General features: G+C 48.6%; 2 protein-coding genes, 1 long non-coding RNA gene, 1 other non-coding gene and 1 pseudogene across 5 annotated transcripts; 3 read left to right on the forward strand and 2 right to left on the reverse strand.

Moving 5' to 3' along the window:
* Window positions 1–28726: 28726 nt before the first annotated feature.
* Window positions 28727–42792, reverse strand: LOC100092671 (ubiquitin-like protein 5). The gene is made up of 2 exons (XM_007665387.4): window positions 42594–42792; window positions 28727–29127 (listed from the first exon to the last, which is right to left on the reverse strand). The coding sequence occupies exon 2, from the start codon at window positions 29084–29086 to the stop codon at window positions 28865–28867; it is 222 nt and encodes a 73-aa protein (XP_007663577.1). The 5' UTR covers window positions 29087–29127; window positions 42594–42792; the 3' UTR covers window positions 28727–28864.
* Window positions 42793–47151: 4359 nt separating this feature from the next.
* Window positions 47152–50830, forward strand: LOC120638552. 2 transcript variants are annotated; one of them, XR_005660258.1, is made up of 3 exons: window positions 47152–47284; window positions 49832–50026; window positions 50649–50709. It is a non-coding gene; the product is annotated as an uncharacterized LOC120638552 (long non-coding RNA). The 2 variants fall into 2 exon arrangements; XR_005660257.1 differs by lacking the exon at window positions 50649–50709 and adding an exon at window positions 50716–50830 and having other exon boundaries at window positions 47153–47284.
* Window positions 50831–50837: 7 nt separating this feature from the next.
* LOC100681832 (zinc finger protein 514-like) lies at window positions 50838–99971 on the forward strand. Its single transcript, XM_029070703.2, is given in 9 exon segments — window positions 50838–50921; window positions 51793–51893; window positions 61783–62261; window positions 65734–65872; window positions 77994–78085; window positions 78732–78858; window positions 86343–86456; window positions 98717–99636; window positions 99638–99971. Coding segments are annotated over 7 exon segments (1839 nt in total). The 5' UTR covers window positions 50838–50921; window positions 51793–51893; window positions 61783–61847; the 3' UTR covers window positions 99671–99971.
* ORNANAV1R-PS3204 (vomeronasal 1 receptor ornAnaV1R-ps3204 pseudogene) lies at window positions 102899–103753 on the reverse strand (annotated as a pseudogene).
* On the forward strand, window positions 124586–124723 carry LOC114814132. Its single transcript, XR_003761869.1, has one exon. It is a non-coding gene; the product is annotated as a small nucleolar RNA SNORA7 (small nucleolar RNA).
* The last annotated feature ends 18859 nt before the right edge of the window (window positions 124724–143582 follow it).

Genomic DNA, 143582 nt, shown 5'->3' on the forward strand with positions numbered 1-143582 from the left:
CTTTTCTCCTAGCTTAACGTTTCCCCTAGCCTAACATTTTCCCCTGGCCTATACTTTTCTCCCGGTCTTCCCTTTTCCCCTAGCTTAACTATTTCCCCAGGCCTAAACTATTTCCCGGCCTAACCTTTTCCCCTACTCTGACCATTTCCCCTTGCTTAACCCTTTCCCCAGCCTATTCTTTCCACCAGGCTAAACCTTTCAAATAGCCTAAACTTTTTCCTTGACCTAACCTTTTCCCATGACATAACCTTTTCCCTGTTCCTAATCCTTTCCCCTACCCTAACCTTTTCCCCAGCCTAACCTTTTCCCCTGCCTAAGCTTTTCCACCAGGCTCACATTTCCCTAGACTAACCTTTCCTCTAGCCTAACCCTTTCCCCTAGCCTAACCCTTTCCCATAGCCTAACCCTTTCCTCTAGCCTAACCCTTCTCCCCTGGCCTAACCGTTTCTCCTAGCCTAAGCATTTCCCCTAGACTAACCAATTCCCCATGCCTAACAATTTCACCTAGCCTAACCTTTTCCCCAGCCTAAAACTTTTCCACTAGCCTAGTCTGTGCCCTAGCCTAATATTTTCTCCTAGCTTAACCTTTCCCCCAGCCTAATCTTTCCTCTGGACTAACCATTTCCCCTAGTTTGACTTTCTCCTTAGGCCTATCCTTTTCCCTTGGCATAACCTTTTAAACTTTCTTAACCTTTTCCCTGGCCTAAACTTTTCACCTACCCTAACGTGTTTCTCTAGCCTAACCTTTTTCCCCTAACCTATCCTTTACATCTAGTTTAAATGTTTCTCATGGCCTAGCCTTTTTCCCTAGCCTAACCTTTTCCCCAACCTATCCTTTACTCCTAGTTTAAATGTTTCCCATGGCCTAACCTTTTTCCCTAGCCTAACTTTTTCCCCTAGCCTAACTACTTCCCCTAGCCTAACCATTTCCCCTAAACTTTACACCTTGCCTAACCATTTCCCTTAGCCTAACCTTTCCCCTCCTCAACCTTTTTTCCTGGCTTAAACTTTTCCCTTAGCATAAGCTTTTCACTAAGCTAACATTTTCTCCTGGCCTAATCTTTTCCCCTGGCATTAGCTTTTCCCCAGGCTAACCTTTCCCCCAGGCCAAATGTTTCCACTAGCTTATCCTTTTCCCGTAGCCTCACCTTTTCCTTGGCCTAACCTTTTCCCCTAGCCTAACCATTTCTCGTAGATTAACCTTTGCCCTTGGCATGACCTTTTCCCCTGGTCTAACTTTTCCCCTATCCTAACTGTTTCCCCTAGACTAACCTTTTCACTTGGCCTAACCTTATCCCCTGGCCTAACCTTTTTCTCAGTCTAAACTTTTCCCCTTGCCTAACATTTTCCACTAGCCTAATCTTTTCCCCTAGCCCAACCCTTTCCCCTACCCTTTTTCCCCTAGCCTAACTTTTTCCCCTAGCCCATCCCTTTCCTTTACTCTAAACTTTTCCTCTACCCTAACCTTTTCCCCTTGGCTAATCCTTTTCTCTAGTTTAAGCCTTTCCTCTATCCTAAAGTTACACCTAACCTAACTTTTTCCCATACCCTAACCATTCCCTTGGTCTCAGCTTTTCCCTACCTAACCTTTTCCCCGGCCTAACCTTTTCCCCTAGCATAAACTGTTACCTGGATTAAACTTTTCCCATTGCCTAACCTATTCCCCTAGCCTACATTTTTCCCCTAGCCTAAGCTTTTCCCCTAGCCTAACCTTTTCCCCTAGCTTAAACCTTCCACCTGGGCTGAACTTTTCCCATATCCTAACATTTTCACCTAGCTTAACTTTTTCCCCTAGCCTCACCTCCTCATTGGCCTTTTCTTTTCGCTGGCTTAACATTTTCCCCTAGCCTAACCTTTTCCCCTATTCTAAGCTTTTCCCCTAACCTAAACTTTATACCTAGCCTAAATATTTCCAATAGCCTAAACTTTTCCCCTAGCTTAACCTTTTCCAGGCCTAACCTTTTCCCTGGCCTAATTTTCTCCCTGACCTAATCTTTTCCCCTTGCCTGAACCTTTCCCTCGGTCTTATATTTTCCCTGGCCTAACCTTTTACCCTAGCCTCACCTTTTCCCTTAGACTAATGTTGTCCCCTATCCTAACCTTTTCCTATGGCCTTACCTATTCCCCCAGCCTAAGCTTTTCCCCAGCCTACACTCTTCCTTTAGCTTAACCTTTTCCAGGCCTAACCTTTTCCCTGGCCTGACTCTCTCCCTGGCCTAATCTTTTCCCCTTGCCTTAACTTTTCCCCTGGTCTTAGATTTTCCCTGGCTTAACCTTTTACCCTAATCATTTCACTTGGTCTAACCTTTTTCCCTGGACTAACCTTTTCCCTGGCTTAACCTTTTCCCCCGGTCTAACGTTTACCCCTTGCCTAACGTTTTCCCGTGTGCTAACCTTCTATCCTAGCATAACCTTTTCCCAGGCTTAAACATTTCCCCTGGCCCAACCTTTTCACGTAGCCTTACTTCTTCCCCTGGCCAAACTTTTCCACTTGCCTAACATTTACCTCTAGCCTAAGTTTTTATCCTAGCATAACCTTTTCCCCTGGCCTGACATTTTCCCCTAGGATAACATTTTCCCCTGGCTTTAACTTTTCCCCCAGCTTAGGCTTTATGCCTAGCCTAACCTTTTCCCCTAGCCTAACCTTTTCCCCTAGCCTAGTCTTTTGCCCTAGCCTAATATTTCCCCCTTGCCTAACCTTTCCCCTAGCCTAATCTTTCCTCTGGACTAACCATTTCCCCTAGCCTAACCTTCTCTCTAGGCCTATCCTGTTCCCTTGGCATAACTTTAACCTGTCTTAAGCTTTTCCCTGGCCTAAACTTTTAACTTACCCTAACCTTTTTCCCTAGCCTAACCTTTTCCCTTAACCTAACCTTTACACCTAGCATAACCTTTTCCCCGGCTTGAACATTTCCCACGGCCTTACCTTTTTCTGTAGCCTAAACTTTTCCCCTAGCCTAAACTTTTCCCCTAGCCTAAACCTTTCCCCTAGACTAAACTTTTCCACCAGCTTAACTTTCTCCCTGGCCTAACCTTCTCCCTGGCCTAACCTTTTCCCCTAGCCACACCTCTCCCCGTAGTCTAACCTTTTCCCGCAGCCTAAATTTTTGTCCTAGCATAACTTTTCCCCTGGCTTAAACTTTTCACCTATGCCTTTATGCCTAGCCTAAACCTTCCCCTACCCTTAGCTTTTCCCCTAGTTTAAACCTTCCCCTACCCTAACCTTTCCCCTACCCTAACCTTTCCCCTAGCCTAACCCTTTTCCCCTAGCCTAACCCTTTCCCATAGCTTAACCATTTCCTCTGACCTAAGCTTTTCCCTGACCTAAGCTTTTCCCTGGCCTAAACCTTTCCTCTAGCCTAACCTATTCCCAGGCCTAATCATTTCCCCTAACCTAACCTTTTCCCCTAGCTCAAAACTTTTTCTCTAGTCTAAGATTTTCCCCTAGCATAACTTTTCCCCCAGACTAATCTTTCCACTGGACTAACCTTTTCTCCTAGCCAAAACCTTTAACTAACCCTTTCCTTTTCCCTAGGTCTAACCTTTTCCCCTGTCCTAAGCTTTTCCCCTAGCCTAACCTTTTCCCTTAGCATAATATTTTCCTTGGCTTCAATATTTCCCCTGGCCTAAACTTTTCCTATAGCCTAACCTCTTCCACTGGCCTACCCTTTTCCCTTTGCCTAAACTCTTCCCCTGGCCTAAATTTTTGCCTAGCTTAAGCTTTGACCCTGGCCTGACCTTTTCCACTAGCATAACCTTTTCCCCTGGCTTAAATTTTTCTCCTAGCTTGGGCTTTTCGCCTAGCCTAACTTTTTCCCCAGCCTTAACTTTTCCTGTAACCTTTCCTCAGCCTAACATTTCCCCTATCCTAACCTTTTTCCTTACCCTAATCTTTTCCCTTAGCCTAACTTTTTCCTGCAGCTAACCTTTCCCCTCGCCTAACCTTTCCCCTCGCCTGTCCTTTTCCCCCAACCTTAATATTTTCCCCGGCCTAAACTTTTGCCCTAGTATCCATTTACCATAGTCTAACCTTTTCCCTGGCCTGACCTTTTCCCCTAGCATAACCTTTTCCCCGGCTTAAACTTTTACCCTAGTTTACCCTTCATGCCTAGCCTAACTTTTTCCCCTAGCCTAACCTTCTCCCTGGCCTAACCTTCGCCCTGGCCTAACCTTCTCCCCTACCCTAACCAGTTCTCATAGACTAACCTTTTCCCTTGGCCTAACATTTTCCGTTGGCCTAAACTTTTCCTTTGGCCTAACATTTTCCCTTGGCCTAAGGTTTTCCCCGGCTTAACCTTTTCCACTGGCCTAACCTTTTCCCATAGTGTAAGCCTTCCCCTAACCTAACCTTTACACCTAGCCTACCCTTTTCCTGTAGCCTAACCTTTCTCCTGGCCTAACATTTTCCTTAGCCTAAACTTTTCTCTTAGCTTAATCTGTTCCCCTCGCCTAATCTTTTCCCTGCCCTAACTTTTTTCCCTGGCCTAACCTTTTCTGCTGGCCTCAACTTTTCTCCTGGCCTAACCTGTTCCCCTGGCTTAACCTTTTCCCCTAGGTTAACCTTGTCCCTTATCTTAACCTTTACTCCAACCCTAACCTTTCTCCTACCTTAAAATTTCCCTAACCTACCATTTTCCTCTAGCCTTTTTCCACTAGCCTAACATTTCTCTAGCCTATCCTTTCCCCTAGCTTAACCCTTTCCCCTAGTCTAACCCTTTTCCATGTCCTAACCTTCTCCCCTGGCCTAACCTCTTCCCCTAGCCTACCATTTTCCCCTAGCCTAAAGCTTTTCCCCTAGGCTAGCCTTTGCCTTAGCCTAATATTTTCCCCTTGTCTAACCTTTCCTCCACCCTAATCTTTCCTTCCTTCCTTCCTTCCTTCCTTCCTTCCTTCCTTCCTTCCTTCCTTCCTTCCTTCCTTCCTTCCTTCCTTCCTTCCTTCCTTCCTTCCTTCCTTCCTTCCTTCCTTCCTTCCTTCCTTCCTTCCTTCCATAGTATTTATTGAGCGCTTACTATGTGAGGAGCACTGTACTAAATGCTTGGAATGTACAATACGACAACAGATATAAACAATCCCTGCCCAGTGACGGGCTTACAGTCTAATCGGGGGAGACAGACGTACAAAAACAAGATAACGTAATCATAGTAAATCGAATCAAGGGGATGTACACCTCTAACAAAATAAGGTAATATAAATATATACAAATGAGCAAATGTGCACAGTGCTGAGAGGAGGGGAAGGGAGAGGGGGAGGAGCAGAGGGAAAGGGGGCTTAGCTGTGGGGAGGTGAAGGGGGGAAGGGGGAGGGAGCAGAGGGAGCAGAGGGAAAAGGGGGTAGCTCAGTCTGGGAAGGCCTCTTGGAGGAGGTGAGCTCTCAGTAGGGCTTTGAAGAGAGGAAGAGAGTTAGTTTGGCGGAGGTGAGGAGGGAGGGCATTCCAAGACAGCGGTAGGACGTGGGTCAGAGGTGGATGGTGGGACAGGTGGACGGCGGGATAGATGTGAATGGGGGATGGTGGGGAGGTGAACAGCAGTGGAGCAGAGTGTATGGGGTGGGCTTTAGAAAGAGAGAGGGGAGGGGAGGGGAGGTAGGAGAGGGCAAGGTGATGGAGAGCTTTGAAGCCAAGAGTGAGGAGTTTTTCTTTCGTGCGGAGGTTGATAGGCAACCACTGGAGGTTTTTAAGGAGGGGAGTGACATGATAATAATAATAATGTTGATATTTGTTAAGCGCTTACTATGTGCAGAGCACTGTTCTAAGCACTGGGGTAGATACAGGGTAATCAGGTTGTCCCATGTAGGGCTCACAGTCTTCATCCCCATTTTCCAGGTGAGGTAACTGAGGCACAGAGAAGTTAAGTGACTTGCCCACGACCCACGACCTCTGACTCCCGAGCCCGGGATCTTTCCACTTAGCCACGCTGCTTCCCCTAAGCCCATAGCGTTTCTGTAGGGAGATGATCCGGGCAGCGGAATGAAGAGTAGACTGGAGCAGGAGGAAGGGAGTTCAGAGAGAAGGCTGACACAATAATCCATCTGGGATATAATAATCCAGTGGGAACCTGATCATCAAGAGTGGGAAGAGAGGATAGGGAGGCAAGGGGGGGAGAGATGCTTTTGGAGAGACGGATGGGATCAAGAGAGCGGAGGTCTCTGTGGAGGAGTAATATAGATTTGCAGGGGGAGAGAGTTTGAGAGAGGAGACAGGTGAGAAGGTTATGGTCAGAGAGAGGGATTTCAAAGTTGGTGAGGGAGGAGATAGTGCAGCCGGAGGAGATGACGAGATCGAGGGTGTGACCAAGTTGGTGAGTGGGCGAGGTGTGGTGGAGCAGGAGGTTGGCAGAGTCAAGGAGTGATAACAGGCAGGCGGCAGAGGAGTTACCAGGTACATCCATGTGGATGTTTAAGTCTCTGAGGATCAGAGTGGGCAGAGAGAAGGTGAGAAGGTGAGAAAGGGGGTCAAGGTGGTTGAAGAAGTTGGAAGTGGGACCAGGAGGGTGGTAGCTGATGGCTATAAGAATCTGGAGGGGGTGGTAGAGTAGAATATGGACTTCAAAGGAGGGGAAGGGGAGGGAAGGGGGAGGAGGGATAGTGGGGAAGTGGCACTGGGGTGAGAGAAGGAAGCCGACGCCTCCTTTTCTGGTAGTCTGGGGGATTGGGAGAAGGAGAGGCCTCCGCTGGAGAGAGCAGCAGAAGAGACCATGTCTTCAGGAGTAAGCCAGGAGTCCGTAAAGGCGAGGAGGAGGAGAGAGTGGGAAAGGAAAAGGTCAAGGATGAAAGGTAGTGTACCTATAATGGAGCGGGGATTCCAAAGGCCACAGTTGATGGCAGCTGTGGGGGCAGAGGAGGGAGGAAGCGGGGGGAGGGGAGTGTTTGGATGGGAATTAGATGGTGGGGCCCTGGGAGGGGAGAGGGGGATGAGGGGTGGCGATGGGACAGGAGGACTGGGATGGGGCGTGGGCAGGGAAGAGGGAAGGGGAGAGGGTGGGAGGAGGGAGTTTGGTGGGGAGGAGCGCAAGGAGACGGGGATGAGGGGTGGCGCTGGAAAGTAGGGTTTTGGGGGGCGGGAAGGAGGAGGGGAGGAGGCAGAGGAGAGAGTACGAAAGAGCTGGGCAGGAGAGGGGAAGGGGAAGGTGAGGATTGGGATGGGCAGATGCGGGGGGCGGGGTGGCGTGGAAGGACATGGTGAGGTCAGAGAGGTAGGAGGCAGTACTGAGAACAATTAACAATAACATGTGAAAACAGTAATATAGTAATACGATATAAGATATTATTATTAAAAATATGTTCCAGTCTTTGCCCTGCAGGTTTGGCCCCAAACCCTTCTCATTCCAGTTTGCTCCCCACACCTTTGCCCTGCAGGCCTGGCCCCGAACGCTTTTGGTTTCAGTTTAGCCCCCGCAGCCTTTCACTTGCAGGCCTGGCCCCAGACCATTCTCGTTCCAGTTTGGGCCTCCTAATATGTGCTTTGCAGGTTTGGAACTGAACACTTTTTGTTCCAGTTTGGGCCCCCCAATCTTTTCCTTCCAGATTTTACCACCAGCTTTCCTCTTTCCAGATTTGCTCTCCCAGCCTTTGCCTTCCAGATTTGCCCTCCCAGCCTTTGCCTTGGATGTTTGGCCCTGAACCCTTTTTGTTCCAGTTTGGGCCAATTAGCCATTAAACTGCAGTCCTGGCCCCGAACATTTTTCGTTCCAGTTTGGGCCCCCAGCCTTTGCTTTGCAGGTTTGGCCCCAAACCCTACTCATTCCAGTTTGATCTTGATCGCCTTTGGTTTGCCAGACCTGAACACTTTTCATTTCAGTTTAGCCCCACGGGCCTTTACCTTGCAGGCCTGGCCCCAAACCCTTTTCTTTCCACTTTGGGCCCCCCAACCTTTGCCTGGCAGGTTTGCCCCAAACTCTTTTTGTTCCAGTTTGGGCCCCCGACCTTTTCCTTCCAGGCCTGGCCCCAATCCCTCTTATTCCAGTTTGTCACCCCCAGCCTTTGCCTTGCCAGGCCTGGCCCCATACCCTTTTTGTTCCAGTTTGGGCCCCCCAGTTTTTGCTTTCCAGATTTGCCCCACAAGTCTTTGCCTTGCAGGTTTGGCCCCGAATGCTTCTCATTCCAGTTTGGTCCCCACCGCATTTGCCTTGCAGGCCTGTCCCCAAACCCTTTTCATTTCAGTAACATGCCCCCAGCCTTTACTTTGCAGGCCTGACCCCGACCCCTTTTCGTTCCAGTTTGGGACCCCCAGCCTTTGCAATGCAGGTTTGGCCCCGAACTCTTTTCCCTCCAGTTTGGGTCCCCCAGCCTTTGACTTGCAGGTTTGGCCCCAAACACTTTTTGTTCCAGTTTGGGCCCCCCAGCATTTGCCTTGCAGGTTTGGCCCCAGAACCTTTTCGTTCCCATTTGGGACACCCATTTTTTTGCCTTCGAGTTTTGCCACCTCCCCAACCCCCCCAGCCTTTGACTTGCAGACCGGGCTCCGAACCCTTTTCATTCCACTTTGGGCCCACTAGTCTTTGTATTGAAGGCCTGGCCCCGAACACTTTTCCTTCCAGTTTGGGCCCCACAGCCTTTGCCTTCCAGTCCTGGCCCTAAACCATTCAAGTTCCAGTTTGGGCCTCCCTGCCTTTGCCTTCCAGATTTGCCACTCCCAGCCTTTACCTTACAGGCCTGGCCCTGAAGCCTTCTTGTTCCAGTTTGGGCCTCCCAGACTTTGCCTTGCAGGTTTGGCCCCGAACTGTTTTTGTTCTTGTATGGGTCCCCTCACCCTTGTCTTCCAAATTTGCCCGCCCAGGCTTTGCAATTCAGATTTGCCCCCTCAGTCTTTGCAATCCAGATTTGCCCCCCAAACCTTTGCCTTGCAGGTTTGGCCCCTAACCCTTTTTGTTCCAGTTTATTCATTCATTCATTCATTCAATAGTATTTATTGAGCACTTACTATGTGCAGAGCACTGTACTAAGCGCTTGGGATGAACAAGTCGGCAACAGATAGAGACAGTCCCTGCCGTTTGACGGGCTTACAGTCTAATCGGGGGAGACAGACAAACAAGAACAATGGCAATGAATAGAGTCAAGGGGAAGAACATCTCGTAAAAACAATGGCAACTAAATAGAATCAAGGCGATGTACAATTCATTAACAAAATAAATAGGGTAACGAAAATATATACAGTTGAGCGGACGAGTACAGTGCTGTGGGGATGGGAAGGGAGAGGTGGAGGAGCAGAGGGAAAAGGGGAAAAAGAGGGTTTAGCTGCGGAGAGGTAAAGGGGGGATGGCAGAGGGAGTAGAGGGAGAAGAGGAGCTCAGTCTGGGAACACCTCTTGGAGGAGGTGAGTTTTAAGTAGGGTTTTGAAGAGGGGAAGAGAATCAGTTTGGCGGAGGTGAGGAGGGAGGGCGTTCCAGGACCGCGGGAGGATGTGACCCAGGGGTCGACGGCGGGATAGGCGAGACCAAGGAACGGTGAGGAGGTGGGCGGCAGAGGAGCGGAGCGTGCGGGGTGGGTGGTAGAAAGAGAGAAAGGGAGGAGAGGTAGGAAGGGGCAAGGTGATGTAGAGCCTTGAAGCCTAGAGTGAGAAGTTTTTGTTTGGAGCGGAGGTTGATAGGCAACCACTGGAGTTGTTTAAGAAGGGGAATGACATGACCAGATCGTTTCTGCAGGAAGATGAGCCGGGCAGCGGAGTGAAGAATAGACTGGAGCGGGGTGAGAGAGGAGGAAGGGAGGTCAGAGAGAAGGCTGACACAGTAATCTAGCCGGGATATAACGAGAGCCTGTAACAGTAAGGTAGCCGTTTGGGTGGAGAGGAAAGGGCGGATCTTGGCGACTTCACTTCTCTGTGACTCAGTTTCCTCATCTGTAAAATGGGGGTGAAGACTGTGAGCCTCACGTGGGACAACCTGATTACCCTGTATCTACCCCAGCGCTAAGAACAGTGCTCTGCACATAGTAAGTGCTTAACAAATACCAATATTATTCTCTGTGCCTCAGTTACCTCATCTCTAAAATGGGGATTAAAACTGTGAGCCCCACGTGGGACAACCAGATCACCTTGTATCCCCCCAGTGCTTAGAACAGTGCTTTGCACATAGTAAGCGCTTAACAAATACCACCATTATAATCGAGGGAGACAGACAGACAAAAACAATAGCAATAAATAGAATCAAGGGGATGTATATCTCATTAAAACAATGGCAATAAATAGAATCAAGGTGATGTACATCTCATTAACAAAATAAATAGGGTAATAAAAATATATACAAATGGGCAGGCAAGCACAGTGCTGAGGGAGGGAGAGGGGGAGGAGCAGAGGGAAAGGGGGCGAAAAGGTGGTTTAGCTGAGGGGAGGTGAGCGGGGAGTAGAGGGGCAGCAGAGGGAGCAGAGGGAAAAGGGGAAGCTCAGTCTGGGAAGGCCTCTTGGAGGAGGTGAGCTCTAAGTAAGGCTTTGAATAAGGGAAGAGAATTAGTATGGTGGAGGTGAACGGGGAGAGCATTCCAGGACAGCGGGAGGACGTGGGCCAGGGGTCAACGGTGGGATAGGCAAGAAAGGGAGACTGTGAGGAGGTGGGCGGCAGAGGAGAGGAGGGTGCGGGGTGGGCAACAGAAAGAGAGAAGGGAGGAAAGGTAGGAGGGGGCAAGGTGATGGAGGGCCTTGTAGCCTAGAGTGAGAAATTTTTGTTTTGTGTGGAGGTTCATAGGCAACCACTGCAGGTTTTAAAGAAGGGGAATGACACGCCCAGAGAGCATTTCTGCTGGAAGATGATCCGGACAGCGGAATGAATAATAGACTGGAGTGAGGAGAGACAGGAGGAAGGGAGATCAGAGAGAAAGCTGACACAATAATCCAGCTGGGATATATGAGTGCCTGTACCAGTAAGATAGCCATTTGGGTGGAAAGGAAAGGGCGGATCTTAGCAATATTATAAAGGTGAGACCTGCAAGTCTTGGTGATGGATTGGATGTGTGGGGTGAATGAGAGAGCCGAATCAAAGATGACACCGAGGTTGTGGGCTTGAGAGACGGGAAGGATGGTCGTACCATCCACAGTGTTAAGGAAGTCAGGAAAATGACAGGGCTTGGGAGGGAAGATAAGGAGCTCAGTTTTGGACATGTTGAGTTTTAGGTGGCGGGCAGACAACCAGGTAGAGACGTCCTGGAGGCAAGAGGAGATACGAGCCTGAAGGGAGGGGGAGAGGACAGGGGCAGAGATGTAGATCTGTGTGTCATCTGCATAGAAATGATAGTTGAAGCCGTGAGAGCGAATGAGTTCACCAAGGGAGTGAGTGTAGATGGAGAACAGAAGAGGGCCGAGAACTGACCCTTGAGGAAGCTCAACAGTTAGAGGATGGGAGGGGGAGGAGGAGTCTGCGAAGGAGACCGAGAATGAATGGCCAGAATGATAAGAGGAGAACCAGGAGAGGACGGAGTCCATGAAGCCAAGGTAAGATAAGGAGAAGGGGATGGTCGACAGTGTCAAAGGCAGCTGAGAGGTCGAGGAGGATTAGGATAGAGTAGGAGCCATTGGATTTGGCAAGAAGGAGGTCATGGGTGACCTTTGAGAAAGCAGTCTCGGTAGAGTGGAGGGGACGGAAGCCAGATTGGAGGGGGTCCAGGAGAGGGTCCAGGAGAGAGAAAGGTTAGGTGAGAGGAAAGGCTAGGCAAGGCATAAAGTTTAGTATGGGGAAAAGGTTACGCTAGGAGCAGTAGTTAGGCCAGGGGAAAAGGTTATTCCAGGGAAAATGTTAATCTAGGAGAAAAGGTTAGGGTAGGGAAAAGGTTAGGCTAGGTGAAAGGATTAGGACCCAGGGAAAAGGTTAGGCCAGGGGAAAAAGTTAGGCCAAGGATAAAAGTTAGGGGAAGGGGAAAGGTTAGGCTAAGAGAAAAACTTAGGCTAGAGGAAAAGGTTTGGCAAGGGGAAAAGGTTAGGCTAGGGGACATGGTTAGGCCAGAGGCCAAGGTTAATCTATGGGAAATGTTTAGGTTAGGAGAAAATGTTAGGTCAGGGAGAAAGGTTAGGCTGGGGGAAAAGGTTAGGCTGGGGAGAAGGTAAGGAAAGGGGAAAGGTTAGCCCATAGAGAAGTTTATGCAAGGGGAAAAGGTTATGCCAGGGGAAAATGTGAGGTCAGGGAAACAGTTAGGCTAGGGGAAATGTTTGCCTAGTGTTTGCCTACCAACCTCCGCACGAAACAAAAACTTCTCACTCTGGACTTGAAGGCTCTCCATCACCTTGCCCCCTCCTACCTCTCCTCCCTTCTCTCTTTCTACTGCCCACCCCATACACTCCGCTCCTCTGCCACTCACCTCCTCACCGTCCCCCATTCACACCTATCCCGCCATCACCCCTGGCCCACATCCTCCCGCTGTCCTGGAATGCCCTCCCTCCTCACCTCTGCCAAACTAACTCTCTTCCCCTCCTCAAAGAGCTCACCTTCTCCAAGAGGCCTTTTCAGACTGAGCTTCCCCTTTTCCCTCTGCTCCCTCTCTGTCCCCCCTTCACCTCCCTTCAGGTAAGGCCCCTGTCCCTCTGCTCCTCCCCCTCTCCCTTGCCCTCCCCTCAGCACTGTGCTCATTTGTATATATTTTTATTACCCTATTTATTTTGTTATTGAGGTATACATCCCCTTGATTGTATTTATTGCAATTAAGTTGTCTTGTTTTTGTCCGTCTGTCTCCCCTGATTTGACTGTAAACCCATCAGTGGGCAGGGATTGTCTCTGTTGCCGAATTGTACATTCCAAACGCTTCGTACAGTGCCCTGCACATAGTAAGCACTCAATAAATACTATTGAATGAATGAGTCTAGTGATCCACATACCCCATTTTCCTTCTATCCGACTAAATAACTGCCTCCTACACTCCTATGCTCGAGCTGCTGAGCGCTGCTGGCGAAGGTCCAAGCACCAAGCCGACCTCAAACAATTCAAGTTTATCCTTTCCTGCCTTAACTCTGCCCTCTCCTCCGCCAGGCAAAGCTTCTTCTCCTCCCTCATCGACACCCATGCCCGTCACCCCCGCCGATTGTTCCGGACCTTTAACTCTCTCCTTAGGCCCCCTGTTCCTCCCCCTCCCCCATCTCTCACCCCCAATGATCTGGCCACCTATTTCCTCACGAAAATCAACACAATCAGGTCTGAGCTCCCCAAAGTCACCCCTCCGCCTCTCCCCTCCCCCCCACCGACCCCCTCCCCTACTTTCCCATCCTTCCCTGCAGTATCCTCAGAGATCTCCTCCCTCCTCGCAAGTGCCACCCCCTCCACCTGCGCCTCGGACCCCATTCCCTCTCACCTTATTAAAACCATCGCCCCTGCCCTCCTCCCTTCCTTAACTTCTATTTTTAACCACTCAGTCTCCAATGGCTCCTTCCCCTCTGCCTTCAAACATGCCCATGTCTCCCCCATCCTAAAAAAACCCACTCTTGACCCCACTTCCCCCTCCAGTTATCGCCCTATCTCCCTACTACCCTTCCTTTCCAAAATCCTAGAACGAGTCGTCTACAATCGATGCTTAGAATTCCTTAACTCCCATTCTCTCCTGGACGCCCTCCAATCTGGCTTCCGTCCCCTCCACTCTACCGAGACTGCTCTCTCTAAGGTCACCCATGACCTCCTTCTTGCCAAATCCAATGGCTCCTACTCCATTCTAATCCTCCTTGACCTCTCTGCTGCCTTTGACACTGTCGACCATCCCCTCCTCCTCCATACCTTATCTCACCTTGGCTTCATGGACTCCGTCCTCTCCTGATTCTCCTCTTACCTCTCTGGCCGGTCATTCTCGGTCTCCTTCGCTGGCGCCTCCTCCCCCTCCCATCCTTTAACTGTTGGAGTTCCTCAAGGGTCAGTTCTTGGCCCTCTTCTGTTTTCCATTTACACTCACTCCCTCGGTGAACTCATTCGCTCTCACGGCTTTGACTACCATCTCTACGCAGATTACACGCAGATCTACATCTCCGCCCCTGTCCTCTCCCCCTCCCTTCAGGCTTGCATCTCCTCCTGCCTCCAGGATGTCTCCACCTGGATGTCAGCCCGCCACCTAAAACTCAACATGAGCAAGACTGAGCTCCTCATCTTCCCTCCCAAAGCCGGTCCTCTCCCAGACTTCCCTATCACCGTGGATGGCAAGACCATCCTTCCCGTCTCTCAGGCCCGCAATCTCGGTGTCATCCTTGACTCGTCTCTCTCGTTCACCCCACACATCCTATCCGTTACCAAGACCTGCCGGTTTCACCTTTACAATATCACCAAGATCCGCCCTTTCCTCGCCACCCAAACGGCTACCTTACTGCTACAGGCTCTCGTTATATCCCGGCTAGACTACTGTGTCAGCCTTCTCTCTGATCTCCCTTCCTCCTCTCTCGCCCCGCTCCAGTCTATTCTTCACTCCGCTGCCCGACTCATCTTCCTGCAGAAACGATCTGGGCATGTCACTCCCCTTCTTAAACAACTCCAGTGGTTGCCTATCAACCTCCGCTCCAAACAAAAACTTCTCACTCTAGGCTTCAAGGCTCTACATCACCTTGCCCCTTCCTACCTCTCCTCCCTTCTCTTTCTACCGCCCACCCCGCATGCTCCGCTCCTCTGCCGCCCACCTCCTCGCCGTCCCTCAGTCTCGCCTATCCCGTCGTCGACCCCTGGGCCACGTCCTCCCGTGGTCCTGGAACGCCCTCCCTCCTCACCTCTGCCAAACTGATTCTCTTCCCCTCTTCAAAACCCTACTTAAAACTCACCTCCTCCAAGAGGCCTTCCCAGACTGAGCTCCTCTTCTCCCTCTACTCGCTCTACCACCCCCTCTTCAACTCTCCGCAGCTTAACCCTCTTTTCCCCCCATTTCCCTCGGCTCCTCCCCCTCTCCCTTCCCATCCCCTCAGCACTGTACTCGTCCGCTCAACTGTATATATTTTCATTACCCTATTTATTTTGTTAATGAAATGTACATCGCCTTGATTCTATTTAGTTGCCATTGTTTTTACGAGGTGTTCTTCCCCTTGACTCTATTTATTGCCATTGTTCTTGTTTGTCTGTCTCCCCCGATTAGACTGTAAGCCCGTCAAACGGCAGGGACTGTCTCTATCTGTTGCCGACTTGTTCATTCCAAGCGCTAAGTACAGTGCTCTGCACATAGTAAGCGCTCAATAAATACTATTGAATGAATGAATAAATAAGAAAGTTGATGGAATTTGTGTTTCTGTTAATCCTATCAAAGCTACTTGAGTTGTAACCCACCTGGCACGAAATGCCAAATGAACTCAGTTTGAAATTTCAGATGTTCAGTTCCATGCACAACCACACTACAGGAACAGAAGAAAGCTACACCGAGTCTTGCCCTGGCAGGATTCAGTACACCAGGAGCATTGTCTTTTGTGAGTGCCATTTTTCTTCTACCCGACTAAATAAAAATGGTGAAGGAAAGTGTGTTTCCCTCCATTCTGTAAAGGTCACTTGCTTTGAAATGCCTCCTCCATGAAAAGACAAACGAGCTGTTCTCAGTATTTCAAATGTTCAGTTCCGGGTAGAGTTCAGTTCCTCTTAGAGGGATATTTGCCATGCAGTGCACAGCACTTCAGGGGTCTGGTCTTTTACTGGATTATTTTTCCCTGCTCTCCTTTTAAGTAAAAAGGTTGAATGAATGTGTGTTTCTCTCTATCCTATCGAGTATTAACCCTCTGGAAGCCCTACCCCTAAAACCCCTAACTTAACCCTAGCTCTAACTCTAACCTTAACCCAAACTGCCCTATCCCTAACCCAAACTCTAACGGTAACCTTCACCCTCAACCTGAGTCTAATCCTAACCCTAAACACAAACCCTTAACTGTAAACCAAGCCCCAGCCCTCACCACAGCATTAACCCTATAAATTTAGCCCTATCCCTAACCGTAACCTCAATCCTAATCCTCATCCTAACCCTAACCCTACCACTCATTCAATAATATTTATTGAGCTCTTACTATGTGCAGAGCACTGTACTAAGCGCTTGGAATGTACAAATCAGTAACAGAGACAGTCCCTGCCCTTTGACGGGCTTACAGTCTAATCTAAAAATATCTATATATATATTTCTGTTAACTAATCTTCTTTGTCCAGAAAAGTGGAAAAACTTCCCTTTTAGAAGAGTTCATCTTTCTCGGGAGATGCAGTATTAACAAGATTTAGGAAACAGGTATTTGACCTATGAGTAAAGGTTCTTTTCCAATGGGTTTAGGCCCCAGGTTTATGAGGTAGACATTACTCCTTCCCCTTTCGCCTAACTTGGTGGAGGGTAAATATGCTCAAAGGAAAGTGACTTAATTTTTTCTGCTTAATAACTTAGAGGAAAACTATGTAAAATTTGAAATAATCACAAAGATTTTAGAACCAAAATTTGTACATGATCCTTGCCTTTTGAATTGAGACAGTCAAATGTTGTAAATTTAAGCACAGAATTGTTCTTTAATAACAAAGCTAGCAGAATTTAATGTGTATATTTTAATAATAGGTATTCCGGTAGTAATTGAAGGAATAGAGCCTTGGTTCTGTCTAATATTTTTTCTCATCCCACTGTTAATATATTTGTAACTATAACTATAATGCTGGAAGTTAATTTTGGTGTTTTGTAAATTCAATTCAGGTGCCAAATGGAACTTTATCCTAAACAATGGGAATAAGAAAAAGTATAAGGGATTTTTAAATGTACATAGGTCTGATAGAGAAGCAGCGTGGCTCAGTGGAAAGAGCACGGGCTTGGGAGTCAGAGTTCATGAGTTCGAATCCCGGCTCTGCCACTTGTCAGCTGTGTGACTGTGGGCAAGTCACTTAACTTCTCTGTGCCTCAGTTACCTCATCTGTAAAATGGGGATTAAGACTGTGAGCCTCATGTGGGACAACCTGATTACCCTGTGTATCCCAGTGCTTAGAACAGTGCTCTGCACATAGTAAGCACTTAATAAATACCAACATTATTGTTAATCGGAGGAGACGGACAGACAAGAACAATAGCACTAGCCCTAGCACTATCCCTAACCCTAAACCTGCCCGTAAACCTAACCTTACTACTCCTAATCATATCTCGAAGCTTAGCCCTAGTCCTAAATCTAACAGTCACCCTAACCCAACTCTATCTCTAGCCGGAACCTTAATCCTTAACGTAAATGTAGCCCCAGTAGCACTAACCCTAACCCTACCGTTAGCCCTAACACTAGCTCTAGCCCTGGCCCTGGCCCTAGCTCTAACACTAACCTGAACCCTTACCTAAATCCTAACCATAACTCTAAACCAAGCTCTACCACTATCCGTAACTCTAGCCCTAGATCTAGTCCTAGCTCTTACCACTAACCCTAATTCAAAGACTAAGCCTAATCTGAAATTTAGCCACATCTCTCACCCTAACCGTAACCCTAACCCTAGCCCTAACATCTAGACCTCCACCTAACCTGGAACACTATACCTAAGCCTTGCAGGAGCCCTTGTCTTACACTGACTGAAGCACTAAACCCTTAACCTAATAGACACCTCTCTCCCAGAACACCCCATCTGCCCAGCAAATTGCTCTGGGAGTGCATCCACAGTCTTCATAAGACTACAGAAGTGGTTTACTATTGCCTCCTTCCACACCTGAGACTCCCCCTTGACTCTCTCCCATGCTGCTGCTGCCCAGCACAGATGAGTTTTGACTTATGGCAGTTTGCCTTCCACTCGTAGCCTCTGTCCAAGCTAAGAATAGAACGGATATGCCTCTGCTTGACTCTCCCTCCTGTAGTTGAGACTGGTAGGTTATTGGAAACTCTCCAGGTGTGACCACATGAGAGGGACACCCTAATGCTTACCTGAAAGCAAACCCTATCCCCAAAGCTCACCCTACTAAAACTAACCCTAACCTTATGCTTTACACTTACCAGAGCTTAAACCCTAACATTAGCACTACCCCTAATCGTAATCTTAAATCGTAAACCGAAACCTAGCCTCAATCTTAACCATCATCCTAACCCTCAATCTAACCCTAACCCTAAACCAAACCCTACCCCTAACCATAGCCATTACCCTAATCTAACCCCTAACCCTAGCACCAAACTAATCCCAAACCTAACCAAATACTAACCTTGACTTTAACTCTAATTTTAACTCTTAACTTCAAAACGAAGACTAGAACTCACCTTATATCTAACCTTAACCCTAACACTAGATTAAGCTCTTAGTCTCACTTTAACTCTAACCCCAGGCAGAGTGCTAACCTTAACTCCAAATTTAGCCCCAGCCCGATTCTTTACAATGGCCCATAGCTAACCCTACCCCTAACTCTAACCATAAATCTAACCCTAACCCTAACGCTAACCTTAAAGCCCATCATAACCATATTCTTCTCAAAGACTTTCTCTAAACCAACTCCTAACGAAGGCTAATCCAAACCATAAACTTAACCAAGTACCAAACCCTATCCTCAACCTTAAACCTAAACCAATCCTTAACTCTGACCCTAGGCTAACACTAACCCTTACTCGAACCCTAATTATTACCTAACCCTAATAGTTATACTAATGCTAACCCTATGCCTAATCCTATTCTGAGGCCTAGGCATAGGGCTAGGCCCAAACCAAACCCTAGCCAAAGCCCTAAATCTAACCCTAACCCTATGTCACCAAACCTATCCTTAACTCTAACCCTAAACCTAACCTTAGCTCAGACCCTAACCTTAACACTAACCCTAATAGTTATTCTAATCCTAACCTTATATTGAATCCTATATCAAGCCCAAGGCCTAACCCTAGCCCTAGCTCTAACCCTAAGCCTAAATTTATCCCTCATCCTAACCCTAAGCATAGCTCTAAACTTAATGCTAAGCCTGACCGTCCCTCTCACACAAACCTTAACCTTATCCTAGGCCTATCCATCACCCCAGCTATTACCCTAAACATTACACTGTTTAGTCCTAACCATATACCTACCCTAGCCTTAATCCTATCTCTAATCCTAAAATCCATCATAACCCTAAACCTAAAACTAATGCTATCCCCAAAGCTAAACCTAATAATAATAATGTTGGTATTTGTTAAGCGCTTGCTATGTGCTGAGCACTGTTCTAAGCGCTGGGGTAGACACAGGGGAATAAGGTTGTCCCACGTGGGGCTCACAGTCTTAATCCCCATTTTACAGATGAGGTAACTGAGGTACCGAGAAGTTAAGTGACTTGCCCAAAGTCACACAGCTGATAAGTGGCTGAGCCGGGATTCGAACCCATCACCTCTGACTCCAAAGCCCGTGCTCTTTCCACTGAGCCACGCTGCTTCCCTAATCCTAATCCTAATCCCTAACCTAATCCTACCCCTAGGCCTAGCCCTAACCCAAACTGTGACACTAGCCTTCAGCCTAAAGTAACCCTAACGGTGACCCTAGCCCTAACCCTAATACCAAACCTAACTGGAAACCTAGGCTGAACATTAGCTCTGAACCTTGCATTCTCCCCAGCTTCAGTCTTAACCTTGATCCTAACCCTAACTCTAACACTAATCCTGGGCCTAACCAGAACATTCACCCAAACCTGAACCCTAATACTAACCATCAACCTAAGCTTATCCAGAGATATAGCCCTAAACCCAACCCTAGTCTTAACCCTTACCCTACCCATCCCTTGCTCTAACCCTAGCCTAGGAGTAGACTTAACCCTGACTCTAACCCCATCTCTAACACTAAAGCTCATGATTGCCTTTGGCATTGCCCTAACTCTAACCTAGTCCCAGGCATAGCCTCAGGCCTACCACTAAACCTAACCCTAACCCCAAACTAACTCGAACCCTTACATAACCCTGATCCTAACCCTAACCATAAGCCCAGGCCTAGCCCTAAACCTTCCACCATCCCTAACCCTTATTTTTCCCTCACCCTTATGGGAGCCCTAAACATAACCCCAACCCTAATACTAATCTTCTCTCAAAACCAATTCTAGCCCTAGACCTAACATTAACAATAGCCCATATCTAACCCTAGCCCTAAATCTAGCCCTCATTTTAACCCTATCCCTCACTCTAACCTTAAGCCTAGGGCTAAACGTAATGCTAACCCAAACCGTACCTCTCACGTACAAACCTTAACCGTATCCGAGACCTAGCCCTCACCCCAGCCATTTCCCTGTCACAGCCCTGACCATAAACCTAGCCCTAGCCCAAATCCTCACTCTAATCCTAAAGGCCATCATATACCTAAACCTTCAGACCCTAAGACGAACACTACCCTTAACTTGAACACTAACCATTAACTAACCCTAAGAGTTATTCTAATCCTAACCCTATACCTAATCCTATCTCCGAGCCCTGGGCCTAGGCCAAACCCTAAACTCCACCCTAGCCTTACCCTTAGCCCTGTCTCTAGCTCTAACCCAAAACCTATCCTCAACCCTAACCCTAAACCTAACCTTACCTCAGACCCTAACCCTAGTACTAACCTTAACTCGAACCCTAACCCTAAGAGTTATTCTAATCTTAAAGCTATATTGAATCCTAACCCGAGCCCTAGGCCTAGTCCTAACCCTAAACCTAACCCTAGCCTTAGCCCTGCGGTTAACCTTAACTCTGAAAACTAACACTAACCCTAAACACACCCCTCGGCCATGCCATAATCTCAACCCCCACACAAGCCTTTAGCCTAGCTCCAGCCTTAAACTTATTGCTAATCCTAACCTTAACCATTAACCCAAATTTAACCCTAAAACTAATGGCATGTTTAGTGCTCACCCTAAAGTTATCTAACCAAATTGTAAGCTAACCCTACCTCCAACCCTGTATCTAGCCCTAGCTATAATGCTAACCCTAAACCCAACCCTAAACTTAATTCTCACCCTAACACTAGCCCTAACTCTAGCCCTAACCCCAACCCTATCCCTCATTCTAAACCTTAGTCCAGCCCTAAACTTAATGCTAACCTTAAACTTACCCGAACCTTAACCCTATCCTAGGCCTAGCCCTCACCCCAGCCATTACCCTAAACATAACACTGTCACAGCCCTAACCATAATCCTAGCCCTAGCCTTCATTCTCGCTCTAATCCTAAAGTCCTTCATAATCCTAAAGCTAACCTTACCTCAGACCTTAGCTGAAACACTCACCTTAACTCGAATCCTAAAGATTACCTACCCTTAATAGTTATTCTAATCCTCACCCTCTACGAAATCCTATCCCGAGCCCTAGGCCTAGCCCTCACCCTCACCCTAACCATATCCCGAAACCTGTCCTTAACCCTAACCCTATCCTTACCTCAGACCCTAACCCTAGCACTAACCTTAACTCTAACCCTAACCATGACCTCGCCCTAATAGTTATTCTAACCCTAAGCTTAATATTAACGAGATCCCAAAACCTACCCTTAAACTTAACCCTAAACCTAACATTACCTCAGACCCAACACTATCACTAACCTTATTTTGAACCCTAACCATGACCTAACCCTAATAGTTATTCTGATCCTAACCCTATATGTAGGCCTAAACCTAGGCCTATCCCCTAGCCTTAGCCCTAACATTAACCTTAATTCTCAACCCTAAGACTAAACCCCATCCCTGGGCCTAGCCATAATCTCATCCCAACACTAGCCTTAGGCCTGGCTCCAGCCCTAACCCCAACCTGAAACCTAAACTTAACTCTAACCCTAACCTTAGCCCCAACTCTAACCTTAACCCTAACCCTCATTTTAACCTTAACCCTGGCCCTAAAGTGAAGTCAAACCCTAAATGTAAATCCCACATAAACCTTAACCCTATTCAGGCCTAGCCATCGCCCTAGCCTAAACATACCACTAAACATATCACTGTCCCAGCCCTAACCATCAACCTAGCCCTAGCCCTAATCCTATCTCTAATCCTAAAGTCCATCATAACGCTAAATGCTCTCCCAAACGCTCTCCCCAACGCTAATGCTCTCCCCAAAACTACACCTAACCCTATCCCTAGGCCTAGCCCTAAACCAAACCGTGACACTAACCCTCGTCCTAAAGTAACCCTAACGGGGTTACCCTAGCCCTAACCCTAATACTAAACCTAACCGGAAACCTAGGCCAAACATCAGCTCTGAACCTCACCTACTCCCCAGTTTGTCTTAACCCTAATCCTAACCCTAACAGTAATGCTAATCCTAGGCCCAACCAGAACATTCACTCAAACCTGAAGCCTAATACTAATCATCAACCTAACCCTACCCAGAGATATAGCCCTAAACCCAACCCAAGTCCTAACCCTTACCCTAGCCATCCCTTACTCTAACCCTAGTCTTGGAGATTTAACCCTGATCCCAATCTCCTCTTTAACACTAAAGCTCAGGACTGCCTTCAGCAGAGCCCTAACCCCAAACCTAGTTCCACGCATAGCCTCAGGCCTATCTCTAACTCTAAACCAACTCGAACCCTTACTTAACCCTGACCCTAACCCTAGCCCTAGGCCAAGCCCCAGGCCTGGCCCTAAGCTTTATGCTAACCTTAACTCTACCTAAACCTCGCTTTAACCTTAATACTAACAATAAGGCCAGGCCTAACCCTAAACCTTCTCCTAACCCTAACCCTTACTTTGCCTCACTCTTACGAGACTCCTACAAATAGACCTAACCCAAGTCCTAATCTTCAACTCTAAACTCTCTCTTGCCCTGCTCTTAGCAAGAGCCTTTAGCCTGACCCTAGCCTTGGTCCTAAACAGAGCCTTAACCCTACTCAGACCCTAACCCTCCCCTTAACGCTAACTCTAACCTTTGCTGTAGTCGAAATGCTAATCTTATCCCTAACTTCAACCCTAGCCTCCGCCCTTACCATTGCACAATCCCTACCCCCAACACTAACCCCCACCCTAATCCTAGCCCTAGGAATGGCATTAGCCCTAATCCTAACACTAACCCGACCCTTAACTCTAACCCTAACATGAATCCTAGCCCTAACCCCAAAACTATCCCAAAACTTAACCCCAGTCTAAACCCTAACTCAAACTCTAACCCTAGCCAATAAACGTGACTGATTGACTGATTGGTTGACGACACCACTGACAGTGAGGCTGAAAAGGCTTTGGAGGTAGAAGACTTATTGAGGTGACAGCTGAGCAGTCAGGAAAAAACCCCTTCCCTTCCCCATAACCCTAAGGAGGGTGAAATGGTTTACCTCCCAAATCTTCCCCAGCAGTTTCAAGTGCCTGAGAAGAGTTCCTGGGATAACAGGAAGACTTCTGTGAGCACAGAAACTCCTCCAGACATTGAAGACTCCTATGGGTGTCCAGCCTCCAAGCGGAAGGGAATCGTGGGTAAAGTGGCCATGGGAATGTGGGGCTTCCTCTCCCGCATAACAGCTTTACACTCCCAGAGAGGGGTAGCATAGAGCATAGCATAATGTCAGTCAATTGTAGTCATCGAGCGCTTACTGTGTGCTGAGCACTGTACTAAGGAATAGCATTAACCCTAATCCTAACACTAATCCTAGCCATAACTCTAACCCTAACATGAATCCTAGCCCTAACCCCAAAGCTATTCCAAAACACTTCTGTGTACACAAGTGTTGCGGGGCTGGGAGGGGGCATGAATAACGGGAGCAAGTCAGGGTGATGCAGGAGATGGAGAAGAGGAAAGGAGGGCTTAGTCCAGGAAGGCCTCTTGGAGGAGGTGTGCCTTCAATAAGGCTTTGAAAGAGGGGAGAGTAATTATCCACCAGATATGAGGAGGGAGGGCATTTCAGGACAGAGGAGGGACATGGGTGAGAGGCGTAGACAAGGACTACAGCTCACTCCAAGTCTGGCAACTTTATTTCCACTCCTTCCGGAGAGATTTTAGCCATGGTCACCAGGCTGGGCCCTACGGGTGGGCAGCCATCGCATCTGGCATTTTCACATTTACCCAAGTCCCATGCTGAACTGAGGCAGTCAGCTCCACTTGGGTCTGCCAAGTATGACTCCATCGTCGCAAACCATCTGTGCCCCTGCGCTGTCCGTCAGCTTATGCAGCTTCTCAGTGTTGGTTGGGCAGGAAGCCGCCTCCCCTTGGTCTTCACCACTCTCGGTCCCTCCTCCCATCTGCCTGTTGCTACAAAAACCCCACAAGACCTTCTCAGTGATCTCAAGGCCAGTTTCTTGATCTCCATCCTGTGGCCAAATCCAGCATTTTGGAACCATGTGGCCCAGGGAGGGAGGACGGGATCGACCCCGTGGATTCCCAAGTTAGGGGAGATCACTGGGATAGATCCCAATGTGGGGAGGCTGGAGGTGTCCTGGGGTTACAGTGGTGCCGAGAGGTGTTGCGGGAGCTGCATTCCAGAATAGGGGCTGGGGGTCATGGTACCTTGATGTCAGCGGGGTGGGATCTGAACCCCGGGTCTGGTCAGGGGATGGGAGCGGGCGGTGTGCACAGGCATGGAGGCCCTGGCTCTAAATGTGGTTTCCCCCGGGGGCACAGCTCAATTGAGGGTATAAGAGAGAAGCAGTGAGGACTAGTGGATAGAGCACAGGCCTGGGAGTCAGAACCAGTCAGGACCTGGATTCCAATCCCAGCTCCGCCACTTGTTTGCCGTGTGACCTTGGGTGTGTCACTTCACTTCTCTGGACCTTAGTCACCTCATCTGTAAAACGGATTGAGACTGAGTCCCATGTGGGACAGGGACTGTGTCCAACCTGATAAACTTGTATCTACTTTTGTGCGTCATGGAGTTCCTGGCACAAGATAAGCGCTTAACAAATACCTCAATTATTATTCTCGGTGACTCAGTTACCTCAGCTGTAAAATGGAGATTAAGATTGCGAGTCCTGTGTGGGACGGGGACTGTTTCCATACCAATTGACCTGTACGCACTCCAGCGCTTAGAACAGTTTCTGGCACATAGTATGCACTTAAATGCCACAATTATATTATTATTATTATATGGGGTGGGATCAGCTCCAGAGTGGAAGCAGCTCAGGTTACCCTTCTCTACCGCAAGCCCACCCTGGAATGTTGGGAAAAGGGGAGAAATAGGAAAGGAGCCGCTCAGCCATTTTAGGATGGAAGGTTTCAAGTCAAGATGTTGGGAGGCCAGGATACAGGGAAGGCTTGGAACTGTCACCCTGAAAGGTCACAGGGCGCAGGAAGGGATTGGACACACGGTCACCATCCTGGTGATCCCTGAATAGGAGAAGCTATCGGGAAAATCAGTATTAACAGACCCCGGCCTTCAAAGGATGCAAAGAAGGTGAGATTGGAACCTGGGACTCTCAAGAAGAAATGGGAAAGAACCAGAAGAATGTGGGCACTAGGTATGCTACAGGAAAGGAGAGAGGGTCCTGGGGTGGGAAAAGTATTAGCAATAGGCTAATAGTAGTTTGGATGAGAACTCTCTTTTTTTGTTACCTGACGAATGGGGTAAGAGTCCTTGCGAGATATCTAATGAAATATTGATATCTCTAATCTTAGTATCTGGCCGGACTATGGGCTGGAAGTGAGCAGTGCCGTATACTGAGGAGATGCCTGGAGCTAGGAAGCTGAGAGAGGGGGAGAGGGCACTTTCTCTGTTAGTTCTGTAGTCATTCCCGGGAGGGACAATAGTACGCTGGTCGCCAAGTAATCTTGCCTTCGAGAAAATGCCTGGGCTTCAGAGACAAATGCAGGGGGCAGCGAAAGAAAGGGTACAGGGATTTGGGGTTCACTAAGCAGAGAGCTGCAAATCCTGCCTGTCCTGGAAGGAGACAACCAGAAGGCTTTAGGACCCAGTGGAAGCTGCCAGAGATGTCTGGGCTCCTCAAATGACTCTGGGGGCTAATTCAACCGGGATTTAGGACCGAGACCCCTCCGGAAATATCACACTCTCAAATCGAAAAGATTTCTCTGGAGGACTCCCCGCATCCACTTCCCCAAAGCCACTGCATTCCCTTCCCAGGTTCCCCGATCACATGGGCACCACTTCCTACTTGTGCGGAGGATGGCCAGGGGCTTTCTAAGTTTCAACTGCTGCTACCTTGCCCTCCCACCCACCTCATGTGGGGACGCTCTCTGCCTCGCAGATGAAGAAAGGGGCAGCTTTGCTCATGTGTGACAGTTTCTTACAATCAACATACTTACTGGCCTAGTGTGGTGGGTCAGAAGTTCTATATGATGCGGAAGGGGCAGAATCAGTCATCATCATGGCAAGTGAGGGGGACAGTAAAAGGTCAAGCAACAGCAGGTGATAGTCTCCATCACGGCCTTGGAAGCCAGAGGACCTGAGTTCTAATTCCTGCTCCAGCACTCGCTGGCTGTGTAACCTTGGGCAAGTGACTTAATTTCTCTGTGCCTCAGTTTCCTCAACTGCAAAATGAGGATTCAGTATCTGTTCTTCCTATTTTAGACTGGAAGCCCCATGTGGAATAGGGACTGTGTCTGATCCAAATAACTTGTATCAACTCCAGTGCTTAGAACAGTGCTTGACACTTAGTAAGCACTTACCAAATACCATAAAGGAAAAAAAAAAGCGTAAGAGGTGTGTTGGGTAATGGGGCATTTTACAAGGGATGGAAAAATTTCAGGTAAAATTGAGGCCACGGGGGTAATACGGTTTCTTAAAAAAGATATAAAGGATGATTGAGACATACATTGAGACATTGAAAGATTGAGACATAAAGCAAATAGTCAGACTCCTCTGTCATAACCACAGCTGGAATTTAAATACTGCAAACTAGAACACGGGTTTATTCAGAGATGGTACTGCCCGATACCCCTGGGTGTGCAAAATTTATTTATCTTAATGTCTTTCTTCCTCTAGCTCATTGTGGACAGGGAACGTGCCTGTGTTCCACAATACTCGGTTGTACGCTCCTAAGCATGCTCAATAAAATACCATTGATGATCATGATAAGTATTTTAATATTTTTTGGGGGGAGGAAATGTTATGGAGAAGAGATTCCTGCAAATTAAATCTTGCCCAGTTTTCAACTTTCCCAATTAACTGGAACAGTACAGTATGGTGTATTGTCCTCCCAGGGGTACTGAAGCAATAGAAATCAACTGTTCTCGGGGGATGCTTTTGAGACAGCGTTAAATGACATATCGGGGCCAGATGATTTTAGGCAGCCACAAAAACTTCTTGATATCAAACATTTCTGTCTGTGAGAATTCAAGAAAATGATTTCCCTATCCCGTTAAATGCACCGACTCATTCTCATGTGACATGTATTTAAGTTGAGGCCTAGTGGAAAGAGGCCAGGAACCGGAAAGGGAGAGCAGCTTCTAATCTACCTCTTGACTGTCGTGCGGCCTAGAAGAAGTCACTTAACTTTTCTGTGTCTTCAGTTTTCTCATCTGCAAATCGGGGATGGAACACCTGTTCTCTTTGCCCCTCTGCCTATCATGTGTTCACTATGCTCTATGTAGAACACAGGCAATCATGAGCTATCAATTCCTTCCAGGAGGAAGCAAATGGGGCCAAGAGTATACTATGTGTCCCAGCAGTATAATAAGAAATAATATTGATGGTATTTGTTAAGTACTTACTATGTTACAGGTATTGTTCTAAATGCTGGAGTGGATACAAGATAATCAGGTTGGACACAGGTAGGAAGGAGTAGGATTTAACCTCCACTTTATAGATGAGGAAAGTGGGACACAGAGAAGTTAAGTGATGGGAAGATGAGGGGATGGGGGCAGACAGGTGAGGAGTAGGAGAAGAGGAAAGGAAGAGACAGCAGAACCCGTCAGCTGTCCCAGGAGACTGGGGCACCCAGCAGCCAGCCCCTGGCTTCTCTCAACCATGGAATCCTGTGACAGTCACTCAAGCCACCCCCGCACCCACACAATAATTCTGGTATCTGTTAAGAGCATTCTTTATGCCGAGCCTCACAATGAGCACTGGGGGGCAGACACAAGACTATAAGTTCGGAGAGCATCCCTGCCCCATAAGGGGCTCGCAGTCTAAAAAGGAAGAACAGATCAGGAAACCGAGGCACAGAGAAGTTTAGTGACTCACCCAGGGTCACGCAGCAGGCAAATGATAAGCCAGAATTAGAAACCAGGACATCTGATTCCTAGATGCACGCTTTTTCCACAGGGGTGCATGGTTTCTTTCCCATGTCAGTGAAACAGAGGTCAGATGGTGTTTCTGGGAGAAAGGAGTGGACAACAATCCTGGAGATGCCTGAGAGGTCAAGTAGGATTTGGACCATCCACTACACTTACTAATAATAATCATAATAATGATATCATGTGCCAAACACTATAAAGGACTGGGGTAGTTACAAGATAATCAGGTCCCATATGGGACTCACATTCTAAACAGGAGGGAGCAGAGGTATTCAATCCCCATTCTGCAGATGAGGAAATTGAGGCACAGGGAAAAGAAGTGAGTTGCCCCAGGTCACACAGGAGGTAAGTTGCGGAGCCAGGAATAGAACCCAGGTCCTCAGACTCCCAAGCCCGTTCTCTTTCCACGAGGCCACGCTGCTCCAGGAAATCATTTGGTGAGCAGGGTGGAGGGGGCAAAAACAGAACGAAGGAGGAGTGAAGGTAGCAGGTGTATATGACCTGTTAGAGGGGGCTGGACAGGAATGGGAGCAGGCAATCAGGAAATGCTATAACTGGAAGGTGCGCTGGGGCCCAGAGAAGGCTTTTTCAGTATGAGAAAGACTTGACTGTCTGGATTTAAATCTTTCACCCACCCCCACCCTCTTGGACTACGTGCACTGAAGGCCAAAGGATCACTTCTGCTCATTTTTTCAGCTCCCATGGAGCGGGACACTATTGCGTGACCACGTACGACTGGCAATACCACACCAATGCCCGATCCCTGCCCCATAAGAACAGGAGCCCTCTCCAGCACACACGACAAAACTCTTAAAACATTCCTCCTTTTATTAGCCCGACAAAGGTTTGGGTGGGGATGGGACAGAGGGGATGGGGAGGGGGGAAGTGTTGGGGGACGGGATGGGGGCAGAGAGGGGGGTAAGGATTTAGGCCAAGGGGAAAATAACCCTACTGATAGTAGAGCTCTAAATTCATGCCATCATGGATTTCGTAGTCTCCCAAAGTCACGTGATTCTTGAAGATGGTATACCATTTCTTGAGAACAATCTTGTCCCAGCGGGTCCCGGTCTGGGCCGCAATCAGCTTTTTCAGGTCACAGATGGTGTCGTCTGAGTTGCACTTCACGCGGACCTTCTTGCCCAGCCGATCGTTGCACACCACCTCGATCATGGCCCCTGACGCAGCTCCTGCCTACCACCCGACTGGCTGTTCTGTTGAAAGAGGCACAACCTCACAAGTTGCTCAGACAAGAAGAAAGCCAATGGGACCCCCCACCCATGACGGGGTCTGATCTGCACAGGCTCCACAAAGATGGAGCCAACCACAGGGGAGGACCAGGAAGAGAGGAGGGAGTTAGAGAAATGTGGAGAAGCAGCCCCACAAGCATTTTAAGGACGCTGGGCCTGAGTGATCAAGTGGACAAGAGAAGAGGTTCTCCAGGTTGGAGTCCAAAGGCTAGGATCCTTGGGGAGATGATGGTAATTTCTTAAATGCTTACTCCGCACCAAGTGCTGTTCTAAATGCTGGGGCGGATACAAGCTGGTCAGGTCAGACCCAGTCGCTGTCCCACATGGGGCTCACGGTCTTAACTCTCATTTTCTAAAGGAGGGAACTGAGGCACGGAGAAACGTAGTGACTTGCCCAAGGTCACACAGCAGACAAGTGGCAGAGCTGGGATTAGAACCCATGACCTTTGGACTCCCAGGCCCGTGCTCTATCCACTCGGCCACGCTTCTTCCTGCCCCAGGGTGCCAGGGGAAGGGGGAAGGGGTCATACAGATTGGCAGCAGTGACCCCAGGTCAGAAATGGAACTTTTCCTCTCCCATAAATCCTTTTGGGGAAAATCCTTCGGGACCGGAGCCAGTGCGGGCTGATCAGAGACCCTCTGAATCACGTCAAGTAATACTTTATTTGCTCTTTTTTTAAGCAAGTGAGGAAACCAGGAGGTGAACCTAAGACTGTGAGCCGCACATGGACAGGTCCTCTGTCCAACCTGATTACCTTGTATGGACTCCAGCACTTTGAACAGTGCACGACACATAATAAGTGCTGAATAAAAGTCAGTACTGAATAGAGAAACTCCTCCGCCTTTCTCTCTTTGCATAGGCCACATGACTAGGCTTCCCGCTAATTAAAAGTGGGAAGGTTATTTATTAAGTGCTGTGTGCAGAGCACCGTACTAAGCGCTGGGAGAGATGTAGAGGTGGAAAGAGTCCATCCTCAGATAAGACCCTTCTACATTAAGATTACCTCATATCTCTTAACCGGCAATGTCAATGTTTGCTACTTTACCAATATTAACTGCAAACACACATTAAAACACGTACGGGTATTAGCTCAAACTCTGCCAAACTTCAGTGAACCTGCTCTCAATCAGCTTAATGGCTTCCCCGATGCTAGAGCGAACTCTATATTGCCTCCTTCCCTGACAATCCTCATTCGAAACTGGACACATGGCTGTTGGCGTCACCCAGAACCACAAACTGGGGGGGGAGGGTGGGGGGCAGTGGTTTTACAATCTGATCCACTCGACTAAGTGAATGAAGTTAACGTTGTGTTTGTGTAAGTGTGTGGGTGTGGGTGTGAGACTATCTACGCCCAACACAAATACGAGGCAAACCTACAGGTACGTAAGAGATGTATGGGAAAGGCATCCTAATCCAAAAGCCTCTCAAAAGGATGTCCCCTTAATTGAATGAGAAGACAACGCACTGATTAGGCAGGGGGGAGCTGATGGATTCCCTTTTACTACCGACTCCTCTTACCTCTGACCCCCAACTAGATGAACTGGCATGGGGTCCCTTAGGCCCCCCCTCTCTGTGTCCTTTTCTCCCCTTGCCTCCCCACCCCACGATCTAGTACTAAACTGGATTAGTGGACAAGGGTGGGTAGACAAGGTTCCCCCACAGTCTCACCCAGAACCCTCATTACTTAAATAAAATGACTGAGGAGGCCGAGTGGGTGACATACTGGGGTGAAACTGAGTCTGAAAGAAAGCGATAAGGTTTATTAATAAGATTTTAAAAAAACCCTGGACAATGAGCTGGCCCACCCCCCCAAAACACAGTGGGGGTCTAGTTTGAATCATAATAACTGTATTTACCAAGAGCTTAATGTGTGCAGAGCCCTGTATTAAGCGCTTGCTTGGGAGATTATATCACCACAATTTAGCAGACATATTCCCTGCTTACGAGTTTATGATCTAGAGGAATAAATGATGAAGACCATAAAGCATATAAATATATCCCTGATGGGGGAATATGGAGGAATTCTCTGGGAGGGATTTCCAGTCTGTTGTAAAGCCAAAGGGTGTGGATCTTTGGATGTGGGTAATTGAGTGCTTTAAAACCAATGGTAAGGACTTTGTTTTGTGCAGAGGTTGATGGGAAACTGTGGACTAAATGGTTTAGTAGAAAAATGATCTGGGCAGTAGAGTGAAGTATGGACTGGGGTGGGGAGAGTCAGGAGGCAGGTAGGCCAGCAAGGAGGCTGATGCAGTAATCAAGGCAGGACAGGATAAGTGCTTGGAGCAACATAGAAACCATTTGGATGGAGAGCCAAGAGGGCAATTTTAGCAATGTTAATAATAATAATAATAATGTTGGTATTTGTTAAGCGCTTACTATGTGCCGAGCACTGTTCTAAGCGCTGGGGTAGACATAGGGGAATCAGGTTGTCCCACGTGGGGCTCACAGTCTTGATCCCCATTTTACAGATGAGGGAACTGAGGCACAGAGAAGTTAAGTGACTTGCCCACAGTCACACAGCCGACAAGTGGCAGAGCTGGGATTCGAACTCATGAGCCCTGACTCCAAAGCCCATGCTCTTTCCACTGAGCCACGCTGCTTCTTGAAGCCACGCTTCAATGTTGTTAAGGTTGAACTGACAGGATTTGGTGACAGATTGAATATGAGGGTTGAATGCGAGAGATGCGTCTGGGATATCGCCACGGTTATAGGCTTGTAAGACAGGGGGGATGAAAGTGATGGGAAAGGCAGGGAGGAGAGGGTTTGGGTGGGAAGATGAGTTCTATTTTGGTCATGTTAATTTTGCGGTGTCAGTAGGCTATCCAAGAAGAGATGCTCCGAAGGCTGGAAGAAACATGAGACGGCAGATAAGGAGGAAGATCAGGGCTTGAGATGTGGGTTTGGGAATCACTTGCATAGAGATGCAGGTTGAAGTTATGGGAGTGAATGAGTTCTAAGCAGCATGGCCTCGTGAAAAAAGCATGGGCCTGGAAATCAGAGGACTTGGACTCTAATCCCAGCTCCACCATGTGCCTCTGTTAAGTCATTTAACTTCTCTGCACTTCAGTTATTGTATCTGTAAAGTGAGGTTTCAAAACCAGTTCTCTCCCCTACTGAGACTGTGAGCCCCTTGTGGGAAGGGGACTGTGTCTGACTGAATTATCTTGTATCTTTCCCAGTGCTTTATACACGGTAAATGCTTAACAAATACCACTATTATTAAAAGAGTGGGTGTAGATGGAGAATAGAAGGGGACCCAGAACCCAGCCTTGAGAGACATCCCCCCAGCCCCAGTTAGGGGGTGGGAAACAGAGGAGGAGCCCACAGAAGAAACTGAGAAGGAGCAGCCAGAGAGAGGAGGGGAATCAGGAGAGGAAAGTGTCAGTGAAGCCACGAGTGGATAATGTTTTTAGGAGAAGAGGGTGGTCTACAGTGTCAAAGGCAGGATCGAGAGGAGGATGAGGATGGAGGAGAGATCTTTGGATGCATGTCCCTGGTCCTTCTCTTCAGTCTACTTCCTCCTGCCTTCAAGGCGCTTCTACTTGGATGGCCTACTGACACCTCAAATTTACCATGTCCAAAACAAGACTCCTCATATTCCCACCCAAACCGTCCTCCCGCTGATCTTCCCATCGCCATAGACAGTACCACCATCCTCTCAGTCTCACAAGCCCGCAACCTTGGTGGTATTCTTGTCTCAGCTCAGCTCACCGATATCATCTGTGCCCAAATCCTGTCGGTTCCACTTTGGTATCATCATTAAAATCCACCCTTTCCTCTCCACCCAAACTGCTACACATTAATAGAGTCCTAGCCCACCTAGATGATTGCATCAGCCTCCCTGCTGACTTCCCAGCCTCCTGTCTCTCCCCACTCCGGTCCATACCTCACTCTCCTGCCCAGATCATCTGTCATTGCTTATTTGATATAAGCTTCCTTTAAAAATTTTAAACCCAACATAATAAATTGTTAAAACAGTGAAATCAGGGTTGCATTTTATTCCCAGGTACAGAAGGGAATAAGAAAAAATTACGAATGAAAAAATAAAGCCCCATATCGATAAGTTGAATTTTTTTTAACTTAATAAATACTGCAAGAATCCTGCCTTATTTCAATTCGTTCCACTGTATTTAGTGCATCACCTTAATACCTTAATTGATCCCTTAAATAGAATCTGTAAAATTAAAAAAAATTAATCTTTGATTAAAGAAGCGATGATTGTATGCTCTCACTTGAAAAAACATGGTTGATTTGCTTTCCATTCACCTTTCTTGAATCTGTCATATGAAAACAGGAATTTTAATGCATTCCTTCGGGGAGCTACATTTCTCAGTGGAGGAGGAGGAGTTGCTATTCTGAATAACAGATGGAATCCAAGACTTTGTTGCTACAAAAATAGTTTACCTTACTAGGAAGTGAGGGCATTTCACCCAGGTTTAATAAAATAAAAAATATACGCATTAAAATGAAAGAAATCACAGTAATACTTTTTTGTTTATAGAATCCTGTCCTCCGATGAGATCAAAAAGTGCTTCTCAAAGTCTCTCATTTACCATCAAAATTGCTCTATGACAAAGGAAGGTACGTTCTTCCCATTTAAACCAAGTTTCCTGCTTGATGGAAAGAACTTTATATTGGAAAAACCTCTTTGCTTCTATAGCTGAAGTCCTGTGACATGCTGTAGGAGGTAACTGGGAAGAGGATGAGGGATAGGCAGATGATGGGAACATGATGAAAGAAGAGGGGTAAGGTACATAAAATAATCCATCCAGGAAAATCCTTCTAGCACTCAAAAAATGAGTGTACAAGCTTGGAGAACAATCTGCTTACTAGTTCATAACTGAATATATAAGCATTCTGCTTTTTACAGATTGTTCATTCAAGCCATTTTATTATTTATTCTCTATTTTAACATTAGTGAATTATTCATAAATGTATAACAGTAAATATGAAGGATCACTTAATAAACCAAAACTAAGCAACAAGGAAATGTGGATATATTTGTGAGCACCTGGTTGGGGCAGGTGGCAAGTCTAAACTCGCTTTCAGAAACCTTTCAGAATTTCCAACAAAAGACTTTAGCCTTTCGCTGGATCGAAGTGGCAAGTGACTTGAATTCTGTACGACTAATTCTGAAAACTCTCTCCCCAGCAATTCTCCATATTCCAAATTTTGATCTCTTCACAAGGAAAATGCTCGCCGTGCCCTGATTAAAATGAAAATGATGTTCAGAGGCAGAAGAAACTGGAAAGATGGATGGAGCTCTGGTGTTTTGTAAAGATCTACAGGATTATTTTTACTATTGATTTTTTTTTTTTTTTTTGGCCACGGCCAGAGTGGGGAATAAATAGTCCCTAGATCTATTAAAACTGATGCTGTCATTTCCTGACCTCCAGACCTGGGAGTCAGTTTTATTTTAAAGCCTTAAAATCCTTAGTACTTCAACTTGGGAATGTGTGAAATGCAGACATTAGCAGGTTATTTGTTCAAGGAAACAGGATCCTACCAACTTTCAAGAATTTACCTAGAATTCCTCTGGTTTCTTCCTTTGGTATTTGTTCAGCACTTACTCGGTGCCAGACACTGTACTGAGCACTGGGGTAGACACAAATTAATCAGGTTGGACACAATCCACATCCCACAGGAGGCTTACATTCTTAATCTCCTTTTTACAGATTAGGTGCCTGAGGTATGGAAAAGTAAGTGACTTTACCAAGGTCGCACAGCAGGCAAGTGGTGAACCTGGATTAGGTCTCTTTCTTTGGACAAAGTGCTGTAGTAAGAACTGGGGAAAGGTACTTGTCTAAATTACCCATGCAGTAATAATAATAATAATAATTATCATTGTATTTGTTCACTAAGCACTGGGGTGGATAGAAGCAAATTGGGTCGGACAGAGTCCTACCCATGAGGGGCTCATAATAATAGTAATAATAATAATAATAATCATAATAATAATGAGATGTTGGTATTTGTTCATCGCTTACTATGTGCAGAGCACTATTCTAAGAGCTGGGGTAGATACAGGGTAAGAAGATTGTCCCACGTGGGGCTCACAATCTTCATCCCCATTATCAGATGAGGTAACTGAGGCACAGAGAAGTTAAGTGACTTGCCCACAGGCACACAGAGCTGGGATTCGACCCATGACCTCTGACTCCCAAGCCCGGGCTCTTTCCACTGAGTCACGCTGCTTCCCAAGCTGCTCATAAATTTCAACCCCCATTTTACAGATCAGGCAACCAAGAACCAGGGAAGTGAAATGACCGGCCCAAGGCCACACAGCAGTCAAGTGGCAGAGCCAGAATCAGAACCCAAGACCTTCTGACTCAAAGGCCCATGCTCTATCCTTCCCCAGCTTGTCCAAAGAAAGATATCGACTGCAGCTACAATCTGACCTCTACCTCTCCTAGATATAATTTAAGGAGGGAAAAAAAAGTTGGTGAGGGTTACCGTGTTGTTCTGCACCGGTCAGGTTATCAACTTTCCAGTTTCTCCTGCCTCTGGACATAATTTTCATTTTATTGTGGCCCAGCCTCCTCCTCCTAGCCCTCCCACCCCCGCAAGTTTTCCCAGTCTCTCTTTCTTGTGAGCGTTTTCCTTGTGGAAAGTGCAAAACTGGGAAGATGGAGAAGAGCTGGATTATTTATTGGTTTATTAGGCTCGAGCTTTCCAAACAAGAGGATCAAGAACTACAGAAGAACCGGTCAAGTTTGGAATGGTTAAGTGCATGGCTTACCAAGAGGGGACAGTGGGCCACCCCTAAGACTGAGTCCCGCGCAAGGTGTTTGGTTGCTGATGAGGCAGCAGCGTAACTCCGCAATGCAGAGGGCCTGAGCAGTCAGATTTGGGACCTTCTGTTCAACCCAAATGGAAGAGAGGCTACAGAAGGTGCCTGTTTCACCACTCCTCCTAGCCCCACAGAACTCATGCATATAGGTATAATTTATTGATTTTAATGTCTCCCCCCTAGACTGTAAACTTAATAATAATAATGTTGGTATTTGTTAAGCGCTTACTATGTGCCGAGCACTGTTCTAAGCGCTGGGGTAGACACAAGGGAATCAGGTTGTCCCACGTGGGGCTCACAGTCTTAATCCCCATTTTACAGATGAGGTAACTGAAGCACCGAGAAGTGAAGTGACTTGCCCAAAGTCACACAGCTGACAAATGGCCGAGCCGGGATTTGAACCCATGACCTCTGACTCCAAAGCCCGTGCTCTTTCCACTGAGCCACGCTGCTTCTCTACTTGTGGGCAGGGAATGTGTCTGTTTTACTGTACTCACCCAAGTGATTAAAACAGTGTTCTGCATGTGGTAAGTACTCAATACACCTGGTTAATCTGACTGACTGCTGCTGTTGCTGTGGCCTGCTGACTACTACTGCCTGAGGTCTTAGTACAGTGCTCTGCACATAGTAAGCGCTCAATAAATACTGTTGAATGAATGAAAGGTCTTTTTCCACCTAAACTGTAAACCTCAGAGAGACAAGGACTGGATCTGTAAGCCACCCCGGCATTTAGTCCAGTGCTTACACACAGTAAACATTCAATAAATACCACAACTAATGAACTGCTGAGCACTATACAACCGAGTTGGGAGCCATGTTCCCTGCCCAGGAGGACCTTACGAGTGTTGGGTTTAGCATTCAGTTTTTTGGGGCCGAAGGTAGCGCTGAGCAAGGTTGAGAATTTATTTCCCACGTCCAATCTCACCCAGCAGTTCAGAATAAAGACTTCTACAATCTTTGTCCCGGAAAGAGAATGCCCTTTTCTCTGAAATTTTCAAACCCTGAACATATAACCACTGATTAGTTATTTACAGACTACAAACATCATTTCTTGATAGACTGAACACTGCAAGTTCAGCACTCGTCTGGCTTAATAAAGGAAAGGTTGAGAAGAAATCTCCTTTTGCTAGTCGCCTTTTGCCCGTAGGCAACTCCCTCCCTGCTCAATTCCACCATACTGCCATATTCCCCACCTTGAAAGGCCTCCTAGAGAGTCACTACCTCCAAAGTGAATTCCCTGACTATCCTAACTTCCCAGGGCATGTCACCCCCTACGGTAAATTATCTATTCAATTAGTTTTATTCTTTAATGCTTTTGTTTCTAGTTTTTGTTCTTTTAGCTATATAATCATTTATCTCCCCTTCAGACTGTAAAATAATGGACATGGTCTACGTCTTTTATTTTTAAAGTACATTCTCCAGTTGGAAGGCCAGCAATTTTGTGTACCTAATGTAATAATGATGATGACTGTGGCATTCAAGTGCTCACTATGTGCCAAGCACTGTTCTAAGGGCAAGAGTAGATACAAGTTACATCATAGCACATATGTACCATACTGGTCTTTCCAGCCAAACATGTATTCATGGGAGAACTTCGCTGGCAATGGTGACTTGATAGTAATACTAGTGCCATTTGTTAAGTACTTACTGTGAGTCAGACACTCTTCTAAGCGCTGGGGTGGAAACGAGCAAATCAGGTTGGACACAGTCCCTGTCCCTCATAGGGCTCACAATCTTAATCCCTATTTTAGAGTTGAGGTAACTGAAGCACAGAGACATGAAATGACTTGCCCAAGGTCACATGGCACACAAGTGGCAGAGCCAGGATTAGAACCCAGATGCTTCTGACTCCCAGGCCCGTGCCCTATCCACTAGGCCTTGCTGCTGCTTCAAATAGGGACGACTAAACATATACTCCCAAGATATAAGAGTGCTCTGAATGAAGATGACACTCAATAAATGCTCTTGATAATTATTATCAACTTTACATTGACCTTCTTAGGAACGTTATAGGCTGGACTTCGGAAATAGGAGCGCTTTTAATCACCGGATGAGTGAAAACCTAGACTGTCACAGAAAAGGGAGCAAGTTGTGAGGTGGGAAAACGGCAGAAAGAAAGGGAGAAAATACAACAGGATGGATTGAAGGAGAATTTTGTTCAGTTCTCGATCCCCTTCTAGTCTCTGTCTATACCCATTCCCTTTGAGAACTCAAATAATAATAATGATAATAAAGCATTTAAGCACTTACTACGTGCCAAGCACTGTTCTAAGCACTGGGGGTGGGGGTAACAAGGTAGTCGGGTTGTCACACATGGGGCTCACAGTCTTAATCCCCATTTTCCAGATGAGGTAACTGAGGCACAGAGTAGTTAAGCAACTTGCCCAAAGTCACACAGCTGCTACGACTGCAGATGACTCCCAAATTTACATTTCCTTTTCTGCAGTCTTACATTTCCTCCTGCCTTCAGGACATCTCTACGTGGCCTTCCTGCTGACACCTCAAATTTAAAACGGCCAAAACAAAACAACTTTCCACCCACACCTTGTCCATCCATGACTTTCCCATTACTTTATCCATCACCACCATCCTCCCCGACTCACAAGCCTGGCCTTGGCATTATCAAGCGCTTAGTACAGTACTCTGCACATAGTAAGCACTCAATAAATATTAATGAATTATCCTCGACTCATCTCTCATTCAACCCACATCTTCAATCCGTCATGAGATCCTGTCGATTCACCATCACAACATTGCTACAATCCGCCCTTTCGCACCCATCCAAGCTGTTACAATATTAATCCAGGCATTTATCCTCTATTCCGCCTTGCCTACTACATTCACGTCCCTGCTGTCTTTCCTATCTCCTGCTTCTCCCTACTCCAGGCCATACTTCTCTGCTAACTGGATAATTTTTCTAAAAAAAAAAAAAAAAAAAACCCTCTAAACCCCTCCAATCCATGTTTCCCCACTCATCAGAAACCTCCAGAGGATGCCTCTGTATCAAATTCAAGCACTCAATCACCTTGCCCGCTCCAATTCACCTTGCTGATTTTCTAGTACACCCCAGAAGGTTTATTTTGCTCTATTCACCGTAGTTTGTCCTCGTCGATCTTGCCATCGGCCCCATGCCCACATCCTGCCTCTGGCCTGGAGTTGTCCTGCCCTTCATATCTGACAGACCGCCACTCCCCCTCTTTCAAAGCTTAAGCCCTCATTTGCCCTTTTCCCTCTCCTTTCTGCCCCCCTTCCACTTGGATCTGTACCCTTTCCCAATCAATTCTATTTATTGAGTGCTCTTTTGTGTACTAGACACTTGGAAGAGTACCATGAAACAGAGATGGAAGGATGGGTTTCCTGCCCACGAATTTAGTCTACAATTTACAGTTTAATCTTTTGGACTTGATTGTCACCCCACCCTCAGCCCCACAGAACTTATGTACATACATGTAGTGTACTTTAATGACTGTCTTCCCCTCTAGTCTCTAGGTTCCTTGCGGCATTGTACTCTCCCAAGCAATCAATACAGTGGTCTACAGAATAAGCGGTCAATAAATACAACAGACGGATCGATGAAGGGGACGAGGGAAAACCACTGGGGGATCCAGAGAGAGTCAGAAGTGAAAAATGGGAGGTGATCTTTGGGGCATTTCATTTCTTTTCTAGCAGTTAAATACCAAAATAAAATTTTATTAATTCTATTTCTCTGAAGTTTTAAGTCACAGGACTTCTAATCACACACGGTTCTTCTACACAGATCTTACAAACTCTAATATTTAGGCAAATCCACTTTTCTTCCTCTTATCTATAAATAAATTTGGGGTCTGTTCTCCACTAGAGGATAAGCTCCTTGAGGGTAGGGATCATGCCCCATAAGCACTCGATTAATACTACTGATTGCTACTCTAATGACCCGCTACTTAAATTAGGAGAGACAGGACAGGAACTAATTAAGGTTGATTACATTTTGCTCCCTCTCTTACTTCTCTTGCTCTAAGAAGGTCTGTCTCTCCTGTTAATTTCCATTAGTACTGACCTGCAAAGTAATTCAGTTTTACCTCTGAGCGGAGACGGGTGCTTCACCAACCTTCCAAATCCTTTTAGTCTCTTCTTAAATTTCCAAGACTAATTTTTAAACATTTTTAATGGCAAGAAAGTCAAGATGGGCAGTGTGGCCTACTGGTTCCAGGTAATTAAGGTTCCAGTCCCAGCTTGGCCACTTGCCTATTGGGTCCTCCTGGGTAAGTTTTTTTGTTTTTTTAAATGGTATTTGTTGAGTACTTATTGTGGTGTCAAAATACTGTTCTAAGCCCCACGGTAGTTACAAGTTAATTAGATCGAACACAGTCTTTGTGTTGCACGGAGCTCGCAGTCTAAACAGAAGGGAAAACGGGTATTTAATCCCCATTTTCAGATGAGAATCTGAGGTTCAGATGAGTTTACAGTTTAGTGATTTATCTCAAGTCTCATGGCAAGCCATTGGGAAAGCTGAAATTAGAACCCAGGTCCTTTTTTTTTTTTTTAACAAATACTATAATTATTATAAACATGATTGAATGGTTTGACAGGGGAAGGGGTGCCATCATAATAATTCGGTAATAATAACCGGGCTATTTGTTAAGCATGTACCATGGGCTGTACCCATGTACCCTGTACTAAGCGCTGGGGTGGATACAAGTCAATGGGGCCAGTTCCAAACAGACCCACTCTAGACTTTAAGCCAGTCGCTGGCAGAGATTGTCTCTATTGCTGTACGTTCTGCATACAGAAAATGCTCAGTAGATGCGACTGAACGAATTGAACAAATGAACTAATAATAATAATGATGATGGCATTTAAGCTCTTACTGTGTGCAAAGCACTGAACCCCTCATTTTACCAATGACGTAACTGAGGCCTCGTTTGGGGAAGCGACTGGCCCAAGGTCACCCAACAGGTGGGGTGGGTGCGGGGATCAGACCCCCAGGTCCTTCCGACCCCCGGGCTGGTGCTCTACCCACTGGGCCACACTCTTTCTCCATCCCTTGGACCTCGAGGCGACTAAAACTTGGGGGTTCCCTGGCCAACCTCAGAAGCCGACAACACAGTGTGCCTCAGTGGACAGAGCCCGGGCTTAGGAGTCGGAGGTCCTGGGTTCTAATCCCCGCTCCGCCACCTATCAGCCGGGTGACTTTGGGCAAGTCACTTAACATCTCTGGGCCTCAGTGGCTTCAGCTGTAAAATGGGGTTTAGGCCTGGGAGCCTCATGTGGGACAACCTGATCAGCCTGTATCTACCCCAGCGCTCAGAACAGTGCTCGGCACCTACTAAGCGCTTCACAAATACCAACATTATAGTATTTGATCATTCCTTCATTCAATAGTATTTATTGAGTGCTTACTATGTGCAGAGCACTGTACTAAGCGCTTGGAATGTACAAATCGGCAACAGATACAGTCCCTGCTCATTGACGGGCATATCCCAGCTCAGTCGCTTGTCAGCTGTGTGACTCTGGGTAAGTCACTTCACTTCTCTGGGCCTCAGTTACCTCATCTGTAAAATGGGGATTAAGACTGTGAACCCCACGTGGGACAACCTGATGACCTTGTATCCTCCCCAGCGCTTGTAACAGTGCTAATCTCTCCCCCGATTAGACTGTAAACCCGTCAAAGGGCAGGGACTGTCTCTGTTACCGATTTGTACATTCCAAGCGCTTAGTGCAGTGCTCTGCACATAGTAAGTGCTCAATAAATACTAGTGAATGAATGAACGAATGAATGCTTGGCACACAGTAAGCGCTTAACAAATGCCATCATTATTATTATTGCCTCGAGAAGGAGCGCAGGTCGGTGGCCAGAGACCGGGCTCGGGGGGTGAGGGGTGGGTCAGAGGTCGCGGGTTCTAATCCCTCCTCCGCCACTTCTTGGCAGCTGGGTGACTTTGGGCAAGTCGCTTCACTTCCCTGGGCCTCGGTTCCCTCCTCTCTCTCGAAGCCCACGGGGGACAAACTGATGACCTTGTATGACCCAGCGCTTAGAACACAGTCAGCGCTGGACAAATGCCGTTATTATTACCATTATTATTATTGTGAGAAGCAGCGTGGCTCAGTGGAAAGAGCCCGGGCTTGGGAGTCAGAGGTCCTGGGTTCAAATCCCGGCTCTGCCGCATGTCAGCTGTGTGACTGTGGGCAAGTCACTTCTCTGGGCCTCAGTTCTCTCATCTGGAAAATGGGGATGAAGACTGGGAGCCCCACGGGGGACAGCCCGATGACCTTGTAGCTACCCCAGTGCTTGGCACACAGTAAGCGCTTAACAAATACCAACATCATCATAATAATAATGTTGGTAATGTTGGTAACATACCAACAGGGTATCTTATTATTATTATGGTTCGAATCCCGGCTCTGCCGCTTGTCAGTTGTGTGACTGTGGGCCAGTCACTTCTCTGGGCCTCAGTTCCCTCATCTGTAAAAAGGGGATGAAGACTGGGAGCCCCACGGGGGACAACCTGATGACCTTGTAGCTACCCCAGCGCTTAGAGTGTCCGGTACGTAGTAAGCGCTTAACAAATACCAACATTATTATTATTATCGTTAGTACTAAAGCCCGACCGCAGCGGGTCGCGGCCCCCAGTCCCGCTCCGCCATGGGGCCGGGCCTCACCTCGTCTTCAGCGAGCGGCCTCCTCCAGGGACGCGCCCAGAAGGCCTCAGGTCGCGGAGCTCGTTGCGGGGGAGACGCCGGGCGATGCTGGATGGCGCTTGGTCGTCAGGGGGACCCAGGAGCCCGACCTCCCGACCTCCCGCCACAGGCCCCGACAACGCCTCGGCCTCGACCGGGAAGCTGCGCGCGCACCGCCCGGAAGCTCGCGCCAGGGCGGCGGGGGGGGGGGGGGGGGGGGGGGAAGGGCGCGCGCCGGGCTCCGACCGGAAGCGCCGCCCTCCGTCAGTCAATCAATCGGAAGGACGGGCCTCCCAGCCAGTCAGCGACGCCTTTTCCGCCCGGTGGGCGGGGCGCTGGGGCCCAGGTGGGGGGGCGGGGCAGGAGGGAGGTGGAGGGGCGGGGGCGAAGCGGAACGGAGGCCGTCTTTTTCCAACATGGCGCTGAAAGCGGGCGGAGCCGTGATTGAATAGAGTGCGCCGGGGGAGATGCTAGGGAATCAGGTTGTTCCACGTGGGGCTCACAGTCTTCAGCCTCATTTTCCAGATTTATTCAATAGTATTTATTGAGCGCTTACTATGTGCAGAGCACTGTGTTAAGCGCTTGGAATGTACAACCTGGCAACAGATAAAGACAATCCCTGCCCATTGACGGGTTTACAGTCTAATCGGGGGAGATGGACGGACAAAAACAAGACAACTTAATCACGCTAAATAGAATCAAGGGGATGGACACCTCATTAACAAAATAAATAGGGTAATAAAAATATATACAAATGAGCACAGTGCTGAGGGGAGGGCAAGCGAGAGGGGGAGGAGCAGAAGGGAAAGGGGGCTTAGCTGAGGGGAGGTGAAGGGGGAGCAGAGGGGCCAGAGGGAAAAGGGGAAGCTCAGTCTGGGAAGGCCTTTTGGAGGAGTGAGCTCCCAGTAGGGCTTTGAAGAGGGGAAGAGAATTAGTTTGGCAGAGGTGAGGAGGGAGGGCGTTCCAGGACCGCGGGAAGACGTGGGCCAGAGGTCGACGGTGGGATAGGCGTGAACGGGGGACGGTGAGGAGGTGAGCAGCAGAGGAGCGGAGCGTGCGAGGTGGGCAGTAGAAAGAGAGAAGGGAGGAGAGATAAGTGATTGGATGAATGTGTAACGTGTGTGGAAACCAACTCTTTAACCAGACTTACTCCATTTTGGTCTCTGTCTCCATTTTGCATCGATCTCCCTCATTTCCTAAATGGTGATTCAGCCAGCCCCTTCCTCTGCCATCACTCTGGCCCCTGGCTAAGAAAACTGGAGCCATACTTGATGGGATTCTGCCGACGGCCTGAAGGAACGCCATACCCACCGCCAACTATAACGAGCTGCCTTTTGGTGACGAGGTTGAGCCCACTTTATGGGCAACGGACTCCGTCCTCAAGCTTACAGGTCTCTGTTAAATACTGCATGCTCATTTCGTGTTGCCGTGACCTGATTTTCCCGTTGGACTCTCCTACAATAACCCGGCCCGCACACTTCGGTCCCTTTCTCGCTATACCTCGATCTCGTCTCTCTCGCTTCCAACCTCTCGCCCACATCCTCCCTCTGGCCTGGGATGCCCTCCCTCCTCATATCAGATAGATAATTGCTCTCCCCCCCTTCAAAACCCATCTCCTCCAGGAAGCCTTCCCTGACTGAGCCCTCCTCTCCTCTTCTCCCACTCCCTTCTGCACCGCTCTTACTTGCGCCTTCATTCGCCCTCCCTCTCTTCCGCACAACACTTAGGACAGTGCTCCACACTTAGAATGGTACCTGGCACATAGTAAGCACTTAAATACCGTTCTCTATATATTATTTATTCATTAGACTGTAAGCCCATCAATGGGCAGGGATTGTCTCTATCTGCTGCGGAATTGTACATTCCAAGAGCTTAGTACAGTGCTCTGCAGATAGTAAGCGCTCAATAAATACTATTGAATGAATGAATTAATATACATATCATTCATCTATTTTTATTAATGCCGGCCTCACCCTCTAGACTGTGAGCTCGCTGTGGGCAGGGAATTTGACGTTATGCTGTGTTCTTCCAAGCGCTTAGTACAGTGCTTTGCACAGAGTAAGTGCTCAAATGCCATTATTAATGATAGTAATAACGATACGGGGTAGGGGTGTGATCAGGTTGGATCCAGTCACGACCCACAAGGAGTTGACGACAAAAGGGAAAATAAACATCATGGCCTAGGGTTTTGGGAATCAGACCTGGGTTCTAATCCCATCTCCACCTCTTCTGTGCCGCGTGACCTGAGGCAAGTCACTTAACTTCTCAATGCCTCAGTGACCTCATCTGTAAAATGAGGATACAGCCCTACTCCCTCGTATTTTCGACTGCGGTGTGTAGGGGACAGGGACTGTGTCCCGCCTGATTGACTTGTATGTGTCGTAGAGAAGCAACATGGCTCAGTGGAAGGAGCACGGGCTTGGGGGTCAGAAGTCATGGGTTTGAATCCCGATTCTGCCACTTGTCAGCTGTGTGATTGTGGGCAAGTCACTTCACTTCTCTGTGCCTCAGTTACCTTGTCTGTAAAATGGGGATTAAGACTGTGAGCCCCACGTGGGACAACCTGATCACCCTGTATCTACCCCAGCACTTAGAACAGTGCTTGGCACATAGTAAGCGCTTAACAAATACCAAGAGTATTATCATTATTATATTGTATTCTTCACAGGCTCAAATAATGATAGTAATAATAATAGTAATGATAAAAATGGCATTTGTTAAGCACTGTGTGCCAAACACTGTTCTAAAGGCTTCACAAGCGCTTAGCACAGTGGTTCTGGAACAGCACTCAGGCGCTTAGGACAGAGTAAGCACGTAACAAATACCATCAGCATGGCTTAGTGGAAAGAACCCGGGCTTGAGAGTCAGAGGTCATGGGTTCTAATCCCGGCTCTGCCACTTGTCTGTCTTGTGACCTTGGGCAAGGCACTTAATGTCTCTGGGCCTCAGTTCCCTCCTCTGGAAAATGGGGATTGAGACTGGGAGCCCCACGTGGGACAGGGACTGTGTCCAACCCCATTTGATTATATCCACCCCAGTGCTTAGTACAGTGTCTGGCACACAGTTAAGCACTTAACAAATGCCATCATTATTATTATTATTCTCTGGGCTTCAATTCCGGAAAATGGGAATTGAGACCGTGAGCCCCACATGGGACAACCTGACCACCTTGTATCTCCCCCAGAGCTTAGAACAGTGCTTTGCACAAAGTTTGGCACAGTGTTTGGCACATAGTAGGGGCTTAACAAATACCATTCTTATCATTATTATTATTATTCTCTGTGCCTCAGTTCCCTCATCTGTCAAATGGGGATTGCGACCGTGAGCCCCACACGGGACAACCTGTTGACCTTGTATCTCCCCCAGCATTTAGAACAGTGTTTGGCACCTAGTAGGCGCTTAACAAATGCCATCATCATTATTATTATTTTCTGGGCCACAGTTCCTTCATCTGGAAAACGGGGATTGAGACCGTGAGCCCCACGTGGGACAAACTGATTACCTTGTATCCACCCCTGCACTTAGAAGTGTTTGTCACATAGTAAGCACTTAAGAAATACCATCATCATTATCATTATTATTATTGTCTGGGTCTCAGTTCCTTTATCTGGAAAATGGGGATGAAGACCGTGAGCCCCTCGTGGGCCAACCTGATGACCTCGTATGTAGCCCAGTGTTTAGAACAGTGTTTGGCACAGAGTAAGCGCTTAACAAATACCATCATTATTATTATTATTATTATTATTTAGGCCTCAGTTCTCATCTAGAAAATGGAGATTGAGACTGTAAGGCCCCAAAACCTGATGATTTTTTATCTCCCCCAGCGCTTAGAAGCAGCGTGGCTCAGAGGAAAGAGCCTGGGCTTCGGAGTCAGAGGTCATGAGTTCGACTCCCGGCTCTGCTGCTTGTCAGCTGTGTGACTGTGGGCAAGTCACTTAACTTCTCTGTGCCTCAGTTACCTCATCTGTAAAATGGGGATTAACTGTGAGCCTCATGTGGGACAACCTGATTACCCTGTATCTCCCCCAGCGCTTAGAACAGTGCTCGGCACGTAGTAAGCGCTTAACAAATACCAACATTAGAACAGTGTTTGGCACATAGTAAGTGCTTAACAAATACCATTATTATTATTATTATTCTCTGGGCCTCATTTCCCTCATCTGGGAAATGGGGATGGAGACCGTGAGCCCCACGTGGGCCAACCTGCTGACGTTGTCTGCCCCAGCGTTTAGAACAGGGTGCGGCGCAGAGCGCGCGCCTCAGAGACGCCACCGTCCTCAGGACGATCAATGGCGGCTGACAGGCGGGAGGCTCCTTCTCTCCGGCTCCGCCCCACGGCCAGGAAGAGTGACGGGCCTCCCGACCAATCAGAGCTCCCACGGAGGGGCGCGAGGAGGGCGGGGAGCGATCTCATTGGTCCTCCGCCCGGCTTGGTCCCTCCCCCTCAGCGACCACCGAGTCGGCGAGGCCTCCGGCCGCCTAGAAGAGCCCGTCAGGGGCCACTTCCGGTCGCCGCCGCCACCGCCCGCCCCCTCACCCCTGACCTCTGACCCGCCCGGGGCCCCGCCTAACGGCGGAGCCGTGTTGGGTGTGCGGCACCCTGGGCGGACCGCTGTGCTTACGCTCCCGGCCTCCGGCGATCTTGCAGCCTGGAGGGGAAGGCAGACGTCTGGGTAAATCGACCGGTCTGGGGCGAGGGGATGGGAGGGAGGAGGATGTGCTTCCCCGGCGCTTACTCTGTGCTAAACGCTGGGGTAGGTACGAGTCACCGGATCGCCCCCCGTGGGACTCACAGGCTTCATCCCCTTGTTCCAGATGAAGGAACTGAGGCCCGGAGAATAATAATAATAATATTGTTGGTATCTGTTAAGGGCTTACTTTGTGCCAAGCACTGTTCTAAGCGCTGGGGGCGATCTTTTTGTTTTGTTTTGCCCTGTTGTCCGTCTCCCCCATTTAGCCCGGGAACCCGTCATTGGGCAGGGAGTGTCTCTATCTGTTGCCGAGTTGTACATTCCAAGCGCTTAGAACAGTGCTCTGCACATAGTCAGCGCTTAACAAATACCAACGTTATTATTACTGTGTGGGAGAGTTACAGGGTCATCAGGTTGTGCCACGTGGGGCTCACAGTCTTCATCCCTATTTTCCAGATGAGGTCACTGAGGCCCAGAGAAATGAAGTGACCTGCCCACAGTCACACAGCTGACTAGTCTGTTAAGCGCTTACTATGTGGGGAGATCTTTTTGTTTTCTTTAAGTTTTTGTTCGCTTTTGCTCTGCTGTCCGTCTCCCCCGTTTAAACCAGGAGCCCGTCATTGGGCAGGGATGGTCCCTATCTGTTACCGAGTTGTACATTCCAAGCGCGTAGCACAGTGCTCTGCACATAGTAAGCGCTCAATAAAAACGATCGAATGAATGAATGAATACGCAGTCATCGAGTCGTCCCTCATGGGCCCACAGGCTTCATCCCCGTGGTCCAGATGAGGGAACTGAGGCCCGGAGAATAATAATAATGTTGGTATCTGTTAAGCGCTTACTGTGTGCCAAGCACTGTTCTAAGTGCTGGGGGAGATACGAGGTCATTGGGTCACCCTGCGTGGGACTCACAGGCTTCATCCCCGTGGTCCAGATGAGGGAACTGAGGCCCGGAGAATAAGAATAATAATGTTGGTATATGTTAAGCACTTACTATGTGCCACGCACTGTTCTAAGCGCTGGGGTAGATACAAGGTAATCAGGTCGTCCCATGTGGGGCTCACAGTCTTCATCCCCAATTTACAGATGAGGTAACTGAGGCCCAAAGAAGTGAAGTGACTTGCCCAAGGTCACGCAGCTGACAAGCGGCGGAGCCGGGATTAGAATCCGTGACCTCCGACTCCCAAGGCCAGGCTCTTTCCACTGAGCCACGTTGCTTCTCTAGTAAAGTGGCTTGCCCAGGGTCATGCAGCAGATAAGGAGCGCAGTCAGGATTAGAACCTACATCCTCCGACTCCCAAGTCCCGGCTCTTCCCACTAAGCCACAGGAAAGAGGGACTTAGGCAGGGAAGGCCTCTTGGAGGAGAACGGAGGGCGGTGGATCAGCGCCGAGATGGACGGGATTTATGGAGCACTTACTCTGTGCGGAGCACTGTGCTGAGTCCCCGGGGGAGTCCGATCCGACACCAAACAGACATGTCCCCTGCCCACAACGAGACAGTGGAGGCATGGCAAGTGGGTTGGAAGGAGTTTCTCTTCAATGTGAAGGTGGGCGGGCATCCACTGGACCTTCTTCAATCTATAGTACTCATTTTTCAAATTCTTGAGTGCCCCGTGGACAGAGCACAGTCCTGGCGTCGGAAGGCACGGCCTCGAATCCTGGCCCCGCCGCTTGTCAGCTGCGTGAGCTGGGCCGAGTCGCTTCGCTTCTCTGGGCTTCAGTGACCTCATCTTTAAAATGGGGATGAAGACGGTGGGCCCCACCTCCGACAACCCGATTACCTGGCCTCTACACCCTGGGGCTTAGAACGGTGCTTGGTACAGAGTAAGAGCTTCACAAATACCATCAGCAGTAGTGTTATTACCGTGCAGAGCACTGTACTGAACATTGGGGAGAGTTCAGTAGAACAGAGATGGCAGACATGTTCCCTGCCCATGATGAGTTTAGAGTCTGAAGGGAGAGGGGAAGCAGGGATTAAACAGTTTCACGGGGAAGGTGATCGGGGCAGCGGAGTGAAGTAGGTCCCGGAGTTGGGAGTGATGGGAAGTAGGGAAGTCAGCAAGGAGGCTGGTGCAATAATAGTGGCGTTTTTTAAGCGCTTACTATGTGCCAAGCACTGTTCTGTCCACTGAGATAGACACAAGGGAATGGGGGGGGGTCCCAGTGGGGCTCACAGGCTTCCTCCCCGTTTTACAAATGAGGGAACTGAGGCCCAGAGAAGTGAAGCGACTTGCCCAACGTCGTATAGCTGACTGGTGGCAGAAGCGGGATTAGGTCTCACGACCTCCAACCCCCCAGCCCAGGCTCTTCCCCCGAAGCCGTGCTGCAGTAGACAAGGCAGGATGAGGGCTTGGAATAACGTGGTAGTGGTGGGTTTGGACGGGATTTAGGAACAGATGGAATATGCGGATTGGCCGAGAGAGAGGAGTGTGAGCCGGGGAAGGTGGTGTGGCAGCCTACAGTCACAGGGCAAGTCGGGTGAGGGACAGGGTTTGGCTGGAAAGATGAATTTCTTTTGGCCATGTCAGGTTTGCGGCGTCAGCAGGATATCCAAGTTGAGATGCGGAGATCGCCGAAGGGGCGCGGCCGGCTGACACCGACCCACATTGTGAGGCATCAACAGCTGCCTGCTGTCACGTCAACCCAGCCCTCTGGTTCCTCCTGAACGCTCACCTCTTCGTTCTCGAGGACCCAACAGCAATTTACCGGTAACCAACGATCAGGTAGTTGTCGTCGTCGATCACCACCCACAACCCCTTTAAACTTCCTCAACCGCACCATGTCCCTCAGTTCTTTCTCTCCAATCCGCCCTTCCCCGTCCTCCCATCCCCACCCCATCCCTGTTATCCCATCCCGGTGTTATCCCACTCCATCCCTCCAGCCTCCCTCCAACTCACTCCCATCCAACCCTTTCCACTCCCTCTCATGCCGCCCCCATCTTCCTGTCCCTGCCCCACCGGCCTCAGCCATCGGCCAGGCGTGGCCTATGGAATTGCTCCTCCATTATTGGAAAGCTTCTCTTCATCCTTGGCCCAGTCACTGCCCCTTGTCCCCCTTGCTGAAACCTGGCTCTCCTCAGATGACACGGGTCTCCCCTGCGGCTCTTGCTGGAGGGGGAATCTCATCTCCCGCTTCCCCGGGCTCCTCCTTGCTCTCCGGTGTCCACACCATTTCTGTCTTTCCCTTCTTCTGAAGCTGAGATCATTCCCCGCCACCATCTGCTCTGGCTACTAGTCAAGTAACCTGCCGCCCCGCAGGGACCCCCTTCAACTCTTGGAAATATTTTGATCCCTTTCTCACATTCCTTCTCTCTCCATTCCTCGGGGACTTCATGTTCCCCATAAGTGATCCCGACGACCCTTCCATTGCCTGTTTTCTATCACTCATCAACGCCAATGACCTCCCGTTCCAGCCCGGCTCGCCCACTCACCAAGTGGGACACACGCTCGATCTCATCGTCTCCGGTCCTCGTGCTGACTCTGAAATCCCTCTGTCCGAACACAACCTCCTTGCCCGCGTTCTCTCCCACACAGCCGCTCTCTGCCAGTCTGGCCCGTTCCCCACCGGAGACCTCCGATCTTTTGACCCCATCCAGTTTTCTCAGCTCGTCGTACTAAGGTTAGTCTCCATATCCAATCGATCTTCCCCCAGATTGTCGCCCTCGACACCACCCTTGCTACTGAACTCAACTCACTTGCTTCCACACCCCACCATAACCCACAGCCTGGATTGCCTCTGCAATCCACTTCCTTCTCTCCTGTGCAGAAGCCACAGAAAGCCAGATCCCGCACCAACCTCATCCACCTCTAGTTCCTTCTTGCGTGCTTTAGTTCCGCCGTCTTCTCTGTCCGGTAAAAATATTTTTCCATCCTTCCAGACAACTATTCCCATTTCCATTGCCAGTTGTTCCAGACATTCCATTCCCTCATTAAACACCCGCTTCTCTCCCCGCAACTCCCCCTCCGCCTCACCATCTCTTGCCCCTAATGACCCAGGAACATACTCTATTGAAAAAATTGAAACCATCAAATGTGATCTCCCTTAAATCTCCCCTGCTTCTCTCCAGTCCCTCCCTCCTCCTTCCACTTCAATTCTCCCATCTTTCCCAGCAGTGTCTCTACAGCTTCCGCCTCCTTTCAAAATGCACCCCCTCTATCTCCGCATGAAGGGACCCCCATCCCTTCAGACCTCAACAAGACAAAGCCCTTGGCCTTTCCCTCCTTCCCCTCCCTGACTGCCATCTTCAACTGTTCTCTCTCCTGTGGCTTTTTCTCTACTGCCTTCAAACATGTACATATCTCCTCTATCCAAATAAATCTACCCTGACTCCACAGCCCCCTCCAGTTATCGCCTCATCTCCTTCCTACCTTGTCTTGTCTTAGGCCGGTGGGCCATTTCTGACCCAGAGCGACACCCTGGGCTTGGGCCATGCTGCTTCAGTACTCCTCAGCACTCAATAGATACTGTCAATTGACTGATCTTTGTGCAGAGTCATAGAAAACAATTCACAAGCGGCAATCAGACGCGGCCCATCCGGAGCCAGATGCGGCATAGGGACCGAAGACGGGGAACGCGAGGCGAGACGGAATGGTAAAGACTCTAAAACAATTTCCAAGACATGCATGCACACGGGCAGCAGGATTCGAAGTCCCTCTGTGGGCAGGGGACTCATCTACTGACTCTGTTGTACGGTATTTTCCTAAGTGCTCAGTGAAGCGTTCTGCATTCAGTGAAGGCTTAGTAGATACCGCTGATTGACCGATTTTGTGACTGGAGGAGCGATGACGGTAGGATGGGAGGAAAGCCTCACGACACGTGGGGCCCAGCCAGGCAGCACCACTGTCCAGTGGGTGGGCCTTCCTTTCACATTTTCAGTTGAGTTTTTTGGTTTGTCTAATGACGTTTCTTCCTCCTACCTGGCCGCGTGAGTCTCACACCGTTTTACAGATGAGATAACTGAGGCTCAGAGAAGTCGTAACCTGCCCAAGGTCACACAGCAGACAGGTGGCGGAGCCGGGATTAGAAGCTGGGTACTCTGACTCCCAGATCTGTGCTCTTCCTCCTCATCCACACTGCTCATCTCTAAAATGGGAGTAATAGCAATTAATGGTTAGTATTGAGTACTTACTGCGTTTGGGACAGTACAGTACAATAGAGTGTGTAGATCCATTCCCTGCCCATAGGGAGCTTACTGTCTAGGGTGGAGCCAGGCGATATAAATAAATTATGGATCTCTAGGGGATGCAGTGGGGTGAGAAGGCGAGAGAAATGAGGACTCAGTGTGGGCGGACCTCTTGGAGGAGAGATGCGATTCAATAAAACCCTGAAGGTGGGGAGAGTGGTGGTCGGGCAGATGTGGAGGAGGAGGGATCCGTGCCTTTGCATGTCCTCCAGGGATGTTGTAAGGACACAAGCGAAGCGAGTCTCCAACTCCCCTGGACTCTCCCAAGCTCCGAGTTGAGTGTCCCGCACGGACTAAGCATCCAATCAATGCTGTTGATGAAATTATGTTGAATATGGCATTGGTGGAATCACTCTAGAAATCAAATGTGGCATCCAGAAGTCCGAGGAACAGTGTGTTGCGGGGGCTGAAGCCTGGGCCTGGGAGGCAGAGGCCTGGGTTCCAATCCCAGCTCTGCCTCCTGTCCGCTCTTCGGCCTTGGACCCGTCACCTTTCCGGGCCTCAGTTCCTTCATCTGGAAAATGGGGATTAAGAGGGTGAGCCCCATGGGAGAGGTGGACAGCATCCAACCTGATCAGCCTGTGGGCACGTAGCAAGTGCTTACCAAATGCCATGGAAAAAGAATTGCCCTCGTTCTTTGTTTCATTCAATCAGTAGTATTTAGTGAGCACTTACCATATGCAGAGCATCATGCTAACTGCTTGGGAAGTCCAGTACAGCGGGGTTGGTGGATGCAGAACCTGCTCACAAGGAGCCCTCGGTTTACGGGGGGAGGAAGCCAGGCATTAAAATAGATTAGGGATGGGGGAAAAGAGAATAAGAATACTTGCACGGGTATTGGGAGGCTGAAGTGAGCATCAAGGCGTAAAAGTCTGTCGGCATCACGGAGGAGAGGGCGACAGGAGAAGTAAAGGGCTCAATCAGGGAAGGCCTCCCGGAGGAGGTGCGATTTAAAAAAAAATTGTGTATTTTTTAGGAAGTGGGGAGAGCGGGGAAATGCCAGATATGGAAGGGGAGGGAGTCGCAGGCCCGAAGGTAGATGTGGGTTCAGTAGTGAGATAGACAAGGTCGAGGTACAGAGTGTGGATTGGCGTTGGAGGGGGGTGTTTTTGTTTTTTGTTTTTTTAAGGTAACCATTGAGGGCTTACTCTACTTAACGGGATACTAAATGCTTGGGAGAGTACAGTTTAAGAGTGGGTAGACATGTTCCCTGCTTATGAGGAGAGGCAGCGTGATCTAGTGAATAGACTACAGGCTTGGGACTCAGAGGACTGGGTTTTAGTACCGGCTCCACCACTTACCTGAAGTGTACCCGTGTTCACAGGTACTGAGTTCCTGCTGTGTGACCTTGGACAAGTCACTTAACTTCCCTGTGCCTCCCTTACCTCCTCTGAGAAATGTGGATTAAAGCCGTGAGCACCATGTGGGACAGGGACTGTGTCCACCCTAATTATCTTTTACCTACACCACTGTTCAGCACAGTGCTCGGTTTGTAATAAGGACTTCACCGAAAAGAGCGAATGGTCTAAAGGGAATGCCGTATATAAATGCATTACACATACGTACGTAAGTGCTGTGGGGTGAAAAAAGGGTGAAATTTCCAAAGCAGGGGCTCTGCAGAAGGCGGTGGGAGAAGAGGAAATGAGGGTTTAGTGGAAGAAGACCCCTTGGAAGAGAGAGGCTTTTAATAAGACTTGGAGAGTGGGGAGAGCGACGATCTGTCGGATATGAAGGTGGAGGGCATGCCGGGCCAGAGGCAGGATGTGACTACGGCTCGGCAACGAGACAGACAGGATCAAGGTGCAGAATTAGAGGAGTGAAGTGAATGGGTTTGGGGTCAGATCACATGGCAGGGAAGAGACTTCCAGATCGGAGGGAGACTGTGGGCAAGTGGTTGGTGGCGAGATGGATGGATGGATGGATGGATGGATGGATGGATGGATGGATGGATGGATGGATGGATGGATGGATGGATGGATGAACCAACGAATGATGGGATTGAGTAAGTTGGCGTTAAAAGAGCGATGGGTATAGACAGAGCTGTAGGATGGCGGAAGCTGATCGAATGCGTTAAAACCCACGGAAAGGAGTTTCTGTCTAATATGAAGCTGGACGAGCGAGCACTGGAGGATCTTGAGCAGAGAGACATGGACTAAAACTGTTTTTTCTTTTTTATGAAAGATATCTGGTCAGTACAGCGAAGGGCCTCGAGGAAGCCAATTTTTTTGAAATATTTAAGCGCTTACTGTGCATATCAGCCTCCTTGCTGACCTCCCTATCTCTCCCCACTCCAGTCCGTACTTCACCGCTACCCAGTGTAGCGGTCTGCGGAAACGTTCAGTCCACGTTTCCCCAATCCTCCAGGAAGCCTCCCATAGTTGCCAATCCACCTCCGCATCGAACGGAAAGTCCATACCGTTGGTTTTAAAACACTCCGTCACCTTTCCCCCTTCCTACCTCGCCTCACTGCTCTCCTACTACAGCCTTGCTCCTTTGTTGTGAGCCTGCTCACCGTCCCTCGATCTCACTGTCTTGCCGCTGACCTCTCGCACGCGCCCTCCTCTTGGCCTGGAACACCCTCGGGCTTCGTCGACAGATGATTACTCTCCCCAACCTCAGAGCCTTATCGAAGGCCCACCTCCTCCAGGAAACCTTCCTGACTAAGCCCGCTTTTCCTTTTCCTCCACTCCCTTCTGTGTCCTCCTTGCACTTGGATTTGCTCCCTGTAGCTATCCCTCCATCCCTGCAGCACTCGGGTACATATCCGTAATTTTCTCATCTTGATGTCGGTCTCCCCGATGGGACTCTAATCTTGTTGTGGGAGGAAACCTGTCTACCAACTCTGTCGTATTGTCCTCCACTGGGGAGAATGTTCTGCGCACGGTTAGCACTTGGTAAATATGATCGATAAATACAATGGATTAGATATTTGCCCCACCTTCAGCCCTATAGAACTGAGGAACGTAAGGTAAGCACTTACTCTGAGGCAGGCGTAGGAGATAATTAGGTTGGACACAGTCTTTGTCCTATATGGTATATTGTAAATTATTTCTATTAATACCCTGCTTCCCCTTTAAACTGTAAGCTCCTTATGGGCGAGGAGCAGGTCTACCAACTTGGTAGTCTCCACAGTAATAATAACAATAATTCCAGTATTTTTAAAGTGCTTACCCTTTCTAGGCTCTGTACTAAGCACTGGGGTGGATACAAGAAAATTGAGTTAGAAACGTTCCCTGCCCCACATGGGACTCATAGTCTGGATCCCCATTTTACAGATGAGGTAACTGAGGCCCAGAGAAGTGAAGGGACATGCCCAGGGTCACACACCAGACAAGCGGCAGAGCTGGAATTAGAACCCAGGACCATCTGACTCCCAGGCCCGAGCTCTGTCCACTAGGCCACACTTCCTCTTGATGCTGCTTCTTCACAGTAAGCACTCAGTAAATTACACTGATTCTCAGGCTCTGGCTGAGGAGTGGCACGGTCTAATGGATCGAGCATGGGCCCGGGAGTCCGAAGGTCACGGATTTTAATCCCAGCTCTACCACTCCCTCACTCGCCTTGGGCAAGTCACTTCAATTCTCTGGCCCTCAGTTACCTCATCTGTCAAAGGAGGCTGGAGACTCTGATGAACAGGGACTGTCCAACCCGATCTGCTTGTCTCCACCCGAGGGTTTAGTACAGTGACTGGCACACAGTAAGCGCTTACTGTTTCCTCCGCCTTCCGCTCCCTAATGATGGTAAATGTTAAGCACTTACTATGAGGCAGGCATAGGAGGTAATTAGGTTGGACACAGTCTTTGTCCCATACGGAATCTGCAGTCTAATAGAGAGGCAGAACAGGTACCTTCCCCATTTGTGCAGTGAGGAACCTTAGTCTGAGATAAATGACTTGGCTAAGGTCACACGGCAGGCCAGTGGCAGAGCCGGGAGTAAAACCCAGGCCACGCTGCACCCCGTTTTCCAGCCCCCTCTGAAATGGCATCTCCTCGGTGAAGCCTTCCCCGATTAACTTCTGCCCCTTAGGCAGTGTCGGTTGGTGAGTTATATTTATTTGTGGCCTAGTGGATAGAGTGTGGGCCTGGGCGTCAACAAGTCTACTTCCGACTCTACCACTTGTCTGGTGTGTGAGCTTGGGCGAGTCACTTCTCTGGGCCTCAGTTCCCTCATCTGTAAAAGGGGGATCAAGAGTGTGAACCCTGTGTGGGACAGGACTGGGTCCAACCCAGTTACCCTGTAACCACCCCAGTGCGGAGAATAGAGACACGTTCCCTGCCCACAACAGGCTTACGGTCTACGGGGGGAGACCAACATTATTAGAAATAAATGGCAGATATGCACGGTACAGATATGTACACTGAATAATAGCGATCGAAATAGCATTTGTTAAGCACTTTACCATGAGCTGAGCGCTTTATTAACTCTCAGGATGGGTATAATGCACTTGGATGAGACCCAGGTCCCGTACCTCTCAAACCCCACAGTCCGAGGGAGAGGGAGAACAAGCACCAAATCTCTCTTTTACAGGTGAGAACACTGAGGCACATAGAAATGGTGACATGCCTTAGGATTAGAACCCAGGTCTCCCAAGCAGCCACATTTCTCATCGCTTTTCTTCGGAAGACACCTCCTGCCTGCTCTCTCCCTTCGTCCCCGCTATTTTTGCCACCGACCCAATCCTCTCTCACCCTCTTTAGAAAAACCTGCCGCCTCTCTCCTTCCTTTCCTTTCTGTGGTGGTTGCACTTTAACCCTCCGATTATGCTCTTCCTTTAAACATGCTCCAGTGTTTCTCTGCAGTTATTGACTCTCTCAATCAATCGTAGCATCGCTTAGTGGATAGAGCACAGGCCTGGGAGTCGGGAGGTCATGGGCTCTGATTACGGCATGTCTACGGTGTGTTCTTGGGCAAGTCACTTAACTTTTCTGGGCCTCGGTTACCTATAAAACAGGGTTAAGCATGTGAGCCTCCCCAACCCCTTGTAGATCTCATTCGCTCCCACAGCTTCGACTACCACCTCTGTGCGGACGATCCCCAAATCTCCATCTCCAGCCCTGATCTCTCTCCCTCTCTGCAGTCTTGCATCTCCTCTTGCCCTCGTAATGTCTCTGCTTGGATGTCCTCCCATCACCTCAAGCTCAACGTCTTCAAAACAGAACTCCTTATCTTCCCACCCAAACCCTGTCCTCCACCCCAACTTTCCTGTCACTATCGACAGCCCCGCCATCCTTCCTCTCTCACAAACCCTCAGCTTCGGCGCGCTCTTTGACACCTGTCGTTCGTGCAACCCACATATTCGATCCATCGCTAAATCCCGTCTGCCCTACCTTCGCCACATCACCCTTTCCTCTCCATCCACACTGCTATCGTGTTAATGCAATCGCTTACCCAATCTCGCCTGGATTACCACATCAGCCTCCTTGCTTATCTCCCTGCCTCCTGTCTCTCCTCACTCCAGTCCATACCTCACTCCCTTGCCCAGATCATTTTTTTACAAAAATATGTGGAACATGGCTTCCCACTCCTCAGAAAACTCCAGTGGCTACCTGCTCATCAAACAAAACCTCCTCACCATTGGTTTCAAAGCACTCAATCACCTTGTCCCCTCTTACCTCACCTCGCTACCCTCCTTCTACAACTCAGCCCACACACTTCGCTCCTCTAGTGCTAACCTTCTCACTTTGCGTCAGTCTTGTCTGTCTCCCGACCCCTTGCCAACGTCCTGCCTCTGGCCTGGAACGCCCTCCCTCCTCAAATCTGCCAGCCAGTGACTCTCCCCCTCTTCAAAGCCTTATTGAAAGCACATCTAGAGGCCTTCCCTGACTAAGCCCCCCTTTCCTCTCCTCCCACTCCCTTCTGCATCGCCCCAACTTGCTCCCATTGCTCTTCCTTCCAGTCACACAGCATTTATGTACATATCTTTAATTTACTTGTTTATATTAACGTCTGTCTCCCTGCTCCCAGACTGTAGGCTCGGAGTAGGCAAGTAAGATGTCTGTTGTTGAATCGTACTCTCCCAAACCCTTAATTCAGTGCTGTGCACACTCAGTAAGCGCTCAGTAAATATGATTGAACGAAACACAATGGAATAATAATGGTGATGGCGTCTGTTGAGCGCTTACTATGGGCCGAGCACTACTAGGGTAGATACAGAGTAATCAGGTTGTCCCCCATGGGGTTCACGGTCTTCATCCCCGTTTTACAGATGAGGTCACTGAGGCCCAGAAAAATCAAGCAACTTACCCAAAGGCCCACAGCTGATGAGTGGCGGAGCCGGGATTAGAACCCATGACCTCCGACTCCCACGCCCGGGCTACTTCCGCTCAGCCACGCTGCCTCTCTGAATGAAGGAGAGGGACTGGGTCCAACCTGATGAGCTTCCATTCACCGTAGTGCTTAGAACAGAGCTTGGCACATAGTAAATGCTTAACAAGTACCCTAATAATAATAATAATAATGAAGCTGTTTGTTAAGCACTGGATTTGTTGGGCACTTACTGTGTACTAAATGCTTGGGAGAGTACAGTACAACGCAGTCGGTAGATAGGTTCTCTGCCCACAGAGAGTTTACAGTCCGGAGGGGGAGACAGACATTAATATAAATAAATACATTCTGGATAGGTACGTAAGTGCTATGGGGCTCAGGGCGAGGGGAATAAAGGGTACAAATCCAAGTGGAAGGCCAATGCAGAAGGGAGTGGGAGAAGAGGAAATGAGGGCCTAGTCGGGGAAGGCCTCTTGGAGATGTGCTTTTAATAAGGCGGTAGAAGATCAGGAGAGTTCACATCTCTCAGGTAAGAGTAGGGAGGAGTTGAACTGGTTGTGGGGAAACTACTGCCTTCACTCGCCCCCGAGCAAAAATAATCTTGGCCCACTGCAATCGGGTTTTTGGTCCGTAAACTCCACCTGAGTCGACAATCAATCCACCTCCATCTTTTAGGAGGAACTGAATGGTCATGTTTGTATCAGATAACTATCTCTTTTCTGCTTAGACACGATGGTGGTTATTGTTTAAGATGCAGCCTCTAACTTCCACCTTCCTTACTAATAAATTATAACTGGGTCTAAGTGCTTACTATGTAATAAAGATTGTACTAGGGTAGATACACGGTATCCCAATCCCACACTGGGCTCACAGTCTAGGAGTGAGAGTAGGTATTGAATCCCCATTTTGCAGATGTGGTAATTGAGGCACAGAGAAGTGATGTGACTTGCCCACGGTCACACAGCAGGTATGTGGCCGAGCCAGGATTAGAACCCAGATCCTCTGACTCCTAGGTCTGTCCTCTTCGCCTGGCAAAGCTTGATCCAACTGAGTGCAAAAAATTGCCTCTTCCCAACACTACATTGAGTTGATCAGTCAATTATATTTCTTGAGCGCTTAGCGTGTGCAGAATACTTTACTAAGCACTTGGGAGAGCACAACGTAACAATATAAGAGATACATTCCCTGCCCAAAACAAGCTTTACGGACTAGAGGAGGAGACAGACGTGTAAATAAATAAAATTACGAATACATAAGTTGGTGCTGTGGGGCCACGAGCGAGGATAAAGAAAGCGAGCGAGTCAGGGTGACAGAAGGAAAGGGCAGAGGAGGAAACTAGGGGTTAGTCAGGGAAGGCTTCTTGGAGGAGATGTACCTTTAATAAGGTTTTGAAAGCGAGGGTAATTGTCGGATAAGAAGAAGGGCGTTCCAGGCCGGAGGCGGGGCGTGGGCGAGATGTCGGTGGCAAGAGAGACGAGATAGAGGTACAGTGAATCCATTGGCGTTAGAGGAACAAAGCGTGGCGACTGGGTTTCAGTAGAAAAGTAGCAAGGTGAAGTGGGAGGGGGTGAAGAGATTAAGTGCTCTAAAGCCAACGGTAAGGAGTTTTGTTTGATGTGGAAGCGGATGGGCAACCACTGGAGGTTCTTGAGGAGGGGGGAAATACGGCTCGAACATTTCCTTAGAAAAACATTCTAGGCCGCAGAGTGAAGTATGGACTGGTGTGGGGAGGGAGGTCAGCAGCAAGGAGGCCGATACGGTACTCAAAGTAGGATAGGATAAGTGCCTGGATTAGTGGGAGGACATCTGGGACTTTTCGAGAGGATGGTTTCCGTGACGTGGAGGAGACGGAAGCCAGGCCGTAGGGGAACGAGGAGAAAAACGGAGGAGAGGAGCTTGGGGCAGTGGGTTTAAACAACTTGCTCAGGGTGTTTGGAGAGGAACGGTAGGAGGGAGATGGGGCGATAGCCGGAGGGAGCCGTGGGGTCAGCGGGCGGATGTTTTTTAGGAAGGGGGTGTTATAGATGTGTTGGAAAACAGTGGGGAAGATGGAGAGCCAACAGTTGAAGATGGCGGGTAAAGAGGGAAGAAGGTGGGAGGCGAGTGAGAAGATGGGAGGTGAGTGTTTTGATAAGGTGTGAAGCGATGGGGTAGGATGAGCGGGTGGATGGGGTGGATTTTTAGAGAAGGCAGGAGATCTCTTGAGGTACTGCTGGGAAAGTTGGGAGAGTTGAAGAAGGGGCAGGAGGAGGGAGATCATTCTGGTAGTTTAGATTTTTGTCAATAAAGCAGGTGGCCGGGTCATCAGGGGCAAGCGATGCAAGAGAAGGGGAGACAGGAGATTTGAGGAGGGAGTTAACCGGTGAGGGCAACGGGCACGGGTGTCAGTAAGGATAGAGAAATAATTTTTGCTGGACAGGGTTAAGAGTTTTTGGGATAAACCTGTAGATGAAGTTGACCTGATCTTTAGAATTCCCGCCAGCAATCCCCAAGAATGAGGAAGCAGGCCATGGGTTAGTGGGAAGAGATCGATGCGGGGATAGGAGAACGAGCGAGATGAGTTTTAGGAAAGAAGGTGGCACTGAAAGCGCCCATTTGGTCATCGGGGAAAGGCTGTACGGAATGAAGGCTACAGGGGGCAGGATGACATGAGCAAAGTGGATGGGGTCAAAGGATCGGAGGTCTCTGAGTGGTCTGGAGCACTGATATTTACTTTGTATTTTTTGTATGTTCAGCATTCCCTCCACTCTCCCTCAGCGTCTCAGCAGGTGAAAGAATGAACCCAAATCTGGGCCGAGATAGTCCTTGTCTGTCCGTATGGTTGTTCGAGTCACCAAGCTGTCCACTTGTTCGGTCTGACCTGACGGGGACAGAGGGAGCCGTTTGAGCTAGTAAAGAGAGTTGCAGATTTAAAGAAGAAATATTGGTAAAACAAGTGACCGTTTGACCCTGACATGGGTAAATACAATAATTACACCGCACACTTTAAACTGCGCGTTGTCTCTTTTTCTGAAAAAAATGGGGTCCGGGCAGCAGCACGAGAATTTTCTGTCGATCCCAAGCAAGTGAGATATTGGTGGAAACAAAAGGAGCAGCTGATGAGCGCCAAAACCACCTGCCGGGCTTTCCGTGGTCCAAAAAGTGGAAAATACCCTGAGATTGACAACAAGATTTTGGAATACGTGACTGAATTAAGGAAGAGCGGATGCACCGTGTCACACGAAATGCTGAAAATGAAGGCCCGGGAAATTGCCAGAGAACAGAACATCGCCGAAACGGAGTTTAAAGCCAGTAGAGGCTGGATAAGTCGCTTTATGCAGCGAAACAACCTTAGCCTTCGCAGACGAACGTCGCTGTGTCGGAGATTACCAGGAGATTATTCTTGCCGAGTGTTGGAATTTCAGAAATTCCTTATAAGACAACGCCAAGAACATGAATATTTTCTATCGCAGATCGGGCACCCGGACCAGGCTCCAATCTACCTGATGACGACAAATCAGAAGATCAAAAAGGTACATCACTTAGATCTGTGTTTTATGAGACTTCTGTGTATGGGAATGCCTTGCCTGAGGGATACGTGATGCCAGCAATCTGACACGGCCTAAGGGCCATTTTTCTGAATTTTGAAGCCAAAATTCAGAAAGTTAGGAGAAGCAGTTTTGCCTATCGGATAGAGCCCCGGGCCTGGAAGTCAGAAGGAATCTGGTTCCGATCTTGTCTCCGCCGCTTATCTGCTGTGTGACCTTGGGCAAGACACTTCACTTCTCTGTGTCTTTTCCAGAGATGAGATGGGGGATGAGAAGTGTGAGCCCTACAGGGGATGTGGACCGGGTCCCACCCCTTTAACTTGTGTCTACCCCAGTTCTTAGTATGCTGTCTGGCGCATAGTAAACACTCAGCAAATCCCTCTAGATTAAAATATGTATAGTTTCAGGTTTTGAGAAAAAAAGTGCTTTTCTGTACGTGTGCGGAGACAGAACAGCTGGTGACATTTTTTTTAATTCCAGAGCTTACAGGCTTCAGTCTTATATGATCCAGGTCATTAAAACCATGATAAGTGGGGCCATGGGACAGGTTTACAGTATTTATGGAGCTCCAACTCCGCACAAAGCATTAAACTAAGCCGCAGAGAGAGTAGAGTAGCAGAAGTGATCCCCGACCACAAGGAGTGTACAGTCTAGCTGGGGAGGCGGATGGAAAATCCCTTATCAGTCGGAGGAAATGCTCAGACAGCGTGTTAAACCATCAGCATCTCCTCCAAGAGGCCTCTCTTGACTAAGCCTTCGTTTCCTTTTCTCCCACTCCTTTCTGCATCCCCCCCGGCCCTGAGATTTGCACGTTTTAGTCATCCCCGCCCTCAGCCCCCCAACATTTCCGTCCAGAAGAGAAGGAACGTGGCTTAGTGAATAGAGCCTTGGCATCAGAGGGACGTGGGTTCTTCCCCCGGCTTTGCCACCCGTCTGTTGTGTGACTGTGGGCAAGTCGCTTAACCTCTCCGGAATTTAACACCGCCAGCCCCGCGTGGGACGTGGACCTGCGTCCGACCTGATTAGCTCGTGTCCTTCCCAGCTCGTACCACGGTGCTGAGCGGTTACCGGGAACAAATCCGAAATGGATTTATATCAATGTCTTTTGTCCCCTCTCGACTCTAAGTTCCTCATGGGCAGGAAGTATGTAGCAACTCCGTTATAACGTACTGCCCTAGTGAGAGCTCTTAGTCCCCTTCAGATCCATTTAATTCCTGATGGGTTGCGTTATTATTCTTCTATTAAGCGCTTACTCCGTGTCAAGCCCTGAGGTAGATACAAGTTAATCAGGCGTGGCGTAATGGAAGGAGCATGGGAGCTGGGTTCTGATTCCACCTCCGCTGCTTGTGAGTTGCATGACCTTGGCCGAGGACCCTAACTTGTCCGTGATTCAGTTACCTCACCTGTAAAATGGGGGTTGAAACTGGGAGCCCTCTGTGAGACAGGAACTGTGTCTAGGCGGAGTATCCTGTATCTCCTTCAGCACTTAGCCAGGTGACTGGTACGTGAGAAGAAGCGGCAGGGCGTGGTGGATAGAGCGCGGGCCTGGGAGTCCCGAGTTCTAATCCTGGGTCTGCCGCTTGTCCGCTGTGTGACCTGGGGCGAGTCACTTCATTTCTCTGCACCTCAGTTACCTCATCTGTCAAATGGGGATTGAGAGTGTGAGCGCCACGAGGGACGGGGCCCGCGCCCAACCCGCTTAAATGCCAGTGTACTAGAGCCGGCCACTGTACTAAGCACTGGGGTGGGTACGAGGAAATCAGGCTGGACGCAGTCCATGTCACACCTGGGGCTTACGGCCTCAATCCCCATTTTTTCACATGAGGTAACCGAGGCACCGAGAAGTGAAGAGACTTGCCCAGGGTCACACAGCAACCAGTTGGCAGAGCCGGGGTTGGAACTCAGATCCTCTGACTCCCAGGCCCGTGTTCTTTCCGCTAAGCCTTGCTGTTTCTCCATACCTCAGCTGCTTAAAGAAGCCGTGTGGCCTTCCCATACCTGAAAGAGCTCAGGTGTGGGACTCAGTGGGCTTGAGTTCTAATGCTGCCTGCTTGCCACTTACCTGCTGTGTGACCTTAGACTAGCCACTTGACTTCTCTGAGCCTCAGGTGTTTCATCTGCAAGAATGGGAATAGATACCTCTTCTCTCTCTAACTTAGCCCAGGAGATCAGGGGACAGGGACTGCTGTGCCCAACCTATTTTGGTTCTATTCCAGCACTTAGAACAGTGCTCGGCACATAGTAAGGTGTTTAGCAAATGCCACTGGATGGAGAGACCAGTTTGGCCTTGGTTCGGACAGAGAGGAAAGGACAGATCCCGGAAATGTTGCAGAGGAACAACAGGTGTCCAGCCAAGTTGAGTAAGGTGGGGGCGGCCAAAAGGCCTAGAGCCGGGCAGCACCAGCAGCCACCGTGGATCAGAACTGTGGTATTTGTTCAGCCCTTACTACGTGCCAAACACTGTACTAAGCACTGGGGTAGGTACAAGTCAGGCTGGAGGCAGCTACTGTCCCACATGGGGCTCACAGCCCAAGGGGGAGGGACAACAGGGTTTGAATTCCCATTTAACAGACCAAGCCTACTGCGGCTCAGAGACGTTGAGTGACCTGTCCGAGGTCACACAGCACAGGGGCAGAGTTGAGATTAGAACGGAGGTTCTCTGAGTTCCGGGCCCGGGCACTTTCCGTCGGGCCACGTTGCTTCTCAAAGATCCTGCTGTATCCGTTGGCCAAAGGATCAATGGAAGTGTCCTTTTTTTCCTTTATGCTATTTATTATGCACTCACTGTGTGGGTCAAGATGGGGTAGATACGAGAGCTGACCCAATCCCCGTCCCACGTGGGGCTGCCAGTACAAGGAGTAAGGAGAACAAGTATCGAATTCCAATTTTTATAGGTGAAGAGACCAAGGCACACAGAAGTCAAGTGACTTGCCCAAGGTCACGCAGCAGGAAAGTGGCAGCTGGGATTCGAACCCAGGTCCTCTGGCTCCCAGGCCTCTGCTCTATATACTAGGCCACCTGCTTTCATTTCTTGGGTCTGGAATACTGATAGAGATATGGAGAAGGGATAAAAGGGGTGTGTGGTTGGGTAGATTAATGTGTCCTTGTCCTTGGTTTTATGACATCCAGGTCCTGGGGAGAGGGGAAGGATGGGGACTGCAAGGAAGGAGTGGGATGGGGGCTTGGGCAGGTGGAGAGGAGACTTTATTTTGGTCGAGGGGGGAGAGAAGAGGGAAAACAAAGTCCCGAAGAGCAGTGAAAACCCTGTTTGCTGGCTCTCCTTGGGTGTGTAGCGGCTGCCAGGGAGGAAAACTCAACACCCTCCACCACAGTGGGGCGAGCTGCAGATCAATAAAGAGAATCTTTTATATGCCAAAGAATTAAATTTGAGAATCGGGCTGGGTGGCAGCTCAGAAGCCTTAGCTTTGACGCCTGAGAATTTCTCCCTCCGTCCCAGCACCGTCTTTGCCTGTGTGTCGAATTTCCCCAGATGGAGGCCCGGGTGCTCGAACAGCAAGTGGTCTTGGAGGACACGGTGTTTCCAGGAGGGGCACTAGAGTCGTTCCCATCTCCTCGGGTCAACTTCCCACGAAAAGGTAAAGAGTTCAACTCCCTCCAGCCCGTGGTTCCACTCCGCCTCTGTGACCAGCGTGAGACTCACCGCCACGGCTGGAAGGTGACCTCTGCTTCCTCCCTCACCCGGAGCCAGCCCCCCACCTCCATCCCTGCATTCTCAGCCTGGCTCCTCCACTTACTTACCTTGTGACTCTGGGCAACTCATTTCCCTTTTTGGTTCCTCAGTTCCCTCAACTCTTCACTTGCCAATGGCTTCTTCCACACTGGTCTCAAATGCGCTTGTGTCTCTCCAACCTTCCCTCAACCCCAAGGCTCCCTCCGGTTATCGTCCCATTGCCCTCCCACCGGGTCTCTCCCAACTCCATGAGTGAGTTGTTGACACCCACTGTCCCCTTTCCTCCAGTTCTCTCCTCGATCCCCTCCAATCTGGCTTCCACCCCTTTTACTCCACAGAAACATCCCTCTCGAAGGTAACGGATGACTTTCTTCTTGCCAGATCTGATGGCCTGTACTCTATCCTAACTCCTCCCCTGCCATATCTTACTTCCTTCTGCCTTCTGGACGTCTCAACCTGGATGTCCTTCCAACAGCTGAAGCTAAATATCTCCCGAACCTAATTCTTTATCTTCCCACTCAATTCTGTCCTCCCCATCTCTCTCCCAATACTGTAGGCGATACCACTAACCTCCGTATCGTACGAGCCCACAACCTTGGTTGTCTTCGACTCATCTCTCTCATTCCATCCGTATATTCAGTCTGTCACCCAATCCTGTCACTTGAACCTTCAAGGCATCGTTAAAATTCACCCTTTCCTCTCCATCCAAACTACTACCACGTTAATCCAGGTACCTTGATTACGGTGTCGACCTCCTGTCTCTCCTCACTACATCCCATATTTCACTCTGGCGCCTGGATCATTTTTCTACAAAACAGTTCAGTCCATGTTTCCCCACTCTTCGAGAACCTCCCGTGGTTGCCCATCCACCTCCGCATCACAGAAACTCATCACCATCAGCTTCCAAACATTCATTCAGTCAGGCAAATTTATCGAGCATTTACTGTGAGCCAAGCACTGTGCTAAGTGCTTGGGAGAGTACAAGAGAAGCAGCATGGGGTAATGGATAGAACTCAGGCCTGGGAGTCAGAAGGGACGGGTTTTAGTCCAGGAGAGGACAGTGTCATCGAAGCCAAGTGTGCCCAAATGATATTTGCAGGAGAAGGGGTTGTCGGCATGCAGGATAGGGATGGAGTAGAGGCCATTGGGTTTGGCGAGAAGGAGATCATGGGTGGCCTTCGAGAGGGCGGTTTCTGGGGACTGAAGGGGTTGGAAGCCAGATTGGGGAGGGTCAAGGAGAGAGTTGGAGGAGAGGAATTTGAGACGGGGTGTAGACAGCTCACTCAGGGATTACATTCATTCGTTCAGTCATACTTATTGAATGCTCACTGGGTGCAGAGCACTGTACTAAGCGTGGCTCAGTGGAACGAGCACGAGCTTGGGAGTCAGAGGTCATGAGTTCTGATCCCGGCTCTGCCGCCTGTCAGCTGTGTCACTTTGGGCAAGTCACGTAATTTCTCTGGGCCTCAGTTACCTCATCTGTAAAATGGGAATTGGGACCGTCAGCTCCATGTGGGACAACCCGATTACCTTGTATCCTGCCCAGCACTTAGAACAGTGCCTGGCACATAGTAAGCGCTTAACAAATGCCATCATTATCATTGTTATTATTATTACTAGTAAGTGCTTGGAAAGTACAATTCAGCAACAGATAGAGACAATCCCTACCCAGCAACGGGCTCACAGTCTAGAAGAGGGGAGACAGACGACAAAACCAAACAAGTAGATGGCATCAATAGAATATAAATAGAATTATATATACACATTAATAAAATAAATAGAATAATATGTATATATATGCACAAGTGCTATGGGGATGGGGTAGAGCAGAGGGAGGGAGTCGGGACGATGGGGAGCGGACGAGGAGCAGAGGAAAAGGGGGGCTCAGTCTGGGCAGGCCTCATAGGGGAGTTGAGCTTTTAGTAGGGCTTTGAAGGGGGCAAGTAAGCTAGTTTGGTGGATGTGAGGAGGGAGGGCAAACCAGGCCAGAGGTAGGACGTGGGCAGGGGTCACCGGTGGGACAGGTGAGAATGAGGCCCAGTGAGGAGGTTGGCGGCGGCAGAGGAACAGAGTGTGTGGGCTGGGCTGGAGAAGGAGAAAAGGGAGGTGAGGTAGGAGGGGACCAGGTGATGGAAAGCTCTGAAGCCAAGAGTGAGGACTTTTTGCTTCCTATGAAGGTTGCTACGCAACCACTGGAGAATTCTGAGGAGGGGCATGACGTGCCCACAGCGTTTCTGTAGAAAGATAATCCAGGCAGCAGAGTGAAGTATAGACTCAAGCGAGGAGAGACAGGAGCATGGGAGATCAGAGAGGAGGCTGATCATCCAGTCGGGATAGGATGAGAGACTGTACCAACAAGGTAGCCATGTGGATGGAGGGGAATGGGCGGATCTTGGTGATGTTGTGAAGGTGAGACTGGTAGGTTTTGGTGACGGATTGGATGTGTTGGGTGAATGAGTGTCACCCGTCACCCGGGTTCATTCGAAATGGGCACGGAGAGAGAGAGAGGGAAATGGGGGACGGAAAGCCTGAGGTTTGTACAAAATTTATTCCATGAGGCAAATTGAATTATTTGATTATTTAGACACAACCAATTGAACTTCCCTTTCGGAAGGAATATGATTATTCGGTGGTATTAGACCTTCCCTAACGGGAGAAATATACTTGTATGTTACACGCGCATGGCAGAACACTCGGATCCCATCCACGCAGAGTTGACTTGTGGTTTGCCCACACGTGTTGAGGCAGCTAGCTCCCACCATGTGCACGTCCCTCTCGGGAGGAATCCACTTAGGCGTTAAATCCACTTATACGTTATGTACCCGTGGTGAGCCCCTGGCTTCCAGCCCCACGAGCCTTCAACGGGACGGGACGCTCACCCATCCCGTGGCTCCACCCTTGGTGCAGGAAGAGTGGGTTTCTCATGCTCTGGACGGAGGCGACCTGCAGCTGACTGCTGCAAGTCTCTATCCTCCGCCCAGAATGTTAGAGGTTGCAGGGATTTATCACCTGCACTCCTAGGTCATTCCAGCTTCCTGCCTCAGTTTATCCATCTCTGCCCTCCCCCCTCCTCCATACCTAATTCGATTGGCACAGGTGTTAGGGACACCTTCTGAATTCCCAGCTTGGGCTGTCAATCTGGCAGTTTTGGTTGTGGGGACGGTATCCCACCCTCACTTCTGAGTTCCGCTTGCTGGCTCAGGAGGTCACGAGATAGCATTTGACCTTGAGATGGTCGGTACCCCAGAGTCACCTTGGGACAGTGAGAGAGCAGAGTCAAGGATGACATCGAGGTTGCAGGCTTGTGAGATGGGAAGGATGGTAGTGCCATCCACAGTGACGGGAGAGGACAGGGTTTGGGAGGGAAATAAGGAGCTCAGTCTTGGACATGTTGAGTTTTAGGTGGTGTGCGGACATCCAGGTGGAAACTTCCTGAAGGCAAGAGGAGATATGAGCCTCTGGAGGAAGGAAGAGAGAACGGGAGGAGATGTAGATTCAGATACCATCTGCGTCGAGATGATAGTTGAAGCCGCGGGAGCGAATGAGTTCACCAAGGAGTGACTATAGATGGAGAACAGAAGGGGACCAAGACCTGACCCTTGAGGAACCCCTACAGTTAGAGGATGGGAAGGGGAGGAGGAGCCTGCGAAGGAGACCGAGAATGAACGGCCAGAAAGATAAGAGGAAAACAGGGAGCAGACAGAGTCTGTGAAGCTGAGGTTGGATAACGTGTTAAGGAGAAGGGGAAAGTCGACAGTGTCGAAGGCAGCTGAGAGATCGAAGAGGATTAGAATAGACTAGGAGCCATTGGATTTGGCAAGAAGGAAGTCATCGGTGACTTTTGAGAGGGCAGTTTAGGGGGAGTGGAGGGGATGGAAGACAGATTGGAGGGGGTCCAGGAGAGAAATGTATTTGAAGAATTTGAGGCAGCGAGTGTAGACAACTCGTTCTAGGAGTTTGGAAAGGAAGGGAAGGAGGGAGATAGGGCGATAACTGGAGGGGGCTGTGGAGTCAAGGGAGTATTTTTTTAGGATAGGGGAGGCCTGGGCATGTTTTAAGGTAGAGGGGGAAAAGGCCATTGCAGAGTGAGCGTTGAAGATGTAAGTTAAGGAGGGAAGGGGTGAGAGTTTTTGTAAGGTGAGGGAATGGGATCAGAAGCACAAGAGGAGGGGGTGGCTCTTGAGAGAAGGGAGGAGATATCCTCTGAAGAGACTGCTGGGAAGGATGAGAAAGTAATAATAATAACGTTGGTATGTGTTAAGCGCTTACTATGTACAGAGCACTCATCTAAGCGCTGGGGTAGATACAGGGTTATCAGGTTGTCCCACGTGAGACTCACAGTTAATCCCCATTTTACAGATGAGGTAACTGAGGCACAGAGAAGTTAAGTGACTTGCTCACAGTCACACGGTTGACAAGTGGGCAGATCCGGGAGTCGAACCCATGACCTCTGACTCTGAAGCCCAGACTCTTTCCACTGAGCCACGCTGGAGAGGAGGGAGTTAAATGTCTGGAACAGCTGACGGGAGTAATGGCATAAGTGTCAATAAGGGAGGAGAGAGAGTTAAGGCAAAAAAGAATGAATTTAAAGTGAACAGGGTTGGCCTGGGTTTTAGACTTGTGCCAGCAGCTTGAGCATAAGAGTGAAGGAGGCGGACAGAGGCAGCGATCTAGGGCTGCGGGTTAGTGGTGCGAGAGCGACGAAGGGATGAGGAGCAAGGGAGTTGAGTAGAAAGAGTGGAGTTGAGTGCATCAGTTTGGTCACTGAAAGTGAGTAGAGTGGATAGGGAGGCAAGATGGGGTGTGATGCTCTGAGAGAGATGGATGGGGTCGAGAAAGCGGAGGTCTCTGTGGGAGTAGTACAGATTTACGGGGCGGGGGAGTGTTAGAGAAGAGTCAGGTGAGAAGATTATGGTCAGAGAGGGATTTCAGAGTTGGTGAGGGTGCAGATAGTGCCACGGTCAGAGATGAAGAGGAGAGGAAAGGTTTGCAGAGGAACGGTAGGGCGAAGATGGGGCGATAGAGGGAGGGTTTATTTAGGATAGGGGAGACATGGGCACATTGGAAAACAGTGGGAAAGAAGCCATTGGAGAGCAACCAGTTGAAGATGGCTTTTGCCTATTTGTACATTCCAAGTGCTTAGTACAGTGCTCTGCACATAGGAAGCACTCAATAAATACTATTGAATGAATGAAGAAGGGAGTGGGGGAGTGTTTTGATAAGCTGCAAAGGAGTGGTGTCACATGCGCATGTGGAGGGAGTGGATTTGGAGAGAAGGCAGCAGATCTCTAGAGATACTGGTGAGAAAGATGGCAAAGTTGAAGAAGGGACAGGATTGGGGGGGAGGACTGAGGAGGGTTGGGGGAAATTTTAGGGATATCACACCTCATAGTGTCCATTTTCTTAATAAAGTAGGTAGCCAGATCGCTGACGGCCAGGGTTTGGGCAGGCGGGGGCACAGGGGGCCCGAGGATGGATTTGACTATCTGGAACGACGGGCAAGGGCGATGGGCATGGGTGTCTATAAGAAGGAGAAATGATTTTGCTGGGTAGCGGAGACGGGTAAGTTAAAGCATGCAAGGGTAGACTTGAAGTGGATGAAGTTGGCCTGATCTGTATGTTTCTGATCGCAGCTCTCTGCGGCTTGCGTGCAAGAGCGAAGGAGGCGATCCAGGGTTGTGGTTAGTGGAGCAAGATCGAAGGGATAGGGGAGAGACTGAGTTTAGTGCAGAAGAGAGAGTAGACTGGAGAGTGCCGAATCGTACATTCCAAGTGCTCTGCACACAGTAAGTGCTCAATAAATATGATTGAACGACTGAATGAGTGTCAATTTGGTCATCAAGGGACGGTAGTCCTTCCCTTCCGCATAGAGGTGGTACATGGGAGGGAATGAGTTCTCCGAGGGAATGGGTGTACATGGAGAATAGGAGACCCAGAACTGAACCTTGAGGGGACCCCCCACACACAAACAATTGGGGTGGGGCAGAGGAGGAGCCTGCAAAAGAGACTGAGTCACCAGACACATGGGAGAGTACGATAAAACAGCCACATTCCCTCCCCCTCTCTATACTGTAAGCTCGTTGAGGGTAGGGAAAGTGCCCAATTATTGTTGCATTATACTCCCCCAAGTGCTTAAGTACGGTGCTCTCACATGGTAAGCTCTCAAAAAATAAGATTGAATGAATGAATGATAAGAGGAGACCCAGGAGAGGACAGCGTCAGTGAAGCCGAGGTTGAATAATGTTTCCAGGGGAAGGGGGTGATGGACAGCGTCAAAGGCACCTTTCATTCATTCATTCAATATATTTATTGAGTGCTTACTATGTGCAGAGCACTGTACTAAGCGCTTGGGATGAACAGGTCGGCAACAGATAGAGACAGTCCCTGCTGTTTGACGGGCTTACAGTCTAATCGGGGGAGAAGGACAGACGAGAACAATGGCAATAAATAGAGTCAAGGGGAAGAACATCTCGTAAAAACAATGGCAACTAAATAGAATCAAGGCAATGTAAAATTCATTAACAAAATAAATAGGGTAATGGAAATATATACAGTTGAGCGGGAGTACAGTGCTGAGGGGATGGGAAGGGAGAGGAGGAGGAGCAGAGGGAAATGGGGGGAAAAGAGGGTTAAGCTGCGGAGAGGTGAAGGGGGGGTGGTAGAGGGAGTAGAGGGAGAAGAGGAGCTCAGTCTGGGAAGGCCTCTTGGAGGAGGTGAGTTTTAAGTAGGGTTTTGAAGAGGGGAAGAGAATCAGTTTGGCAGAGGTGAGGAGGGAGGGCGTTCCAGGACTGCGGGAGGATGTGGCCCAGGGGTCGACAACGGGATAGGCGAGACCGAGGGACGGTGAGGAGGTGGGCGGCGGAGGAGCGGAGCGTGCAGGGTGGGCGGTAGAAAGAGAGAAGGGAGGAGAGGTAGGAAGGGGCAAGGTGATGGAGAGCCTTGAAGCCTAGAGTGAGGAGTTTTTGTTCGGAGCAGAGATTGATAGGCAACCACTGGAGTTGTTTAAGAAGGGGAGTGACATGCCCAGATTGTTTCTGCAGGAAGATGAGTCGGGCAGCGGAGTGAAGAATAGAATGGAGCGGGGCAAGAGAGGAGGAAGGGAGATCAGAGAGAAGGCTGACACGGTAGTCTAGCCGGGATATAACGAGAGCCCTCATCAGTAAGGTAGCCATTTGGGTGGAGAGGAAAGGGCGGATCTTGGCGATATTGTAAAGGTGAAACCGGCAGGTCTCGGTAATGGATAGGATGTGTGGGGTGAACGAGAGAGACGAGTCAAGGATGACACCAAGATTGCGGGCCTGAGAGACGGGAAGGATGGTCGTGCCATCCACGATGATAAGGAAGTCTGGGAGAGGACCGGGTTTGGGAAGGAAGATGAGGAGCTCAGTCTTGCTCATGTTGAGTTTTAGGTGGCAGGCCGACATCCAGGTGGAGACATCCTGGAGGCAGGAGGAGATGCGAGCCTGAAGGGAGGGGGAGAGGACAGGGGCAGAGATGTAGATCTGCGTGTAATCTGCGTAGAGATGGTAGTCAAAGCCCTGAGAGGGAATGAGTTCACTGAGGGAGTGAGTGTAAATGGAGAACAGAAGAGGGCCAAGAACTGACCCTTGAGGAACTCCAACAGTTAAAGGATGGGAGGGGGAGGAGGCGCCAGCGAAGGAGACTAAGAATGACCGGCCAGAGAGGTAAGAGGAGAATCAAGAGAGGACGGAGTCCGTGAAGCCAAGGTGAGATAAGGTATGGAGGAGGAGGGGATGGTCGACAGTGTCAAAGGCAGCAGAGAGGTCAAGGAGGATTAGAATGGAGTAGGAGCCATTGGATTTGGCAAGAAGGAGGTCATGGGTGACCTTAGAGAGAGCAGTCTCGGTAGAGTGGAGGGGACGGAAGCCAGATTGGAAGCAGCGTGGCTCAGTGGAAAAGAGCCTGGGCTTCGGAGTCAGAGGTCATGGGTTCGACTCCCAGCTCTGCCACTTGTCAGCTGTGTGACTGTGGGCAAGTCACTTCACTTCTCTGTGCCTCAGTTACCTCATCTGTAAAATGGGGATTAACTGTGAGCTTCACGTGGGATGACCTGATTACCCTGTATCTCCCCCAGCGCTTAGAACAGTGCTCAGCACATAGTAAGTGCTTAACAAATACCAACATTATTATTATTATTATTAGATTGGAAGGGGTCTAGGAGAGAATGGGAGTTAAGGAATTCTAAGCATCGATTGTAGATGACTCGTTCTAGGATTTTGGAAAAGAAGGGTAGTAGGGAGATAGGGCGATAACTGGAGGGGGAAGTGGGGTCAAGAGCGGGTTTTTTTAGGATGGGGGAGACGTGGGCATGTTTGAAGGCAGAGGGGAAGGAGCCCTTGGAGATTGAGTGGTTAAAAATAGAAGTTAAGGAAGGTAGGAAGGCAGCGGCGATGGTTTTAATGAGGTGAGAGGGAATGGGGTCCGAGGCGCAGGTGGAGGGGGTGGCACTTGCGAGGAGGGAGGAGATCTCCTCTGAGGATACTGCAGGGAAGGATGGGAAAGTAGGGGAGGGAGTTGGTGGGGGGGAGGGGAGAGGCGGAGGGGTGACTTTGGGGAGCTCAGACCTGATCGTGTTGATTTTCGTGAGGAAATAGGTGGCCAGATCATTGGGGGTGAGAGATGAGGGAGGGGGAGGAACAGGGGGCCTAAGGAGAGAGTTAAAGGTCCGGAACAATCGGCGGTGGTGACGGGCATGGGTGTCGATGAGGGAGGAGAAGAAGTTTTGACTGGCAGAGGAGAGGGCAGAGTTAAGGCAGGAAAGGATAAGTTTAAAGTGTATGAGGTCGGCTTGGTGCTTGGACTTTCGCCAGCAGCGCTCAGCAGCTCGAGCATAGGAGCGTAGGAGGCGGACAGAGGAGGTGATCCAGGGCTGTGGGTTAGTGGAGCGAGAGCGGCAGAGGGAAAGGGGGGCGAGAGAGTCGAGATGAGTAGAGAGGGTGGAGTTGAGAGCGGAGACCTGATCATCGAGAGTGGGAAGTGAGGACAGGGCGGCAAGGTGAGGAGAGATGCTTTTGGAAAGACGGATGGGATCAAGAGAGCGGAGGTCTCTGTGGGGCAGTAGCGAAGATTTGCAGGGGGAGGGAGTGTGAGAGATGAGGCAGGTGAGAAGGTTATGGTCAGAGAGAGAGATTTCAGAGTTGGTGAGGGAGGAGATAGTGCAGCGGTAGGAGATGATGAGATCGAGGGTGTGACCAAGTCGGTGAGTGGGCGCGGTATGGTGGAGGAGGAGGTCGGCAGAGTCGAGGAGGGATAGCAGGCAGGCGGCAGAGGAGTCATCGGGTACATCCATATGGAGGTTGAAGTCTCCTAGGATCAGAGTGGGCCGAGAGAAGGAGAGAAGGAAGGTGAGAAAGGGGTCAAGGTGGTTGAAGAAGTCGGAGGTGGGAGCGGGAGGGCGGTAGATGACAGCGACAAGTATCTGGAGGGGGTGGTAGAGGCGAATGATATGAGCTTCGAAGGAGGGGAAGGAGGAGGGGGGAGGAGGGATAGTGCGGAAGCGGCAACGGGGCGAGAGGAGGAAGCCGACGCCTCCTCCCTTACCGGTGAGTCTGGGGGAGTGGGAGAAGGAGAGGCCTCCGCTGGAGAGAGCGAGGATGTTTTCCATGGAGTAGAGGCAGTTGGAATTGGCAGGAGGGAGATCATGGTTACTCTTGAGGCAATGGTTTCTGTGGAGTGAAGGGAATGGAAGTCAGATTGGAGGGGGTCAAGGAGAGGAACTTGAGACAGTGGGTGTAGCCAACTCGCTCAAGAAGTCTGGAGGTGAATGGTAAGAGGGCGATGGGGTGATACCTGGAGGGAGCTGTGGGGTCAGCAGAGGGTTTTTTAGGGTAGGGAAGACGTGGACATGTTTGAATGCAGTGGTGAAGAGCCCAATGGAGAGTGAACAGTTGAAGATGGCAGTTAAGGAGGGAAGAAGGTAGGGGGTAAGTGATTTGATTAAGATGCCAAGGGATGGGGTTGGACGAGTAGGTCGAGGAGGTGGATTTTTAGAGAAGACCGATCTCCTCTAGAGATACTGCTGGGAAAGATGGAAGAGTTGAAGCAGGGGCAGGATTGGGGAGGGACTGTTCTAGGGGCAGGGGAGATTTTAGGGAGACATAAGGAATCTGAGGCATAATTGAGAACCCAAAGCCCTTATCCTCTTCATCTGGTTTTACCTACAGTTTTCCAGCATTTACTCTCTGTAGAAATTCACCCCACAGAATTTTTCAGCGACATTCCCACCATCTGGCCAATAAACTCACTGGTCTGTAAAATTCACCCTAAACTCATCAGCCAATAGTTACTATTTTCTCTATTCCTGACTGTTCTGGACTGCTTTTCTGCCACAGATACTGTTGGCTGCTCTCCTCCCTTGAAAATCTTTCTGGATTCACCTCTGAGACAGTTTCCTCTCCTGGGTTTGTTTGCAGCCCTCTGGGCAATCTTTCTGCACGTCATTTTCCTGCCCAAATAGTGGGGAGAGTAGCAGGAGTCTGATCTTGGCCCTCAAGTTTTTTCCCTGAACGTACAATCTCTGAGTGCCCATCAGCTTGCTTGACTTGTAGATTTATAGATACCCAAATCTACATCTCCTCCCTTCATCTCTCTCCCTCTCTCAAGGCTCGCATCTCCTCCTGCCTTCAAAACATCTGTATTTGGATGTCCACCCGTCACCTCAGACTCAACACATCCAAAGCAGAGCTCCTTCTCTTCCCACCCAAACCCTCTCCTCTCCTGGGCTTTCCTGCCACTGTAGACAGCACCACCATCCTTCCCATCTCACAAGCCCGTAACCTTGGTGTTGTCCTTAACTCTTCTCTCTTATTCTACCCACATAGTCCGTCACCAAATCCTGTCGGTCTCATCTTCACAGCATTGCTAAAATCTGCCCTTTCCTCTCCGTCCAAACTGCCAACACGTTAATACAGTCACTCGTTCTGTCCTGCCTGGATTACTGCATCCGCCTCCTTGCTGACCTCCCAACCTCCTGCCTCTCCCCACTCCAGTCCATACTTCACTCTGCTGTCTTTCTACAGAAACGTTCAGCACATGTCTCCCGCCTCCTCAAAAAGTCTCCAGTGGTTGCCTAACCACCTCCGTATCAAACAAAAACTCCTCACCATTGGCTTTAAAGCAGTCCAACACTCCAACACCTTGCCCCCTCCTACCTCACCTCGCTTCTCTCCTACAACCCAGCCCGCACACTTCTGTCTTCTGATGCTAACCTTCTTAGCATGTCTCGATCTCGCCACTGACCCCGTGCCCACATCCTTTATCTGGCCTGGAACACCCTCCTCAAATCCTGCAGACAGTTACTCTACCCCATTCAAAGCCTTCCTGAAGGTATGTCTCTTTCTAGAGGCCTTCCCAGGCTAAGCCCCACTTTTCCTCATCTCTTGCTCCCTTCTGCATCGCCCTGACTTGCTCTCTTTTCTCTTCTCCCCTCTCCCCCCGCACAGCACCTATGTATATATCTGTAATTCATTTATATTGATGTCTGCTCATTTGCATGTCTGTCTCCTCCCCACACCCCCCAGACTGTGAGTTCACTGTGGGCAGGGATTGTCACCATTTATTGCTGTAATTGTAGTTTCCCAAGTGCTTAGTAAATACAACTGAATTGGATTGACTTTAATTTTCAACTATCAGCTGACTATTCCTAGATCTGTGATTTGTTCTTTCTCTGGATAATCTTCACATGCTTTTTCTTCTGCTGCCTAGAATTATGTAGTGGCTTTTAAAATATCCTTCCCCTCTCCTTCCTCCCATTCCCTATGGTCTGGAACATCCTCCCCTTTCATATACATTAGGCCACCACACTCCCCATCTTCAGAGCTTTATTAAAATCCCATCTCCTCCAAGATGCCTTCCTACCACTAAGCCCTCATTTCTTCCGCTCCCTCTTCTTTTCTGTGTACTTGGATCTGTACCCTTTTGAGTGGGTGGGGAATCTCTGGTTGGGTTATCTGTGAAATCATAAGGTGGCACTGGGCTGATGTACAGTGGTTTTTCTTCTCCCTCAGTTCTCCCTCCTCCTCAGGGCCCTGCCCTTCTCCCAAAGAGGAGCCCAGGAAATCAAGCAATGGCCACTGCACTTCAAAAAACCAGTGCTCAGGTGAGATGTGGTTCCCTCTGACCTTGAGGTCCCGTTGCTCCTGACCTCAACCGCTTCCCTCCGCGTTCAGTAACTCCAAGCAGTGTGGTCTAGTGGAAAGAGCCTGGGGCTGGGAGTCAGAGAACTTGGGTTCTAATCCCACAGCTCTGCCTCTTGTCTGCTGCATCAAACGTGGGCACGTTACTTCGTTTCTCCGTGCCTCAGTTATCTCACCTGTAAATTGGGGATTCAGTTCTCCCTCCAATTTAGACTGTGGGACAAGGATTGTGTCCAATGTGATAAACTTGTATCTACTTTTACACTTAATTCAGCACACAAAGTGCTTAACAAAATACCGTCCCGACCAAAAAAAAAAAAATTCTGACCCAGGAACCAACCCAATCTCCCTGCCTGGGACAAACCCCATTCCGTTGTGCTCTATGCTCCTATCGCCGCTCGACCTCTGTTTTTCTCCTCTGCTGCACCTTACAACCCTTCCTCCCTTCTCCACACTCTCCCATTCCACAGCGTGACCCTTGGGAGTAGCGCTATTCCCTCCCATGACCTCCGGCTCTGTTGCAGCCAGGCATCCCCTTCACTGCAGGTCTGCATGATGGATGGGTTCTTGGAGCAATGGGAACTGACTGGAAACCTCATGGCATTTCAGGGGTCGGTGACATTCGAAGACGTGACAGTAGCCTTCACCCGCAAAGAGTGGCGGCTTCTGGACCTCGCCCAGCGCAACTTGTATCGGGACACAATGCTGGAAAACTATAGGAACCTCACTTCGCTGGGCAAGTACTCGGGCTCTTTGGGTCGGAATCTGTGTGTGACAGGGTTTGGTTTGTCCTGTTGTCACTGCCCGTCTCTCTCACCTCCCTCATTCAACTCACACAGTCAGTTCTTCACTAAATCCTGCCAGTTTTAACTTCACGGCGTCACTGAAATCCAACCGTTTTTTACCGTCCAGACTGCTGCTATGCTGATCCACACGCTTAGCCCGTCCTCACTCTGACTAATGCATCAGTCTCCCTGTTGACTTCCCTACATCCCATCTCTCCCCATTCCAGTCTGTACTTTTTTGTGTCAAACACTATTCTAAGCACTAGGGTAGGTTCAAATTAAGTAGGTTGGAAACAGTCCCTCTCCCACATGGAACTCACTCTGCTGCCCAGATCATTTTTCTCAAAAACCGTTTAATCCGTGTCTCCACTCCTCAGGAACATCTGGTGGTTGCCCATTCACTTCCACATCAAACAGAAAGTCCTTACCGTCAACTTTAAGGCACTCAGTCTCCTTGTCCTCCACGGTGATTTCCCCATTACATCCCAGCCTACACATTTGGCTTCTGTATTGCCAACCCGCTCACTGTAGATCTCATCTATCCCATCACCAATCACCTGCCCCTGTCCTCCCCGTGGCCTGGAACTCCCTTGCCCTTCTGGTACAACAGGCCACGCTCTCTCCACCTTCAAAGCCGTATTAAAATGAAATCTCCAAGAAGCATTCCCCGACGAAGCCCTCAATTCCCCTACTCCCTCTCCCTTCTGTGTATTTGGCGTTCTACCCTGTAATCCCTGGATATTCACCCCTTCTTCAGACCCACGGCACTTATGTACATCACTGTAATTTATTTTAATCCCCTTCTCCCCCTCTAGCATGTAAGCTCATTTTTTAACGGTATTTGTTTGGCACTTAATATGTGTCACGCGCTGTTCTAAGTTAATAATGAAGGTATTTGTTAAGCATTTACTATGTGCCAAACACTGTTCTATGTTAAGTGCTGGGGTAGTACAAGTCAATTAGGTGGGACACAGTTCCTGTCCTGGTTGGGGCTCGCAGTCTAACTAGGAGGGAGAACAGGTATCAAATCCACATATTGCATTTGAGGAAACTGAAACACGGAGAATTTAAGTGATTTTCCCAAGGTTACACAGCAAACAGTTGACGAAGCCCGAGTTAGAACCCAGAACCCAGGCGTGTGCCCTTTCCACTAGACCAGACTGCGTCGTGTCGTGGGCAGGGAAGATGTCTACCAACTCTTTTGTATTGTTGTTCCCCAAGTGCTCTGCACACAGTAAACACTCAATAAACACCATCGATTGATTGGTTGCAAGTGACAGGTCAGACAGAGGTGCCGAGGGGATCTTATTATTGGGGTGTGTCTCCCATAAAGAATAAAGTCAGAACCCTGATTCTGAGGATTCAGGATTGAAACCTTGGGCAGGGCAACTGATTCTAATGCTAGAGGCTTAGATGGCCCTTTTTATAATTAGATGGAAAGATTATTCTTCATTAATATTAGCAGGCTAGTGTTATTCCAGAGGTGTATGGCTGCCACCCACATGGCTCTTTTCAAAGCTCACAGGGCTACTTGGCAGTTTTCACTACCGTTTTGATAGGTTCTGTGGTCATTTGGCATCATCCTCTCAAAGTTGGCCAGAGTCAGAATTTTTTTGGAATCGCATCTGAACATTATTTCTCATTAGTATAAGATGAACCGGGTGTGAACCTTAGCAGTGTGGCCTAGTGGAAAGAGCCCAGGCCCACCTCTGCCACTTCACTTCTCTGGGCTTGAGTTCTCCTCTGCAAAATGGAAATCGAGTGCAAGCCCCATGTGAGACATGTACTGTGTCCCACCAGGTTAGCTTGTATCTTCCCCAACACTTAGTACAAAGCCACTTAATGAGTCCCATAAAAAAAAATCTTGTGATCTGGATGTTTTTCCCGTGTGTCTGCCGATCTTGGTTTAAAGCCACGCTGTTATTCTAGGAGGACATGGAAACAGATGTTGTTCAGTAGCTGGTCTGGGAGGATAGTGAATCAGTCAATCAATGGTATTTATTGAGGGCTTATTATGTGCAGAACACTGGACGAGGTCCTTGGGAAAGTACAGAAACACAGAGTTGGTAGACGTAATGCCAATCAATAAGGAATCTACAATCTAGACTACAGTCTGACGGTGGTGAGGTAATTATAACAGTAAATAATAGTGGTATTTGTTATGTGCCAAGATTGGGATAGACACAGTTCAGTCAGATGGGTGTGAGCCCCAACAAGGAGGGAGGACAGATATTTAATCCCCAGTCTACAGATGAGAAAACTGAGACATAAAGAAGTGAAGTGATTTGGCTAAAGTCATACACTGGGCAAGAGGCAGAGCCAGGATTGGAACCCAAGTCCTTTGCTCTTTCCACTAGGTCATGCTGTCTTGTCTACAGTAGTTTCTGCATTCAGCTCCTTCCCCTTTCTTCTTGCAGGTGAAGATAATAGTAACATCCTCGAAGTCTCTACTGATAATCCTAATTGGGGTATTTATTAAGTATTTACTGTATGCCAGACACTACGGACACTAGGATAGATACAAGACAATCAGGTTCCACATGCGACTCAGAGTCTGTTAGAGGGAGGTATTGATTCCCATTTTGCCAATGAGGGAATTGAGGCACGGAGAGGTTAAGTGACTTGCCCAAGATTACACAGCAGGTATGTGGCAAAACTGGAAGTAGAGCCCAATCAATCATATTTACTGAGCACTCACTGCATGCAGAGCTGTCTCCTAAGCACACGGGAGAGTCCAATATAACAGAGTGGCCAGAGGCGTTCCCTGCGCACTCTGATTTCTGGACTCATTCTCTTTCCAGTAGGCTGAGCTCCTTCTCGAGTCCTGTAGCTTTTCCTCTTTGTCCCATATACCTAGGTAGAGCCTGTGCCGTTTCCCCTGTATGAAATTCTTGCTGATACCCGGGCAGATCATGGAGGTTTGCTCTTCTTCGTGGCTCTCCCTGCAGAGGTGACTGCATGAGGGTTGCCGAGAGAGTCCCATTTTCCAACACGAGCCTTGGTGGGGGGAATTGCGTGAAGCAGGAAAGTATTGTAGTGTTGTGGTCATCTCTTTGGACTCTTTCCATGTCTGGGATGAGGGTGGAGCCGAGAGTCTCAATTCCAGTCGGAAGCGCCGCACAATCTAGAGAGGGAAAAAATCCCTCCACCCTTACAAACGTTCCACGGACCCTTTCCTGGATGATTCAAAAGGAAGAAAAAGAAGCAAAAGTTCTCTGAAGGTGGTGAATACTCACTAAAGGGGTCTGCTGGCCTTCATCCCTCCTACCTCCCGTAATGTAGTACAGTTACTACATGGGGTGTTTGTTAAGTGCAAACTTTGGGCCAGGCACCCTCCTAAGCACTGGATAGTCAATGAGGTAAAGTACATCCCTGTTCTACATGGGGCTCCCATTTTAGGATTGCTCTGGAACTAAGAGAATTGGCGTGTCAGGCATTCAGTTGGATTTACTGGGCACTGTACTAAGTGCTTGGGAGAGTAAAATCTAAAAATATTACAGACTCATTCCCTGCCCACAGCGAGCTAACATTCTACTGGGAGAGTCGGACGTTAATATAAATAAATGCATGACAGAAACTCCATTCCATTGGCTTTAAAGCACTTGATCACCTTGTCCTCTCCTACTTTACCTCACTGCTCTCCTCCTGCGATCCAGCCCACACTGGATTTACTTAATTTACGTCACTTCCCTAATTGCAGCATACTCGGCGTATCCCCAGCTTCTTGCCCACGTCCTGCCTTTAGCCTGAAACGCCCTCCCTTTCCGTATCCGACAGATAGTTACTCTCCCTGCCTTCAAAGCCTCATCGGAAGCACGTCTCCTCCAAGAGGTCTTCCCCCTGAATCCCCATTTCCTCTTTTCCCGTTCCCCTCTCTGTCACCCTGACCTTCTCCCTTCATCTGTCACCACCGTTATCTCCCCTCCCCAGCCCCACAGCACTTAGTAGTAATAATTTTTTAACCACTTACTATGTGCCAGACACTGTACTGAGTACTGGGGTGGATCCGAGCAATTGGATCGGTCACAGTCCCTGTCCCATGTGTGGGGCTCCCAGTTATAATCCCCACTTTACAGATGAGGTAACTGAGGCACAGAGCAGAGAAGTGACTTGCCTAAGGGTGTACATCCCCTTGATTCTATTTATCTTGATGTTGTCTTGTTTTTGTTTTGTTCTACTTTGCTTTGCTGTCTGTCTCCCCCATTTAGACTGTGAGCCCGTCACTGGGCAGGGATTGTCTCTATCTGTTGCCGAATTGTCTGTTCCAAGCACTTAGTACAGTGCTCTGCACATAGTAAGTGCTCAATAAATACTATTGAATAAATGAATGTCACACAGGAGACAAGTGACAGAGCCAGGGTTATAACACAGGTCCTTCTGCCTCCTCGGCCCACTCCCTCTGCACCATAAACTCATTGTGGGCAGGAAATGAGTTTGTCAGAAGCAGCGTGGCTCAGTGGAAAGAGCCCGGGTTTGGGAGTCAGAGGTCATGGGTTCTAATCCCAGGTCCACCACTTGTCAGAAGTGTGACTTTGGGCAAGTCATTTAACTTCTCTGTGTCTCCATTACCTCATCTGTAAAATGGGGACTAAGACTCTGAGCCCCACATGGGGTAATCTGATCACCTTGTATCCCTCCCAGCGCTAGTAAGCACTCAACAATGCCATTATCATCATTACTATTATACTCTCCCCAGCGCTTAGTACAGTGCTCTGCACACAGTAAGTGCTCAATAGATACGGATGACTGACCGACTCTTTCCACTAGGCCATGGTGCTTCATCCCAAGAAAAGTGTAATTTACTTATTATATTAATGTCTCTCCCCCCCATACTGTAAACTCTGTGGCCTCTGTTGTTGTTTTGTAGTCTCCCAAACATTTAGTACAATGCTTTGTGCGTGGAAAGCACTCGATATATACGATTGATTGCCCTGGGCTTGACTTCTCTGCTGCTCTGGAGTCCCGTATTTCCTGCTGCCTCTAGGGCATCTCTACATGGATGTCCTGCCATCACCTCCAACTTAATGTATTCAGAACAGAACTCCTCATCTTTCCACCCAAACCCTGGCCTCCGTCTGTCTTTTTCATCTCCATGGACACGACCGCCATTGTCTTGGTCTCACAAGCCCATGACCTTGGCCTTGTCCTCAATTCCTCTCTCTCATTCAACCCACTCATTCAGTGTCACCGAATCCTGTTGGTTGTACTTTACAACACTGTTAAAATCTCTCTTTTCCTCACCATTCGAACTGCTTCCCTCTGGATCCAAGCATTTTTCATCTCCTGCCTTGACTCCTTGCTGACCTCCCTGCTTCATCTCCCTTTCCCCTTTTCAGTCCTTACGTCACTCCACTGTCCTGGTCATTTTTCTGAGAAAGCATTCCTCAAAAATCTTCAAATCTTCAATCCATCTCTCCATCAAATAGAAACTCCTTACCAGTGACTTTCGAGCACTCCATCTGCTCTCTCCCTCTTCCCTTACCTCACTGCTCTCCTACTATAACCCAACTTGCACGTTTCAGTCCTCTAACACCAACCTACCCTCTGTAACTCGGTCTCCTCTATCTGGCCTCTGGCACGTTGCCCAAGTTGTCTGTTGGGCTTCGAACTCCCTCCCCCTCTGTACCCTTCAGACCACCACTTTCCCCACCTTCAAAACCCTTTGAAAATTACAACTCCAAAAGGCTCTCCTTTTTTTGTTTTAATATGGTATTTGTTAAGCACTTACTATGCGTTAGTGTTCTAAGCACGGGGGTACGTACATGTTAATTAGGTTGGACAAAATCCCTGTCCCACATGGGGCTCCCAGTCTAATTAAGAGGGAGGAAAGTTATTCTCATTTTACAGTCAAGGAAACCGAAGCACAGAGAAGGAAAGGGACTTGCCCAAGGTCACACAGCAAGCTATTGGCAGAGCTGGGATTAGAACCCGGGTCCTTTGGACTCCTGGGCCTGTACTCTTTCCACTAGGCCACACTGCTTCCCTGCCTAAACTCTTACTTCCCTTATCTGCTCATCTCTCTGTCACCTTCTCAAATGGCCGTGTACCCTATAGGCACTTTGATCCCCTCTGTCTCCGGCCCCGCAGCATTCTTGTCTGTAACCTTATGCTCTGCTATCTCCCCTATCTATAATTTATATGCGCCTCCCCGCCTAGTCTGAAAGCTCCATACGGGCGAGGATCGCGTCACCCACCTGCTACCACTGCCAATTCAGCTCTTTTCCAGTCCTGTGGGATGCGCCCTTCCAGATGTCACGTAGGCGACCAAGGCCAGACAGAGAAGGGGTTGAGAAGAGATGAACTAATCATAGTCGTAATACTAATCTAGCTGTGGTATTTATTAAATGTTTACTGTGGGCAGAGCACATAAGCACTGGGTGAGGATTAAATCCTCAGGATTTATCAGGATTTATAGGGTGATCCCTGTAAGCTCTTTGGAACTTACAGACAGAGAATAGCCAAGGGAAAAGGATTTGCGGGGAGAAGATCTCCCAGCCCCTTTCCCAACTCCCAGTCTTCTACCCACCACTGCCACCTTCCCCCATCCTCTCATCCTCCCCTCCAACTTAAGTCCCTGCACACCCCCCTCCATTTCTGTGAGATTTGCCACGTTGGGACTGTGGAAGAAGAAGTGGACAGTTCAGGAGAGCACTTATGATAGAGAAAGCAGCAGGAAGGGGCTTGGGGTGTGGGACCGGGAAAGGAAGAGAACAGTGAATCTTGAGAGAGGGGAAAGAGCACGTTTGGTCTAGGGGCGGGACAAGCTTTTCACTGCACTACAGGAAAGGGCATCGAAGATTCTACTCTGGAGATTTCTAGGGCAGCAAAATTTTGTCTTCTCATGGCAAAATCACCCTGCAAAATCCCCGTATGTCTTGCCCTTTTCATAAAGGTTTCCTGTCCCAGCTGGGAGAATTGTTTCTTGTGGCTGCAGTGTCTACTCTGGAACCTGTCTCCAAGTTTTTGAGTTTGTGTACAGATCAGTCGGTATTTATTGAGCACTTACTGTGTGCAGAGCACTTTACTAAGCTCTTGAGAGAGTACATTGTGACAAGAGTTGGTAGATACATTCTCTACTCACAGTGGGTCTAGAGGGGGGGACAGGCATTAATATAAATAAATAATTTGCAGGTATGTATATAAGAGCTGTGGGGCTGAGGGAGAGGTGAATAAAAGGTGCAGATCTAATCGTATTATTATAAAGTGCAAGGGTGATGCAGAAGCAAGTGGGAGAAGAGGAAATGAAGGTTTAGTCTGGTAGGACCTCTTGGAGATGCGATATTATGAAGGCTTTGAAGGGTTCTGAGTCCCTTCCTTTGCTCCTCTAACCTGTAGACCCACCACTTTGCACATAGAGGAATCAGTTCTGAGCTCCAGGAAACGGCTCTGCGAGGATCCCAAACCACAATGTACAACTTCATTTCCCCACTTGTAGGGTTTTCCATGGTCAAGCCTGTTGTGATCTGCCGCCTGGAGGAAGGGAAAGACCCGTGGGGCCAGGATCTGCCAGAAACTGAGGACCGAGAGACCCTGGGAGATCCCCACACAGGTAAGCGACCGTGAAGGAAGAAGAATCTGGAGTGGGACGTTCAGGCCTAATTGGGTAATTGCCGGCTCCGAATATCAGATGGAGGCTGCTCACCATCCACGGCCATGGGAATCCCATCCCACGTGTTTGTTGGAAGGGACTGTGTTTAAGTCAGAGTTGACCCGACCAATCCCTAGGGAGAGAGGAGAAGGTTAGTTCATCATAGACGTTAAGTCTGTCATTACTGCTGTTCATGTGGATTCTCCTTTCCGTTTTCAGCGTGGCAGCAATTCATGAGCCAGGACAGCACTGAGAAGGGAAATGACTTTGGTCGAGGGATACCAGAAGTTCCCGTTTTCACTACTGTGGCTAGTTACAGCCTTTTGGTTTGTTGAAGGCGCGCAAGATTCCACCTTTTCCCCCAAGCGGTGATCTGTTCACAACAGTGAATTTCAAAATCATAGTCAAGAATGCAGAAAACCTGCTAATTCCCCTCTTAGGTTCCATTTTCAGCCAGCACCCAGCATCCCTTTGTCAGCATTTCCGCTCCCCCAGGCCTCCCTCCTAACAAGGATGTGGACAGACTCTGGAAAACTGAGTCCTCCAGAAATCATCAGGCTCATTCATTCATTCAATAGTATTTATTGAGTGCTTACTCTGTGCAAAGCACTGTACTAAGTGCTTGGAATGTACAATTCAGCAACAGATAGAGACAATCCCTGCCCAATGATGAGCTCACGGTCTAAACGGGGGAGACGGCGGACAAAAACAAGACAACATAATCATGATAAAGAGAATCAAGGGGATGTACACCTCACTAACAAAATAAATAGGGTAATAAAAATATATACAAATGAGCACAGTGCTGAGGGGAGGGGAAGGGAGAGGGGGAGGAGCAGAAGGAAAGGGGGCTTAGCTGAGGGGAGATGAAGGGAAGGGGGAGGGAATAGAGGGAAAAGGGGAAGCTCAGTCTGGGAAGGCCTCTCAGAGGAGATCTCTCAGTAGGGCTTTGAAGAGGGGAAGAGAGTTTGGTGGAGATGGGGGAGGGCATTCCAGGAGAGCGGTAGGACATGGGCCAGAGGTTGACGGCAGGATAGGTGTGAATGGGGGACGGTGAGGAGCAGAGGAGCAGAGCATGCGGGGTGGGCAGTAGAAAGAGAGAAGGGAGGTGAGGTAGGAGGGGGCAGGTGATGGAGAGCTTTGAAGCCAAGAGTGAGGGGTTTTTGTTTCGTGCGGAGGTTGATAGGCAGCCACTGGAGGGGAGTGACAGGCCCAGAGCGTTTCTGCAGGAAGATGATCCGGGCAGCGGAATGAAGAATAGACTGGAGTGGGGAGAGACAGGAGGAAGGGAGATCAGAGAGACGGCTGACACAGTAATCCAGCTGGGATATAATGAGAGCTTGTACCAGTATGATAGCTATTTGGATGGAGAGGAAAGGATGGATCTTGGCAATAGTGGTGAGACTGGCAGGTGTTGGTGACGGATTGGATGTGTGGGGTGAATGAGAGAGCCGAGTCAAGGATGACACCGAGATTGCGGGCTTGAGTGACAGGAAGGAGGGTTGTACCGTCCACAGTGACTGGGAAGTCAGGAAGAGGACAAGGTTTGGGAGGGAAGATATGGAGCTTAGTTTTGGACATGTTGAGTTTTAGGTGGCGGGCAGACATCCAGGTGGAGACGTCCTGGAGGCAGGAGGAGATATGAGCCTGAAGGGAGGGGAAGAGAACGGGGAGGAGATGTAGATTTGTGTGTCATCTGCATAGAGATGAGAGTTGAAGCCGTGGGAGCGAATGAGTTCACCAAGGGAGTGGGTGTAGATGGAGAACAGAAGAGGGCCAAGAACTGACCCTTCAGGAACCCCTACAGTTAGAAGATGGGAGGGGGAGGAGGACCCCGCAAAGGAGACAGAATGAACGGCCAGAAAGATGAGGAGAACCAGGAGAGGACGGAGTCGATGAAGCCAAGGTGAGATAAGGGTTGGAAGAGAAGGGAATGGTCGACACTGTCAAAGGCAGCTGAGAGGTCGAGGATGATTAGGATAGAGTAGGAGCCATTGGATTTGGCAAGAAGGAGGTCATGGGTGACCTTTGAGAGAGTAGTCTCGGTAGAGTGGAGGGGACGGAAGCCAGATTGGTGGGGGTCCAGGAGAGAGTTGGAGTTGAGTAATTCAAGGCAGCGAGTGTAGACGACTAGGAGTTTGGAAAGGAAGGGTAGGAGGGAGATAGGGCGATAACTGGAAGGGGAAGTGGGGTCGAGAGAGGGTTTTTGTAGGATGGGGGTGACATGGGCATGTTTGAAGGCAGAGGGGAAGAAGCCATTGGAGAGTGAGTGGTTAAAGATAGAAGTTAAGGAGGGGAGGAGGGTGAATGGGGTCCGAAGGACAGGTGGAGGGGGTGGCACTTGCGAGGAGGGAGGAGATCTCTGAGGATACTGAAGAGAAGGATGGGAAAGTAGGGGAGAGGGTTGGGAGGCGGGGGGAGGCGGACGGGGGAGGGGTGACTTTGGGTCTGAGCTCCCTAATTGTGTTAATTTTCGTGATGAAGTAGGTGGCCAGATTGTTGGGGTTGACGAATGGGGGAGGGGGAGGAACAGGGGGCCTGGTTCTAATTGGTTCGAATGCCGGCTCGGCCACTTGTCTGCTGTGTGACCTTGGGCGAGTCACTTAACTTCTCTGTGCCTCACTTCTCATCTGTAAAATGGGGATTAGGACTGGGAGCCCTAAGTGGGCCAACCTGATTACCCTGGATCTACCTCAGTGTTCAGAATGGTGCTTGGCGTATAGTAAGCGCTTAACAAATACCACTACTTTTAGTATAATAATAAGAATGAGAAGAGAAATAGTTTTGCTGGGCAGAGGAGAGGGCAGAGTTAAGGCAAGAAAGGACCAAACTGAAGTGGACAAGATTTCCGGCCAGTGGTGTTCAACGGCTCAAGCATAAGAGCGAAGGAGGCAGGCAGTGCAGGTGATGCAGGGCTGTGGGTTAGTGGTGCAAGAGCGACAAAGGGAAGGGGAGAGAGTGAGTTGAGTATAGAGGGTGGTGTTGAGAGCATCTGGTCATCAAAAGTGGGTATGGAAGCTAGGAGGGGTGTGATGTGCTGAGAGGGATGGATGGTGACACGAGAGCGGAGGTCTGTGTGAGGGAATAGTACAGATTTATGGGGAGGAGTAGGGGAGAGGAGGCAAGCGAGAAGCTTGTGGTCAGAGAGAGGGATTTCAGAGTTGGTGAGGGGTGGAGATTGTGCAGCGGATTAGAACACAGGTCCTCTGAATCCCAGACCTGACTCTTTCCATTAGGCTGCACTGCTTGATATTATTCTTTGGCCTTCGAGAACTCCAAGGAGCAAAATGACCATTAAACGATATTTACATTGGTCTGTGGTGAGGGTAGCTACGCCCAACCACTCCTGCCTTGCAAATGCCCTTCAGGTGCTTAATACAATGTTCTGCATGCTGGAGACCCTTGAAAACTATTGGATTAATTGATGGATTGTTTTAAAATCCATCCTCAGAATTAGCACAGACCCCAGACATCATCACCATTTGGATTCTTAGTCACTAAACAAGGGAAATCTAGGTCCTAAAATTCACCTCCCCCAGGGTGCCCACCCAGGCCCAAATCAGACACTTCTCTCCCCAGCCATCCTTGTGGTATGATGTGGTATTTATTAAATGCTTACTAGATACCAAGCACAGTAGTAAGTGCCGAGGGAGATAATTCAGGTTGGACAAGGCACCTGATCCACTAGGGGTTCACAAGCAAAGTAGAAGAGACTAGGATTTAATCCCCATTTTGCAGAGGAGGTAACCGAGGCACCCAGAAGGGAAGCAGACAAGTGGAGAGCCAAGATCGAAACCCAGGTCCTCCGACTCCTAGGCCTGGGCTCTCCACTCGGTCATGCCGCTTCCCTTAGAAACTCTTGTAGAGAAGCAGTGTGGCTCAGTGGAAGGGGCATGGGCTTGGTCATGGGTTCTAATTCCCACTCTGCCACTTGTCAGCTATGTGACTTAGGGCAAGTCACTTGACTTCTCTGTGCCTCAATTAATAATAATGGTAATGGTGGTATTTGTTAAGCGCTTACTATGTGCAAAGCACTGTTCTAAGCGCTGGGGGGATACAGGGTGATCAGATTGTCCCACGTGGGGCTCACAGTTTTAATCCCCGTTTTACAGATGAGGTCACTGAGGCCCAGAGTATTCATTCATTCAATAGTATTTATTGAGCGCTTACTATGTGCAGAGCACTGTACTAAGCGCTTGGCATGAACAAGTCGGCAACAGATAGAGACAGTCCCTGCCATTTGACGGGCTTACAGTCTAATCGGGGGAGACGGACAGACAAGAACAATGGCAATAAACAGAGTCAAGGGGAAGAACATCTCGTAAAAACAATGGCAACTAAATAGAATCAAGGCGATGTACAATTCATTAACAAAATAAATAGGGTAACGAAAATATATACAATTGAGCGGACGAGTACAGTGCTGTGGGGATGGGAAGGGAGAGGTGGAGGAGCAGAGGGAAAAGGGGGAAAATGAGGCTTTAGCTGCGGAGAGGTAAAGGGGGGATGGCAGAGGGAGTAGAGGGGGAAGAGGAGCTCAGTCTGGGAACTCCTCTTGGAGGAGGTGATTTTTAAGTAGGGTTTTGAAGAGGGAAAGAGAATCAGTTTGGCGGAGGTGAGGAGGGAGGGCGTTCCAGGACCGCTGGAGGACGTGACCCAGGGGTCGACGGCGGGATAGGCGAGACCGAGGGACGGTGAGGAGGTGGGCGGCAGAGGAGCGGAGCGTGCGGGGTGGGTGGTAGAAAGAGAGAAGGGAGGAGAGGTAGGAAGGGGCAAGGTAATGGAGAGCCTTGAAGCCTAGAGTGAGGAGTTTTTGTTTGGAGCGGAGGTCGATAGGCAACCACTGGAGTTGTTTAAGAAGGGGAGTGACATGCCCAGATCGTTTCTGCAGGAAGATGAGCCGGGCAGCGGTGTGAAGAATAGACCGGAGCGGGGCGAGAGAGGAGGAAGGGAGTAGTTAAGTGACTGGCCCTCAGTCACACAGCTTACAAGTGGCAGAGCCAGGAGTCGAATCCATGACCTCTGACTCCGAAGCCCAGGCTCTTTCCACTGAGCCCGCTGCTTCCCTGTTACCTCATCTGTAAAATGGGAATTAAGACTGGGAGCCCCATGTGGGACAACCTGATTACCTTGTATTCCCCCCCAGTGTTTAGAACAGTGCTTGGCACATAGTAAGCGCTTAACAAATGCCATTATTAATTTAATAGAAGCAGCGTGGCTTAGTGAAAAGAGCCTGGGCTTGGGAGTCAGAGGTCATGGGCTCTAATCCTGGCTCCGCCACTTGCCTGCTGTGTGACCTTGGGCGAGTCACTTAACTTCTGTGTGCCTCAGTTCTCTAATCTGTAAAATGGGGATAAAGACTGTGAGCCCCTTGTAGGACAACTTGATGACTTGTATCTACCCTGACACTTAGAACAGTGCTTGGCGCATAGTAAGCGCTTAACAAATACCACCATTATTATTATCTATTAGATCTGTAACTCCAGAGGGTTTCTGTGTGACGACTACCATTCTCCCTCATCAAGAAAGCTATCCTAGAGAGTCTGGGGTGGCCCTGGGAAGGGAAATCTCAAGGAATATTCTACAAATGGAAAAAGACACTTCTTTTCTAGGACATCACAAATCCCCAGATATATTAGTTTGCTCAGAACATGCCTTTTCATACTCAATGGTATTTATGGAGCGCTTACTCTGTGCAGAACACTGTACTAAGCACTTGGGAGAGTACAACACAACAGCGTTGGCAGATGTGTTCCCTGCGCACCAAAAATTTACAGTCTAGAGAGAAAACAGTCAACCCAGGACTCAAGTAGAGGACCACACTACGCAAGGTTTTATAGATACCTAGTGGGGCAGCCTCAGTGTTTGCTGATTACTTTTTATGCTCCCTCTTTGACCCACCAAGGCACCCAGGGGACCGTGAAAGGGCATCTGGTCGCCTCTCGATTGTTCAGCCCTTGACGGTAGCGTGGCCACTGATGTAGGAAGCCATACAGACGACCAAGTGGAAGCCGCAGGGAGTGTCCTTCACTACGAGAACTATTAGATCTTTAATCTCCCCCAGTTTAAGTCCTTATCGTTGGCTTTAAAGCACTCTATCGGCTTCTCCCTCCCTCTGCGCCCTCCCCCCCGACCGCCCATACACCTCTTCCCTCACTGATTTCCTGCTTCAACCCAATCCTCCCAACTTTGCTCATCTAATGCCAGCCGACTCACTGTACCCCATTCTCATCTGTTTTGCCCCTCACCTCTTGCCCATGTTCTCCCTCTGGCCTGGAACTTCCTCCTCTACCCTATACCCCAGACCCCTAGTTTCGCTACTTTTAAAGCCTTATTAAAATCACATCTCCTCCAAGAGGCCGTCTCCGGTTAAACCCACTCTTCCCCTATTCCCTCTCCTCTTGTTTTTCTTTTTAATGGCATTTGTTCTTTTGTAATCACTTACTATATGCCAGGTACTGTACTAAACGCTGAGTAGATACAAGATAGGTTGAACATAGTCCATTTCCCTCATAGGACTCGGTCTCAATCCCCATTTTAGAGATGAGGTAATTTAGGCACAGAGAAGTTACATGACTTGCCCAAGGTCACACAGCAGAGAGGTAGCAGAGCTGGGATTAGAACCCAGGTCATCTGATTTCCGGGCCTGGGCTCTTTCCAGTAGGCCACACTGCTTTTCTTCTGTGTTCCCTCTGCACTTGAAGCACTTAGTATTCACTCCATCGTCAGCCGCTCAGCACTGATCTAGGTAGCTGTAATTTATATTAACATCCGTCTCCCCCTCCAGATTGTAAACTCGTCATGGGCAGGGACCACGTCAGGGTTCAGAGAGGAGTTGGAGCCAGAGGGTCTTCCGAAGAATGCTTGCCCCTTTCATCTTACCTCGCCGATTTCCTGCTATAACCCAGCTTATTCACTTCACTTCTCTAACACCAACATACTTGTTGTACCTCAACCTCATCTTGCCACCAAGTCCTCGCCCATGTCCAGCCTCTTACCTGGAACTCCCTTCCTCTTCATAGCCAACAGATGATCACTCTCCTTACTCGCAGGACCTTTTTAAAATTACATTTCCTCCAAAAGACCTTCCATTCATGCATTTGGTCATTTATTGGCACTTACTATGTGCAGAGCACTGTACCAAGTGTTTGGGAGAGTAAAATACAGCAATTAACAGTCACAATCCCCACCCACAGTCCAGGGGGTGGGGGAGGCAGACATTGATATAAACAAATAAAATGACACATATGTACATAAGTGCCATGGAACTGGGAGTGGGGAGGAGCAAAGGGAGCAGCAAGTCAGGGTCATGCAGAAGGGAGTGGGAGGTGAGGAAAAGTGGAGCTTAATCTGGGAAGGCCTCTTGGAGGAGATGTGCCTTCAATACGGCTTTGTAAAAGGGGAGAGAGTAATGGTCTCTAGGATTGAGGAGGGAGGGTGCTCCAGGCCAGAGGCAGGATGTGGTTAGGCGTCAGCGGTGAGACAGGCGAGATGGAGGCACAGTGAGAAGGTTAGCATTAGAGAAGTGAAGTGTGTGGACTGGGTTGTAGGAGAGAAACGAGGTTTGGGCCCAGAGGGGCAAGGAGGTGGAGTGCTTTAAAGCCAATGGTAAGGAGTTTTTGTTTGATGCAGAGATGGATGGGCAACCACTGGAGTTTTTGGAGGAGCCGGGTGACGTCGTGAATTGAACATTTTTGTAGAAAAACAACCTGGGCAACAGAGTGAAGTATGGACTGGAGTGGAGAGAGATGGGAGACTGGGGGGTCAGCAAGGAGGCCGATACAGTAATCTAGGTGGGAGAGGATGAATACTTGTATTAACGTGATAGCAGTTTGGATGGAGAGGAAAGGGTGGATTTTTAGCTATGTTGTGAAGGTGGCACCAACAGGATTTAGTGATGGATTGAATATGTGGGTTGAATGAGAGGAGTCAAGGATAAAACCAAGGTTCTGGGTTTGTGAAACAGGAAGGATGGTGGTGCTGTCTAGAGTGATGGGAAAGTCAGGAGAGGGCAGGGTTTGGGTGGGAAGATGAGGAGCTCTGATTTGGCATGTGAAGTTTGAGGTGATGGGAGGACATCCACGTAAGGATTTCTTGAACGTAGGAGGAGATGTGAAACTGCAGAGAGGGAGAGATCAGGGTTGGGGATGTAGATTTGGGTGTCATCCGCATAGAGGTTGAAGCCATGGGAGCAAATGACTTCTCCAAGGGAGTGGGTGTAGATGACGACTAGAAAGGGACTCAGAACTGAACCTTGAGGGACCCCGCATGGTTAGGGGGTGGGAAGCAGAGGAAGAGCCCACAAAGGAAACTGAGAATGAATAGCCAGAGTGAGAAGAAGAGAACCGGAAGAGGACAGAGTCAGTGGAACCAAGGTTGGATAATGTTTCCAGGAGAAGGGGATGGTCTCCAGTGTCAAAGGCAGCTGATAGGTCGAGGAGGATTAGTATGGAGTAGAGGCCATACTATGATTTGGCAAAAAGGAGATCATTCCCCAACTAAGCCTTCATTTCTTGTACTTTCTCTCCCTCTCTTGCCCTTAGATGTGTACCCTTTATTCACCCCACCCTCAGCGCCATAGCGCTTGGGTAAATCTTGGTAATTTATTTTTAATGTCTCCCTCCCCCTCTGGACCGTAAATTCCCTTTGGACGGGGATGTTTACCATCTCTGTTGTATCATACACGCCAAAGTCCTTGGCACAGTGCTCTGCACCAAGTTAGTGCTCAGTAAATATGATTGATTGGGGAAGCAGCATGGAGTAGTGGATAGAGCATGGGCCTGGGAGTTGGAAGGTCATGGGTTCTAATGCCACTTGTCTGCTGTGGGACCTTGGACAAGCCATTTCATTTCTCGGTGTCTAAGTTCGGTACCTCCTCTGTAAAATGGGGATTGAGACCCCACGTTGGACAGGGACTATGTCCAACTCGATTTGCTTATATCCACTTCAGCACTTAGTTCAGGGCCTATCATATAGTAAGTGCTTAACAAGTACCATTTTTATTATTGACTGAAGAAGTTTCATATCAGGTCTGAAGAGAGTTCAGAGGGGATGTCCTAAAATTCCTCTTGAAGGCTTCTTCTGAGACCCCCAAGGCATGAGTCCCATGCAGGGAGCCCTGTGGGAGTTTCCCATGATGATCTTTTTGTGTCATCCAGGAAGTAAGATTCCCTTTGTCAGCCTGCAAGGCCAGGCCATTAATAATAATAATAATAATAATAATAATGGTGGTATTTCTTAAGCACTTACTATGTGCCAAGCACTGTTCTAAGTGCTGGGGTAGATAAAGGGTAATCAGGTTGTCCCACCAGAAGTATATATACATATATATATATATATATATATATATATATATAGCACTAACTCCACAGAGCACTCTACTAAATGCCTTGGAGGCTACAATAGCATTAGCAGACATGATCCATCCCCTCAAGGAGCTTACAATCTTAGCAGGTTAAACAAAATTACACAAAAATTAATTACACGTAGGAGTAAGCAGTAGAGTGTAAAAATATGTGCCCGGTGTAAATAGGGAACGTGGAAATATTTTAGTGTCAGTTGTGGGGGAAATAGATTGGGGCAATGAGATTAATCAGGGATGAACTGAAACCTTGAGGGCTGGGATTGTTTCTACTACTACGGTGGTTTAGGAATGCCGGGCACAGAGTAAGGGCTCAATAAATACAAGTTATTGATTGATTGAAGGGATGTGATTTCAGAAGAGTCCTGAAGATGCAGGGGGAGCAGTGATCTGGATGAGAAGCGGGAGAGTTCCAGGCAGAAGGGAGGGAAGAGAGGGTGTGGGCAAGAGGTTGGCACCATGAGAGGTAAGGACAAGGCACAGTAAGTAGGTTGGCTTGAGAAGAACAGAGAGTTCAAGCTGAGGCATAGTGGGACAACAGCTAAAATACACAGCAGGATATTGAATGCCTAAATGCCTGATGGAGTGCATAAAGCCACTGATCAGGAGTTTCTGCTTTATGGGAAGAATGGGCAACCGTTGGAAGTTTTAAAAGAATTAGGGAGAAGTGCAGAAGACTGTGTTAGAGCAACGATCCGGGTGGCAGTAATATGGACTATTGCTGAACGAAATTGACATACGGCATTCAAATCAGAATGTAAATGTAACTCTCCAAGCAAAGAAGGGAAGATTCAAAGCGTGGGTGCTTACAGTGACCTGCCAATCACAAAGTATTTCACATCTGATCATGTGGCTAGAGTTGGCTAGTAAGCGTCTAGCCCGTGTCATTTACATCTGGTCTTTGTAGTTTATCAACCTACTTCCCAAAGAAAGAGAATATTCCAAATTTTCAAGTCACATATCCTTTTGGATTATTTTGATCAATCAGATGTGACAGGCTCTCTTCTTCACTTCCCCTGATTGTATAAGATTGTTGTGGATTTTCTTAATCAAACACAAAGCTTTTATCTATATCTGGAAGTAGGTGCAGTCACGTTTGAGGTGCCAGTCTAATATTTCACAAGTGTTAGCCACTCCTCCAGGCCTACAATGCCAGGAGGCACCTCAGGGTGAGGGGAGAGCCTGTAAACTCAGTCTGAGCCGGGAATGTGTCTACCAATTCTGTTGTTTTGTACTCTCCCAAGCACCATTGATTGAGAGTGGACAGAGAACTTAGCAGACCAAATACTCATGTGTACATATCTGTATTACTATCATATGTCTAAGTCAGAGGGAGAAGAGGCACTGAATCCCATTTTACAGATGAGGAAACTGGGACACTGAGAGGTTAAGTGACTTTCCAAGGTCACTGGGTAGGCAGTTGGCAGAGCTGGGTGTCCACTGGCACCCAAGCCTGTGCTCTTTCCACTAGGCCACACTTCTCCTCTATATGCTGTTGCTTCCTATTGCATATAATTTATTTGATTAGATTGTAAACTCATCCAAAGCAAGGATCGTGTCTACTAATTTTTTGTCCACTCCCCAGAGTACAGGGCTCTGCATTATGTATTCAGTAAGTCCTTTTGATTAGAGTCAAGGAGGTCTGAGAGGAGGCTGATGCAGTAGTCAAGAATCAAGGTGTGAGATGACAAATGCTTGAGCCGGCAGTTTGGATGGGAGAGGAAGGGGTGGATTCTGGAGACGTGGGTATATTTGCAAATAGTGAAAGTGGAGAAGAAAATAAGGATCTAGGAGGAAAGGGGTACAAGTATATTAAGATTTAAAAAGCTGAATAAATAATTGAATGTGCAAGTATATATACATGTGTGTATGTGAGGTCCAAGGAGTTCAATAAAATGCATAAGTGCTGAAGTTTTGGGGGTATTTTTGTATCATATTTTCTTCATGCAGCTCCAGCATAATGGGCCTTACAATGATTCGCTACCCCTGCCCCTTCTACTCCCACTGCTCCTCACAACCCAGCAGCTGGATGGTTCACAGTGTTGATCTATAGGGGAAAAATAGGAAGCAACAAAGACAGACTGGATAGAGGGAAGGCAGGAGTGAGGTTGGGGAAGGAAGGAACCAGGAGGAGGAGAAAGAGGGATTGGCATAGCATGACAGGAAAGAGGGCAAGTAGGCAACTTCTGAGTAGGCCGTGCCAGTGACGTTCGCTCTTCTGACCTGTTGCTGATACACCTAATGATGAAATGTGTGTTTAGCTGAATAGGTCAATGTGGAGCTCTCAGTTCCTATACTATGCTCCACACTCACCACAAGTGTTCTTGGTTGTGGTATCATGTTTGATTGTCGCATCTGATCCTGCTTCTCTTTGCCTCCCAATCCTTTCTGGAGGATTGCCAGTTTTGCCTTCCACTTTTCAACCCAGTATGATATTGTCTGAGACTTTGCTTTTCTCCATCCTGAACACATTTCCTCTGCCCCTATATTTTAAGTTGCCCAATTTCTGTTCACCACGTAGTAACTTTTTAGCCTACTGCCATCCCTTCCCCTTCTCATCCCGCTCCTTCAAAGCCATATTAAAAGCACATCTCCTCCAAGCGGCCTTTCCCTAAGCGCTTATATCGCCTTCTCCCACTCCCTTCCCTGTCACCTTTGCACCATTTTCACCCTTTATTTATCCAGCCTCAGCCCCACAGCACTTACGCCCATATCCGTAATTGATTTCTATTTCTATTTATCTCCCTCTCTAGACTGTAAACTGCCTTGTGGGTGGGGAACATGTGCTTCATGGGTAGTTTTGCCCCACATAAAGGAGTCAGAGCTACTGTGTAATGTTTGTATCTGCTATTTATTCTAGATTGCAAGACCAAACCTGAGACAGAGTCAGTTCCACCACAACAAGAAGTAAGTGAAGAAGCAGATTTCAAAAGGGCATCACTGGAAAGATGCCAACAGAACGTTTTTGTCAGTGCTGTGGATAGAAAAGCATCTGTACGTAAGGGTAGGTTACAGAAGCAAAGCGAGAACTCTACTAGAAGAAGGCCAAGGAAATGCCCTGCTCAAGAAAGAGATTATAGAAACATCAAAGTCCACAAGAAAATCTCCTCGAAAAAAATGTCTGCTGACTGTGAGAGAAACATCAAACTGAGTTCTTGCCTTATTGGACACCAGAGAATTTGTAGTGGAGAGCGGCCCTACAAATGTAGTGACTGTGGAAAAGGATTCGCTGTCTCCTCATCCCTAATTAAACATCAGAGAATTCACACTGGAGAGAATCCGTACATTTGTAATGAATGTGGAGAAGCCTTCAGTGTCTGTTCATCCTTAATTAAACATCAGAGAATTCATACTGAAGAGAATCTGTATATTTGTAATGAATGTGGGAAAACCTTCAGTCTCTACTCTTCCCTAATTAAACATCAGAGAATTCACAGTGGAGAGAATCCATACAAATGTAATGAGTGTGGGAAAGCCTTTAATCAACACTCCAATCTTACTCGTCATCAGAGAATTCATTCTGGAGAGAAACCTTTCAGATGTGATGAATGTGGGAAAGATTTCAATCAGCACTCACACCTTATTCGTCATCAGAAAATTCATACTGGAGTGAAATCCTACAAGTGTAATGAATGCGGGAAAGCCTTAATTCACCAACCACAGCGTACTTCTCATCAGAGAATTCTTACTGGAGGGAAACCCTACAAATGTAATGAGTGTAGGAAAGATTTCAGTCAACAACCAGCCCTTATTACATATCAGAGAATCAGAATTAGAGAGGAGACCCTACAAATGTAATGAAGGCGGGAAGTAGTTTAGTCAGTATTCAGTTCATTTTGAACACCATAAAGTGAGTGGCAGGGGAACTGAGAAATGAATCTAGGAAGGAGGGGTGCAAAATCAGGGGTTTAAGTACCAGTGAGTGAAATCCATTTTGCTCAGATTCAAATTAAATATTTGACCCCTTTTCTGTCTTATGTAAAGCTGTATCTGCCCAAACACTTCTGAGAGCTTCCTCCTTCTCACCATCCTCCTCCAGCTTTCCTCCCCACCTCTCCTCTATCTCAACCTCCCTTGGATTATTTCCTCATCTGCAAAATAGGAATTCAATACCTGTTGTCCCTCAGACTGTGAGCAGCTTGTAGGATCAGGAGTTGTATCCAACCTTATTAATTTTTATTTACCCCAGTGTTTAGAACAGTGCTTGAGACATAGTGAGAACTTACAGCCACAATAATAATAATTTGGCCTTTCTTGCTTCCACTCCCCTCTAAATCCCTTCCTGTACTTGTATTTATCCCGCCCCCTCCCCCAGCTCCAATACACTAGTTCCTGTCACTGACCCTGCAGACTCACCATGGAACCTGACCCCTTCACAGCTCTGGGGATTGGATTGGGAGGAGAGCTGATAGCTGATAGGGAAGAGAGCCTTGCACCTTCTCTTCTGACAAACCCCCCCTTTTTACCTAGAAGAGGATGTACAGGGGGACAGGGGAAATAGGATGAAAAGCCTTGGGAGAAGGGCCAGAAAACATTTGGGAAAGGGGTACCTGGTCTAGGAAGGACATAATGGAGCTAATTCCCTGGAAAATCGGCTGAAATGGACTGGAGAGCCCAACCTCAATCACACTGAGAGGAAGTGGTTTTGGCTGGGCCAACTCAGAACCTTCAGCTCAGGGAGGCTATCACTCTTCTGATACAGATAAACCTCACGTGTTTTTGTTAGGGTCTTCCTGATCCATATTGGCTCTCCACCAGCTACTTTTTCACCTTCCCGCCTCTGTATTTCCTGCTCCGTTTCCTGGAATGGAATTGTAATGGGACCGCAAGGCTAGGTCCTGGGTCTTTGAAGAGTGAGGATGTGGATGGCTCTCCTGGAGTTCATGGAAGCAGAGGATCCCCCTTTCTTAAGGGGCTTACACTGATGGAACAGAGTCCTGAGGATAGCCTAAATAGGCCAAGACATATTAAGGGTTGAAATAAATGTGAATGAGACCAGATAGGTGCAAAGAATCCGTAGGAATCTTTTGTGGGCCAAGTAGAAGAAACCCATCGAGGAAGTCCACAACTTGGACTTACGTACTTGAATGTGTTGGACTATTTTTATTGTATGAAAAGGAATGGCCCAGATGTGCTCATACATTCAGAAAAAGACTGTTGCCTAAGGAAGACTGTACTGTGCGACAGAATGGGTTGCCTGAAATTTGGCCTAGACCTCATCAATATCAGTAGCCTCCCCTTTTGTGTCCTCTCTCCGGAGATGGTTAGCAGATGCAGTAGAGATAGGGAAGCAGTTGTCAGTAGTAGGCATGTAAGACTCATTCTTTCAATTGTGAATTCTTTCATATGGTTATTTTGAATAAAGCTTGCATTTGCTCCTATTATCTGGATATATGAGTTGTCTTATGTAGCATTCGAGTAGTCCAAGATATGGAATAGTCAGAAGGATTTCTGGATATCTTATAGGGAGTGTGGGAAAGAAACTGAGAAGGGGTTTATGCCCGGATGATATGCATGGTATGAGAAATAGAAGGTATAATGCTAATGTTCTGTCTTTAACTTGATCTCATCTATCTCCCTCACCGCCGACCCCTCTCCCACATCCTGACTCTGACCTGGAATATCCTCCCTCCTTAAGTCTGACAATTATTCTCCCCCTGCTTCAAAGCCTTATTGAAGGCACATCTCCTCCAAGAGGCCTTCCCTGACTAAGCCTCCCTTTCCTCCCACTCCCTTCTGCCTCACCCTGTCCTCTCCCCTTGTTCATCCCCTGTCCCAGCCATACAGCACTTATATACATATTTGTAATTCATTTATTTATATTAATGTCTGTCTCCCCCTCTAGACTGTAAGCTCTTGGGCAGGGAATGTGTCTCTTTATTGTTGTATTGTACTCTCCCAAATGCTTAGTTCAGTGCTCAATAAATGCAATTGAATGAATGAACGAATGAATGAACACAGATTGGATTTGGAGTTAGCTCTTTCTGACCAATTTGGAAAAGTGGAGAGACAATAGGAAGAACTGGAGTAGTTTAGGAATGAGCACTGTGCTCTCCAAGAAAAAGTACTTAAGTTGCAGGAATTATTAGCTGCATCACAAGTATTAAGTATTATTGCTACCACTCCTGGTTAGGGGTAGCGATAAGAAGACAAACACTCCAGCTTGCTGTAAATCAGGCACCTTTAATCCCACTCCTTTCTGGGAGGGCTCAGCATACGACCGCCACTCCAGGCACAGACCGAACCACGGACAGAGTGGTCTGCGAATGAGCAGTCTACATACTGAACACGGGCTGCTTACACAGGTGGGGTTTTAATGCATTCTTTCCTTTGCATAAACCCACCCCTGGCTGAAACAGGCATCACCCCTTGGCCCTCCCAAAAATGCTCCCATGGGAGCGAACCCTCACTAGGCCCTGTGCTATTAGGTTCCAGGTCCTCTCACTGGCGGACAAGCACAAATTGGCATCCCTTGTTCTCCAGCTTGCTATGGAAGCTGCTGCCAGTCCCTGGCTCATATCTTCCCTCAGGGGAGACTCCCTCCACTTCCATAGACAACTGTCCACTGGTCTGCCCACCTTCAAAACCTTCCTAAAATTACATCTCCTCTAAAAGGCCTTCCCTTATTGAGCCCTCATTTTCCCTCTTCACCCTCCCCTCTGGGTCGCCCTTATACTTGGCCATGTACCCGTGGCTCAGTGGAAAGACCCTGGGCTTCGGAGTCAGAGGTCATGGGTTCGATTCCTGGCTCTGCCACTTGTCAGCTGTGTGACTGTGGGCAAGTCACAACTTCTCTTTGCCTCAGTTACCTCATCTGTAAAATGGGGATTAACTGTGAGCCTCACGTGAGACAACCTGATTACCATGTATCTACCCCAGCGCTTAGAACAGTGCTCTGCCCATAGTAAGTGCTTAACAAATACCAACATTATTATTATTAAAGGGAGGTGAGTGGGGTCGTTTCATGTCTTTCCAGTCTGCAGTCCCTTTCACTCTCCCAGCTCTCAGGGAACCTTGGAAAAGTGAACTTTTGCCTGGAATCCTATGACAGATCCATGTTGGAAGTAGGAGATTCTCTTTTCCAGAACATTCCCATTCTCCTGTCACTGAATAATCAGGAATGGACTAAACACAGAAGGTGGGGGATCACAGCACATGGCTATTCACCAGCAGGGGAGAATATTCCTTCATGTTCAGAATGACACTCAGCATGACTGTTTGTTGCCCATAAAAGAGAACACAGAAGGTCACCAAAACAATGACTTTCTTGCCTGCCCTTAGCTCAGGAATAGCCTTGGAAGAGTGGATGGGTCTATGAAGGTGCTGGACTCTCCTGTGGTGTCTGTAGAGGATGCATACCATGTAGCCAATTTCTGCATTCATAAGTCCCACAAAGAAAAGATCTCGGAGAAAGAACACAACTGCCATGACTAGGATGATTTCTGCACTGGCAGGGACTACTGAGCAACTGAGCAATATTTAGACTCGAACAGTAGAAGCGTTCCTGGGCCTGACACACCTATTGTTGAGTTAACATCGATTAACAGGTTGAGGATCCAGAACAGGAAACAGGAGGGGAAGATACCTTTGGCTAATTTGGCTTTGATTCTTGCCCAGGGGGAGTTTCCAGGACTGATGGTGATGGCTTGGAAGGTGCTCAGGAGGCAGGTGGTGCAGATGGAAATACTCCGGGATACTTGATAAAGGTAAATGACGGTTTGACACCCAACATCATAGAGGAAACTTCTCAACCCCCAAATGGATAGGCCATCTGGGATTCAACTGGTGAGAAGCATTATAGTATTCACCAGGGCCAGGTGTCCGAGGATCAAGTCAGAGGAGCTGAGCTTGTGGTTAGCCAAGGCCAGGCAGGGGTAAAAGAGGAGGACAAACACATTCCCAGAGACCCCAGTGACCGTCTGAACAAGTCAATGTCACTGCCATCATTCTCTTGAATTCACTGTTCTAACTAGAAAAAAAGCCCTGTGGAGTGACCTGATGAGAAACAGAGAAAGAGGGAGAAAAAAGAAAGAATTACCCATATATCTATACTGCAGAAACCTTTAAGCAGGTCAAATAAAAAGAATCAACACTTCACATACCCTTTTTCTTAATGGTTTGGTTATTACCACTATCCATTAAAACCTAATTACCAAGGAAGTTCTGCTAGACATTATTTTGGGTCTCAGCCGTGATGGGACATAGAGGCAGGAACATCGTTGAAGTTGCCATTCTGCGTGGCTCAGTGGAAAGAGCATGGGCTTTGGAGTCAGGGCTCATGAGTTCGAATCCCAGCTCTGCCACTTGTCGGCTGTGTGACTGTGGGCAAGTCACTTAACTTCTCCGTGCCTCAGTTCCCTCATCTGTAAAATGGGGATTAAGACTGTGAGCCCCACGTGGGACAACCTGATTCCCCATGTCTACCCCAGCGCTTAGAACAGTGCTCGGCACATAGTAAGCGCTTAACAAATACCAACATTATTATTATTATTATTCTGGCTTCAATCGAGAAGCAGCATGGCTCAGTGGAAAAAGCACGGGCTTGGGAGTCAGAGGTCATGGGTTCTCATCCTGGCTCCACCACTTGTCAGCTGTGTGACTGTGGGCAAATCACTTCACTTCTCTGAGCCTCAGTTATCTCATCTGGAAAATGGGGATGAAGACTGTGAGCCTAACGTGGGACAACCTGATCACTTTGTATTCCCCCCCCCAGCGCTTAGAACAGTGCTTTGCATATAGTAAGGGCTTAACAAATGCCATCATTCATTAAAATCTTCAGCTGTGTTCACTGATTTTAATCTATTGTTCTTAATTCAACCTTAATCATAAGAGAGCCAGTATCACTGACTTTTTATTTTACTGGGAAATATTATCTAGTCTTGACTTTACTGATGCAGTCCTCTCCTGGTTCTTCTCCTAGCTCTCTGGCCACTCATTCAGAGTCTCTTCTCTTTTGCAGATTCTTCCTCTGCCTCCAACCTGCTAAATGTGGGAGTCCCTCAAGGATCCCCTTCTCTTCTCCATTCACATCCACTCCTATGGCTTCAGCTACCATCTCTATACATATGGTTCTCAAATTGACATCTCCAGCCCTGACCGCTCTTCTTCTCTGCAGTCTTCTATTTCCTCCTGCTTTCAGGACATCTCTATTTGGATTCCCATTAGCGCTTAGCATGGTGCTCTGAACACAGTAAACGCTCAATAAATATGATTGAGTGAACATCAAACTTATCTTGTCCAAAACAGAACTCTTTATATTCCCAAACTTTCCTTGACTTTCTCTGACCTTTTCCGTCCTTTCCCTGACTTTCCCATCACTTTAGCCAGAATCACCATCTTTGCTGTCTCACAAGCTCTTAGTCTTGGCAGCATCTCTTTCATTCAATTCAATAGTATTTATTGAGCGCTTACTATGTGCAGAGCACTGTACTAAGCGCTTGGGATGAACAAGTCGGCAACAGATAGAGACAGTCCCTGCCGTTTGACGGGCTTACAGTCTAATCGGGGGAGACGGACAGACAAGAACAATGGCACTAAACAGCGTCAAGGGGAAGAACATCTCGTAAAAACAATGGCAACTAAATAGAATCAAGGCGATGTACAATTCATTAACAAAATAAATAGGGTAACGAAAATATATACAGTTGAGCGGACGAGTACAGTGCTGTGGGGATGGGAAGGGAGAGGTGGAGGAGCAGAGGGGAAAGGGGAAAATGAGGCTTTAGCTGCGGAGAGGTAAAGGGGGGATGGCAGAGGGAGTAGAGGGGGAAGAGGAGCTCAGTCTGGAAACGCCTCTTGGAGGAGGTGATTTTTAAGTAAGGTTTTGAAGAGGGAAAGAGAATCAGTTTGGCGGAGGTGAGGAGGGAGGGCGTTCCAGGACCGCGGGAGGACGTGACCCAGGGGTCGACGGCGGGATAGGCGAGACCGAGGGACGGTGAGGAGGTGGACGGCAGAGGAGCGGAGCGTGCGGGGTGGGCGGTAGAAAGAGAGAAGGGAGGAGAGGTAGGAAGGGGCAAGGTGATGGAGAGCCTTGAAGCCTAGAGTGAGGAGTTTTTGTTTGGAGTGGAGGTTGATAGGCAACGACTGGAGTTGTTTAAGAAGGGGAGTGACATGTCCAAATCGTTTCTGCAGGAAGATGAGCCGGGCAGCGAAGTGAAGAATAGACTGGAGCGGGACGGGAGTGGAGGACGGGAGGTCAGAGAGAAGGCTGACACAGTAGTCTGGCCGGGATATAACGAGAGCCTGTAGCAGTAAGGTCAGTTGAGGTGACCTTTTCCATTTAGACTCTCAATTCCGAAACTAAATAATCATCAAAGATATTTATTGAGCACTTACTGTGTGCAGATTACTGTACTAAGTGCTTGGGGAACCCCAAAGGATAGCTTGATCGCACTCACCCACCCCCATCCCTTCTACAATCCAGAAGAGCAGCATATTAGCAGTCACCTCTGGCTGTGGAAGGCTGGAGTAGCATTTATGACCCACTTTTCACATCTCTCCCCTCCCTAGGGTGGTGATTAGTGTGTGTGCCAATGAGTAAATTGCTGAACATTAATCTGTTCTTACATTCCAACTGGGACATCTCTGAGAATGCCTAGGCTCCCCTCCTTGTTGCCCAGCAATATGAATCCAGAGTTTTCTCCTCTAATCCCATGATGCTAATTGGCCTGTCAGAGACACCTCCAGAGAAACATGTCAGCATGATACCAAGAAGTCAATCTGATTTTATGGACCTGTTTGATTAATTCCTCAAAGATTGACCATTTTCTAGCCAGTTTATCAAAGCCATTGAAGATTACTAAGGTTAGATTTCAGTATTGCTAGTGAAGAGGGGTGCCCTCTCAGGGTTGTACCTGAAGAATTTCCAGTACTCTACCAGTCTCGGCTAAGGGAGAGAGAGTCGAGCAGAGGCCTACCCATTCATTCCAAGCTTGGGCAGTGGCTAGTAAGTGGAAAGCGATCTGCTACAAGTCAAAACTCACCCGTTCTGGGCAGCAGCAGCAGGGGAGAGAGTCGAGGGCGGAGACTCGATCTTACTGCGTGGAAGGTGGCAGTGGTAAAGCACTTCTGTATTTTTACCAAGAAAACTCTATGGATCCACTACCAGAATGATTGCAGATGGAGAGTGGGACATTCTGGAAGAGATGCGTCCATGGCGTCGCTATGGGTCAGAAATGACTCGACAGCATAAAACAATTCATTCATTCATTCAATAGTATTTATTGAGCGCTTACTATGTGCAGAGCACTGTACTAAGCGCTTGGGATGAACAAGTCGGCAACAGATAGAGACAGTCCCTGCCGTTTGACGGGCTTACAGTCTAACTGGGGGAGACGGACAGACATGAACAATGGCAATAAACAGAGTCGAGGGGAAGAACATCTTGTAAAAGCAATGGCAACTAAATAGAATCGAGGCGATGTACAATTCATTAACAAAATAAATAGGGTAACGAAAATATATACAGTTGAGCGGACGAGTACAGTGCTGTGGGGATGGGAAGGGAGAGGTGGAGGAGCAGAGGGAAAAGGGGAAAAAGAGGGTTAAGCTGCGGAGAGGTAAAGGGGGGATGGCAGAGGGAGTAAAGGGAGAAGAGGAGCTCAGTCTGGGAAGGCCTCTTGGAGGAGGTGATTTTTAAGTAAGGTTTTGAAGAGGGAAAGAGAATCAGTTTGGCGGAGGTGAGGAGGGAGGGCATTCCAGGACCGCGGGAGGACGTGACCCAGGGGTCGACGGCGGGATAGGCGAGACCGAGGGATGGTGAGGAGGTGGACGGCAGAGGAGCGGAGCGTGCGGGGTGGGCGGTAGAAAGAGAGAAGGGAGGAGAGGTAGGAAGGGGCAAGGTGATGGAGAGCCTTGAAGCCTAGAGTGAGGAGTTTTTGTTTGGAGCGGAGGGTGATAGGCAACCATTGGAGTTGTTTAAGAAGGGGAGTGACATGCCCAGATCGTTTCTGCAGGAAGATGAGCCGGGCAGCGGAGTGAAGAATAGACTGGAGCGGAGCGAGAGAGGAGGAAGGGAGGTCAGAGAGAAGGCTGACACAGTAGTCTAGCCAGGATATAACGAGAGCCCGTAACAGTAAGGTAGCCGTTTGGGTGGAGAGGAAAGGGCGGATCTTGGCGATATTGTAGAGGTGAAACCGGCAGGTCTTCGTAACGGATAGGATGTGTGGGATGAACGAGAGAGACGAGTGAAGGATGACACCGAGATTGCGGGCCCGAGAGACGGGAAGGATGGTCGTGCCATCCACGGTGATAGAGAAGTCTGGGAGAGGACCGGGTTTGGGAGGGAAGATGAGGAGCTCAGTCTTGCTCATGTTGAGTTTTAGGTGGCGGGCCGACATCCAGGTGGAGACGTCCTGGAGGCAGGAGAAGATGCGAGCCTGAAGGGAGGGGGAGAGGACAGGGGCAGAGATGTAGATCTGCATGTCATCTGCGTAGAGATGGTAGTCAAAGCCGTGAGAGCGAATGAGTTCACCGAGGGAGTGACTGTAAATGGAAAACAGAAGAGGGCCAAGAACTGACCCTTGAGGAACTCCAACAGTTAAAGGATGGGAGGGGGAGGAGGCGCCAGCGAAGGAGACCGAGAATGATCGGCCAGAGAGGTAAGAGGAGAACCAGGAGAGGACGAAGTCCGTGAAGCCAAAGTGAGATAAGGTATGGAGGAGGAGGGGATGGTCGACAGTGTCAAAGGCAGCAGAGAGGTCAAGGAGGATTAGAATGGAGTAGGAGCCATTGGATTTGGCAAGAAGGAGGTCATGGGTGACCTTAGAGAGAGCAGTCTCGGTAGAGTGGAGGGGACGGAAGCCAGATTGGAGGGGGTCTAGGAGAGAATGGGAGTTAAGGAATTCTAGGCATCGATTGTAGATGACTCGTTCTAGGATTTTGGAAAGGAAGGGTAGTAGGGAGATAGGGCGATAACTGGAGGGGGAAGTGGGGTCAAGAGCGGGTTTTTTTAGGATGGGGAAGACGTGGGCATGTTTGAAGGCAGAGGGGAAGGAGCCCTTGGAGATTGAGTGGTTAAAAATAGAAGTTAAGGAAGGGAGGAGGGCAGGGGCGATGGTTTTAAGAAGGTGAGAGGGAATGGGGTCCGAGGCGCAGGTGGAGGGGGTGGCACTTGCGAGGAGGGAGGAGATCTCCTCTGACGATACTGCAGGGAAGGATGGGAAAGTAGGGGAGGGGGTCGGTGGGGGGGAGGGGAGAGGCGGAGGGGTGACTTTGGGGAGCTCAGACCTGATCGTGTTGATTTTCGTGAGGAAATAGGTGGCCAGATCATTGGGGGTGAGAGATGGGGGAGGGGGAGGAACAGGGGGCCTAAGGAGAGAGTTAAAGGTCCGGAACAATCGGCGGGGGTGACGGGCATGGGTGTCGATGAGGGAGGAGAAGAAGCTTTGCCTGGCGCAGGAGAGGGCAGAGTTAAGGCAGGAAAGGATAAATTTGAAGTGTGTGAGGTCGGCTTGGTGCTTGGACTTTCGCCAGCAGCGCTCAGCAGCTCGATCATAGGAGCGTAGGAGGCGGACGGAGGAGGTGATCCAGGGCTGTGGGTTAGTGGAGCGAGAGCGGCGGAGGGAAAGGGGGGCGAGAGAGTCGAGATGAGTAGTGTTAATAAAAGGGGGCGATGACCAGGGTCGGGGGTAGACTCGATTAAGAGGCGACCTGATCAGATTCAAAGTCTGACGACAATAAACAATAACAAGCGAGATCGCTAATGTAGCAACATGCTACAGTAAGGCACACTACAATAGTGTTAATAAGCAGGCGATGACCAGGGTCGGGGGACGAGCCGACCCTACCCAATCAGACTCAAAGTCAAGCGGCCAGCGGCCGAGAGAATCCCAGAGCTCATGACCAAATAACCCTGTGGCGGCGGGGGGCCCTGAGGTTGTCCGGGGTGGGTGGCGGCCGTAGGCGGCGGCTAAGGTAAGGTAACATGGTGAGAACAAGGTCGTCGTCGCCCGGGGCGGGGGCGGGAGAGATGAATCACCTCAAGAGGGAAGAGGGAGTGAGGCAAATGAAGGAGGAAGGGTGGGACTACTTCTGCCTCAAGGCCAGGGGAGGACAATTGGGGCACTCAGAGTGACCACTGGTTGCTTCCCTTTTCTGGAGGAGCCTCCATTGAGCTCCGTCTTAGTCCTCTACGTTCCTCACCCCAGTAGGGCTGGGACCATTGGTGGGCTTCTATCTGGAAAAAGAGCCAGCAAACACAACTCTGCTCAGAAACCTTTATGGTACCTTTCAGTCTGGCAGGGGAATTCAACAGGCAGCTATGCCCACGAATCATAGCCTGCCTGTTTGAACCTATCAGAGAAGGGGTCAAGAAAGTTATTAACCTATCACGTACCTAGCTGTATCAGTGCCACATCCCCCAAGCCCTAGAAGTGTTGAGACCCTAATCCAGTTCTGTCAGATATCCAATCTGTTTAGGGTATGCCTGAGGCTATCACTCTGGGGATATGTGGTCCTGAAGCACTGATTCCCTCCATAAAAGTAGATCTGGTGGTCTGTTTGAGGGAATCAATCAATTGTATTTATTGAGTATTCCCTGTGTACAGAGTATTGTACTAGATGCTTGGGAGACTACAGTACAACAGAGAGAAGACAAGCTTTGCTTACAGTAACTCTCTTCCCCTCTTCAAAGCTGTACTGAGAGCTCACCTTCTCCAGAGGCCTTCCCAGGTGAACTTCCTCTTTCCCCCCTTTCCCTCTGCTCCTCCCCCTCTTCCTTCCCCTCCCCTTAGCACTGTGCTCATTTTTATTTATTTTTATTACCCTATTTATTTTGTTAATGAGGTGTACATCTCCTTGATTCTATTTATTGCGATTAAGTTGTCTTGTTTTTTCCATCTGTTTCCCCCGATTAGACTGTAAGCCCATCAATGGGTAGGGATTGTCTCTGTTACTGAATTGTACATTTCAAGCACTTAGTACAATGCTCTGCACACATTAAGCGCTCAATAAATACTATTGAATAAATAAAGAGCATAGAGAAGTCTAAGACTGCTTGCTGCTTTCCTTATCTAACTCTGCCCTTACGGTGGTCTGGGGGTGTCTCTTCAGTCTTTTCCTAGCCCACATGACCCACAGAGCCACAGATTAAAAACTGGATGTTTTGAAGTATCCCCAGGATCCTAGCCCTGTGTCTAGCTTTATGGAATTCACTTTCATGCACTATCAACATTTTGCCTCTAAAACTGCTATTGTTGTGCCATGATTTTCAGAATCACACCTAAAAAAGCATTCCAAGAAATGGGGTCCCAACTAGTTCACCTTATTTCCAGACTGGGGGAAGATGCTTCCTTCCTCATCTGTCCTACAGTAGTTTTTGTCTCTGACAGATGTGAATATTCCAGCGCTTAGAACAGTGCTTGGCACATAGTAAGCACTTAACAAATACCATAATTATTATTATTAATACAAATTTGCCTTACACATAAATGAGAGGTTAATAGCTCTAACCCAGTTTTGAATTAAAGTTTGATAATAGATCCCCAAGGTAGGGATTTAGTTTTGGCATCACAGCTAATTAGGACTTGAAGAACACTTGGGATTTTTTTTAACATTCTGATGCTCTAATATACTGCTGTTTCCATTAACTTCTATGATGGATTCTACTTCAAAACTTCTCTCTTTAAAGCAGACACAGAGTAGAGGGTAAAGACAGAAAATGAATAGTTACTGTGGGAAGGTCTCTTGGAGAAGATATGATTTTAGTGGGGCTTTGAAGATGAGGAATGTGGTGCACATGAAGGGGGAAGGCAAAGAGAGGAGGAGGTTAAAAGGGTTGGCAGTGAGGTAGATGAGATTGAGGTACAATGAATATGTGGTTGCCAGAGGAGCAGAGTGGGTGGGTTAAATTGCAGTAGAAAATGAGGAGGTAAGGTAGGAGAGGGGCACCTGATTGAGCGGGCCTCCCAATCAGACACCTGTGGCCTCTGGCCTTCTTGGTAGCCGATTGAGACTTGCAGCAGCTAGCTGCATGTCACCTCTGCCCAGGGCTTGGGATGCCTGCTCTGCCTGCCCGAAATAAGGAGCAGGGGGATGGGTGAGTGTCTTGCTGAATGCTTGTGGGGCTGGAAGCTAGGGGACTTGGCCAAGTGAATGCAGTGCGTAAATGTACTGGTTCTGAGTGGGAAGAGTTTGTGGGTGGGAGTTAGGTGCTTCATCATGCATGGACTAGTAAAATATAAGTATATTCCTCCTGGTAGGGACGCTTCAATATAATTCGATAATCATATTCATCCAGATAGGGAAGTTCAATTCTCCGTGTACAGATAATTAATCATATTTCTCCTGAAAAAACAAAGATCACGGCAACTAGTGGTTTTAACACATTTGTAGTTGATGGAGAGAAGACTGAAGTAGTTGACGATTTTTCTCCCCTGAGATCAGTAATCAATAGTAAAGGAAATACGCCGAAGATTGTTAGGAAGACTTGCTATGAAGAGCCTGGGAAAAGTCCTGAAATGTGCTGGTGTAACAGTTGCCACAAAAATACAAATTGTCAATTCTGTGGTGTTTCCAGTGACAGTATACACATCCGAAAGCTGAACAGTGAAAAAACTGGGTAGAAAGAACATCAATTCTTTTGATATGTGGTGTAGAAGAAAGGTTTTGCAAATATCATAGACTGCTCAACAAACAACCAAATGGATTTTGGAGCAAATTAAGCCAAAGTGGTTTTTTTGAAGGCCAAATGACTTAATTTAGCATATTTTGGACACATAATCAGGACTAATGCTCTGGATAAGACAGCAGTGCTAGGGCAAATCTAGGGAAAAAGTGGAAGAGCTAGATAATAATAATAATATTGGTAGGTGTTAAGTGATTACTATGTGCCAAGCACTGTTCTAAGTGCTGGGGTAGACAGGGTAATCAGGTTGTCCCATGTGGGGCTCATAGTCTGAATCCCCATTTTACAGATGAGGTAACTGAGGCCCAGAAAAGTGAAGTGACTTGCCCAAAGTCACACAGCTGACAGGTGGTGGAGCCTGGATTAGAACTCATGACCTCTGACTCCCATGCCCGGGCTCTTTCCACTGAGCCACACTGCTTCTCTTAGAGACCTTAACAATGATAATGGAAGAACCGTTAGAAAGGTTGCGGATTCTGGCAGAGGACAGGACGTTCTGGAGAAAGTATACCCATAGAGTCACTATAACTCGGAAATGACTTGACAGCACATAATAATAATAATAGTATTTCCTGAAATGGAAGTTCAATTCACCACATCCAAAATAAATAATCATATCCTTCTCGAAAGGGAAGTTCAACTTGCCGCATGGAATAAATTTTGTATAAACCCAGGCCTTCTGACCCCAGTCTCTATCTCACCGTACTGATTTCCAAACATGTCCCCAGGTGGAGCAGGATGTCCTTGGAGCTGAGGAGTGAAAGGAAACAGACAGCGGGAATGTCATCAGCCACATTGACATAGATAGTGAAGTTCCCGATTCATTCATTCAACAGAATTTATTGAGCGATTACTCTGTGCAGAGCACTGTACTAAGCCCTTAGAATGTACAATTCGGCAACAGATAGAGACAATCCCTGCCCAATGATGGGCTCACATGACCAGAGTAGGCTCAAGGAAAGAGAAGCAATGTGAGAAAGGGACCAAAATGGGTCAGAAAGTTGGAGGTGGGGCCTTGGAGTGGAGCGGGGTGTCCCAGGACTGTAGATGACGGGGATTAGAAATTGGTGGTCTCAGCCTGTAAACCCAGACAGAGAGGATGTACTGAAGATGTAGCCTCCCTGGGATCACCATAAGAGTCATCCTACTTCCCTTATCTATCTCTCACAATATGAAGAGTGTTTGATTCCTTTCAACTCTACCACAATCAATTAACTGCATTTATTGAGGGTAAACTGGGCTCAGAGTAGTGAATTAAATACTTGGGAGATGAAATATAGGGTTGTTTTATAATAATGTTGGTATTTAATAATGCTGGTATTTGTTAAGCGCTTACTATGTGCCGAGCACTGTTCTAAGCGCTGGGGTAGATACAGGCTCATCAGGTTGTCCCACGTGAGGCTCACAGTTAATCCCCATTTGACAGACGAGGTAACTGAGGCACAGAGAAGTTAAGTGACTTGCCCACAGTCACACAGCTGACAAGTGGCAGAGCAGGGATTTTAACTCATGACCTCTGACTCCCAAGCCCGTGCTCTTTCCACTGAGCCACGCTGCTTGTTTTCTATATTTGAAGAAGACACCATTAATGGGGAAGTTCACCTATGGATAAAGCAATGCAGAATCCACAGACCGGGCCACATTGGCCTCTTTGTGCTTATAAAAAAGCTATCCCTTCTTATGTGGTCATGCTTAATGAATGAGAAACAAAGACAAAACAGCACCAGGTGTTGCAAACATTAAGAAGATTTTGCTTGAAAAGATCCATTCCTTTCTTGTTAGCAATGCATCCTGTTGGTCTAGCCTCAACATGTGGCCCCCAGTTTTTTTTTGAGGGGGAGATGTTAATGATCATTCAATCAGTGATATTTATTGAGTACACTGCAACACAGGTGGTAGATAGATTTTCTGCTCATGAGCCTACGATCTGGAGGGTGAATTTATAATCTAATGGCATTTGTTAAGTACTTACTATGTTTCAAACACTGTTCAGGGAGCTCCTGTAGATCTTGTAGACTCAGGTTGATCAGGTCAGGCAATCCCTAACCCATGTGGGGCTCACAGTCTAAGTAGGAAGGAGAACAGATATTGAATCTCCATTTTGAAGATGAGGACACTGAAGCACAAAGAAGTTAAATGACTTGCCCAACATCACACAGAAGGTATGTGGTGGAGCTAGGGGAGGAATTCAGGTCCACTGACATCCATCCTCGTGCTCTGTCCACTAGGCCATGTTGCTTGTTTTGATCTTGTCTCTAAAATCCTTTTTCTGCCCTCTTTGCTTTTGTTTCCCAATTTCAGCTTTCCATACAGCAATTGTTTGTCACTCATTCTCTTCATGAGTGCCACCCGGAAGAGCTGTGTTAAGGACTAGAAGACTCTGTTATAGAACTTGATTTTTCATATCAGACAGATACTTGCTCTCCCCTCCACTTCAAAGACTTATTAAAGGCACATCTCCTCCAAGAAGCCTTCTCTGACTAAGCCCTCCTCTCCTCTCTTCTCCCACTCTCTTCTGCATCATCCTGATTTGTCCCCTTCACCCATCCTCCCTCCGGCATGTATGCATATAATATATATATCTGTAATTTATTTATTTATGTGTATTAATGTCTGTCTACCCCTCTAGACTATAAGCTCATTGCAGGCAGAGCATGTGTCCATTTGTTTTTATACTGTACTCTTTACTAAGTGCTTAGTACAGTGCTTTGCACACAGTAAGCACTTAATGATTATGACTGAATGAATGATCTTGCCTTATCATCTGATATTGGGAAGAGCCCATAAATAACACTGCGGACTCAGTAGTGCATTATTTCAAAGATGGACGCAGCATGTCATAATGGTTAGATCACAGGCCTGGGAGTCAGAAGGTCATGGATTCTAATCCCTGTTTTGCCATATGTCTGTTGTATGACCTTGGACAAGTCACTTTGCTTCTCTGGGCTTCGGTTACCTCATCTGTAAAATGAGAATTAAGACTGTAAGTCTCACATGGGACAGGACTGTGTCCAACCTGATTTGCTTGTATCCACCCCAAGGCTTAGTACAGTGCCTAGTACATAGTAAGCATTTAAAAAATACCATGATTATTAGTATTCTTAGGACTGTATTTTCATGGACAAAATGGGATAAGTAGTAAAGATTCTCTTAAAGATACTTATACTTACAGATGCAGTCTAACTATCACTAGCAGCCTCTTGGAACTGAAGGCCAACTCTTCCTAAAAATCCAAGCAAAAATGAATGTCAAAGTAGTTGAAACTATGCTCAGAACTGAGGGCAACCTGAATACCTTGTATCTACCCAAGCGCTTAGAACAGTGCTTGACACATAGGAAGCACTTAACAAAAACTATTATTATTATTATTATTCAGATCATTTTCTTCTCTCCTCCATATTTAGTTTTCCACCTCTCCCCTTCTCAAACTATGCTGCTGTATGGATCATTTCCCCAGTCCACATTGTTCCTCTCCTGGAAACTCTCCATTAGCATTTTGTGTCTTTCCACGGCAATTAAAACGCCTCACAATTGATTCAAGTTGCTGAGTTCAGAGTTACTTTATTCTCAGATCTGGACTTTACAGATTACCATCTCATATAGGCCCAGTTTTAGGCCCTTACCAACTTTGTACCACTGACCTAGCATTTGAGAGAATTTGGAATAGAACTTAGAGGTTTCATTATTTTTGAAGTCTTATACAGTTTACTAGTGACAAAGGCACATCACGTTTTCTAAGTCTAAGCAACATGACCTAGTGGAAAGAGAACCCAGGTCATCTTCCATCCAGGTCCAGGCTAATTCTGCCTCCACTTCTTATCTTCTGTGTGACCTTGGACAAGTCACTTAACTTCTCTGTGCCTCAGTAACTGCATCTGTAAAATGGGGATTAAGACTGAGAGCCCCACATGGGACAACCTCACTACCTTGTACCTACCCCAGAGCTTAGAAAAGTGCTTGGCACATAGTAAGAGCTTACAAATACCATAATAATTATTATTAATTATTATAGTAAGTGCTCAATTAAATACCATTGACTGATTGATAGTAAGCACTTAACAAGTACCATTATTATAAAGGTGCAGTGGGGTGAAGTGGAAAGAACATCAGCCTGGAAATCAGACAACCCGTGTTCTAATCGTGGCTCCATGACGTGACTGCTGAGTGACCTTGGGCAAGTCACTTAATTTCTCTGTGCTTGTAAAATGTAAAATGTAAAATTTTCCCCCTCCTACTAGGAACGTGACCCATGTAGGACAGGGACTGCGTCTGACCTGATCATCCTATATCTTCCCAAGTGCTTTAAACAGTGCCTGATACAATAGGCTTAACAAATACCATTAATTTTTATTAATTATTATTGCGCACCCAAGGGCTTTGGTGATCTAGAGAGGAGGGCAAATCAGGTGGGGAAATGGGGGTTCAGTTAGGGAAGTCCTCTTAAAAATAGGATTTAGTAGGGTTTTGAGATGGGGAGAGGGTTGGTCTGCTGGGTATGAACTGGGAGGGAGTGCCGGGCTAGAGGGAGGATATAAGCAGAAAGTGTGTGGTGAGACAGATGAGATCAAGGTACAGAGTGTGTGGGCTGGGTTGGAGGAAGAGATCAAATACTCAATCATATTTATTGAGTGCTTACTGTGTGCAAAGCACTGTACTGAGCTCTTGGGAGAGTACAATTTAACAGTCAGTAATAATAATAGTAATAATGGAACTTTTCAAGCACTTTGCAATACAAACAAAAGCCTCTCAGTATTCAGAGAAGCAGCGTGGCTTAGTGGAAAGAGCACGGGCTTGGGAGTCAGAGGTCGTAGGTTCTAATCCTGCCTCCGTCACTTGTCAGCTGTGTGACTTTGGGCAAATCACTTAACTTCTCCGTGCCTGTTACCTCATCTGTAAAATGGAGATTAAGACTGTGAGCCCCACGTGGGACAACCTGATTACCTTGTATCTACCCTAGCGCTTAGAACAGTGCTTGGCACATAGTAAGCGCTTAACAAATGCTATTAAAAAAAAAGACCTGCCACTTGTACCAACTAATGAAGAAGTCACTGTTGGAGCCATGAAAAACACCTGGAATTGAAGGTTTACCTGCTGAGATCTTCAAATATGGAGGAGACACTCTGCTTAACAATAACTATGGTATTTGTTAAGTGCTTACTATGTGCCAAGCACTGTACTAAACACTAGGTAGAGATAAGATAATCAGTTCATACATGTCCCTGTCCCATAGGGCTATGATGTAAAAACTGAATCCATTCATTTGGTGATCTATTGTTAAAACTTTAACCAATTCAAGACAGGGTTAGGACTACTAACCTCTTGTGTCTGTGGGAGATTCACCTCTGTCAGAGGTAAGGATTACTGTAGGGCAAACTGGAGAGGAAGGATCTTCCTCCAATCCTAGCAAACAGATCTCTGGAAGTACAGTGGGCTAGCTGGGACCCAATTTCTTCCCATGCGATTTGAGGTGCGATTCTGAAAATCACAGTACAGTAGTAGCAATTTAAGAGGGGAAAATATAGTATTCACTAGGTAGACTCCCTGAAAGCTGCTCATTCATTCATTCAATCATATCTATCGAGAGCTTACTGTGTGCAGAGCACTGCATGAAGCGCTTGGAAAGTACAATTTGGCAACAGAGAAAATGCCTACCCAACGATGGGCTCACAGTCTAGAATGGGGAAGATAGATAACAAAACAAAACAAGTAAACAGGCATCAATAGCATCAAAATAAATAAATAGAATTACAAGTATATACACATCATTAATAAAATAGAATAATATGTACATATATCCACAAAGGCTGTGGGGCTGGGGTGGGGGGTAGAGCAGAGGGAGGGAGTAGGGTGATAGGGGAGGATAGGGGAGGAGGAGTAGAAGAAAAGGGGGCCTTCAGTCTGGAAAGACCTTCTGGAGGAGGTGAGCTCTCAGTTGGGCTTGAAGGAGGGGAAGAGAACTAGTTTCTTGGCTTCAAAGCTCTCCATCACCTAGCCACCTCCTACCTCACCTCCCTTCTCTCCTTCTACAGCCCACCCCGTACACTCCGCTCCTCTGCCAATAACCTCCTCATGCTCCCTCATTCGTGCCTGTCCGGCCGTTGACCCCAGCCCAAGTCCTACCACTGACCTGGAATGCCCTCCCTCCTTACATCCGCCAAACTCATTCTCTTCCCCTCTTCAAAGCCCTACTGAGATCTCACCTCCTCCATGAGGCCTTCCCCAATCGAGTCCTCCCTCTGCCCCTCCTCCTCTCCCCATTCTCTCTACTCACTCCCTCTGCTCTACCCCCTTTCATTCATTCATTCTTTCAATAGTATTTATTGAGCACTTACTTTGTGCAGAGCACTGTACTAAGTGCTTGGAATGTACAAGTCGGCAACAGATAGAGACAGTCCCTGCCATTTGACGGGCTTACAGTCTAATCGGGGGAGACAGGCAGACAAGAACAATGGCAATAAATAGAGTCAAGGGGAAGAACATCTCATAAAAACAATGGCAACTAAATAGAATCAGGGTGAGGTACATCTCATTAAACAAAATAAATAGGGTGATAAAGATATATACAGTCAAGTGGATGAGTACAGTGCTGAGGGGATGGGAAGGGAGAGGGGGAGGAGGAGAGGGAAAGGGGGGAAAAGAGGGTTTAGCTGTGGAGAGGTGAAGGGGGGGTAGAGGGAGCAGAGGGAAAAAAGGGGGGAGCTCAGTCTGGGAAGGCCTCTTGGAGGAGGTGAGTTTTAAATAGGGATTTGAAGAGGGGAAGAGAATTAGATTGTCTGAGGAGAGGAGGGAGGGCATTCCAGGACCGCGGGAGGACGTGGCCCAGGGGTCGATGGCGGGATAGGCGAGACCAAGGGACAGTGAGGAGGTGGGCGGCAGAGGAGCGGAGCGTGCGGGGTGGGCAGTAGAAAAAGAGAAGGGAGGAGAGGTAGGAAGGGGCAAGGTGATGGAGAGCCTTGAAGCTTAGAGTGAGGAGTTTTTGTTTGGAGCGGAGGTTGATAGGCAACCACTGGAGGTGTTTAAGAAGGGGAGTGACATGCCCAGATCGTTTCTTCAGGAAGATGAGCCGGGCAGCGGAGTGAAGAATAGACTGGAGCAGGGTGAGACAGGAGGAAGGGAGATCAGAGAGAAGGCTGACACAGTAGTCTAGCCGGGATATAACAAGAGCCTGTAGCAGTAAGGTAGCCATTTGGGTGGAGAGGAAAGGGCAGATCTTGGCAATATTGTAAAGGTGAAACCGGCAGGTCTTGGTAATGGATAGGATGTGTGGCGTGAACGAGAGAGATGAGTCAAAGATGACACCGAGATTGCGGGCCTGAGAGACGGGAAGGATGGTCGTACCATCCACAGTGATAGGGAAGTTTGGGAGAGGACCAGGTTTGGGAGGGAAGATGAGGAGCTCAGTCTTGCTCATGTTGAGTTTTAGGTGTGGGCCGACATCCAGGTGGAGACATCCTGGAGGCAGGAGGAGATGCGAGACTGAAGGGCTTCCCCTCCCCAAAGCACTGTGCATATTTGTATATAGTTATTACTCTATTTTATTAATGATGTGTATATATCTATGATTCTATTTATTTTGATGGCATTGATGTCCAACTACTTGTTTTGTTGTCTGTCTCCCCCTTTTAGACTGTGAACCCGGTGTTGGGCAGAGATTGTCTCTATCGGTTGCCGAATTGTACACTCCAAGCACTTAGTACAGTGCTCTGCACACACACATTCAATAAATACGAACGAATGAATGAATGAATGAATGAATGAATGAATGAATGAAACGGACACATTCCCTGCCCATAATGAGCTTCAGTCTAGATGGGGTGGGGGGATACAGACATCAATATAGATAAATAAATTTCAGGTATATACATAAGTGCTTTGGGGCTGGGAATGGGGATGAATAAAGTGAGCAAGTCAGGATGACGAAGAAGGGAGTAGGAGAAGAGGAAAGACAGGCTTAGTCAGGGAAGGCCTCTTGGAAGAGATGTTCCTTCAATAAGGCTTTGAAGGAGGGGAGAGTAATCATCTGTTGGATTTGAAGGGGGAGGGAGTTACAGGCCAGAGGAGGGACATGGTTGAGGAGTCAGCAGTGAGATATATGAGACTGAGGAATAGAGAGAAGGTTAGCATTAGAGGAGTTAGCATTAGAGGAGTAAAGTTTGTGGACTGGGTCATAGAGAGTAGCTAGGTGAGGTAGGAGTGGGCAAGGTGATTGAGTGCTTTAAACTCAATGATGAGGATTATTTCTTTGATGCGAAGGTTTCTTGAAGCGTCGGGAAAGATGTCTTGAATGGTTTTCTAGAAAAACGATTAAGGCAGCAGAGTGCTGTGTGGACTGGAGTAGGGAGAAACAGGAGGCTGGGAGGTCAGCAAGGAAGCTGATACAGTAATCAAGGCAGGAGAGGATAAGTAATTGCACTAATGTGCTAGTAGCTTGAATGGTGAGGAAAGGGTTGATTGTAGCAATATGAAGGTGGAACAAAAATGATTTAATAGTTTGAATATGTGGTTGAATGAGAGAGGGGAGTCAAGGATAATGCCAAGGTTATGGGTTTTTGAGACATAAAGGATGATGGTGCTGTCTATATTGGACAATCCCTGTCCAATGACGGGCTCACAGTCTAAACTGGGGAGACAGACAGCAAAGCAAAATGGAACAAATCAAAAACAACATCATCAAGACAAATAGAATCAAGGGGATGTACACCTCATTAAGAAAATAAATAGGGTAATTATATATACAGATGAGCTCAGTGTTGAGGGGAGGGGGAGGAACAGAGGATGGGGGAGAGGGGGAGGTGGGGGGCAGAGGGAAAGGGGGGGCTCAGTCTGGGAAGGCATCTTGGAGGAGGTGATCTCTCAGTAGGGCTTTGAAGAGGGGAAGAGAGTTAGTTTGGTGGACGTGAGGAGGGAGGGCATTCCTGGACAGCCATAGGATGTGGGCCAGGGGCTGATGACAGGATAGGAGTGAACGGGGGACAGTGAGGAGGTGAGAGGCAGAGGAGCAGAGTGTATGGGGTGGGCAGTAGAGAGAAGGGAGGTGAGGTAGGAGGGGGCCAGGTGATGGAGAACTTTGAAGTCAAGAGTGAGGAGTTTTTGTTTCATGCAAAGGTGGATAGGCAACCACTGGAGGTTTTTGAGGAGGGGAGTGACAGGCCCAGAGCATTTCTGTAGGAAGATGAACCGGGCAGCAGAATGAAGAATAGACTGGAGTGGGGAGATGCAGAAGAGAGATCAGAGAGGAGGCTGACAATAATCCAGTCGGGATATTATGAGAGTTTGTATCAGCACGATCAATCACTGTTTGGATGGAGAGGAAAGAGCAAATCTTGGAGATATTTTAAAGGTGAGACTGGCAGGGGTTGGTGACAGATTGGATGTGTGGGGTGAATGAGAGAGCTGAGTCAAGGATGACATTGTTGGCAATCCGCTACAGGGTCATGGGTTCTAATCCCGGCTTCACCCCACCTGTCAGCTGGGTGACTATGGGCAAGTCACTGCACTTCTCGGTGTCTCAGTTAATTCAACTGTAAAATGGTAATTAAAAGTATGAGCCCCACGTGGGAAAACCTGATTACCCCAATGCTTAAAACAGTGCTCGGCACATAGTAAGCGCTTAAGAAATACCAACATTATTATCCCCGTTTAGACTGTGAGCCTGTCATTAGGCAGGGAATGTCTCTATATGTTGCCAAATTGTACATTACAAGCGCTTAGTACAGTGCTCTGCACATAGTAAGCGCTCAATAAATACTATAGAGAAGCAGCGTGGCTCTGTGGAAAGAGCATGGGCTTGGGAGTCAGAGGTCATGGGTTCGAATCCCAGCTCTGCCACTTGTCAGCTGTGTGACTCTGGGCAAGTCACTTCCCTGTGCCTCAGTTTCCTCATCTGTAAAATGTGGATTAAGACTGTGAGCCTCACGTGGGACAACCTGATTACCCTGTATCTACCCCAGCGCTTAGAACAGTGCTCTGCACATAGTAAGTGCTTAACAAATACCAACATTATTATTACTATTGAATGAATGAATGAATGAATAAAAGTCAGGGGGAGGACCGGGGACAGAGGACATGGACTGTGTCCAACTTGATTAGCTCGTATCTACTCCAGTGCTTAATACAGTGCCTGACACCTAGTTAGAGTTTAATGAACACCCGTCAAAACCTTCAGGTCTTGATCCTGCTGGGAAACTTGTATTGGACCAAACTTATATTGGAACTCCAGAGATCACTGAGGATTTCTGTGATATTCTGGGAAGTGGTGGGAATTGGCAGTTGTTGTGGCTACTGTGCCAACCTACAAGGTTCAGACTCTGGGATCAACTCAAACTAGAGATCCCAGGCACTGTGGGACCAAAACAGAGACAGAGAGATATGGAACATCACAGAGGCAACAAGTTTGGTCCCGTTGGTGTGGTATGTTGGGCAGAGATATTCTGCCTCAGGCCTTAGGTTTTGAGTGACGTGCCACCTATGTAGATGGACACAAATAGGTTAAAATTCATTTATTCATTGGGTAATATTTACTAAGTTTCCAGTGTGCTAGATACCGAGAAGAGTACAATAAGAATGAAAGATATAATCATTGCCCCGGATGAACTATCAGGCCAACATAAATTGTAGTCACTGAAAGAGAGCCAGAGGAAAAATTTAGTTTCAGCTAATAAGAAGAAAGTGGAAAAAGGAATAAATCAATAAATGAACTACCTATTGACACACACGTAAGTATTGAGAATGGCTTTTGCGGTGACGTGGCCGAGGTGAAGAATGCCTCCTGGGTTGGGTCATTGATGAAGTGGGGGCTCTCAGTAGGGCGGACTTCAGAATGTCCAAAATGATACCAGAGGCAGGAATGGGTGAAGCAGCTATGAGTCTCCCGGCAATAACAATCAGCCCAAGGACTGGCCAGGGTTCTCCAGGTCCCAGCTTGTGTGGATGGAACAATTCTACGGTGCACAATCTAAGTCCCATCCTCAGCTTCGGGGTCACGGTAATGTGGCTGGGAATCAGGACTTCTCTATCAAAATACTCTTCCATTTCACTCAATTTATTTCCTGGGCTTTTGTTGCCTGGAGCACTCTGTCATTTCCCTTCATAGATACTGGCGAGAGAAAGACGTTCAGGGGCCAGGGGGAGCATTCAGTCCCCAGAGAGGATGCTGACATCACAACGGCCCTTAGCCAGAAGACTGAGCCAGGCTTGAGCCTGACCCTGCCAGCGTAGTTACCAGCATAGATGGGCCTGGCTCAGGGCACAAACCTTTCAGCCTGATATCAGCTCGTTCCTCACGATTAGTCTTCTTTTTACTGCTGTCATTATTTGTAAAAATTCTGAACTGCCTGTCTCCGGCACAGCAAACAGATATAATCTCATTTACTTCTGGTGGAGAACATTGACTTCCTTCTCCGACTGCACTGCAGTCAAGGGTAGGCCTCACCTCTGTAGGTTAGAGGGCATCTCTGTTCCACTTCATTTTCCCACAGACCCAGGAGCAGCTCTTTCCCTATGATCCTGCTGGAACCCCTGCCACCCAGGCCTGGTAGTGCAGAGGAGGGAGGCCTGCCGGAGACGGAGCCGCTGTTTGGCTATTCCGGGTCTGGGGGCCGGTCCTTCCAGCCCAGATTAGGGACTATGTTGGTCATGTGGGGGCTGGAAGTGGTTCCCTCCACCCCAGAGTAGGATCTTTGTTGGTTATGCTGGGACTGGAAGCCAGTCTCTCCAAACCAGAGCTGGTCCCTCAGACTAGGGTCTATGTTGGTCATGTTGGGGCTGTGAACTGGACCCTCCAGCTAAAACTAGGGACTGTTTTGGTCAAGCTGGGCTTGGGAGTCAGTCTCTCCAGCCCGGAATAGGTTCTATATCAGTCATGCTGTAACTGGGATCCGGTCCTTCCAGTTCAAAATTGATCTATGTCAGTTCTGGGCCCTGAGGTGGTAGACTCTAAGGCCTTTGGGTGGATCCTGAAGCAGAGAGAGAGGTTTGTGACTCAGATGGCAACTACAGAAGTGCTGGATTTGTGGAGCCCTGAGCGACACCACCTAGGCCGGGGCCTCTTCTCTCAGTTACACATTCACTTCTCCAACTCTAAATAAAAGGGAGTAGGATTTAATCCCCCTCTCAAGATTGCACCTGGAGAGTTTCCAGTACTCTACCAGTCTCAGCTAGGGGAGAGAGAGTCAAGCAGAGGCCTACCCGTTCCATTCCTAGCGTGGGCAGTGGCTAGTGAGTGGAAGGCAATCTGCTACAAGTCAAAATTCACCTGTGCTGGGCAGCAGCAGTACGGGAGAGAGTCAAGGGCGGAGACTCAGGTTTACTGCGCAGAAGGAGGCAGGTAAACCATTTCTGTATTTTGACCAAGAAAACTCTATGCATACATTTACCAGAACGATTGCAGGTGGAGGGGGGCATTCTGGGAGAGACGTGTCCATGGAATCATTAAGGGTCAAAGGACTCGACACCACAAGAGAAGGATTTAATCCTCATTTTCAGTTGAGGAAACTGAGGTATAGATAAATTAAATGATTTGCCGCTGCTTCTCATTTCAGTTCTGCCAGTGTCCTGTTGTGGGTCTCTGGGCAAAGCTCTTAATATCTCTGGGTCTCATCTGCAAAGTGGGGCTAAAGTATCTTCTCTTTCTCATACGATTGAATGAATTCTCCCCCTTAGAAGGCAAGCCTCAAGGATGATAGTGAGCTGATTATCTTCTATCTACCCCAGGGCTTGACCCAGATGCACTACTTATTAAAAACCTTAAAGATTAGGTATTTAAAGGAAGCAGTGAAACTTAATGGAAAGAATACAGATTGGAAGTCAGATGCCTAGGAAGACCCAGATCGACCACTTGCTGTTGTGTTACCTTAAGCAAGTCACTTCACTTCTCTGTGTCTCAGTTCCTTCATCTGTAAAATGAGGATTACTTAGACTGTGATCCCCATGTGGGACAGGGACCTTGTCCAACCTGATGATCTTATACCTATCCCAGAACTTTGTACAGTGCTTGGTACATAGTAAGCTCTTAGAAAGTGCCATATCATAATGATGATACTATTATTGTGCCAAATGCCATCCCAGAATCCTCTCCACCCAGGGAAGGGGTGTTGAGAATGGACAGACTCCATTCCTCCATCCCCCCTCTCCTTCCCTGGCTGTTTTTTTTCTGGAAGGATGGCAAGTGTTGTTGTAATCTGACTTGCTCAGGAAGTTGTGGCTGTACTGATGACTACCACCATAGACAAATTTCTCTTAAAATCCAGCCGGGGGTTTCAGTACCATCTGGGCACGGGAAGGCCCATTTGGGCTGGGAACAGAGTGGAGGGGGGCGGGTGGGGGCGGGTGCTCTTGGGGTAGGTAGGAAAGGGGACGGGGGAGGTCAGCAGACACAACCAGAGAGCTCCCCAGGACAGTTTGAACCTGGGGTTTAAGCCCACTCCGACCCAGTTTCCCAGGTCTCCCAGGATCAACCTATCTGGAAATGCCAGGGCTGAGATTCAGAATCCTGCCTTCTTGCCTGTTCTCCCTCCCTCCCTCTTTCTCTTCTTCCCTCCCTCTTACCCTCCTGTCCTTTTCTCTCCCTCCCTCTCTTCCTCCTTCTCTTCCTCTTTTCCTGGTCTCCCTCCCTCATTCCAACCTTCTCTCAGCTCTTCTGCCTATTCTTCCTCTCTCCACCCCTCCCCTTCCATTCTTTCCTCCCTCCTTCTTTCCCTCCCCCTTCAAACTCTCCCTTCCTCCTTCCCTCCCTCCTTCCAGCTTTCTCTCAGCTCTTCTGCCTATTCTCCATCCCTCCACCCCTCCCCCTTCATCCTCTCCTCCCTCCTTCAATCTTTCCCTCCCCCTTCAATCTCTTCCTTCTTCCTTCCCTCCCCTTTCAATCTCTTTCACCTTACTTACCTCCCCCTTTAAATCTCTCCCTCCCTCCCTCCCTTTTGCTCCCCTGGATCCCTCCTTGTCCTCCCTCCTCCTCAGCACCCCCACTTGCTGCTCCTCAAGATCTCCTTGTCTGATCTCCTCCTGATCAGCTCCTCTGCCGATGATCACCTGGACCCCTCCTTGTCCTCACCCTCTGCTCAGCACCTCCCAGTGCTGGTCCCCTAGACCCCTCCTTTTCCTCCCTCTTCCTGATCAGATCCCCTGGATCTCTCCTTGTTCTCATCCCTCTTCATCAGCCCCCCTCCACAAATGTCCCCCAGACCTCTCCTTGTCTTCCCTCCTCCTGATCATTCTCTTCTGTGGTGCAACCTCTTTGTCCTCCCTCTTCCTGATCAGCCTTTGCCCCCCACTGCACCTCTGGGCCCCTCCTTGTCCTCACCCCTCCTGATCAGCCCCCCTCCAAAATGGTCCCCCAGACCCCTCCTTATCCTCCCTCCTGATCAGCACTGCCCCCACCTGCTGCTCCTCCAGACCCTCATTATCCTCCCTTCTACTGATCAGCCCACCCCACTGCTCCCCAGATCTCTCCTTGTCCTCATTCTTTCTGGTTCACCCTCTCCCGCAGCACCACTCACCCCAGACCCCTCTTTTCCCTCACTCTTTTTGGTCAGTATCTCCAGCCCTGGGGGCGGGACCAGGCAGAGATTGGGGGATGTTGTGAGCAGGTGGAGGCTGTCGAGCTGCTTGGTGGTCCTGGAAGCCCTAAGAGAAGCCAGTGTGGGATGGTGAAGGGGTCAGGAGACACCGGGAATTTATACCTCACCTGACAGAGTCACCTGGAATGACATGGGGCGACCTGTTGTTGCTTGTCTCACTGGCTATGACTGCTGGATTCTGACCGCTTCCCCCAAGGTGATGCCAGACCTAGGACTGGGCAGGATGAAGCAATCTGGCCCACCCAGCCATGAGGCCCAGCTCTCACTGCTTTTCTCAGCAGCCTGTTGCCCTTTGGGCCTTGGACAGACTCTGCCTCTGCACATTTTGCATAAGGTCAGAGAAGGGATCAGAGTGTCATCCCTCACCACCCCACTCTGGGCACACACACACACGTGATGATGATGGTATTTGTTAAGCACTTACTATGTGCAAAGCACTGTTCTAAGCACTGCATGCATATACCACAAAATAGGGTGGAACCCCTGGGGACACAGGGGCATGGTCATACCCGAGTCCAGTGTAGAACTCCTGGGGACACGGGCCAGGGCCACCCCTTAGCCCAGGGCACTCCCCCCCCCCAGGAACATGGGCACACCTGAGTCCAGGGCAGAACCACTGGTGACACAGGAGCTGGTACTGCTCCTCATTGTCCATTCTTCCTCACTGTTCTCCCCTCTGGACTTTAAGCTCCTTGAGGTCAGGGACTGGACCCATCAACCCTGTTGTACTGTACACTCCCAAGTGCTTAGTACAGTCTCCTGGACACAGTAAGCCCTCAGTAAATACCAATGAACGATCGATGGTTTGTAAGTTCCTTGAGGGCAGGGAATGTGCCCTTTAACTCTGTTGTACCGCACTCTCCCTAGCACTTAGCACAGTGCTTGGCACAAAGTACTCAATAAATACCACTGATTGATACCCTTATATGAATCTACTTTGCCCTCACTCTCCAGTCTGTAAATTATTTTAATGTCTCCCCTGCTAGATTCTTCTGGAGAGTAGGAATCACTTCTAACTACTCTATTGTTCTCTCTCAAGCACTTAGCACAGTCCTTCGCAAACAGCAGGCACAGATCAACTCTTCTGATCAAGTGAGAGATTGTCAGCTCCTTGAGGGTGGGGATTGTTTCTCCTACCTTTATTGTACTCTCCCAGGCACTTAGTTTAGTACTCTGTACATGGTAGGTACTCAGTAAATAATATTAGTATTATCATATTTGTTAATCACTTACTATGTAACAATTGTTCTAAGTGCTGGAGTAGATACAAGATGAGATGATAGATGATGATAGATGAGAAGCAGCGTGGCTCAGTGGAAAGAGCACGGGCTTTGGAGTCAGAGTTCATGGGTTCGAATCCCAGCTCGGCCACTTGTCAGCTGTGTGACTTTGGGCAAGTCACTTAACTTCTCTGTGCCTCAGTTACCTCATCTGTAAAATGGGAACTAAGACTGTGAGCACCACGTGGGACAACCTGATTCCCCTGTGTCTACCCCAGCACTTAGAACAGTGCTCGGCACATAGTAAGTGCTTAATAAATACCAACATTATTATTATTATTATTATTATTACAAGTTAATCAGGTCTGACACAGTCCCTATCCCACATGGGGCTTGCAGTCCAAGTAGGAGGGAGAACAGGTATTAAATCCCCATTTTACATTTGAGGAAACTGAAGCACAGAGAAGTGAAGTGATTTGCTCAAGGTCACACCACAAACGATTGGCAGAACCAGGATTAGAACCCAGAATTGTTCTCCTCCCTCCTGGGCTCTTTCCATCAGTCTGCACTGCTTTTCAATCAACTGATTGTTTCCCAGTCATGGCAGCAGAAGTTTCAGCGGCTGGTTCAATTCCTGTCTCCAGACCACCAATAACCAGAGTCTCTGGGCCTCACCAGGTCTCCATTCCTGGCCCCATTTCTCTCCCTCAGTGTTTCTTACCCTTATTATGGTTACTCCCTTTCCTGGGTGATGATTAACCTTTCACCTCCTGCTCCCATCAAGCAGTGCTCTGGCCCCTGAGTCCTCTTTGAGAGGATTCTAGGTTTGCTGTTCCCTGGCTGTCCTGAATGATCTTTCCCTCATAACCTGTCTTGTAGACTGTAAACCCTTCCTCTAGACTATAAGTTCCTCCTCTAGACTTTAAGCTTGTCCTCTAAACTGTAAATTCAACTTTTAGTCTATAAACTCATCCTCTAGTCTGTAAACTCATCCTCTAGCCTGCAGGTGTGTCTTCTAGGCTGTAAACTCCTCCTCTAGACTCTAAGCATGTCCTCTAGACTGTAAGCTTGTCTTCTAGACTGCAAGCTTGTCCTGTAGAACTGTAAGCCCATCCTCTTATTCTTTCATTCATTCAATCATATTTATTGAGAGCTTACTATGTGCAGAGCACTGAAATAATAATAATGTTATTTGTTAAGCACTTACTATGTGTTCATTCATTCATTCAATAGTATTTATTGAGCGCTTACTATGTGCAGAGCACTGTACTAAGCGCTTGGAATGAACAAGTCGGCAACAGATAGAGACAGTCCCTGCCGTTTGACGGGCTTACAGTCTAATCGGGGGAGATGGACAGACAAGAACAATGGCAATAAATAGAGTCAAGGGGAAGAACATCTCGTAAAAACAATGGCAACTAAATAGAATCAAGGCAATGTACAATTCATTAACAAAATAAATAGGGTAATGGAAATATATACAGTTGAGCGGACGAGTACAGTGCTGAGGGGATGGGAAGGGAGATGGGGAGGAGCAGAGGGAAAGGGGGAAAAGAGGGTTTAGCTGCAGAGAGGTGAAGGGGGGGTGGTAGAGGGAGTAGAGAGAGAAGAGGAGCTCAGTCTGGGAAGGCCTCTTGGAGGAGGTGAGTTTTAAGTAGGGTTTTGAAGAGGGGAAGAGAATCAGTTTGGCGGAGGTGAGGACGGAGGGTGTTCCAGGACCGCGGGAGGACATGGCCCAGGGGTCGACGGCGGGATGGGCGAGACCGAGGGACGGTGAGGAGGTGGGCGGCAGAGGAGCAGAGCGTGCGGGGTGGGCGGTAGAAAGAGAGAAGGGAGGAGAGGTAGGAAGGGGCAAGGTGATGGAGAGCCTTGAAGCCTAGAGTGAGGAGTTTTTGTTTGGAGCGGAGGTTGATAGGCAACCACTGGAGTTGTTTAAGAAGGGGAGTGACATGCCCAGATTGTTTCTGCAGGAAGATGAGCCGGGCAGCGGAGTGAAGAACAGACTGGAGCGGGGCGAGAGAGGAGGAAGGGAGGTCAGAGAGAAGGCTGACACAGTAGTCTAGCCGGGATATAACGAGAGCCTGTAGCAGTAAGGTAGCCGTTTGGGTGGAGAGGAAAGGGCGGATCTTGGCGATATTGTAAAGGTGAAACCGGCAGGTCTTGGTAACGCATGGGATGTATGGGGTGAACGAGAGAGACGAGTCAAGGATGACACCAAGATTGAGGGCCCGAGAGACGGGAAGGATGGTCGTGCCATCCACGGTGATAGAGAAGTCTGGGAGAGGACCGGGTTTGGGAGGGAAGATGAGGAGCTCAGTCTTGCTCATGTTGAGTTTTAGGTGGCGGGCCGACATCCAGGTGGAGACGTCCTGGAGGCAGGAGGAGATGCGAGCCTGAAGGGAGGGGGAGAGGACAGGGGCGGAGATGTAGATCTGCGTGTCATCTGCGTAGAGATGGTAGTCAAAGCCGTGAGAGCGAATGAGTTCACCGAGGGAGTGAGTGTAAATGGAGAACAGAAGAGGGCCAAGAACTGACCCTTGAGAAACTCCAACAGTTAAAGGATGGGAGGGGGAGGAGGCGCCAGCGAAGGAGACCGAGAATGACCGGCCAGAGAGGTAAGAGGAGAACAAGGAGAGGACGGAGTCCGTGAACCCAAGGTGAGATAAGGTATGGAGGCGGAGGGGATGGTCGACAGTGTCAAAGGCAGCAGAGAGGTCAAGGAGGATCAGAATGGAGTAGGAGACATTGGATTTGGCAAACACTAACACCATATGCTTGGTGCTGCGAAAGTCCAAGCACCAAGCCGACCTCACACACTTCAAATTTATCCTTTCCTGCCTTAACTCTGCCCTCTCCTCCGCCAGGCAAAGCTTCTTCTCCTCCCTCATCGACACCCATGCCCGTCACCCCCGCCGATTGTTCCGGACCTTTAACTCTCTCCTTAGGCCCCCTGTTCCTCCCCCTCCCCCATCTCTCACCCCTAATGATCTGGCCACCTATTTCCTCACGAAAATCAACACGATCAGGTCTGAGCTCCCCAAAGTCACCCCTCCGCCTCTCCCCTCCCCCCCAACAACCCCCTCCCCTACTTTCCCATCCTTCCCTGCAGTATCCGCAGAGGAGATCTCCTCCCTCCTCGCAAGTGCCACCCCCTCCACCTGCGCCTCGGACCCCACTCCCTCTCACCTTCTTAAAACCATCGCCCCTGCCCTCCTCCCTTCCTTAACTTCTATTTTTAACCACTCAATCTCCAAGGGCTCCTTCCCCTCTGCCTTCAAACACGCCCACGTCTCCCCCATCCTAAAAAAACCCGCTCTTGACCCCACTTCCCCCTCCAGTTATCGTCCTATCTCCCTACTACCCTTCCTTTCCAAAATCTTAGAACGAGTCGTCTACAATCGATGCCTAGAATTCCTTAACTCCCATTCTCTCCTAGACCCTCTCCAATCTGGCTTCCGTCCCCTCCACTCTACCGAGACTGCTCTCTCTAAGGTCACCCATGACCTCCTTCTTGCCAAATCCAATGGCTCCTACTCCATTCTGATCCTCCTTGACCTCTCTGCTGCCTTTGACACTGTCGACCATCCCCTCCTCCTCCGTACCTTATCTCACCTTGGCTTCACGGACTCTGTCCTCTCCTGGTTCTCCTCTTACCTCTCTGGCCGATCATTCTCGGTCTCCTACGCTGGAGCCTCCTCCCCCTCCCATCCTTTAACTGTTGGAGTTCCTCAAGGGTCAGTTCTTGGCCCTCTTCTGTTCTCCATTTACACTCACTCCCTCGGTGAACTCATTCGCTCTCACGGCTTTGACTACCATCTCTACGCAGATGACACGCAGATCTACATCTCCGCCCCTGTCCTCTCCCCCTCCCTTCAGGCTCGCATCTCCTCCTGCCTCCGGGACGTCTCCACCTGGATGTCTGCCCGCCACCTAAAACTCAACATGAGCAAGACTGAGCTCCTCATCTTCCCTCCCAAGCCCGGTCCGCTCCCAGACTTCTCCATCACCGTGGATGGCACGACCATCCTTCCCGTCCCGCAGGCCCGCAATCTCGGTGTCATCCTTGACTCGTCCCTCTCGTTCACCCCACACATCCTATCCGTTACCAAGACCTGCCGGTTTCACCTCTACAATATCGCCAAGATCCGCCCTTTCCTCTCCACCCAAACGGCTACCTTACTATTACGGGCTCTCGTTATATCCCGGCTAGACTACTGTGTCAGCCTTCTCTCTGACCTCCCTTCCTCCTCTCTCGCCCCGCTCCGGTCTATTCTTCACTCCGCTGCCCGGCTCATCTTCCTGCAGAAACGATCTGGGCATGTCACTCCCTTTCTTAAACAACTCCAGTGGTTGCCTATCGACCTCCGCTCCAAACAAAAACTCCTCACTCTAGGCTTCAAGGCTCTCCATCACCTTGCCCCTTCCTACCTCTCCTCCCTTCTCTCTTTCTACCGCCCACCCCGCACGCTCCGCTCCTCTGCCGCCCACCTCCTCGCCGTCCCTCGGTCTCGCCTATCCCGCCGTCGACCCCTGGGTCACGTCCTCCCGCGGTCCTGGAACGCCCTCCCTCCTCACCTCCGCCAAACTGATTCTCTTTCCCTCTTCAAAACCTTACTTAAAAATCACCTCCTCCAAGAGGCCTTCCCAGACTGAGCTCCTCTTCCCCCTCTACTCCCTCTGCCATCCCCCCTTTACCTCTCCGCAGCTAAAGCCTCATTTTCCCCTTTTCCCTCTGCTCCTCCACCTCTCCCTTCCCATCCCCACAGCACTGTACCCGTCCGCTCAACTGTATATATTTTCGTTACCCTATTTATTTTGTTAATGAATTGTACATCGCCTTGATTCTATTTAGTTGCCATTGTTTTTACGAGATGTTCTTCCCCTTGACGCTGTTTAGTGCCATTGTTCTTGTCTGTCCGTCTCCCCCGATTAGACTGTAAGCCCGTCAAACGGCAGGGACTGTCTCTATCTGTTGCCGACTTGTTCATCCCAAGCGCTTAGTACAGTGCTCTGCACATAGTAAGCGCTCAATAAATACTATTGAATGAATATGGCAAACACTACGTGCCAAACACTATTCTAAGTGCTGGGGCAGATACAAGGTAATCAGGTTGTCCCACATAGGGCTCACAGTCTTAATCCCCATTTTACAGATGAGGTAACTGAGGCACAGAAAAGCTAAGTGACTTGCCCCAGGTCACTCAGCTGACAAGCGGCAGAGCCGGGATTAGAACCCATGACCTCTGACTCCCAAGCCCAGGCTCTTTCCACTGAGTCATGCTGCTTCACAGGCTGTACTAAGAGCTTTGAAAGCCTAACTTTTAAACTGTAAACACTCCTCCTCTAGACTAAATTTATCGCCTAAAATGGGAGCTTGTCCTCTAGACTGAAAGCTTGTTGTGGGCAAGGAACACATGTGCCAACTCTGTTGAACTCTCCCAAGCACACATTGAGTGCTCAATAAATGCTATTGATTGACTGATTGATTGATAAGCTGTCCCACCCTGGGGCTTTCCTAGAGACCCTGAGACTACTATTTGGAGCTACAGGCCCATTTCCTGAGTTGTCTGTTATCCAAGAAAACTGAGGAAATGGTTCAGGTTCCCTCTGTCACCTTTGCTGATAGACTGGAAGCTCCTAGAGAACAGGGATTGTGTCTACTAAGTCTGCTGGACTCTTGTAATAATAATAATGATGGCATTTGTTAAGCACTTATTATGTGCTAAGCACTGTTCTAAGTTCACAAGCACTCAGTACAGTGCTCGGCTTTGATGGCTTACTCTTCGGTGTTTCCTGGCTGGCTGGGGTCCCAGCTGGCAGAGAAGCAGAGCAGATGGCTCAGAAACAATTCCCTCCTTCCCATTCTACCTTCTTCATTCATTAATTCAATGGTATTTATTAAGCGCTTACTGTATGCAGAGCACTCTACTAAGCTCTTGGAAAGTACAGTTTGGCAACAGGGAGAGACAATCCCTACCACACAGTGGGCTCACAGTCTAGAAGCGGGGAAACAACAAAACAAAACCAAGCAAGTAGACAGGCATCAATAGCATCAATATAAATAAATAGAATTATAGATATATACACTTAATTAATAAAATAAATAGAATAATCAATATGCACATATATATACAAGTGCAGTGGGGCAGGGAGTGGGGGAGGAGCAGAGGCGATGGGGAGGTGAGGAGGAGCAGAGGAAAAGGGGGGCTCAGTCTGGGAAGACCTCCTGGAGGTGGTGAGTTTTCAGTAGGGCTATGAAGGGGGGGGAAGTGTGCTATTTCTGCCACTTCCTCCCTCCCACCCTCCATCCAGGGCCACCCAGGAACTGGCCGGGGAACAAAGTGTTCTTTATGCTGCCTGGGTAACTGCATGTTTTGCCTAGGGCTCTGGAGCTGAAGTTATGGAGGGGAAAGAGGAAAGGGAAGTCAAGGGAGGAAAGGGGCCAACTCAATCAGGGTCAAAGGGGAATAGCACTACCTTAGAATAAGTCTGCTGGCCAATTAGCTCTCCCAACTGCAGTCCACCCTTCTCTCTGCTGCCCAGATCATTTTCTAAAGAATGGTTCGGTCCACCTCTCCCCACTCCTCAAGAACCTCCAGTGGTTGCCTGTCCACCTCCACAACAAACAAAAACTCCTTACCATCGTTTTTAAACGATCAGCTCACCCCCTCCTACCTCATTTCCTACTACGGCCTATTCTGCACACTTCACTCCTCTAATGCCAACCTGCTCTCTGTACCTCTATCTTGTCCATCTCGCACCGACCCCTTGCTCATGTTCTCTGAACTCCCTCCCCCTGCACATGACAGACCACACTTTCCCCACCTTCAAAGCCCTCCTAAAATCTCAGCTCCTCCAAGAGACCTTCCCGGCCTAGGCCCACATCTCCCCTCCTCCCTCTCCTTTCTTCGTTGCCCTTGAACCTGGGCCTGAAGCCTTAAGCACTTTGAAATTCACCCCTCCCCACACCCCATAGTCTTTATGTCCATATCCTTATTCTCTTCTATCTCACCTCTCGATTTTAGTGTCTGCCTCTCCCTCTAGACCCTAAGCTCCTTTTGGGCAGGGAGTATGTCTAGTTACCCTATTGCTCTGGGCGGTAAATCTGCACATAGTAAGCTCTCAAAAAATCCCACTGATTGGCTCATCCAGCCTGGAGATCCCAGTCATGAGAACATGCCACAAAAATTCAAGATCCCCACCTCCCAGGGGCCACGCCCTCCTCCCCAACCTGCTGCCCTCCCTTCACCAGCTCCCCGACTCGGTTCAGACCCCTGGGGGTGACCTGTGGTTGAGGGAGCCTGGGAGTTGGGAAACTGCCCCTTGCACCCCAGCAGGTGACCCTGCCTCAGCCTCATTGGATTCTGCCTGATGGGGTGGGGGCACTTAGAGGTTGGGGACAGGCCTATGGGCTTACCTGGCTTTCCCCTGCCCCCTGAAGGCCCCAGGGAGGGAGAACTAGGGACAGTCAGAGCTGCTGGCTGCTGGTACCTCCTCCTGGAAGCCTTGTTCTTCCTCCCCACTCACCCTACTCAGCAGACACCCACGGGCATTGTCCTGCCCACCCAGGCAGGGCATGCGGAGTGACAGGCCGCCTTGCTCTTCTACAGAGAATCACACCATGTTCCTGTTCTAACCGAGCAGCCCAGGGGACTGGCCCAGCTGAGGGGCTTCCCGGAGGACAGGGCCTGGACTGGAGGGGGCTGCCGAGGGAACTGGCTGCCACTGCTCTGTCCCTGTGGCTAGCCAGCGATAGGGTACAGATCTGACTCCGGCTTCCCCTTCTAAAGGTGGCCTCTCGGGGCATGGTCACTGCATCAGACAGGAGCCCTGGCTGGGGAGCTGAGCCTCGGGCTCAAACCCCCAGGCCAGACATCTTGTCCCAGCCAGGAATGTTGTATCCAACTGGCCAATCTGACCATCACGAATGCGCTCAGCAGGCTTGAGGTCCCGGCCTGTTCTGGCAGGGTCCCTGCCCTGGGGGCAACTCCTTGGAGGCAGAGGCTATCACCCAGGGGTTGGTCCCTCCCAGACTCCTCCCTGGACAGAGATGATAAATCCCAGCCTGCCCGGGATCTCCCACACCTTTCCAGCCGTGCCATGCAGCCTGGAAGCCTGAGCCCTCCTGGACCTCTAGTGGTCCTCTGCCTGATGCTGACTCCCATCCTGGGGGGTGTGAATGACAAAGGTAGGAGGGTTCCCAAGGCAGGAGAAAGACAAAGAGGCCTTTTGGGGCAGGAATTGAGCTGGGAGTAGAACCATCCCTCATGGGGGGGAGAGATTTAGTGTCTGCACCCTAGGGGTGGGAAAGGGCAGAGGGGGTCAGCTTAACTATCTCTCTTGACTTTGGTCGCCTCAGTCCCTGCACCGATCCTAAGCAGGATTGGCTTCTCCTGCTTGGGGAAGAGGAGAGACTGCTGGAGTGGGATGGGGGTCCCCAAAGTAGTCCAGATGGTGCCCTCCTGGTCTTGTTCTATGTGGGCAATGTGGCCCCTGTGGTCCCCGGGCCCCCATTCTGGGCGGACTGGGTCCTTGTACCCTGGCTTGGGTAACTGGGGAGGGACCAGCTGCTCATCCACCTTCTTGTCCCACTCGGTTGCCCCCTTTCCTGCTTGCCATATCCCTTTCAGGATCCACACGCCCCCCCCCCCCCCCCGCAACACAAGGAAGGACGTAGGGATGGAGGGGGCAGGGAGAAGCCCACCCTCTTTAGTCTTCCAGCAGCCCCTGGGCTGACCCACATTCAGTCAGGGAGCATTGCTGCCAGGGGTGGGAAGGCGAGCCTGATGCTCCCCCAAAAAAGAAGCTTGGGAAAAGGTATTGGGGGCTGGTTGTTGTAGGGGAAGGGAAATGTCCGATAGTAATCAGTCAATTAATTGAACAATCAATTGGTGGTATTTATTGAGTGTTCATTTTGTGCAGAGTGTCCTAAGTGCTTAGGAGAGTAGAAAACAGCACTTGGAAGTCATGTTCCCTGCCCACATGGGCTTACAGTCTAGAGGGATGTAGATCACCAGGGAGAAGTAGCTTGGCCTAGAGAATAGAGCCTGGGCCTGAAAATTAGAGGACCCGGGCTTTAATCCCTGCTCTGCCACTTGTCTCCTGTGTGACCTTGGTCAAGGCATTTCACTTCCTCTATGTCTCATTTCCCTCATCTGTAAAATGGGGATGAAGTCTGTGAGCCCCCATATGGGCCTGGAACAGTGTCCAATCTGATTAGCTTCTATCTACTCCAGACAAGCGGCGTGGCTTAGTGGAAAGAGTCCGAGCCTGAGAGTCAAAAGTCGTGGGTTCTAATTCCGACTCCGCCGCTTGACCACTGTGTGACCTTGGGCAAGTCACTTAACTTCTCTGGGACTCAGTTACCTCATATGTAAAAATGAGCATAAAAAATGTGAGCCCCAGGTGAGACAATCTGATTACCCTGTATCTCTACCCCAGAGCTTAGAACAGTGCTCAGCTCATAGTAAGTGCTTAACAAATACCAGAAGAAGAAGAAGAATTACTCCAGCACTTAGTACAGTGCCTGTACTAAATACCACGATAATAAAACAAAAAACCAGGGATGTGGTTTGAGGGTGGCAGGGAGAGAGCTCTCCTCTCGGTGGGGTGGTTACCAGGGTCCGGCTCCCTCCTCATCTAGCCCTGGGCCTCTCTCAGTCAAAATGAGGTCCTGCCCAGCCACCAAGATCTACTGTCCCAAGGCGGAACCGAACCAATGCCTGAAAGACTGGGAATGCAAGGAGCATTCTCGCTGCTGCAGGTTCAACTGCGGATTCAAGTGTGTCAACATGAGGGAAGGTATTTATTCTTCTTCATCATCATCGTCATCATCAATACTAATCATCATCAATGATATTATCTTCGTAACTCTTGTCACCAATGATCTCCTTGCTAAATCCACCTGCCTCTACTACGTTGTAATCTTCAGCTATCTTCAATGCTGTCGACCACTCCTTTCTCTGGGAAACATTATCAACCTTGGCTACACTGACACAGTCGTCTCTGCCTCCCACCCCCTAACTGTCAGAGTCCCTCAAGGTTCAGTTCTGGGCTCCCTTCTATTCTTCATCTACACCCACTCCCTTGAAGGACTTATTTGCTTGCATGATTTTACCATCTCAAGGTGGTTGATTCACAAATCTGCATCTTCAGGAATGATCTGTCCTCTGCAGTCTCACATTTCCCCCTGCCTTTACAACATCACTAAAATCTGCCCTTTCCTCTCCATCCAAACTTCAATAATGTTAATCCAAGCATTTAACCTATCCCATCTTGATTACTGCATCAGCTTCCTTGCTGAACTCCCTGCCTCCTGTCTCTCTCCGCTTCATATCATAATTCATTCTGTTGCCCAGATCATTTTTCTACAAAACTGTTCTGTCCACATATCCCCATTCTCCAAGAGCCTCCAGTGGTTGACTGTCCACCTCTACATCCAACAGAAACTCCTTCCCATTGGCTTTAAAGCTCTCAATCACCTTGCCCTCTCCTACCTCACCTCACTGATTCCCCACTACAGCCCAGCCCACACACTTCGTTCCTCTAATGCCAACCTACTCACCAAAACCTGATCTCGTTTATCTCACTGCCAACCTCTCACCCACATCTTGCCTCTGCCCAGAACAGCCTCCCTCTTCCTCTCCGAGAGACCGTCACTTTCCCCACCTTCGAAGCTTTATTGAAGACACACCTCCTCCGGGAGGCCTTCCCTGACTGAGCCCTCATTTCCTCTTCTTTCACTCCTTTCCTCTTGCATTACAATTGGCTCCCTTTATTCACCTTCCCTCAGTCCCTTTGCACTTATGTGCATATCCTTTATTTATTGATTTATATTAATGTCTGTCTCCCATCTCACTGTGGACAGAGAACAAGCCTATCCACTCTGTTATGCTGTTCTCTCCCAAGCAGTTAATATAGTACAGCACACGCTAAGTGCTCATTAAATACCACTGATTGACTGATAGTTTTTGTTATCGCCATTGTTGTCATTGTTATTATAATTATTATTACTGCTGTTGTTACTATTGTTTCATTAAACTCTTCCTATGTGTCACTCACCATTCTAAGCCCTGGGATAGATACAGGTTAATCAGGCCAGACCTCATCTCTGTCTTCACACAGGACTTGCAGTCTAAGCAGGGGAGAGAACTGCATTGAATCCCCATTTTACAGATGAGGAAACTGCATCACAGAGAAGTGAAGTGACTTGCCCAAGGTCACACAGCAGGCCAGTGGCGAAGTTGAGAATCCAGTTGCACTAGGCCAGGCTGCCTCCAGGGAGACCCTAGGACTGCTGGATCTTGCCAGCCCTGTGCACTGAGACCATTAAGTTCCTCCAGCCTTCATTCTTCTGGGTGGGAACAGACACCCTACTCCATTCTGCTTCCTCTGATAAGCTTTCCTGATTAATTAATTCCCAACACCCCAAGTCACATGAAGTCATCAGCCTCCTCTAATCCTGACAGATATTACTATTTCTACCCTCCCTCAGCCCTTGGGTGTCTATGGATGGCTAAGTGAACTGTCAATTTATTTATCCTGATGACCCCATTTGGAAATATTTTTATGTCTCTCTCATCAGAGTAGAAGTTCCTGGAGACCAGGGAGAGGGTTTCATGCTACTTTCGTGCTACTTTCCCAGGAGCTTACTACAGTCCACTGCACCCAGTGGATGCTCAATAAATACTACTAGACTGTGAGAGTGGAAGCTCCTCAGGGGCAGGGAAAGTGTCTGATGCTTCTACGCTACTTTCTCAGGCACTTAGTGTTCATTGAGCCCTCACTGGGTGTGGAGCACTGTACTGTTACTACTAGACTGTCAGAGTGGAGGTTCCTTGTGGGCAGGGAACATATCTACTTCTTCTGTGCTACTTTCCCAAGTGTTTAATAGAGTGCCCCATGCTCAGCAGGCACTCAGTAAATACAGTTACTATTAGGAGACCAGCAGAGTAGAAGCTCCTCATGATCAGGGAACATATCTAGTATTTCTCTTCTACTTTCCCAGGTGCTTAGCACAGTGCAGTACAAGCAGGGGGTGCCATAAAATAACTCTACTGGTCTTAAGAGCTGTACCCACCATCTCAGGCTGGCTGGTTGTCCAGCTGTTTTGACCTGAGATCTGGGGGTCGAGTACAAGGCCGGGCATGGTGGTGAGGGTGGAGCCTTCTCCTGCCCCCAGAAATGGGCCTTGAAGCCCTTCTGACTCCCCCCCAACCCACCAACCCGTGGGGGTCTTCCCTCAGATATCTGCCTGCTGCCCCCCAGCCACGGACCCTGCTCAGATTCCATCCAACGCTTCCACTACGATCTCCGCACCCAAGCCTGTGAGAGCTTCATCTACGGGGGCTGCAAGGGCACCGAAAACAATTTCCTAGGCAAGGCCATGTGCATGCAGGCTTGCAGCGGGGCTGGGGAAAAGACCAGGTAGGTCCCCGGAGTCAAGCTTGCCCAGGGAGGGAGAGCACAAGATGGTGGACCCCAGGGGTCAGGTGGTTCCAGGACAGCGGGCTTCAGTGGCTTCAACTACCACTTCTATCTGCATCTCAAATCTGCATCTCCACTGATCTCTCTCCTTCTATGCAATCTCACATTTCCTCCTGCCTCCAAGACATCTCCCCTTGGATGTCCTCCCATCGCCTCAAATTTAATATATCTAAAACAGAACTTATCTTCCCATGCAAACTCTATCCTCTGCCTGACTTGCCCATTACTGTAGTCAGCACCACCATCCTTCCTGTCTCACAAGGCCTTAACTTGGGCATTATCCTTGACCTCACATATTTAATCCATCACTAATTTCTGTAGGTTCCACCTTCACGATATCGCTAAAATCTGCCCTCTCCTCTCCATCCAAACTGCTGCCACGTTAAGACAATTGCTTATCCTCTCCCACCTTGATTACTGTATCAGCCTCTTTACTGATCTCCTAGCCTCTTGTCTCTCCTGATTCCAGTCCATACTTCACTCTGCTGCCCAGATCATTTTTCTACAGTCATGTTCGGGCCACATTTTCCCACTCCTCAAGAACCTCCAGTGATTGCCCATCCACCTCTGCATCAGACAAAGACTCCTTACCATTGGCTTTAAAAGCACTCAATCCCCTTGCCCCTCAAGTTCTGGGGTAGATACAAGCTCATCAGGTTGGACACAGTCCATGTCCCACATGGGTCTCACAGCCTTAATCCCATTTTACAGGTGAGGTAATTGGGGCACAGAGAAGGAGCACAATAACACTATTATTATTATTATTATTAATAATAATAATAATAATGTTGGTATTTGTTAAGCGCTTACTATGTGCCGAGCACTGTTCTAAGCGCTGGGGTAGACATAGGGCAATCAGGTTGTCCCACGTGGGGCTCACAGTCTTAATCCCCATTTTACAGATGAGGGAACTGAGGCACAGAGAAGTTAAGTGACTTGCCCACAGTCACACAGCCGACAAGTGGCAGAGCTGGGATTCGAACTCATGAGCCCTGACTCCAAAGTCCGTGCTCTTTCCACTGAGCCACGCTGCTTCTATTACTTCTATTATTCTATTACTGGTACTGCTAATCCTACTCCCACTACTGATACTAGTACTGCTACTACTGCTGCTCCCACTATTACTGCCGCTACTACTAGGACGGCCACTCCTCCTACTGCTCCTACCATTATTACTACTGCTGATGCTACTGCCACACTGCTATTGCTACTGCTGCTGCTACTGCTATTATTACTGCTACCATCCCCAGTATTACTACTATTGCTACTACTTTTATTACTGAAGACACTACTATTACTACTACTGCTATTATTGTCACTGTTACTGATGCTACTGCTATTATTACTGCTACCATCTCCAGTATTACTACTATTGCTACTACTTTTGTTACTGAAGATACTACTACTATTACTACTGCTGCTATTATCAGGAGAAGCAGCGTGGCTCAGTGGAAAGAGCACGGGCTTTGGAGTCAGGGTTCATGAGTTCGAATCCCAGCTCTGCCACTTGTCAGCTGTGTGACTGTGGGCAAGTCACTTAACTTCTCCGTGCCTCAGTTCCCTCATCTGTAAAATGGGGATGAAGACTGTGAGCCCCACGTGGGACAACCTGATTCCCCTATGTCTACCCCAGCGCTTAGAACAGTGCTCGGCACATAGTAAGCGCTTAACAAATACCAACATTATTATTATTATTAATGTTACTGATGCTACAGCTATTATTATTGCTACCATCCCTAATACTACTACTATTGCTACGACTTTTATTACCAAAGATACTACTACTGCTATCATCAGCACAGTTACTAACAATACTGTTATTATTACTGCTACCATCCCCAGTACTAATAATAATAATGTTGGTATTTGTTAAGCGCTTACTATGTGCCGAGCACTGTTCTAAGCGCTGGGGTAAACACAGGGGAATCAGGTTGTCCCACGTGGGGCTCACAGTCTTAATCCCCATTTTACAGATGAGGTAACTGAGGCACCGAGAAGTTAAGTGACTTGCCCAAAGTCACACAGCTGACAAGTGGTAGAGCCGGGGTTCGAACCCATGACCTCTGACTCCAAACTACTACTATTGCTACTATTTTTATTACTGAAGATACTACTATTGCTACTGCTGCTATTATTGTTACTGTTACTGATGTTACTGCTATTATTACTACCATCCCCAGTATTACTACCATTGCTACTACTTTTATTACGGAAGATACTGCTACTATTACTACTGCTATTATCATTACTGTTACTGACGCTACTGCTATTACGACTGCTACTTCTACTATTACTATTACTACTGCTGTGTTTATTGCTATTATTACTGCTACTGCTACTACTGTAACTACTACCGGTACTAGTACATTCGCTCTCACGGCTCTGACTACCATCTCTACGCAGATGACACGCAGATCTACATCTCCGCCCATGTCCTCTCCCCCTCCCTTCAGGCTCGCATCTCCTCCTGCCTCCGGGACGTCTCCAACTCGATGTCGGCCCGCCACCTAAAACTCAACGTGAGCGAGACTGAGCTCCTCATCTTCCCTCCCAAACCCGGTCCTCTCCCAGACTTCTCTATCACTGTGGATGGCACGACCATCCTTCCCTTCTCTCGGGCCCGCAATCTCGTTGTCATGCTTGACTCGTCTCTCTCGTTCACACCACACATCCTATCCGTTACCAAGACCTGCCGGTTTCACCTTTACAGTATCGCCAAGATCCGCCCTTTCCTCTCCACCCAAACGGCTACCTTACTGCTACAGGCTCTCGTTATATCCCGGCTAGACTACTGTGTCAGCCTTCTCTCTGACCTCCCTT

Source organism: Ornithorhynchus anatinus, chromosome 8 (genome assembly GCF_004115215.2).
Source record: "Ornithorhynchus anatinus isolate Pmale09 chromosome 8, mOrnAna1.pri.v4, whole genome shotgun sequence".
Classification (NCBI taxonomy): Eukaryota; Metazoa; Chordata; class Mammalia; order Monotremata; family Ornithorhynchidae; genus Ornithorhynchus; species Ornithorhynchus anatinus.

Excerpts from the sequence above, each read along its gene's own strand:
- LOC100092671 (XM_007665387.4), bottom strand. The coding sequence starts at position 29,086 with ATGATCGAGGTGGTGTGCAACGATCGGCTGGGCAAGAAGGTCCGCGTG.